Source organism: Humulus lupulus, chromosome 4 (assembly GCF_963169125.1).
Source record: "Humulus lupulus chromosome 4, drHumLupu1.1, whole genome shotgun sequence".
Lineage (NCBI taxonomy): Eukaryota > Viridiplantae > Streptophyta > Magnoliopsida > Rosales > Cannabaceae > Humulus > Humulus lupulus.
The window spans coordinates 35,021,237-35,165,415 of NC_084796.1; the positions used below are offsets into that span (position 1 = coordinate 35,021,237).

General features: G+C 37.1%; 1 protein-coding gene and 1 long non-coding RNA gene across 9 annotated transcripts; both read left to right on the top strand.

Annotated features, from left to right (window-relative positions):
- Positions 1-12,032: 12,032 nt before the first annotated feature.
- LOC133830320 (serine/threonine-protein kinase ATM) lies at positions 12,033-99,025 on the top strand. Of its 8 annotated transcripts, none has more exons than XM_062260281.1 (79): positions 12,040-12,358; positions 12,717-12,825; positions 12,930-13,073; positions 13,346-13,507; positions 13,614-13,809; positions 13,927-14,083; positions 14,211-14,350; positions 14,689-14,776; positions 14,876-14,979; positions 16,387-16,485; positions 17,137-17,193; positions 17,282-17,363; positions 19,343-19,417; positions 20,369-20,410; positions 20,653-20,723; positions 21,205-21,253; positions 21,602-21,673; positions 23,153-23,314; positions 23,406-23,495; positions 23,584-23,771; positions 40,456-41,059; positions 41,169-41,240; positions 41,341-41,502; positions 47,951-48,076; positions 49,656-49,783; positions 50,338-50,494; positions 51,000-51,046; positions 51,508-51,571; positions 51,831-51,905; positions 52,102-52,221; positions 53,260-53,442; positions 54,433-54,554; positions 54,640-54,709; positions 54,802-54,929; positions 55,675-55,816; positions 55,913-56,053; positions 56,153-56,251; positions 56,362-56,408; positions 56,583-56,775; positions 56,949-57,173; positions 57,838-57,909; positions 58,140-58,209; positions 58,535-58,652; positions 58,793-58,916; positions 59,493-59,630; positions 59,750-59,827; positions 60,449-60,496; positions 60,610-60,714; positions 61,023-61,109; positions 61,611-61,907; positions 62,027-62,136; positions 76,451-76,517; positions 76,597-76,671; positions 77,430-77,552; positions 78,080-78,244; positions 78,332-78,430; positions 89,298-89,449; positions 89,551-89,752; positions 89,836-89,883; positions 90,639-90,722; positions 91,110-91,193; positions 91,631-91,711; positions 91,894-91,977; positions 92,073-92,135; positions 92,244-92,384; positions 92,502-92,558; positions 92,719-92,778; positions 93,143-93,237; positions 93,323-93,431; positions 93,787-93,876; positions 94,144-94,223; positions 94,299-94,377; positions 94,985-95,031; positions 95,110-95,209; positions 95,932-96,063; positions 97,284-97,418; positions 97,529-97,594; positions 98,309-98,452; positions 98,739-99,025. In XM_062260281.1, the coding sequence occupies exons 1-79, from the start codon at positions 12,281-12,283 to the stop codon at positions 98,814-98,816; spliced, it is 9,057 nt and encodes a 3,018-aa protein (XP_062116265.1). In that variant the 5' UTR covers positions 12,040-12,280; the 3' UTR covers positions 98,817-99,025. The 8 variants fall into 8 exon arrangements, 7 of the variants coding, with proteins under 7 accessions (XP_062116265.1, XP_062116264.1, XP_062116267.1 ...); XM_062260280.1 differs by having other exon boundaries at positions 12,041-12,358; positions 91,888-91,977; XM_062260283.1 differs by lacking the exon at positions 61,611-61,907 and having other exon boundaries at positions 12,041-12,358; positions 91,888-91,977.
- Positions 99,026-104,052: 5,027 nt separating this feature from the next.
- On the top strand, positions 104,053-104,610 carry LOC133828922 (uncharacterized). Its single transcript, XR_009891389.1, has 3 exons — positions 104,053-104,265; positions 104,380-104,440; positions 104,520-104,610. It is a non-coding gene; the product is annotated as an uncharacterized LOC133828922 (long non-coding RNA).
- Positions 104,611-144,179: the final 39,569 nt, after the last annotated feature.

Genomic DNA, 144,179 nt, shown 5'->3' on the forward strand with positions numbered 1-144,179 from the left:
ATAGAATAATCCTTAGTCGTTCCAGCTAGGACATTCTCTCTAACCTCATCAAACTGCACATCATGTAACTGACCCTCTCTTATCCTCTCTAGGATGGTAGATTGTAAAGTAATATTGGACAACCGGCCCACAACCAGTTCTATCCTTGCTCTAGCCATCTCTTCTACTAACTCATTTGATATATAGTTTGAACTAAACAATTGTCCTAGGCCTCTCTAGCTCAACGGATCTGCCACTACATTGGCTTTCCCTAGGTGGTAAAGGATGTCACAGTCATAGTCCTTCACCAATTCCAGCCAACATCTCTGTCTCATGTTCAAGTCCTTCTGGGTGAAGAAATACTTTAAACTCTTATGATTGGTGTATATCTCGCACTTCTCTCCATACAAGTAATGTCGCCAAACGTTCAGTGCGAATATCACTGCTGCCAGTTCCAAATCATGGGTAGGATATCGCTACTCATATTCCTTCAACTGTGGCAACGCATAGGAAATATCCTTCTCATTCTGCATCAATACGCATCCCAACCCCAATCTCGATAGGTCACAATACACTACAAACTTTCCTCCCTCCGAAGGCAGTCACTGCTTCAGTTCCTGGAAGCTACCCTCACACTTGTCTAACCAAGTAAACTTCAGATTCTTTCGTGTCAATTCTATCATTGGTGCGACAATCTTCGAAAACCCTTCCATGAACCGTCTGTAATAACTTGCTAATCCAAGGAAGCTTTTAACTTCTGAGGCGTTCCTTGGCCTCGGCCAATCCCTAACTGCCTTAACCTTATGTCTAAGGAATGTCACTCTGGTAGCTAGAACTCGCACTTTTTCAACTTGGCATACAACTGATGCTCTCTCAATCTTTGTAATACTTGTCGAAGATGTTGTTCGTGCTCATTCTCTGAACTGGAGTAAACTAAGATGTTGTCGATGAAGACAATCACAAACTGATCCAAGAAGTCCTTGAACACCCTGTTCATCAGATCCATAAACAATGTTGGGGCATTGGTCAAACCGAATGACATGACCAGGAACTCATAATGCCCATACCTCGTATGGAAGGCCGTCTTCGGAATATCCTCGTCCTTGATCCTCAGCTCGTGATAACCAGATCGAAGATCAATCTTCGAGAATACTGTCTTACCCTGCAGCTGATCGAACAAGTCATCGATCCTTAGTAAGGGGTACTTGTTCTTGATGGTCAACATGTTCAACTCCCTGTAGTCTTTACACATTATCAGACTCCCATCCTTCTTCTTCACAAACAAAACTGGAGCACCCCATGATGAGAAGCTATGTCTAATATATCCCAAGTCTAGAAGCTCTTGCAACTGTATCTTGAACTCCTTTAGCTTTGCCAAAGCCATCCTGTATGGTGCCCTAAATACTGGCTCTGTACCCGGCGCTAACTCAATGACAAACTGAATCTCCCAGTGCAGCGGCAGTCCTAGTAAATCCTCAGGAAACAAATCCAAATACTTGCATACCAATCTAGTCTCTCCAGGCCCCACTGTGTAATTCTAGTGGTATCCACCACATTAGCTAGAAGACCTATACAATCTCCTTGTAATAGGTCCCTTGCCCTCAAGTCAACGCGGATATCATAGGAATGCGGGGTCCATGTATAACACCCACAAAGACAAAGGGGTCCTCCCCCTCAGGCTCAAAAGTCACCATCTTCTTCCTGCAATCTATAGTGGCCCCGTATCTGATTAGCCAATCCATCCCCAAAATCATATCAAAATCGTCCATACCCAACTCAATCAAATCTACTGATAGTTCCCTACTATCCACCATCACTGGCAGTGCTCTAATCCATCTCCTAGAAACTACCAACTCCCATGTAGGCAGTATAGTCCCGAACCCTGTGTTGTGATAAATTTAATATTTGATTTAAAATACGCAAGTGCACGTAATCACACAAGTAATATAATGATAAGTAGATCGTCTCCACAAGGATTGCAAATTAGAAAAATAAGCAAAACAATTACTAAACAACTTAAAAGTACTAAAAATCAAATGAGTTGTTTTTAGGCTAAACAAAATATTAAAAGAGATGGAAATAATGCAATTAAAACTGAACTAAACAAGAAAATTGAAAGAAATGTATGGATTGCAAAATGGACTTGAATTATTGATTTCTCATATATTAATCATCCTAAACAAATTGCGAATAGATTGCGACAACAATATTCTACCAAACTTCCAGGTTAACAAGAATTCATTTAAACACTCATAAAACTTTCCCAAATTTTATGACATTAATTCTTTTACCTAATTAAACATATTCTTATGCAAAATCAGACTTAAGAATGCAAATTCAAAGTTTAATTCTCAAAAGTTACACAAGGCAAATAACACATCCCTATGTTACTTACTAACATAATCTAACCTAGATTATGACTTGTGTCATTCAAGTTCTTCCCATTACATTTAATCTTTCAAGCATTAAACATAATTAAATATCTTGTCATTGCTGGCCAAACAACAACAAGAAATTAATATAAGCACACCTGAATGAACAAAAGAGATTTTACTAAAATAAAGTGCAAGAAATTGCTAGACTATAACATAGGGTTTATCAACAATTCAAGCAACTTAAAAATTAGTTCATGGCTGAGTTAATAACAATAAATCCATAATCAAAACAACCCATAATATTCAGATTCAGGAATCACTTAGAAAATATAAAAATGGAGTTTAGGAATAAAAGAAAGAACAAATCCAAAATGATGCTTGAGTTCTCTTTTTTCGTCCTCCTTCGTCCTTGTTGATTTATGGGCTTCCTTTCTTCTTCTTGCTGGTTTTTTCTTTCCAAAAATGGCTCCCTCCTCTCCCTTTTGGCTGATGCTTCTTTTTGTCTATTTTAGGCTTTCTCCTTTAGCCTCAAAGTACCATATTACCCCCTCCTTGTCAAAAACGTGAGTCTCCTCTTTTCTTTTGTCATTTTCTCCCAAATGTTGAGTGATACTTTCTGTACTTGCCACCTCAGCCAATATTCCAGCTCACCCATTGACTTGCCATGTGTTCTATATGCCCAAAAACTGCCTGATCAAAATGCTTCAGCAAAATCTATTTTGGCTGCAGCAAAACCTGATAATTCAGCCATCAAAAATTCAATTTAGATAGTTTCACATGTTAGTTCATTCTTTGTGCAAATATTTATCTATGAAACTACTACCTTTAACCCATTAGCTATTAAAAACTACAAAAATAATTAAACTTAATTAAGATCATAAAAACACCAAAGTTAGCTACAAAAGCTAAAAATAAACTAACATCACCCACAATTTTTCCACTATTATAAGTTCAAAAGCACATGAAATAACTCTTTATTCAAGAGTTATCACACCCCCAAACTTACGACAATACTCGTCCTCGAGTGATGACTCTAAAAACAAAACACAAATAACAAAGAGACACAAAAGGCACAGACTAAACAACAAAAGACAAGGAAACAACAAAGACAAAACACAACAACAGTGGACAAACTTTGCTATGCCAGTGGTAAAAAAGGGAAGGCTCTCGAAAATTTTTATTTTGAATAAGAGAAGCTGAATTTCAATCTTTCACAAGTTTTAAACCAAATTCTTCAAGCATTAATGTTGCTGCCAAAATATGAATCAAGTGTTTCACCCTTTAGTGCATGCATAGTTTTTCCTAAACAATTTCAATCACCAAAAATCAAGCTAGACTTTGGTCCTCAAGCTTAAATAATGTCTCTATAAGTTACTCAGTGATTCCCTCTCCACTAATGTAGACAAACACCACACCAAAGATCAATAGGACTTTATCAAGCTTGTAATGATAGGCTAAGGTGAAGGTAGGATAAGAGATATTAATTTTGGCTCGAGTCACCCTAAGCACCTCAATCTTTCTAGGACCTAAATCAATGTACACATTAATTTCCCCAAAGAACACCCCACAACAAAATATAACTCTTGCCACTAGCCTTTATTACTAACATTCAAAGACAAAAACTAAAATAAACTTTTCTTTTATTTGAAGAGTTACACCCCCAAACTTATTTACAAACATACTTGATTACTTTTTTTTTTCTTTTCTTAACTTTTTTTTGAATTTTTTTTTCAAAACTTTCCTTTGATTCAAGGGAGTGCACTCTTGAAACTTTTGTACTTTTGTACTTTTTTGCTTTTTTTTTTTTTTTTTACATTTTTATACTTTTTTTTTCGAATAATGATAAACAAACTAAATGGCAAGAGAACAAGAAAAATGAGAATACACTCTCCAAAAAAAGATGAGTGATTTGTGTCTTTGTCTATAGAATTAAGTCATTTTCTTTTATTTGGGTTCAGGAGTTAGTTTTGGTTTTATGAGGGAAAATAAGTAAGAGAAGGATAAATTGGATGAAGTTGAGTGAATTGGAAATGAGCTAATGTGATTTAATATGATAATTTTTGGTGCAGGAATTCTCAGGTTGTTGCAGTAATGCTGAAGCATTCTGTCCAGACAACAAACAATTTTGGGTCAATATGAGGAGCTGCCACATCAGCAGTATAAATCAACATTTTCAATTAACTTTACTTAGGCTGGAAAGTAAATGATGATATATGGGCAACGACGACAAAAACTTGTTGCGTAAATTTAAGCAATTAAAATTGTGCAAGTGTACACAGTCGACAAACAAGTAATAAAGTGATAAGTTGAGTATCGTCTCCAGAGGGATTTGAATTAGCAAATAATTTTTCACAAATCAATTACCAAACAATTTAATAGAGATGAAAAATAAATTGAAAATGTTTCAAAATAAACTAAGATGATAATATAAAAGCAATAAAAATTCAATTTGGTGAAATGGGCTTGAATTATTAAATTTATCTATGTCAATTGACCTGTACGTTTTACTGCAACAAAATCTCAGCAAATTACCCAGAGTTAACAAGAATTCCAAATTAATTCATAGAACTTTTCCAAATCCTATGGTATTAATTCTTTCACCTAATTTAAACATATTCATATGACAATCAAGTTAAGAACCCAGAATTTAAGCATCAATTCATAATGGTTACACAAGGTAAATAACTCATTCCTATGCTATTCACAAACATAACCTAATACTATTATTCACTTGTGTCATTCAAATCTTTCAATTATATTCAAACTTCCCATCACAAATGTAACTCAATATCTTGCCATTGGTGGCCAATCAACAACAAGAAATCATCAATAAGCACATTTGAATGAACAATGGGTCAATTACTAAAATAAAAGTGCTAGAAATTTAGAATTAAGGCATAGAGTTCATCAACAATTCAAGCCACCAAAGATTTAGTTCATGGCTGAATTCAAGAGCACAAATCTAAAATCAAAACAGCCCATAACAACATAAATCATAGTTTAGAAAATACAAAAAAAAAAAAAAAAAAAATATTAAGGAGAAGGGTAAGAGAATTAAGCCAAAAAGATGTTCCCAAAATGGTCCTCCTCTCTTGAATCCTTCTCTTTCTTCTTCTTTTTCTTTTTCTTCATTCTCCACTTTTCCTCTCTAATGGTTGCTGGTTGTCCCTTACTTCTACTGTGCGTGTCCTCCCCAAAGAAAAAAGGAAAGGTTCATTATATATGATATTAGAGCTTCTTTTCCTTACCCCACGTGAGCTACTTTTTTATATATATATATATATATATTTTTCTTTTAACATATGGAACAACTCATTTAAAGGCCCATGTATCATCATTTACTTTCCAGCCCAAGTAAAGTTAATTGAAAATGTTGATTTATACTGCTGATGTGGCAGCTCCTCATATTGACCCAAAATTGTTTGTTGTCTGGACAAAATGCTTCAACATTGCTGCAGAAACCTGAGAATTCCTGCACCAAAAATTATTATATTAAATCACATTAGCTCATTTCCAATTCACTCAACTTCATCCAATTTATCATTCTCTTACTTATTTTCCTTCATAAAACCAAAACTAACTCCTGAACCCAAATAAAATAAAATGACTTAATTCTATAGACAAAGATACAAATCACTCATCTTTTTTAATCAAATTATAAGCTAAAAGTATTAAAGATAACTCTATATTCTAGAGTAATCACCCCGCAGCATAATACTCACTAGGCCTACACAATTTATCAATCACTTTACTACAAACAAATGAATAGCCAGCGCTAGAAAGCTGACCTGTCACTACCGAGGGACTAGCCCCGGCCTCTGCCTACGTCAAGGTGAACACTTGAGCTGGAGTAAAGCTGTCCACCTTCCCTGGTTCCTCATTTTTTAGTGTCGGATAATCTTTCTTGAGGTGTCCAACCACCCCACACCAGTAACAAGCCTTGGCCCCGCATTTGCCCAGATGGCGCTTCCTGCATCTAGTGCACTCTGGATAACTCCTCCATGTTTCACTGCCTCCCTAGCGACCACCATGAACACCCCAGCCCCTCCTATCAGGACCAATAGTGGTTGAGGTGTCAGGGGTCTTCCTCTTCTGATCACTAGGGCCTCTGCCCCTACCAGACCCTGTATATGGAGGCATTGCCTTGCGAGCATCCCGTATTGTAGCGTTCTCCCTCCAAATCTTGTTCTCCGCTTCCTCAGCAATTAGGGCCCTCTCAACCACCTGGGCATAAGTCGTCTCCCCAGGTACTGATGTAATCCTCACATCTAGGGCTATCACAACATTAAGCCCTTGAATAAACTTGTCTTGTCTAACCGCATCTGTAGGCACTAGATCTGGTGAAAACTTTGTTAGCCTATCAAACTTCAGGGCATACTTAGTAACTATCATACTGCCCTGTACCAATCCAATAAACCCATTCACCTTTGTTGCCCTGACGGCAACGTTGCAATACTTTTGGTTGAACAGATCTCTGAACCCGTCCCAACTCATAGCAGAAACATCTTAAGATTGTGATGCCACCTCCCACCAAATACGGGCATCCTCTCTAAGTATATAGGTAGCACATGTCACCCTATCATTATCTTCCACCCTCATAAAGTCCAGGATGGAGGTGATCATACTCATCCACTGTTCAGCCTTCAGTGGATCTAGTCCTCCCTCAAAGGTTGGAGGGTGCTGTCTCCTGAATCTCTCATAGAGTGGCTCCCACCCGTTTCCAATCTCAGGTGGCTGTATAGCTGGTGCCACAACAAGTGGCAAGTTAGGTGCGACACTCCCTGACAAAGCTTGTTGCCTCATAAGGCGAATCTGCTCTTCCTGACCTCGAAGTTTGGCTGGCATATGAGCAAGCAATTGCTGCCAGTTCCCAGGGACTGGCGGAGGGTTCTGGCCCTGCTCTTCATCTCTAGCCTCGACCCCAGTGCCGACTAGTCATATTGATTGCCTTGGACGCATAACTATCCAAGTCTATCTGCAATCAATGACTCGCGCGGTCAGGCAATGATGCCAGGTTAACATTCTTTCCATGCTCCAACATCAAAACTCAACCAACAGTATGCAATCAAGATGCAAACAAGCATTTAAACTTTTGTTCACATACAGTAGCGATGCTAATAAGCACGCCTTATCATAATCACACAACAGTCAAGGACCATGCCCTATCAATATATCTCATGCTCCCTATTAATCATACAAATAAAACATTTACATTTCATTTAAACATTTAAGCATACAATCACATATATTTAGTTACCAAACCCTAAGTCGAGCTTGTCTTTAGCGGCGAGTGTACATGCCCAGCCAGTCTTCAAGATAACCAAGACCGTTACATTGTGTGTTTAAAATAGTGCCAGACTTGCTAATCAAGTCGTTTGAACATAAATGTGTTTTCTAAAGTTAACTGACGCATTGGGGTTAAAAGATTTTAATCATAAACAGTTAATTTTCATTAAAACAAATGTTTGATACATGGGATCCCAAAAATAGGGTTTACATGAAAAGTATAACTCTCAAAGACTGATACAACAAAAGTCAGTTTAACGGCAAAATATAGTTTAGAGCTCTAATTCCTGTAAATTCCCTCGGCCGTGGCGGTCGAGCAGCTGACGATGTACACTTCGCCCCCAGAGCTCTCCAACTCATGGTTGGTCCAACTTTCCTTTGCCTTTACCTGCACCACGTAGCACCTGTGAGCCAAGGCCGAACAAGAAACCTATAAACAACAAGCATATAATCAATTTCAATCCAATCAGTTCAACTAATCAGCAGAATACAGATATAAAGCTCGACAATGATAAACATATACTTTCAACATATATTTCGATCAGTAATATAAGTAATTAGGTATCGGCACCCTTAGGCCGAGCCCTTTGGTTATTTAGCTGATCCCAACTTGCTTAGGCCGAGCTACGTTCAGTGCGCTTATCATCAGCCCCAGCACCCTTAGGCTATACTTTTATATTACATACAACAACCATACAATTACACAATATACACGTTCAATTACAGGGGGCCTTAGTCCCAAACACAACCACATAGGTGCAGTTTCTTACCTCGAGTCCCGAGCGATGGATAAAGAATGGTTCCGAGCACGATCTTTAGTCCTGAGCCTTAACGGTAATCCTAGTCACAAGCAATGATGGATAATTTATCGAATTCTAGTCCAATTAAATGTTTTGGAAACCAATACTAGCCTCCGTAACTTCGAATTCTACTAAGCCGGGTAGTAGAATTCGTCCCGAGCTTAGATTTGAATCCCCAAGCCTAAAATCCTTAGCTTCCCTTTATTTTCCATTTAGGGTCGCGACTTGCCCTATAGGGTCGCGACCCATCCCTAAGATAGAGGCAAGGCCCTCCTTGCTGGAGGACATGGGTTGCGACTTGCACCCCCTAGGTCGCGGCGCGCCTGGGCAAATCAGAGGCATCCCAGCCTCTTCGAGCACTCGGGCCGCGACGCCTAAAGAACAGGGTCGCGACCCAAAATCTAGAAAATCCACCTCTTTCCAGCATTTTCCCTCGAGCCTAAACCTCAAAATTCAACCCCAATTACCAGCCAAACTCATATTTAAGTCCAAAATTCTTAACCTAATAGCCTAAACATCATATCTAGCCTATAAACAATTCTTTACTCTCCTCAAACACCTAAATTCAGCCTTGGATCCCATTTTCATGCAAGCTCTAAGTTCTCACTATAACACAACATAATTCAACAATTACAACTTGAAACCTGACCTCAGCTTGCAGCTTGAATCCCCCAGCTATACTCTCTCTACTTCTAGCCTCAGTTTCCGAGATTTAGCTCAACCTCAACTCAATTTAGCTCAACCTCAACTCAATTTCCTGGCTTTTTTCTCCTTCAAGCTTCTAAATTCCCCTTAGTTCTAGAGAGAGGAAGAGAAACCGTGTATATTGGAGAGTGAGAGAGGTTAAGTGTATTCCTACTTAGGCAGTTTCCTAAAACCTCCGCTGATCATACACCTTAGCCAAAAAGACTAAAATACCCCTCATGACACCTCAGTCCTCTAATTGCCCCTAGGGGTAACATGGTCATTTCCCGATTCCCGCTAATTCCTCGAGTATTCCTGCCATTTGCCAATTAATCCCGTCATGCCCAACTAATTACCAAATACTTTCTCATTACTCAATAAACCCTAAAATATCCTCCAAGTTCCCAAAATAACCCTAGGCACACCTCGAGCTGGGTATTAAACCCTGCTATGACTAATTCGCTAATCCGCTCACTAGGATCGCCTTGAGCCATGTACTCCAAATATGTGCACATAATAATGTGGTCTCTGTCATTTAACACACATAATCACATTTATGCCCTTAACAGGCTAAAATTATAGATATGCCCTTATAAACAACGAAGGGCCCACATGCATATCTAATAATCATAAACATGCATATAATATATTCACATCATCATGTATATCATGCATGGCCCATAGTCACACATTTAAATCATGTAATCACACACATATCCAATTGTGCCCTCCCGGCACGCTAATCAAGGCACTAAACCCTATTAGCATTTTTTTGGTCGTTACATGCCATGTGTAGAATAATTACCAATTTTGCCCTCGAACTTTAACCACTACGAGATTGTGCCCTTTCTATTAAAAAAATCTAATTTTTTTTCTTAAAAATATTAATTAATTCTTTAAAAAATTAAAAATCTAATTAATAACAAATAATTATTTTTTTAAATTTTTTTTACAATATAAAATAAATCTATTTTAGAATAAAAATTTAAAATATATACTAAAACAAAGAAAAAATGTTTAATTAAAGAAGGGGACGAAGGACAAAAGGCTTAAACAAATTAAAAATTTTAATTTAAAAGATGGAGGACGAAGCGAAAAAAACTTTGTTTTATGATTTATTTTTTAATTCTTACTTTAAGATATATTTATTTTATATTGTAAAATCAAAGAAAAAGTAAAAAAAGTTATTTGTTATTAATTAGATTTTTAATTTTTGAATATTTGAAATTTATTTTATTAATTTGAAACTTTTAGTATTATTTATTTTCTTAATCTATTAAAATGATTTTTTTTTAATTTGTACGGATTTAATTATTATTATTTAAAAAAAAATAGATTTTCTTAAAATAATTTAAACTAGTTATAATAAAAATGGCACGATTTGGTAATGGTAAAAGTTCGGGAGCAAAATTGCTAATTATTCTACACATGACACTGCCACATCAATAAACAAAATGTCATATCATCAATCTGTTAACCAGCTAGGACGAAATTTAACAGAAGTCCCATATTTCAGTAACATGTATAATTTGGAGGGAATTTTTAACATCATGAATCATTTGCGGGACATGATCATATAGTGGTCATAGTTCGGGAAAAAAAATCCTATTTATTATAAAAAAAAATGATGGCCTTAATAAAGGATGAATGTTTCTATAGTGAGAAGATGTGGTGTTAATGGGTGCGCCCAACTTCACAATTGCTAAGGGTGTTTTTATTTCCTGATGGATGGTGGTGTGTTGTGTTTTGCTGCTATGGGAATGAGAACCCACATGGAGAAGAAGTAAAATTAGGGAGAGTATTTTAGTCCAAATAGAAGTATGGAGCATAGTTTTCAAATAATTATTAAAGGTGGCAAATTTTTTTAATTAGTGTGTATTTAGAAGGGAAATATTACATATTAGGCATAATAATACATATTAATTATTATAAATGCCCCCATAACTACTTATCCCCAAAATATGTCATTTTGTAATTATTGGACCAGATTACCCCTTCCATTAACATCCTCAATTTATCTATCTAAATTGTATGTTCTACATATAAATTTTACAATTTTACATGCTCTAATTTTGTAGATCTAAAAAAATACCAAAATAAAAAAAAATCATCTAAAATGGACATTTGAGTGAAAAGATACGAACCTCTAAAATTTTCATCAAATTTTAGCACACTGCGTCGATTTTGTATCGATTTTTCATCGTTTTGACCAAAAATTAAGTTTTCATGATTGCATCGCAAGAGCATTGAAAAAACATCGATTTGACATTAATTTTGCATAGAAAAATCATCGTTTTGGCAAAAAAAAAAACATCAAGTTTTCATGATTGAATCATAAGAGCATCGAAACAACATCGCTTTGGCATTGAAAAAACATCGTTTTGCCCCAAAATTAAACGATGCAAAATCGATGCTGTTTCGATGCTCTTGCGATGCAATCATGAAATTTTGATATTTGACCAAAACGATGATTTTTCGATGCAAAATCGATGCTGTTTTGATGCTCTTACGATGCAATCATGAAAACTTGATTTTTTTTTGTCAAAACAATGCTTTTTCGATGCTCTTGCGATGTAATCATAAAAATCTTGATTTTTTGGCCAAAACGATGAAAATTGATGATATGCACTGAAATTTGACGAAAACTTTAAAAGTTCATATCTTTTAAGTCAAATGTCTGTTTTAGATGGTCTTTTTAAATTTTGTTATTTTTTCGAGATTTATAAGATTTGATCATATAAATCTTACGTAGAACATATAATTTAGAGAGAGAAATTGAGAATGTTAATGAGAGGGTAATTGAATCCAATAATTACAAAATGATATATTTTGGGATAGATAGTTATGGATGCATATATAATCAATAGGTATTATCATGCCTACTATGTGATAGTTACGTGTTAGAAAGCATAGAAGCTAAAATTAAAGCTAGAACTTTTGGCACTATGGCTATTCATGTGAGGGAATTCCGCATTAAGTGATACTCGGTTTGAGTTGATTAAAACTCTCCAAAGAGTCTTTTTTATCCGGTGACAGTGTCGTTTTACCTCACTTACTCCACACTTTCCCGCCAAATTTTCAGTGTCTATGTCGTTTTAAAACCCTAGAGTTCGTCTTTCGCTCTTCAGGACCGTCCAGAGCATAATCGGAGTTCCGATGACCTCGATTGTCACTTCCAGAGACGTTCAGGAGATAGTTTCAAAGCTCTCGTCTGATAAAGCCAAAGCTCGAGAAGTATCTTTCTCTCCTTCATCGTTTTTTTTACTATCCGTTTGGCCGCCTAGAAAATGCACTAGGAGGAAAACGAAAATGAAAATGGACTTGATGGACATTATATGTGTATTTGATAGGATTAAATAGAAAAATAGAGTTGAAATTAGCTAATCGCAAATGGTTATATCGTTCGATGTTATAAACTGTGAGAGAGAGAGAGAGAGAGAGAGAGAGAGAGAGAGAGAGAAATAATTTAAATTAAGTGAAACAAAAGTTTAATGTTAATCCATTAAGAGAACTTTCATGTCTTGTTTGTTTGTAGATATTCTCTGCAGCAAAACAGATTTTTTTATTTTCTGGTTTTGGTTGATGTACATAGGAAGGGATAAAGTTGTTGAACACATGGTTGGAAGGAGAAAGATCAATAGCTTTTTGCAAATTTCTTGGACAGCACACAGCGAAGCTTCAACCAAATGAAATTCCACATTGTGAGGCCAACATTTGAGATATGACCCATTCAATCCCTGAAAGTAGAAGTGGTTTTTCTTTGAGTGCATAATGAGTAGATGGTTTACATTTTTTTTCCCTGCAGCTGAAACATGGCCTTTTTTGATATCTTTGCTTATGCAATGTGTTTCATTGGAGCTATCGTCGAGCAAACGAAGATTGCCAAAGTTGCAATTTGCAAAGACTCTCCGAATTGTGGTGCAACGATCACACGATTCTAAGTTCTCTGGTATTTGTTTGAAAGTGTTATTGAGTTATTTATTCTTGTCAAGAGAGCCACATGAAACAAGATGTTTATCATGTCTATTTCTTTATTTACTTATTTGAGAACATTGAATTTTTTGTTTTTCCAAGAAACTTTTAGTGTTTGATTGAGACCAGGAAGATTATGTTCAGAATGTTTGATATGTGAAATGTACTTGTGAAAAAAAATAGAACCTAGTAAAGAAGTGGATAGGTTCAATTCAGGAAATATGACAAGTTTGCTTTGTACAATTTCAGGCAAGATGGCACCTTTGCTACCTGTGGTTAAATCGCTTTTTAATCACATATGGGATGTCTTGAGCAATGTCCCAAGCTTTCAATCAGAATACGAGAGTATTCTCCGACATCTTTTGGCCATAAAAGATTATCGTTTTCACATGAGGAAGCGCATCTATTCCTGTAAGATTTTCACTTATTTAGACTCAAAGCATGTTTCCTTCAAATTGTAAGCTGCTGCTAACACTGACTGATCACATTTCCTATACATATGTTATCCTTTGGCTAGGTCTTGTGCTTCTGTACATGGAAAAGGTGGAATCAAGCTTGGGTGGGAAAAATGATAATCAATATAATCCCAGGGAGGAGATCTTTCGCTGCATCCTTACCCTCCAATCGATTCTGGAGAATCCTCCAGGAGATTTACCAAACAGTCTAAGAGAAGACATTGTTAAGGGGTTTGTAGGGATTTTCTCTCATATAAGGTTAGTCATAACTTGTTATTACTGTTACTTTCTACACTGTTATGCATATATTATTGTTGGTATTTCTATTCCATTTGGCTTTGATAATAGAAACGTATATGGTAATTTTTTGTTCAGGGATGAGGACAAGCTTTCACGCAAACTTATTGAGTGTGTTAATAAATACTTGTTGAAGGATGGTCCTAATTTGGGAGGCCATTCCATGGAGATCCATAGTGCTGTACAGCAATTTGTGTTTCGTTGTTGGCTGACAACACATGACCGAGCTCTTAAGGTTTCCAAGTGAAGCATTCAAAGCAATTTTTTATTTTTATTTTTCATATATTCTTAAAAATGTGTGTTCCTAACGAATTTTCAAGTACGTATATTAATACTTTCTTAATTTATTTTTTGTTTTGCAGGATGCACTTATATTATATGCAAGGTTACAGCTAAATTTTACTAGAGATGCTGCTGATAGTAGTCTTCTGGTAGAACAACTTCTCGATATAGTTTGTAAGGAACTAGATCAGAGCTTCTTATCTAGTTGCAGTGTGCCCTGGTTAGTGTTTTGTTTTTCTCCCTTCTTTCTCTCAGTTTATACTTTTGATTTTGGTGCTGATACTAATAATATTGAATCTATACCTATATGAATCTTCAATAATAAGGAGTTTAAGGCATTCTTCTCATCCTCCACTCTTCTTTGTGATTGGTATTTGTAGCTGAATTCTAAGATGTTTATGGGAAGGTGTTTCTGTTTTTGTTTTTGTCTTTCACTACGTTTTAGAAGGAGCATTTTTGCTACTGCCTAGGTTGTAATACAGATGATGACTGTCATCTTTTTATTTATACAACTTGCTTTGTCAATAGAAAAATAATATTAAATCTATACTTATTCAGGGCTGAGGCAATTAAAGATGATAGATTTGGAGCTTTAAGTAGGTCACAGTATGGTCTTGTTGACCTTGCAGCTGCTTTATTCTATCGGGTAGTTATTTCTATTCATGTTATAAAAGTTGTGATTTATGTCAGATTTCCTGAGATAAAGATTCAGGTAAGAGGTATCTAATGTGATTTTGCTTCTTAGGCTTGTGTTAACAGAGGTAAACCATCATCATCTGAGAAGCGGGTGAAGAGAGAGCATGCTGATGCACGTTTAAGAGAAGAGCTCAAAAAAGGGAAGTGGCTATGGTAAATCATAAGTTGATTGATTTGGCAATATCAAGTTTCCTTTTTTGTAATTGTTATTACTTTTTATAAAGAAAATGCAACAATTCTCCCCTTCCTTAATTTAGGAGTCTAATAATTTATGAGTTGTGTGATGTGAACATTGTAAAATATATTTAGGGAAACTAAATATATAAATAACCACCCTGGTTACCGGTTTTAGATGAGCTGTAACAAATTTTTGTTGACTTTGGATTAGGAGGTTAGGCTTCTTAGTGTGACGCAGGATGCTTTGGTTAGAACAGTTATCATTGTCTTGTCTATATTAATGCTCATCTGCTGAAACGAGGCTCTACTCTATATAGGTTTGGAAGTATTTTTGCTTCATATGTTCAGAGTGGACTGCAGGAATTAATGTATTAGCAGGGTTTTTGATGTGTGGAAAAGGTAGAAAGAAGTTCATGAAAAACTTGGTAATGTATGGATGAAAGTAGGGGATGGGGTAACATTTCTGGACATACTAGTCTGGAGATTTTTTTTTAAAACAGAGTTCAGCAGCTAGACTATGGGAAGAAAGTGGTGATTTAAAAAAAATAATTGGTTAGTATCAAGGATGAAAAAATCGATATTATTGGCAATCTGAATTTTCCAAGGTTCTGATATTTTTCTGAGTGTAAAACTTTATCTGTCAAAATATAGCAGAAATATCGTGGAAACATTGATGAAATGTCAGAAATATCAATTTAATTTTGAAAAGAATCAAATAAAACACAAAAGAAACAATTTAACTCATATTTTTTAAAATGAAAACATAATTGATAGAGACTCTTGTAAGTAATATTTGTAGAGTATCTTGTAACCACTTTAACATCATTTATGAATCTAGCAACTATAGAATGAAATCTTGTGATAGTGACTACTCTAGTATCTGCAAGATTTTTCAATTATTCATCTACTCAATTTGGTTGGTTTAATATTCTTATTTACATGTATTTATACTCAAACTATATCATAATATAATTAGTATTGATTAGATCAAGATCATATGAATACTACTTTTGAACCCCTAAGAGTTTGTTTTGGTATTGATTTTCTTTTTATCAAATGTTATATTTGTATAGCAATGTATTTATGAAGATATGTTTAAATATATATGGCTTATGTATTATTGAATGTTTTGAATTTGTTTAAGATTTTATGATAAAAATTATATTTTAAGAATTTATTTGTAATTTCGATAAAGTTTTAAAATTTTCCAATCGGTATTGATATTTTCTTCGATAATTCCATAAAATCAAGTACCGATATATCTATGGACACCAATATTTTCAACCTTATAATTCCCTGTAATAATACTACAAAAGAATGTTTATGATTCCCGGTCATGATACTACAAAAGAATGTTTAAGTAACAGAGGGACTATTCTACAGGAATGCTGCTTTTTGTTGTCTCACTCACAACTACAAAAGGCGCATGAGTAAAGATCTCTTTATCTACTGGTTTGAGGGTATCATTGCAAGCTTTGAAAGGTAGTTCTTTGTGTCAGGTCAAACATAGTAAATAGTTATCCCTTTGCTGAATGTATCTGAACTATTATTCTTCTAATGTGATTCTTTACTGTGTTGATAATTTTGTGCACAAGTGACTTCATACTTTATATAGTAAAATTTGTCTATAAAATTATAAATCATTGAGATTTCTCTCTAATGTTGTTCTCTCTACATCTTTTCTATCTGTTGTTCTATTTCTCTCTATGGATTCATCTCTTGTTATCTATCCTATTTTCTCCTTTGGTCCTACATCACCCTTAGTTTGTTCCTTGCTGTTTATGTGTTTGCTATGCTAATTTTCTTTTAGAATTTCATAACTATGCAACTATTTTTCAGATGCCTTTCATATTAAAATGCATAATCAGCTTACATTGTTTTAGTTGTGTTTCGATGTAGGCTTGTATAGGAAAATACTTCCTATACTGATGTTTTTGTACGTTCCTTGCTTAAAATAATAAAATAAAAATGATAACAGGATGCTAATTTTTAAACATTCTATTTGCATGTTTGTTAGGGTATATAGCTTCTTTGATGACATGAGTTTTTTTAAAATGCATCTTCTACATGCTTGTTTATGGAAGCTTTAAATAGAAAGTGATTGTTCACTTAAAAAATTGAAATGTGTTGCAGAATTATGAATGATGCAAATATGGGGCACAGTTATGATGGTTTGTTGTGGACTCTGAGGTATTGAATAGTTTGTTTCTTTTCAAATTCTCTCCATCTCCACCTTTCTTTTGTGAGCTCATACGTTTCTATATTTTTGCATCTAAAGGAGTTTGCAAGAACTCTCTTTTGTGTTACTGCTACCAGATTCAGAGGTTGCAATTTCATCTAGTTCTTCCTCTTTAAATGAGGTACAAGTCTGGATTTTTTGCCTTTTTGTATTTGGTTGTTGCTGTTAAAATTTGCTTGTCCTTAAAATGTTGAAACTTATATTTTTTAGAATGATTTTGTTCAGTTTTGTATTATTTTGAAATACATGAGAACACATTTGAATGGTTCATAGGTGTCAGCTTTGCTTTTGATGTACATGCTTATGACTCCAGTCTGTATATTTTGAAATGATGGCTTATGATAGACGTATTCTAGAAAAAGAAGGTTATTAGCAAATGGTTTTTGCCAACTACGACTTTCTAGCAGTCAGCAGGATTTTTAAAAAAAAAATAATTATAGTAACAATGCTACTTTTTATCAAATGGCGAAAATAATATTACAGCTAAAAAAATTGAATAAGACCATCACAAACTCAACCAGAATTTAAGCATCTAATTGGGAACACAGCAATGAAAAATTTCAAACAGAAATTCGTTACAGCAAGACCTCTCAATCTATCAACAAATCAGAAAAGAGAAAAGGTTATAAATTAATTTACACTTTTAAACCAAACTGTATCCCAAAATTTCGGTTGCAGTTTTCATGTGCTACCGCTGTTGTATGGGTGTTTGGCCTGTCTACTTATAGACATGTTCAGTTCCTAAGGATGACAATTTTACCTGGAAACCCGTTTACCCATGGGTACCCTATACTAATGGGTAGGGTATTACCCGATAAATTAGGGTTTAGGGTTTAGGGTAGGGTGAGAGTATAAAAACATGTGGTGCGGATATATGTGTACCCAACCTATTATCCGACCCTACCCGATTATGTGTATATTTATTTATAGTTATATGCATGTATATATGTAAATTTATATGAATATATTTAAAATTTCATTATATTTTTAAAAATATAAAAAATAAAATTTTATAAAATAAATATAAATACATGTCATATAAATATAAATATGTAGAAATATTGGTATATCTTATAAATAAATACATGACATATAATATATTATAAATAATTAATATAGATTTTTAATTATAATTTATACACTAAAAATTAAATACTTAATAATCTAAATTTATAAAATCAATTAATATATACTATGCACATATTCTAAATATAATGTATCCTATTAGTATTATGATCTTTAACACATTATATTATATTTTAATTAACTTTACAAGTATAAATAAAGATAATATATCATATTAACTTTTACAATGTCTATCACATTATGTTATATTCTTGTTAATTTTATAAGTATAAATAATGAATTATTGGTATTTACTATTTTTAATACTTAATCATGTTATATTTCATTTAATTTTATAAGAATAATATATTTTTTAAAATTTTTTTATTAGGGTAGGGTTACCCATGGGTACCCTATGTTCGATAGGGTAATACCCACACCCTACTTGCAAAAAATTATAGGGTAATATGGTAGGGTATGGGTAGAAGTTTTTTTATAGGGTAGGGTCATGGAATAGACATACCCTACTTGTTGCCATCCCTGTCAGTTCTTTTTACTTTGTATTACAAAAAAAAAAGTAACCAAAAGTTAATTCTTTTTCATATATGATCCAGTGAGTCCTAAATCCACACCTCCAAATTGTCACTCTTTTATTATTCCTCCCAACTAAATTTTGAGCCATATATGCATAATAACATCTAGGAGTAACCCATTCCACTTGAAATTCTGCCAAAAACTTGGACCACAGGCATGATGCAAACTCACGAATCATAATGAAAAAAAAATGTGATTCAGCAGGACTAAGTTGGGATTTCTCCACTCCCCTACCTTTTTTTTTTAAAATTTATTTTCAAACATTTATTTTATTTTACTGTATTCGTGTTGGAAGCAAAGTTCTTGAATTGAACCTTTGGATACGCAGGTCTTTTTCATGAACTGTGAAACTAAAACTTTAGCTAGAGTCTGTTACTGTTACAAACGATGTTGGATTTTTGTGTTTGTTATTAATACTGACTAATGGATGAAAAATTGCAGTATAACAGCAGTTGGCGACTACTATGGAGCTCTTTGATGCATGGTTTGCCAATATTCAGTAATGTAAATGCAGTTGTAAGTTGTACTCGTATAAGCATTGTTTGGATTCAACTTAATTAATATTTTGGTGATTTTTTTTTTAAATTCTTTTTCTTCCATATATATTAAGTTTATTTTATTGAAGGTTGGCTGTTTTATTTATTTTATCCTTTTCCATTTCCTTTGATACTTGAGACTTAATTCTTTTTGGAAACAAAACTTGTATTAATAAATAAATATACAATACAAGTGAGGGGGGGAAACAACCACAGGTATCTCATCGAAAACAAAAACTAAGAAAAAAGAACAAGGTAGCTTAACTACTACTACATCAATATACAAAACAATACATTACAACAAAAAATTCCACTCTCTCAACCAATCTGTGAATGAAAAATCCTTGAAGGGATCCCAATAAAAAAATGTGTTTGTTTTACTTAAGACGTGTCAATTAGCTATAATCTGTAATAATGTGTACGTTTCATTGACTATTAAGTAGGGATTCCAATAAAAAAATGCGGGTTTTATGATTTATATGTGATAGGCCTCCGGTTCGTTTTACATACTCTAGATGCTGGGGTAATTCTGGAAAGATAAATTAGTGGCTGACAGGAGTAACGAACGTGCTGTGGGTGCATAGTGGTAGTGAAGAAGTTTGTTTGTCTTTCGGTTAGGCCTTGGGATTGGTGAGTAGGATATAAGGTAGCTATTGGTAGAGAGGTTGGGGTTATCAGTCTTGTGTATTGAGCTTTGCTCTTGTGGAGAGTCCCAGCCTCTTGAATGCTTGGAAAACCTGTATCCAATTTTCAGTTCATCAATAACACTCTCACCGAGGATTTTCACTCCACGTTACCTGTTTTCTAGCTCTAATTCCTATCAATATGTGGACGCCAATGCTTTTTATCTAAAAAATTATCCTTGCATTTGCAATACTTCATTTGCAAGAATACTTTTAGGTTTTAATTCATTATGTATGCAATCATGCAGGTTGATGCTGCTCTTATACTCCTTGGTAACATGATTTCAAGGGTGAGTATGAAATTTTATTCTCTTATTTGGATTTCGAGAAGGATACCTTATCACCTTTTTTTTTTAATTTTATTATTTCCTTATATATTCAATAAGGTTTTGTTTCTTATAAACAAACATATAAATACACGTACAAATGCTCCATCAATTTTCACCTTGTCAGCATGCCTCTAGGGGTTCATCTATGTGAACATGAATGTGTCTATTGTTGACTAATGTTCTTATGAAATTTCTTTTTCCAGGATCTTATAAATATGTTGGTTGTACCCCAAGATGTCTGGGACCTCAGGTTATTCAAACGAATTCCATCAATGTAAGTGTGTTCTTTGTTATTTAGTTGTTATATGATATTAGTATTCTTCTATTAGATGTATGAAAACTTGTTAACTTCCATCACATAAGCTAGTAGCTACACCAATCAAAGTTCAAGATTATTGTCTGAGATGGAAATTTCACCACCAAATACTGAGTTCCTGTTTTTCAGTTTTGCAATACTATTTCCACAATAACTGGCCATGCCTTTTTTTTTTTTATTTTTTATGAAAAGAAACAAGAATGTATAACTTTTTAATGGAGAAAGGAAGATTAAAAACAATGACAAAAATCATCTAAAGTTACAACCAAATACACCAATCTCTATTCTAATCAGAAAATGACAAGGTCTTTAACCTATTTAGCCTTAAAGTTTCACTGTCATTAGTTTTTTTAATTTTTCATTAAGTTTCAAATATGAGTTATATATCATATAGTATTTTAAGGTTCACATTAACCGAATTCAATGTTATGTTATCCAGGTCAGCTTTGTACTTCATTTCATGCTACTTCACAAGGAAATGCTCCCAAGTAAGTGGTACAATTAGTATATTTCACTGTTAGTTGGAAGGTATGCAGCTGTTGTTGACATGAACCGGGTTTTAATTAGAATTAGCCTAACATGATCTACATTTCTGCATAGCATGCACACATATCATGTATTTACAATTAGACAGAGACACTTAGAGAGAGCTGAATGAGTCATGATTGGGCGTGGTCTTAGTGGTTCCTTTCCAAAGTAAATCCATTTTTTTTGGTAATTAAGACATCAATACCATAACATGCTAATAATGTAGTTACAGGTCATATAAAGTTTGATACAAGCAAGAGAGGCTGTATGTATAATGTGTTAAATCAACTTCCTTCATGTTGATGCAGGGGGATTCCCGAGACATTTTGCATCTTAGAAAAGGCCTCCTGAAAGCAGTTTTGGGTCATCTTGAGTGGCAGGTCTGTTTCTTGTTTTGTTATGCCTGGGATGGTTTTGAAGGGGTTGAGACACACACACAATAATTTTTTTTATACATAACTAGAGAAATATATGACAAGCAGTCCTTTCCAAAAGAAAATAAAAATACTATTATAAGTCTCTTAAATCCAGCACTGTAAAGATTAAATGAAACACCGAGTTCCATTAATAAAGAAATTGAAAAAGCTCAATTTCTGTCCAAAGCTATCTTCAAAGACATTTTTTTTGAAGCCAGCTTATCATACTGTTAAGTACCTGGCAGTGCCAGATTTGTGTCCCAAATTGTGCGCATCTCCTGGTGTCAGCCTGACTCAAAATTCTGGTCTATTTCCTTTTACTATGAGAAAAGTATTGTTCTGATCACTATAGTTTTGAATACATTCTAATTGTTTTTTTTAATGTATTATATATTATTTATTTGGAAATTATTGATGATGTGTGATTATGTGGATGTGATATTTGATGCAATCCTGGCCTTCCAGATTTGTTTAACAATGCGGAACAACTGATGAAATTAAAGCTTTAGCACAGACTTTGTCATTCTGAAGTGTTGGCGTTGCTTGGGGCTAATTATTTGCTGAGTGTTGTTAATGATAATGGTAGATTGCTAGGGAATGTTCCAGTTTTGGCTGTTTAATTGGGGCTTTTTTTCCAAAAGATTCTTTGAAGTTTTGGATTGGTTTTATGGGTGAATGATATTGTGGGAATGCTTTTCTTTATTTATAGTTTGTGATTGTTTCTTTGGAGGACTTTTGGTTCTCCTCTTCTTTAAAAAGTGGAACATTGAACAACTCTTCTATCAATTTAAAAAAAGAATGGTATCAATACTCTTTTATTGCTCATCTATTGTGGCTTTACTGGTTGATTGAGTAGATAATAATAGACTAATGAGGAGTAGATATTGGCTTGGTTAAGAAGATGAGAGAAAGTGATTGCAAAAAGATGATGTAAAAAAAGTGACGAGAAATATTGACATTTTTTTTTTAATTTCTGTTTTTTTAATAAAAAAATTGTTTTCAAAATCTGTTCTTCGAAAACATTGCAAAACACCCGTTCTTGTATTCAATAAATAATTTTTTGTTTTTTATGATAGAACACAAAACTCTAAAAAAATACTGCACACTATTTTTTTAGAAAGAGCTATCTCAATTCCTAGATCTATATGCTCTTTTGTTCTTACTTGATGAAGCTGAAAGTTTGAATATTGTTTTTACGTAGAAATCTAGAGTAAAAACATTCATATCTTTTCAGAGTTGTTTTCAATGGATTTCCTGATAATTTCACATGTTTTCCTTGGATACAGATTTAGTCTTCCTTTACAGGCATGTAATTCAATCTTTTTGTTATGTTTCACTCCACCTTACGCATCTGTATCCTGATAGATTTTGTTGTTACAAACCTTAAGATTGGTTGCTTTATATTAACTTCATTGTTATATTAACTGGTTTGTTTACATGCAGGAATCTTCCATTTTAAATGAGCACATGGTTGTGCTGTTGCCTGGAGCTGTTTATGCTCTTTCTGCTGGTTGTGCCCCTTTTCTAAAATGCTACAGTGGACTTTCCATATTCAATGCTTCCGAAGATGTTAATAAGGCTATGCCTATGGATGACTGGGTTAAGGTATTTGGTGATCTATCCTAGTACTAGCAGGCTATAAATTTATACATCCAGTTATCAATACAAAACTAAAACTAGATAATTGTGGTTGTAGACGGAAGAACTTGAGCAGGACTCGATGCACGAACTTTTTGAATGCTCCATTGATGTACTTGCGAATATTGATCAGGTTTCCTCTGTTAAGGTACTGGGGTTTTGTATCATTTAGTACTTTCTGTACTAGATTTCAATCGTATTTACCTTATTACAATTTTTTTTGTAAATATTGCTAGGTTTCTTCATTTCCAAATGATCGAAGTGTGCATCTTCCTCGCTTGTTGAGGGACTCACTGCTTCTTGAAATGGAGAACTTTGCTCTTGGATATCTAGTAGACAAGGATATCAAAACTAGGCCTCTTTCTGATGTATTGTTTCTATGTGCTCTATTATCAAATTTCATCTATGGTTCCTACTTTGTGAGGTTTGTCTTATCTTTCTTGCTATGTTTTTAATTTAGACTTCTTGGATTCTCTTTCCCCCTAAATCACCTTGTTTCATGAAAGGTAGCTTAATGCTTAAGTCTCGTGTTTCCTCATCTATTTTGTGTTAATTGTTGTTATGCTTAAATGGTGATCAACTTCAACATGTTTCAAAAAATCATACAAGATTACGAGAGATGTTGATGGCAACTTTGTTGTCATAGTACAATTTCATCATGGATTCATGATTGTAAGGCAAGGGGAAGAAACTTAAGTAAAAGTTTCTGTACCAGCGTCATTGCTTTTTTTTTTTTTGCACAAGTTGGCTATTTGTCCTCTAAATAGAGTTTCAGCTCTGACACCATAAAATTGAACTTGCTTGATTGAAACTTTTACCCCTCTTTACTTGTTTGCTTGTATAGGACCTTGTGGAGAATCACAGATATAAAAGTTATCTATTTAGCCTAATTATAAATTATATAAATTGTAGGGGATTAATTATCTGTAGGCCCTTTTAATATGGAATATCTTAGCAGGTCTTGATTATGTGGGATCAGTTGAGATATTTTAAAGTTTTTTATTTGTTTCCCTTTGTTTTGCCGACTTAACCTAGGATTGTATTTTGTGTACAAGCTTCTATTCTCTAATAGAAAAAGTAGTAGAAGATATTACTCTCTTTTTCACATGGTATCAGAGCTTGGCTCTGTTCTGGGTTAGTTTCTTCAAAGTCTTTGTTGCTGATTTTTGTCTATTTCCAGCCATCATTGCTGAGTTTTTTTTTGGGGGCTATGTTTTCTAAAGACAAAACAAAGTATTACATCTTATTTTCCGGTTTACATTATTGGAATTTTTTTTTGCCATTATTTCCATTCCTTCATAGCCATCAAGTCTGATTTTACCTTTCACAATGTCTGAAACAACTGTGACAAGTGACAACACAACCCGAAGAAATACCTGTCAAGCACTCCAATGGAGAATTGTAGAGTCTTCCAACAATCTATAAACTTGATGGAAAAAATTATCTAAAGTGGTCTCAAGTGGTCAAAACCATTCTAAAGGGAAAAGATAAATTGAGCCATCTTCTTGGAACTGGCCCTAGTAGTACAAATTCAGGATTTGATGCATGGGATGAAGAGGTTTCCATGGTTATGTCCACCAGAAATTAGTGACACTTGCATGTTTTTACCAATTGCAAAGGATATATGGGAAGCTGTCAAACAGACTTATTCCAAGGTCGAAGATGCAACTCAAGTGTATGAGAATTAAATCAAACGCGCGTTGACTCTCTTTTCTAATTTCGCTCGACCTCTCATTCTATTTACTCACAGAAAAAAAAAAAGAATGCTCCAGCCGAAAATGGGTTCTCTAACGCCTCGTGTTTCATTCTCTTTAGTTGTTGGGCTTTTACTCCCTCATTGGCTGGTTGAAATTCTCCACCGGAGCTCTCAAATTTCTTCTTTGGACGAGAGGGTTTTCATAAAGGGGATTCTCATATTTTCATATCCTGTGGGTTTCATTCATTTGGCTCACTTTCCTTTTTCTGGAGCAGTGTTTATTCTCCCAGGAACTTATGATGTCCGTACCAAAGCAAGTGGTTCTAAGGGTTCAATTAGGAATGAGCCTGGGTTAGGCCGTGGAGCAAATAGTGGCTTGAAAATTGCAGTTAATTTATGTGGTCGGATGGCTAATGCCTAGCTTTTTAGAGTTTGGGCTTGATCATTTTCACCTTGGAGTTTTGTGCTTAACTGGAAACTGCATGTGCATGATTGCAATTCTGGCCAATCAGCACTCTCCTCTTTTGAGGGAACGTGAGCCATGCAGTTCACTAGGATCCATGGCCCTCCTGACCATGGAAGATTCACCAAGAGAATGCACCTTGACCCCACAGGTCTAGGGAAGAAAATGTTCATAACCCCACTGGTTTTGGACAAAAAAGTGGTTCTGCTTTTGTCACCTTCAGGGGCCATAACCGTTATTGGAGTTTTAGAACTAAGCACAAGGTTTTCATGTTAACGTTAACTAATGACTGGGGCTTGGTCATAATTTGTGAGAGAACAAGATTGACAGGGTACGGGATTAGTCACTATTGATGTAGCAACATGGTTAATAGATGCAATTGTAGAGTTACAGAAGATCAGTGATTTACAGAGGCAATATTTCAAACGATCATTCAGGAATAACTCAACGAGTTTGATGGTAGAGTGCTTCAAAGAACAATAGAGGGGAATTTGTTAAAGTATCTACGTTACCTCAAAAGATGTTAAGGACTGTGATTATCCCCGGGGAGCGGCAATCAACAGGATTGAAGGAACTGATGGAGTGTTTGAACGGATTAGTTGGCAAAAGGCAGAACACAATAAGGGAGGTACCTCAAGTGTCAAGCGAATTAGAGACAAGAAAAATAGAAGAGAAGAAGGCCACTACCAAACAGACTAGGGCAAGCGTAGTAAAGACAATAGTGGGAAACAAGACAGATGAGGTACAACCAGGTGAGAAGAGGGCCCTTAGTAAACAGAACTGGGCTAGTGTGGTGAGGAAAACATAAGGAAACAAACACAATAAGGGAGGGTGGGAACATTATCCAGCTTTCAATTTTGGACCTCCTGAGATCAATAAAAAATTCCACACACAAGGAACAAAAGTATCCTTTTCAGATTGCCTGAAAGAAAACAACAATAACAAACAGCAGAACCAAGCTGTACTAGTGCATAGGTTGGATAGTTTCATCCCATGGGAAGCTATACAGTATGGAATAATAGACAAGTTAGGAAAGAAGTATGAGATCATTGCATTGTACGATGATAGAGCTGTTTTATGGAATAATAGTGAGGAGGAAACGAGGAGATTGGAACCAAGCAAGGAAACAAATCTGTCACAGAATATGCCAACACTGAAAAATTTGTGACACGAGTTAGATAATTACTGAGAGGGACTGAGTGTATGATTTCTTAGCTAATTGAATGTGGAGTTCGATCAAGTCAAGGTGCAGATTTTAGGCAAGGAAGAAGTGCCTTCATTGAATGAAACCATATCAATGGTTAGGGTAGAAGAGAGTAGAAGAACTGTCATGCTTGAACCACAAGCATCTGATGGATTGGATGGGTTGGCAGTGATAGTGAAAAGTGGTAGTAACAACAATGGGGACCTAATAGGGATCAACATTTAGCGAACATTAAAAAAACTAGTATTTGACAAGGAATGATCAGATTTTGGTCGGTCTGATTCTTCTAGGCCTCAAAATCGAGACAATTTGTGGTGTAGCTATTGTAAGAAGCCTCGTCACACAAAGGACCGCTGCTGGAAACAGAACGGAAAACCACCTAGCAAAGAATGGGGAAATAAAGGACAGATGAATTAGATATCTTCTCTGCCAAACTCAAAAACATGTGAGAATGGAGAATTCAAGGAGTAGAGTGAGAAACTTAGAAACTTATTGGGAACTTTGGAAAAATCGTCATGTACATGCTCTTTGGCGCTCCCAGGTATGTTGCCTCTTTCACATAAGTTGGACTAGACTCTTGTGCTGACAGAGGTTCAGGCAGAGTAGCTTTCCTCTTTGAGTACACTTGCACTGGTTGAGTATTAGCTAGAATAATGTCATCCTTGTTTGCTATTTTATTGGTTGTGACAGATATGCTTTCATTATTTGGATCAAACATAGGCTCGATTTGAGAATTAGGGATTGGAGAAGAGGTAGGTGATGAAGACGGTTGGGCTGAAGAAGAGGAAGAGGTAGATGAAGAACCATGATCCATCCTTTTCATAGTGAGCATTCAAACCTTGAAACTTCAACCAATGATGACAACCTACCTATTGCCATTAGAAAAGGAACCAGAGAATGCACCAAACGTCCACTTTATCCAATAGCGAAGTTTGAGTCATTTGATAAATTCTCTCAATCTCATAAGAATTTCTTTGTAAACCTAAACACCATTCCTGTTCCTAACAACTTATTCGAGGCATTATCCAATGAGAATTGGAAGGGTGCAATGATGAATAGAATTGGAAGCCTTGGAGAAAAACAAGACATGGGAGTTGGTTGATTTACCGAAAGGGAAGAATGTAGTAGGTTGTAAATGGGTATTCATGGTGAAATATAAAGCAGATAGATATCTTGAGAGATTCAAAGCTAGGTTGGTAGCTAAACGAAACAACAGCCTCTGTCAACGCCATATCTTCTCTGTTTCTTGTACAGTATAAACGAATTGTAACTCTTTTCTTTCTTTTTATTCTTATATTACAATTATTAGTTTGTTTGTTTTTTTTAAAAGTGTTTTTCTGGTTTGGTTTGAACACACAAGACCTTAGTTATTACAAGCTAATTAGAGAAACATACATGTTCTCAAATCTTGGATGCCTCGGTTCTGATGTCTAGGTCTAGAGGGCACCATAACCCTTCTGGTTATGGAAAGAAATCTGTTCATTTCCCCACTGGATTTGGTCAAAAAATTCATTTGGTGTTCCCCAATTCGTTTTCTGGTCAAAAGTATTGGAGCTTTAGAACGGTTCATAAGGTTTTTATGTTGACCCTCTCTAGGGATGGTGGTTCAATTCGAATTTGTGAAAGGACAAGGGTTTCAAGCTTTGAGATTTCGTTGTCTTTAGTCGCCTCATTGTGGCTGTTAGAAGAGGTGGAAGGGATGTTGGGTGCTAGAGGTAATCTTTCTGTATTTCGGAGAACTTTCAGGAATAAGTCCTTGAGGGTTCTGATGGATTGTGTCCAGAATGTGAGAGGAGTTTTCTTGAAGATTTCAGTTCTAAAAGACAGCGCTTTTAAGTTGATCATCATTCCTGAGGAGAAGTTCAGCAAGGGATGGAGAAGTTTAGTGGACTGTTTGGGTCAATTGGTTAGGAAGAGAAAAGTTGAATCTCAAGGGACTCTTGGAGGGAGGGTGGACAAGTCGGCTTCTTGGGCCTTAATTGTTAAGAGGAACTCAAACTTGTCATCCATGGAAGTGAAGGAGGCGGGTGTCATTAATGAAAAGAGGATAATGGGGGAGTGCCACTCAGATGAATCAGGGGAAGAGGAAAATTTCGATTGGCGTTTGGCTGTTTTTATGTTTAGATTGGATAGTCGGTCTTCCTGGTTGTCTATTCAGGATGGAGTGCAGAAATGGGTGGGTCAAAAATTAAGGATCTCTTCATTCTCAGATGACAGAGTGATAATTTGGTGTGCAAACGAGAGGGTGCAGGAGAAGTTGGTCTCCATTGGATCGGTCACTATTCATGGACTCTCTTCAATCTCATTTGTCAAATGGTGTCGGGCGAGTCAATCGGTGGAAAGGAGAATATCATGTAAATATGAGTGGATCGATGTTGAAGGGATTCCTTTGAATTTTTGGAACTTTCAGGTTTTTGAGATGATTGGTAGAATTTGTGGAGGGTTGTTAGAAGTCGATGGAGATACTTTAAAAGGGAAGAACCACTGCTATGCTTGTCTCAAAATGGTGGGGGATGACTTTGGCTTCATGCCCAGCTGCATTTCAATTCCGGTCGAAGGGGAAACTCTTTCCCTGCGTCTGTTCAGATGCCTTCATGTTGGAGGGAAGCAGTCCCAGTGTTCTAGACAAGTTTGGATGAGGAAAGTGCCTGCGAAGTCATCGAGTGGTTAGGAAAATCCAAGGGAGTTCTTAGCGAAGGAGTCAAGGGCCTTCAGTCGTGAAAGAATGGAGGCTAGGGAGGAAGTCGATGATGTTAGGGGAGGAGTTACGGTGGCCAACGGCAAACCGGGAGCATTTAATTCAGAGCAGTTAGATGCGACTTCTTCGGCAGATTCCCAGGGGTTACTCACTCTTTCACGTAATGGGTGCATGTCATTAAAGGAGATTTTTAAAAGATTAAAGTCAAACTTATCTTTTAAAAATATAGTGAGGAAAGACATATGTTCAGTCTTTAAAAAAGAAGAGTTCCCCTTAAGCACGTGGCAGTTGGATGGATTAAAAGTTTATTTTTTTGCAAAGGCGTTGGGCTGGATCTCAGTTTTTATGACTGACGGGCCTTGTTTTTTCAAAGTGGATTTAAGGCTAAGGGTTCTCTTCAATCCAAGGTTTGGTTTTAAAAATCTGGGCCAAGGAAATTTCGCATGGCCTCTTTCTTCTGACTCTATTAGACTCCATCGGGGAATTAAACCAAAGGGACGAGATAGGTTCTCTCTTGGAAAAATTAATTTCTGGAATGATTCGGTGAGGGAGATCCACTCTAGTAAACATAGTGTCTTGTTGAAAAGCATAGAGGACAACGAGTTTCAATTTGAAGCAGACTTGAATGGCTGGAAGGTGTATTCACGTAAGACTTCTCAATGGAGCATAGTATGACCTTCTGTCTCAGAAGAAGAGGGAGGGGGCATGCCTTTGATTGACCCTGTTTTGGAAGAGGATAATTTTATTTATCCAGTGGTTGAAGAACTTGAATCTGGTAGCTCAGAAGAAGAATTTGTCGATGATGATTCCGATGATGGAAAGGTGGATGGGGATGATATAGGATTACAAATGAGTAGTTTGTGGGATGGAAATATTTTTAAAAGGAGATTCCTTGCTTGGGGTTGAGGTCAAGGTTGAGGATAAGAATGAGGTATTGGAGGAAGGTTCTTCACAGGAAACTTCAGTAGTTTTGGGCATTTCTGCGGGAATGGAGGATAAGAGTTTGTCTGAATCTCTCCGACTTATTAATTCCATGCAATCTCTAGGTATCTCGGTGATACCTTGTGTCATGGGAGAGGTAGATAAAAGGGGTTTTGTAAGTCTTTCTCAGAAAAGTCACCGCGAGTTACGAAAGCTGAGTTTCAATGTCAACTATGACAAAAGGAAGAGGAATGTTGAGGGGTATAATTATGACTTATGAAGATTCTTTCTTGGAATGTGAGGGGATGTGGTACCAAAGGAAAATGTAAAGCGACTAAGGAATTAATCTGCAAAGTTAATCCAGATATTATTATTCTTCAAGAGGTTAAAAAAGTGTCTATAGATAGGAGGTTCATTGGAAGTATTTGGAGGTCTAGGTTTAAAGGTTGGATTCTTCAGGAGGCGATTGGTCAGTCAAGAGGTACCTTGGTAGTTTGGGATACAAGGAGTGTTTCCGTTATTGACTCTTTAGTTGGGGATTTCTCTGTTTCCGTCTACTTGGAGGCTGAGGGGAAGGAACTGTGGTGGTTCTCAGGTGTTTATGGTCCTGTAGTGTATGGTAAGAGAGATAGTTTTTGGGATGAATTAGCAGGTTTGAGTGCTATTTGTGGTAATAATTGGTGCGTTGGGGGAGATTTTAATGTGGTTAGGAGGGTTGATGAGAAACTGAATAGCAAATAAAATACTAGGAGTATGAAGAAGTTTGATGCTTTGATTAGAGAGTTAAAATTGGTTGACCCCAAACTTCAAAATGGGCGGTTCACGTGGTCAAATTATAGACTTAAGCCTATTTGCTGTAGGTTGGATAGATTCCTCCATACACCCTCTTGGTCAGGACTATACTCCTTCGTTCGTCAGGAAGTTATGGTTCGAATAGTTTCTGATCATAGTCCGGTGGTGTTAGACACGAGTCCTCCTTCGTGGGGGCCATCTCCTTTCAGATTTGATAATTCGTGGTTGGAGCATAGGGAGTTCTCTAGCAATTTCCAGCAGTGGTGGGAGTCGGCTAAAGTGCATGGTTGGCCGGGTTTTCAATTTATGTCTAAGCTTGCAATGGTTCAAGATAAAATTAAGAAGTGGAGTCGGCAGGTCTTTGGGACTAGGAAAGTGCAAAAACATTTGCTCGAAAGAAGGTTGTTTGATTTAGACAGATTAGAGGAGGGGGATCATGGAATGACCATTTTTCGTCTGGAATGATCTAAGGTGAAGGAAGAATGGCAGCAGATTGTCTTTGAGGAGGAAATGAGTGTTTGGTTTAAAGTGAAGTGTCAATGGGCCAAGGAAGGGGATGCTAACTCCAAACTTTTCCATAGTATCCTCAGTGCTCGAAAAGCGAGGAACTTTATTTCTAGGATTGAGGAAGAAGATGGTACTATTTGGGTTGAAGATGCGGATATTGAAAAGGCTATTGTGGGTTTACTATTCTGCTTTGTATTTAGCGGTTCCAAGAGTTTGGATTGGAGTGGAGGGTATTTCTTGGTCCCCGATTTCAGCAGTTATGACGTCTTTTTTAGAGCGGCCTTTCGCGGAAGACGAAATTAAGCAAGCGGTTTTCGCGTGTGACGGCTCTAAATCTTCGGGGCCGGATGGTTTCTCCATGGCTGTGTATCAGAATAATTGGGATGTTGTCAAAAATGATCTTCTCGCAGTCTTTCAAGGTTTTTTCAACGACAGAATCATACATGGAGGAACCAATGAAACGTTTATTTGTCTTGTTCCTAAGAAATTAAATAGTTGTCGAGTGAGGGATTATAGGCCTATTAGCCTGGTGACTAGTCTTTACAAAGTCATATCAAAGGTATTGGCCTATAGACTTCGGGGAGTTCTTTTCGACGCAATTGCGGAATCACAAGGAGCTTTTGTAGAGGGTAGGCAAATTTTGGATACAGTTTTGATCGCAAATGAGGCTGTAAAGGAGTACCAGAGCAAGGGTAGAAAGGGTTGGGTTTTCAAAATTGATTTTACTAAGACTTATGATTGTGTGGATTGGGGATTCTTGGATTTAGTTATGAAAAAGAAAGGGTTTGACGATCTTTGGAGAAGGTGGATTCGTGGTTGTCTGTCCACATCTTTTTCTATATTTTTAAATGGACGACCGAGGGGAAAGTTCAAAGGTTCAAGGGGTCTTCGCCAAGGGGATTCCTTATCCCCGTTCTTGTTCACTTTGGTAGCTGATGTTCTGGGCAGAATGATTGACAAGGCTAGAAGTACTTCAGCTTTTAGAGGTTATACAGTAGGTAAGGATAATGTGGATGTCAGTCATCTTCAGTTTGCCGATAATACGATATTTTTTGTGAACGATGAGGAGTCTTTGGTCGTGCTTTTGGATATCCTTAAGGTGTTTAGTGTGGTGTCTGGTTTATCTATCAATTTGCAGAAATGTCAATTGTTGGTGATCAATTTGAATGAGGAGGTCGTGGAGCGGCAAGCAAAAGAGATAGGTTGTGAGGTGGGACAATGGCCGATTCAGTATTTGGGTCTTCCTTTGGGGGACTCTCCTTGTTCCAAGGGATTTTGGGAGCCTGTTATCTCGAAATGTGCTAATCGTTTGGAGTCTTGGAAGAGTGCTTTTTTGTCTAGAGGTGGTAGGTTGACTCTTATTCAGTCGGTTTTGTCTTCAATCCTTGTTTTTTATTTGTCGTTGTTCTGTATCCTTAAGAGTGTGGTGGGGGTTATTGAAAAGCTGATGCGGGATTTCTTGTGGGAAGGGGCGGAACAGTCAGGGGCAGACCACTTGGTATCTTGGCACGAAGTATGTAAATCACGTAGTCACAGGGGCTTGGGTATTGGAAATTTAACGTTGTGGAATAAGGCTTTTCTCTTCAAATGGTTGTGGCGGTTTCCTATGGAGAGTACTTCTTTGTGGCATAGGGTGGTCAGAAGCAGATATGGGAGTGATGGGGGGCAATGGGATACTAATGTTGGAGGAAGATTTTCGGTTCGTGGCCCTTGGAAAGACATCTTGACTTTGTACGAGGAGTATAGAAGCTTGGTCTATTTTAAAGTTGGAAGGGGAGACATAATTCCTTTTTGGGAGAATGTTTGGATTGGTGAGTCCCCTTTCAAATTGAAATACCCAGATCTATTTAGGGTAACGGAGGCCAAGAATTATTTGATTAAGGACATGGTAGTGGGGGAGGAGGTCAACAGTTCGGGAGGCCTATGCTGGGACTTTCGATTCAGAAGGAATCTTTTTGATAGGGAGATTCCTAGTTTGATTGAGCTGTTAAATTTGATTAAGTTTGTGGATTTACTCCAGATCTTGGAGGATAAGAGGATTTGGATTCCAGACAATTGTGGAGTTTTCAATTGCAAGACTGCCTTTCATAATTTGTCCTGCGGTAATTTAGGCCTAGAGTTACCTTGGGCGAAGAGGTTATGGAAGAGTGGTCCCTTCGAAAGTGAAAGTGTTTGGATGGCTGTTATTTTCAAATAAGTTAAGTGTCTTCGACATTTTGCAGAGAAGACGGCCTTTCCAATATTTGTCACCAAATTGGTGTGTTTCCTGTAAAAACAATGGCGAATCAATTGCTCATCTTTTCCTAGATTGCTCTTCTCCACGGCTTTGTGGGGTAAAGTGTTAAACGAGTTCGGGGTATCTTGGTGTATGCCGTCCTCCTGTTCGCAACTGTTCGTGTGTCAACTAGAGGGAGAAGAGAATGGCTCGTCTTTGGCAAAGTACCGTGCTGGCAACTTTCTGGGTTATTTGGTTGGAAAGAAATAGCAAGATCTTTGAAGAGTCCTCTTACTTTGTTGATTCTCTTTGGGATAAAATTAGATTCTGGGTGGCTACCTGGGTATATAGGTCGAAAGGATTTGAGGATGTTTTCTTTTTGGATCTTTGTAGGGAATGGATGTATTTGCGGTCGTAATCTTTTTTGTTCTGGCTTATTCTAAGGCTTTGTATATGTCTTATTTTTGTTTCCACGGTATTCCTCCGCCAAAAGTGAGGGTTATTATTGATTTTGAGAGGAGGTCTTTCTGACCTCTGACTCTTCTTTTCAAAAAAAAAAAAAAAAAGCTAGGTTGGTAGCTAAAGGGTACACAAACTTATGGGTTGGACTAGTACGGAACTTTCTCCCCAATTGCTAAGACGAATACAGTGAATATATTATTGTCCTTGGCTGTCAACTTTAATTGGGATTTACAACAGTTTAATGTGAAGAATGCCTTCCTTCACGGGGACTTGGAAGAAGAAATCTACATGGAGGTTCCACTTGGATTTGTGGAAGGTCTTGTAAATAACAAAGTGCGTAGGTCGAAAAAGACATTGTATGGCCTTAAACGATCACTGAGAGCATGACTTGGCAAATTTGCAAAGGTTTTGCTGACTAATGGTTACAAATAGAGTCAATGAGATCACTCTGTTCATCAAACACTTGGCTTCAGGGGGAGTCACAATCCTCCTAGTATATGTTGATGACAGTGGTGAGAGGAAATGATGATAAGGAGAAACAAGTTCTAAGACTGGAAAATTAACCTTTGATTATTTTTATTGATAGAGAATAAGGCCTTTAAATAGGCACTGTACAGGTATAAACAAATCTGGTATTTAATATCGAATATTCTAGAGTAATTACAGATGTTCTAGGGTAAATCAATTAGCCTAAAACTACATAATCTAATTATAGTAACTTTCTAATAATTCAGCTTGATTTCCTTATTGAAAAAATACTAAGTAAATGCTTAATATACAATATTTTCTACACCCTCCCTCGTGCTGTGCATAGAGACTCCATATGCCCAGCTTGCAAACTATTTTAAATTTTCTATTGATAGCCCTTTAGTCTGTAAGTCAGTCTGTTGTTGCTTGCTAGGAATACATACAACACAGTTCCTTTCCATCAATTTTTTATTTAATGAAGTGTCTGTTTACTTCAACATGCTTGGTTCTGTTATGATGAACTGGGTTGTGTGCTATGTTGATTGCTGACTTGCTGTCGCTGTACAACTTTGAAGGCTCGGTCCTTTGAAGTTTTATTTCTTCAAGTATGCATTTGATCCAAATTAATTCGCATACTCCTTGAGCAAGAGCTCTGAGTTCTGCTTCGGCACTACTTCGGGCTATCACTGGTTGCTTCTTACTCCTCCAAGTAACCAAGTTCCCCATACTTTAGTACAATAACCAATTGTTGATCTTCTTTCTTCAACTGACCCTGCCCAATCTGCACCTGTGTAGGCCTCAACACCTCTTTCCTCGTTCTTTTTGAATAGTAATTTATTTCCTGGTGTTTTCTTTAGATAGCGTAAAATTTTGTACATAACTTCTAAGTGTTCTTCGAATGGATTGTGCATGTATTGGCTAACCAAGCTCACAACAAATGCAATATCAGGCCTTGTGTGAGATAGGTAGATCAATTTTCCCATTAACCGCTGGTACATTCCCTTGTCAATTGGCTTTTCTTTTGTTTGTTTATCTTGCCTTTTGGTTCAATTGGTGTTGCCATAGGTTTGCAACCACTCATTCCTGTTTCCTTGAGTAGATCTAGGGCATATTTCCTTTGAGACACAACAATTTTTTGTTTTGTTCTTGCAACCTCCATTCCTAGAAAATACGTCATTTGTCCAAGATCTTTTACCTCGAATTCTTGGGCTAGTAAGCCTTCAAGTCTTTCTTGCTCTCTATAATCATCACCGGTGAGTATCATGTCATCAACATAGACAATAAGAATAGTTACCTTACCCTCTTGTGAGTGTTTGAACAACAAGGTGTGATCCAATTGAGCCTGTTTATATCCATACTGTTTTACCACCTGATTAAATCTTTCAAACCATGCCTATAGAGAGACTTTTTCAGGTGACAGACATTCTCTTTTCCATATCTTTCCTCAAAACCTGGAGGGATTCTCATGAAAACTTCCTCTCCCAAATGCCCATTGAGGAAGACATTTTTGATGTCTACTTGTTGTAGGGGCCAATCGAGATTTGCAGCAACTGATAGCAGAATCCTGATTGTGTTTAACTTGGCAACGGGTGCAAATGTCTCGTTGTAGTCCACTCCATATGTTTGGGTGAATCCTTTTGCAACTAGTCTTGCTTTATATCGGTCTATCGTTCCATCAACCTTGTGTTTAATCGTAAATACTCACTTGCATCCAACCACATGTTTATTTCTAGGTCGATTGACTATTGTCCACGTTGTGTTGGTTTCTAGATCCCCAATTTCCTCGTAGACTGCTTTCTTCCATTCTTTCTGTGAGAGGGCCTCAGTTATGTCCTTAGGAACTACCACTTGCCCAACTTCTATTAGGAAAGCTTTATATTTCAGAGTAAGTCTACTATAGCAGACATATTTGGACATTGGATCTAGAGTACAACTTCAGACTCCTTTCCTCTTGGCAATAGGTAGCCCAGACTCGAGTTCCACCATAGTAGAGGGCTCAACATTAGGAATATCATTAGGTAAGATGGGATTGAGAGAAGGATCACCTACATTAGGACAGTCTGTGGGTCAGACTCATGAGATGTTGGAGCAGTAATTGGCTGTATTACCTGATGGTCCTTTGGTTACCGAGAGTAAACTATAAGTTCTTTAGTTTGGGGCTGAGATTGTTGCTCAAATGTTCCTATGTCAGATAGAGAAGGAGATGAGAGATTGATGTGAATAGTTTGATCAATTTCTGGGATAGTTTTAGGTAGGCAAGTATCCCAACTAGAAACTTCACTCACTGTCCTTGATGTGAAATGCTGGGATAAAAAGGTTCTTCATTGAATGTGACGTCTAAGGAGACATACATACGTCGAGTTGAAGGATGATAGCATTTATACCCCTTTTTGGTAGAAGAGTAGCTCAAAAAAACACACCTAAGAGCACGTGGATCAAATTTGGATTGGTTTGGACCTAGAACATAGACATAAGAAGTACAACCAAACATTTTTAAGGGGAGATTAGAAACAAGATGAGTATGTGGATATGTTTTAAGAATGATAGAGAGTGGAGTGTGAAAGTTCAACACTAGAGAGGGCATACGATTGATGAGATAGATTGCGGTAAGGATAGCCTTACCCCAAAAATGCATAGGGATAGATGTGGTAGACATTAAGGCCCTAGCAACCTCCAACATGTGTCTATTTTTGCGTTCGACAATCCCATTTTGTTGAGGTGTGCCTAAACATGAACTCTTATGAATAATGACATGAGATGGAAGATAATCATCCAAGATGGAATTATAATATTCAGTGCCATTATCTGTGTGCAATACTTGAATATTACCATTGAATTGATTTTTGATCATAGAATGGAAGTTTATAAATGTCATGACAACATCAGATTTCTGTTTAAGAAGAAAAACCCAACTAACACGTGTGTGGTCATCAATGAAAGTGATAAACCATCTAGTATTTGTGGTATTGGTTATTCTAGATGGTCCCCATATATCACTATGAATGAGAGTAAAGGGTTGAGTTGATTTGTAAGGTACCAAAAGAAAAATAACACGTGTATGTTCAGCAAATTGACAAATGTGACACTCAAAGGAGTTCACATTTTTATTTTGAAACAACTTAGGAAAGATAAATTTTAAATAGGAAAAACTAGGGTGGCCTAGCCTATAATGCCACTTCATAAGATCATTATTACGAGAAGCAATACAACAAGAAACAAAAGTTTTATTTATTTGAGCAGGAGGAAACATATCAATGAAATACAACCCACTACATGCCTTCGCACTCCCAATCGTCTTCCCCGGGAACATATCCTGAAAAGTACAATAGAGTGGTGAGAAAGAGACAACATTGCTGATCTCGAGTGACTTTAATGACAGAGAGCTGATTAGATGATAAATTTGGGATATGAAGGACATCATAAAGAGTAATAGAAGGGGATAAATATATAGACCCTTTACCAGCCACAGAGAAGAGGGAACCATCAGCAATCTTAATTTTTTGAGTACCTGGACAAGGAGTGTGTGGTAAACTAATGGGACTGACCAGTCATATGATCCGAGGCCCCTCAATCCACAATCCAGGTAGAGTTTTGAACATTGAAGGCAGCGGAGGTACCTGGATGTAAAGAGGATGATGGAGCATTCTTGGAGGTATTAAGAAACTAATGGAGTTGGGTATTCTGAGCTGGAGTGAGTGGGAAAGGCTCAGATGGAGCGGGAATGAAGGGCTGGCCTTCCGAAGGGACACGAGTAGAGGAGCAAGGCTTCCAATCAGCAGGATGAGTTATCATCGAAGCGAGGCTTCCATCAGAAGAGTTTTTGTTGAAAGTGGCCATAAGGAAAGAGACGAAGGCCGAGGGAAAAAAGAAAAGAGGCTACAAAATTTTTAAGTTAGAGGGAAATCTCTGATACCATGTGGAAAATTAGCCTCTGATAATTTTATTGATAGAGAATAAGACCTTTAAATAGGCACTGTACAGGTATAAACAAATCTTGTATTAAATACCAAATATTCTAGAGTAATTACATATTCTAGGGTAAATCAATTAGCCTAAAACTATATAATCTAATTATAGTAACTTTCTAATAATTTAGCTTGATTTCCTTATTGGAAAGATACTGAGTAAATGCTTAATATACATTATTTTCTACAAAGACAAAAGTTGGTAGACGAATTTGAGATCAAAGAACTGGGAAAGTTAAGGTACTTCCTAGGAATTGAAGCAGCTCACTCAAGGAGGGTATTTTTATTTCACGAGAGAAGTATGTGTTTGATCTATTAAAATAAACATGGATGTTGGCTTGTAAATTTGTAGACACACCAGTTGATCCCAACACTAAACTCGGCGAAGCTATTGATGACACACTTTTTGACTGAGGAAGATACCAATGATTAGTAGAACGACTTGTCTACTTATCACACACACGGTTAGACATAGCATATGCAGCGAGTCTTATCAGCCAATTTATGCATAGCATTAGAGAAGTGCACTTACAAGCTGTTTACCTAGTGCTACATTACTTTAAAGGTAATCCAGGAAAAGGAATTTTGTACAAGAGAAATTCAGGGCTAATATTGGAAGCCTTCACAGATGCGGACTATGCTGGATCGGTGGTTGATAGGAGGTCCACATCAGGTTATTGCACCTTTCTTGGAGGAAATCTCATATTATGGAGGAGTAAGAAACATAATGTAGTAGCTAGATCAAGTGCCGAGACTGAATTTAGAGCAATGGCACATGGAGTGTGAGCTATTGTGGGTGAAGATTATCTTAGAGGACTTGAAGATCAAATGGGATGGACCTATGAGACTATACTGTGACAATAAATCTGCTATTAATATTGTACATAATCTAATGTAACATGATAGAACAAAACACATTGAGATAGATAGACACTTCATCAAAGAAAAGCTAGATTACAGATTGATTTGCACACCCTACATTTCCACTACTAGTCAATTGGCAGATGTGTTTACAAAGGGGCTGAACAATACGATGTTTCAGACACTTATTTCCAAGCTGGGTATGGAAGATGTCTATTCGCCAACTTGAGGGGGAGTGTGGAGAAACACATATATATATAAGTTATTTATTTAGCCCAATTATAAAATATATAATTATTGGGGTTTAATAATCTGTAGGCACTATTAATATGGAATATCTTAGCAGGTCATGATTATGTGGGATCAGTTGAGATATTTTAAAGTTTTTTTTATTTGTTTCCCTTGTTTAGCCGACTTAATCTAGAATTGTATTTTGTATATAAGGCTTCTATTCTCTAATATAAAATATAATAGAAGGAATTATTCTCTTTTCCACAGACCTGACTAGAAAATCCTACAAATCTAGGATATATAACAGAAAATAATGCTTTCTAATAAATCTCTTAAGAGCTAGATCAAAATTCAAATTTTGATAGGTAACAAATCTAATCTTATCAATTATGGAATTGAAGAAAACATAATAACAATTGGCATGGTAACCAGCTGTAGAATTCTGCAACTTCTAAGATCATTTTTACTATTTATGAGAAAAATGTTTTCAAGACCTGTCTTTTGTATATAAAAATGATTCACAACGACTTACTTTTCATATTCTGGCTTGGAACTTTATATGTCTTCATTGAATTTGTTCCTTATTGGTTTATCTGCAAGCGTAATGTGCTCTTTTTCATGCCAGGAAAGGAGAGGGAGTCTCGTCGTTCCCCTCTAAATTGGGCCAGTGCTTATTAGAATTGTTGGATCATGCTGTTGATGTAATTCAGGGAATCCCAAATGATCTTTCTTCTGGCTGCTCAAGCTATGACTTCATTGTTGGCGATCACACTCTTGTTGCTTCATTTAGGAGTTTCGTTTCTTCTTCTCTGTTTGTTGAGCAGAGAGATTGTAACTCTTCAGATATTGTGCTGTATAATGCGGTTATACAATCTATGGGGAGGCTTCTTAAATCCCTTACTAAAGTATATGAGGAATATTGTAAGAGTTTAACAAGTCTTCAGTCTGAAAGGTTCCTGCAAGACTTGACTGCTTCTGTAATTCCTGTTCAGGATATTTCCCCGTTTGATTGTAATAAAAGCAGGATTTTGGACCTAGAATTGGATGTGAGTGTTGATTCTGGAGATGTAGAGGTTTTAGCTGGTGGTGGGAAAATTGGCACTGGTGTCTCTTCTGTTGAGAAATGGAAGTTGGACATGGTATCTCTTATTTCAGGATTTTTCTCTGTTCCAGTTATTGTTACATGGGATACTCTGTTTAGACTAATGGAAAAAGAATGTGATTTAAAGGTAAATTGCTTAGTTATTCTTCAAGTTATGCATCGCAAAATTCTTCTGGTTTAATTTAATTTAATTTTTTTATCTTAAAATGTATTTTTACATTTGTTATTAAATCCAGGTGCGTGAAACAATTCTTTACAACCTTTGTCAGCATCCTTACTGGTCATCTCCTTCAAATATTTCAGATTTGGTATGAAAAAAATCTGGAAACCAGTCAGATGCATGTTATTTACTTCCTTGGGTGTTTTTAATATGAAGAAATAACAGGCATATACATTTCTCTATTGCAGGTCAATGTTATGGATGACATGGTTATGGTGCACTCCAGTCTTAAGCTTGATTGCGTTAGCACGTTAGCTGCAATACGTGCTTTGGTTGGAACTTTACTTTCATTGGAAGATATTTGGAATGAAAAATTAGGTTGTTCTTTGAAGGATAAGACATCTGAGCAGGTATATGTAATTCTCCTTGTTCTTCGTTTGATTAATGGGGAAAATTAGAGTATTGCTATAAGGCACCATATAACACCACATGAGGTGGCAACTTATGAGTAATTGAATTTAAAATTGAGTCCCACTTATTCTAATTTGAAATATCAAAATAATTGAATTCAACCACTCAGAAGTTGTCACATATCTCTTTATTAAATTTTGTAATTTTTTTTTTGCTTAGTGTTTAAATTTAATTTAATGCTTGAATTTAGGATATAGTTTAATTCATATTTTGTTTCTAAATAAGATAATGTTAATTTCTAATTAGTTGAATTAATATATTTTTTTGCTAGAGTATTTAGTTGTATAGTTGAATATTTATAAGTATGCCCTGATTAGTGCTGACACAACTAAGGTGTGTCTACAGGTCCTTCATTCAAGGATGTTTTAAGGCATCTATTTCTCTATGCATAAATTAAATGATTGCAATTATGTACTGTGGAGATCTTGGCACCATCTTGATATATTTGCATTGATTAGCTGACATGATTGATTCATTTGCACCAACTTTAGGGAGAGCTTTGAACTTTAGGGAGAGCTTTGAAGTTTAAATTTTAAATTTAGGATTTCGTTTTCAAATTTTATTGTTAAATCAGCTTAAGTTGTTATATGTCTTATTTTTCCAGTTAGGATTTGTCTTTAAATTTGGATGAGTGTTTATCAAGTTTTTATCTCTAGGTTTATTTGATAAAATAAGCTTGTTTTTTTTTTTCTTTTCTTATTATAGATTGTAATCCTGGTTTCAGGAAGAACTCCGAAACAAATAGTTCTTTTCATTTCTGGTTATACTTTGTGTCTGGTGTTGTACTTATTTGTTCGTCTTTTTTTTTTGGTCAAAATAATAATCAAGATTTGTACTAAAAAAGATTGTAGCTTATCATCTGTATTACCGTCTAGGCAGTAGCAAAAGGTTACTCCCTCTAGAACATAGCATAGGAGTCTTTCTTTCTTTCTGTGTATGCAATTTTTTTGCCATGATTCATAGAAGTGTGTGACCTGAAAAAATAAGCAAGAACAAACCAGAAACCAAGCACAACACTAGCAAGACAGTAAGTAATTGAAGCACAAAAGTTCTGGAATTTCTATTAAGAGGAATAGGCAAATACACTCTCACAACCACTGGTGGTTTTCGAGAGACCACCAACTCTCCACACCTTCAACAACTCACTCTACGATACTCTTACAAACCAAGCCCTTACCTATTTATAAAATAAACCACAACCTATCCCCAATCCAAAACTGATAGCAATAACACAACTTAAATAACATAATAGAAATTAATAACAACCCATTACAATTCTATAACCCCAGAATATGATTCAGCACCTCTGTTTCTTACGTCTAACATAAGTGATGTGAGTTGGAGGCCTAACATTACCCGCTGCCCAAACTCGAACCTTGTCCTCAAGGTTGAAATGGGGAAATTGCTCTGTAAGCACCTCAAAGCACTCCCAAGAATCCTCAAAAGCTGGCAGCCCCTTCCACTTGATGAGAACCTCAGCACCCATATGTGTGGAGGATCGCACACTAACCACCTCCAATGGTTCCACCAAAAGCTCCATGTCAGAAGAGAGATGAATAGGAATAGCAGGAAAAGTTGCATGCTCACCCACTGCTAGCTTAAGCTGAGACATGGAAGACATCATGAATCTTGGATGTAGGGGGTAACTTAAGCTGATATGCGACCTTTCCAATGCGGCGAAGTATCTCAAAGGGCCATAAAATCTGGGAGCTAGTTTTTCATTGATTTTGCGAGTGAGGGACTGTTGTCGATAAGGCCTGAGTTTAACATAACCAAAGGTCTTGACCTTATCATTTACATCACGACGTTTCGAATCAGCAAAGGATTGCATCTTTTGTTGGGCTCAAGAAAGGTGAGACTTTAACTCCGTCAAAATCACATCACGTGGAATCAGTTGTTGCTCTACTTCAGCATTGGCAGTAGAACCTAACTCATAACGGATCAAGGGCGGAGGGTTGCGACCATAAAGAGCTGTAAAAGGTGTCATGCCCGCCGAAGAGTGGAAAGAGGTGTTGTAGCTATATTCAGCCCAAGATAGCCATGCAGACCAGCGAGAGGGTTTATCCAAAGCAAAACAACGCAAATAGGTTTCTAAACCCCGGTTGACCACCTCAGATTGGCCATCAGTTTGTGGATGATAAGAGCTTCGTCTGAGTTCAGAGCTTTGCAAAGAGAATAGCTCTCGCCAAAAAAGACTCATAAATATCTTATCTCGATCAGAAATAATACTCTGAGGTACGCCATGTAAGCGAACCACACCCTGAATAAAAACTTCCGCCACAGAAGGGGTAGAAAATGGATGCTTCAAAGGAATAAAGTGTGCATATTTGGAAAGTCGATTGACAACTACTAGAATAGAATCATACCCTTTCAATTTAGGTAAGCCCTCAATGAAATCCATAGTAATATCATCCCAAACTTGTTGTGTAATTGGCAAGGGTTGAAGAAGTCCAGCTGGAGACATGGCGTCGTACTTGCTACGTTGACAAACATCACATGCAGCAACAAAATTCTGGACAGATTTTTTAATGCCTTTCCAATGAAACTCAGCTGCCAAACAATGATAAGTACGACGTATTCTAGCATGCCCTTCGACCACCCCGCAATGGAATTCGCAAAGCAATATTTGAATGTAAGGAGAATCTGCCGGTAAAATGAGTTTCCCATTGTATCTCAAATGGCACCCAACAATTGAATATGAAGAATAAGAAGCGGGATTTTGCTGCACGCAGTGCTTGATATTAGAAAGAAAGGCATCAACATCAACTTGCTCCTTGAGTTCCTTAAAATCTTGAATGATTATGGTAGAAAGTGTACCCAGCGAGACTTCAACCGGTAATCGTGAAAGGGCATCGGCAGCAGTATTAGCACTTCCTGGTTTGTATTGAATGTCAAAATCATAGCTCATAAGCTTTAATAACCATTTATGATGCTCGCCATCGATAACTTGTTGATCTAATAAATTTTTTATCCTGCGTTGGTCCATACGAACTATGAACTTTTGACCAAGAAGATATGGGCGCCACTTCTTAATGGTGAAAACAATTGCCATTAGTTCCCTCTCGTAAACAGATTTAATGCGAGAGACAGAGCTGAGCTTGTGACTGTAAAAGGCAATGGGACGGTCTTCTTGCATAAGGACAACTCCCAACCCAAAACCAGATGCATTTGATTCAATCAGAAATTGCTTAGAAAAATCAGGTAGCACAAGCACTTGTACACTGATCATGGCTTCTTTAAGTTGGCGAAAAGATGCCTCCGCTTCCGCATTCCACCCAAAAGCGTCTTTTTTCAGTTGCTGGGTTAATGGCCATGCGATCTTGCTGTAATCTCGCACAAAACGACGATAATAGCCAGTAAGGCCAAGGAACGAAGATTGGTTGGTTGAGGCCAGTCCACCAAGGCTTGTACTTTTGCTGGATCAGCTAAGACTCCGGTATCATCAATGATATGCCCTAGATACTCAATCCTCGTTTGAGCAAAAGCACATTTCTTAGAATTAGCATATAGTTGATTTGCACGCAATAAAGAAAAAACACAATGTAAGTGATAAAGATGACTTTCTTTAGATGAATTGTATATCAGAATATCATCAAAGAAAACAAGAACAAATTTTCGGAGATATTCATGAAAAACCTCGTTCATCAAGGATTGGAAAGTGGAGGGGGCATTGGTAAACCCAAACGGCATGACAAGAAACTCGTAATGCCCTTCATGAGTGCGAAAAGTAGTCTTGGGCACATCTTCTCCACGGACATGAATCTGATGATATCTGGATTTAAGATCGATCTTGCTAAATACTCGGGCTCCATGTAATTCATCCAATAATTCCTCAATAACAGGGATAGGAAATTTATCGGGAACTGTTGCTCGATTCAAAGCACGTTAGTCAACCAAAAGCGCCAACTCCCATCTTTTTTCTTTACCAATAAAACTGGGCTAGAATACGGACTTGAACTGGGTTGGATAATCCCAGCCGCTAGCATCTCAGCAACCAACTGTTCAATTTCATCTTTTTGAAACTGAGGATATCGATAAGGACGAACCGAAATTGGTGAGGTGCCCTCCTTGAGAATAATGGCATGGTCCTTGACTCTAGTAGGGGGCAAGCAAGAAGGCATGTTGAAGACATCACTGAAATTAGTTAAGAGAGTGGCCATCGTTGGCGACGATATAATCGGCAAGGCCGAGTTATCCAAATCAGGTGCCAACAAAGTCATCTGCCCAAGTTCCAACAGCAGACCATGCCCCTCATGAGTGATCGTTCGCATTATGGCATTTAAGGAAACTTGAGCTTTGCTCAAAGAAGGATCCCCCTGAAGCTTAACCCTCAAGCCTCCCACTGAAAACCTCATACGCATGGTACCCCAGTTCATGTAAGATTCCCTAAGAGTAGACAACCATTGGTACCCCAAAATTACTTCCGAATTGCCCAAACGCAGAGGAAAGAAATCTGCAATCACATCAAATTGTTCCAGGTGTAAGCAAACCTGTCGGCATACCCCCATAGTACGAACCTCATCACCATTGCCCATAGCGACTCCGAACTCTCGTGTATGGCTAATAGGCAATATTATCTCTTCAACTAGGCTTGCTGAAATAAAATTATGTGAGGCTCTAGAATCAATTAAAATCACAACCTATCGTTCGCCAATCAGCCCACGCACCTTCATAGTGTGTGTGGAGAGCATAGACCCACTAAGGAAGAAAGGGATAACATTGAGATTCTGGTTCATCCCCCACCACTGAACTGTCGGTGGTGGCTTTCACGATCAGTCCATCATCACCTGAATCTTCTGGTTCTTCATTGACCCATAAAACTTGAAGTTCCTTCTTACAGGGGTGTCCTGGACTAAATTTTTCATTACAGCGAAAACAAAGTCCTTTCTCTCGTTTGACTTGCATCTCTGCATCAGTTAATCTGTGAAAAAAAGATTGGTTAGGGGGTTTTGGAACTGATATGTTAGAGGAAGCTGGTCGATTAACATGTATGGTGGATGCGTGAGAAGATCGGTGAGTGAAAGTAGCACCAGAAGGAGTATGCTGCCCCATTGATAAATTGGGTCCAGATTGGTACGACAAAAGGGCCTGATTTTTGTCTTCAATTTTTTGGGCTAATTTCATTTTCCTGACAAGGCCCATGGGCTCCAAAATTTTGAGTTCAGCCCTAATGTCCTCACGTAGCCCTTTTATAAAAATACTTTCCAATACTTGTTCCGATAAATCACGGAGAGGGACTGAAAGTATTTCAAACTGCTTTATATACCTCTGAACTGTGGAGAGTTGCCGAAGAGAAAAAAGTTGCCCGTGAAGTGACCCTTCTTGAGATGACCGGAAACGTTCAAGAAGCATGTCACGGAATTCATCCCAGCCACGAAAAGGTCATCTTCCATCCTCCCAATAATACCACGAAAGAGCATCACCCTCAAGACACACCACTGCTGCGCGAAGCTTCTTTGAAGGAAGCATGTGGTTGATGTCGAAATACCGCTCAGCCCGAAACAACCATCCATCTGGTTTAATCCCATCGAAAATGGGCAGCTTCAACTTCCTGGCTAACAAATCAGACGAGTTTCTAGGCATAAGTAACTCCACAGAATGCTCGACGTCCATACTCTTCTCCTTATCACTACTAGAAGCTGCCGCTGGGTTCGGACTCGCACCAGATGCAGCAGAAGGTTGAGGACCCAAGTTGGGCCTTTGATGAATAAAGTCATCGAACCACCTAACAAGGGCGCAAATACTTGACTCCAGGTTTTGAATTTTATCGATTCCGTTGTGCAGTTTTTCAATTTCGAGTCTCTAGAACTCAGATCGCAGCTGGCCAAATTCAGTTTGAATGGCCTCCAATTTTTCCTCCAAATCGTCAACCCGGTTCTCCACCCGTTTTACGCCCACCATAGCCCAAGAAGGAGACTGCTCTGATACCACTTAAGACCTAAAAAAATAAGCAAGAACAAACTAGAAACCAAGCACAACACTAGCAAGACAGTAAGTAATTGAAGCACAAAAGTTCTGGAATTTCTATTAAGAGAAATAGGCAAATACACTCTCACAGCCACTGGTGGTATTAGAGAGACCGCCAACTCTCCACACCTTCAACAACTCACTCTACAATACCCTTACAAACCAAGCCCTTACCTATTTATAAAATAAGGCACAACCTATTCCCAATCCAAAACTGACAGCAATAACACACAACTTAAATAACATAATAGTAATTAATAGCAACCCATTACAATTCTATAACCCCATAATATAAATCAGCACCTCTGTTTCTTACGTCTAACATAAGTGATGTGAGTTGGAGGCCTAACATAGTGCAGGATGAAAATTATCTCATGAAAATAAAAAAAAAATTAATTTATTTCTCTCTCATTTCTCCAGAGCATGATGCATCTTGGAGCTCTGGTAAATAAAATTTCAGAGTTTGATCATCTGGAGTGGTCTGGACGTGTTAAGCTGATTGACTGCATATGTGATTTTGTTGTACTCAGTCCCCAAATTGGCCAGGTAAAATTTAACGACAATGCAAATTAATTTGTTTGTATTGTACTCTTTATTTTTTTCCTTTCTATTTTTAACTCTGAGCATACAAAGCATGATTGTGTGCTGGACCCAAAGTGCTTTTGACTTTTTGATACCAATACAAGTTAAATTTGCAGGACAAGGTTAGTTGGAACTTGTATATTGCATTTTCTTAATTTGTATATGTGATGAGTCTGAGCAATGTATGAATGAAGCGCTCACAGCCAATTGGTAAAAGGTCACTCTATATTCCCCTGTAGTTTGGTCTTATAAGTTGATGACTATGGATGCAATGAACGTATGTAATCATGGCTGAGATGGAGTTATGATAACTGCTGAAATAAGTTGCTTAGATAAAAAAAGATTTTCATGGATTTTTCTAATAAGCATCAAGACTAGTATCATTAAGATTATAAAAAACATTACAACGAAAGGAGTTGATACATCCAAACACATCAAACCAAACTAAATCAATTGAAAATTGTAGAGAATCTTTTTTTTTTTTAAAAAAAAAATAGATAAAGTTCACATGTCCATGAGTGACCTTCTCCCAAATTTATTGAAAACCCTCCCTTGTGGCGGAGGAAAACCTTGGAAACAAACAGAAAACTAGAGAAATACATGGACCACCGTCTCTTTTTCAAAAAAAAACAAGAAAAGAAAACTAGAGAAATACATGAAACTAAAGACATCTCTAGCAACACAATCAAAAGACAAAAGAACAGATAAATACAAACTTTTTTAGGACAAACCCGACTACAAAACACCAAAACTACACAAACAAAAAACTACTCCACTCCCTAGTGAGGTCTAAAAAGGATACCCCTCAAAGCCTCTCGTGCAATACAACCAAGTGGCAACCTAGAGCTTTATCCTCACACGAAGAATACTTATCTTCAAAAATTCTTCTATCCTCTCTAACCAAATCGCCCAAAGACAAGCCAAGATAGTGGACCTCCAGATCTGATTCAGTTTTTTATCCCCCAGTAACCTACAAGACAATAACTGAGTACAAGTAACTGGCATACACCAACTCAACAAGTACAAATCTGAAAGACTCTAAATTACAAAACACCATTTGGATATTTATCTCCATCTTATGTTGCCTAGGATACTTTGTCCACAATCTGTCATGTAATTTTGGCCAATCACCCATTGATAATTTTGTTTTAGTCTCTCGCGCTTTCTATCTCTTGTGCTTCATAAAAACTTTACAAAATCCTAACATTCATGGGAAAAACCTATATTACACCATCCATAATGAATCATCCCTACAACAATAAAGAACAAATTCCTAAGTTTCCTATTTTCCAAAGGCTTTTCAACCAGGTAGCTGAATACAAATTTAAGCCATATACCCCACACCTTGATTCTGAACTTCAAGGACTACTCATTTATTTATCTTGGTTTACTATTGCAACTTTTTTTTTTTTGTTGCCTAGCTCGGCTGTTCAGGATGCATACATTACATCTTTTGTTCTTTATTTTCATGAAATTAGAATACATTTCTTATCTTACCTTGAATTCTGCTCTTTTGTGATCGCTGTGGTGCAACTCATAACAGGCAATGGTTGAACGGTTGCTAATGATGCTCCGAGATACTGATTATCGCGTTAGGTTTTCTGTTGCTGGACAGATTGGTGTTCTTTTCCAAACTTGGGAAGGTCATGAAGAGTTATTCCAAGATATCTGGTGGCTTTTACTTACCATTTTTTTTTAATTTGTGATTGCTAGCTCTTATGCTTATGACAAATGTTTTATTTCCTCTTATGAAATTTATTTGGCTCTACGGGTAACATAAATTCTGTTTAGAATCTTAGACTGTGTCACTAACTGTAACTTGACACTGAAAATGAATTCTTATCCATTGACAAAAAAATAAATCACAGGAGGTGATTTTTGTAGATTATAAATATAGAAAATCATTTTGTAGTATTTTATTAATGCAAGGTTGTTTCGTTAAAAAAAAAAAAAAAGAAAATCAATTTGTGGTTGATAGTGATATTTGTTTTTTTTTTAAGTAAGCTAAATTGAAGTGCACAGTATTTCTCTTTTATCTTTCCCATGGAAGTAATTAAATAATGAATCGTTGTTCTTGCTCCATACTTGTGTAAATGCAGCTGATTTTTTTTACCGTTTAGATTTGTCACCATGCAAATGGATGTAGATTTTCTTAGATGATAGGATGTTTAATATCAATTGCATTTTTCTCAATAACATCTTTTTAATTTTGGTTATTTTGCTAGTTCCAACTTTGGCATTTCATTGGTGGTTTCCTCAAAAGAAAAACTTGTTACTGCTGCTGAGGTCTTAGCAGCAGGTCCACAGCCTCGTCCTACAATGGAAACTGTTATCATTACACTCATGAACCTTGCATTGAATAGTGAGAAAATAGAACGGCAGGTAAATATGATGTCTTTCTCAATTTGGTTTACAAATTTCGTGTATGGGGCAAAGAAGGTTCTGCTAAAGGTAGTATGTCAGAGTCGCTCTTTGTAAGGAGCTGTGCTGGAAAATTCTAAATTCTGCCCCTTTAGAAGGCAAAGGTCAATATGTGATTGGTTCCTTGGAGACATTTTATTTATTTAAATTTCTAAAAAATAAGAGTTTTTTTTTAAAAGGTCATCTATGTAAATTTTTATCTCTATTCTTTATTCTTATTCTCTGTAATATGTACATATATATATATATTTATATATTTTTTTATCTTCCCTCTTCTGTTGCTAATGATCTTAATGAGTATAAATAATATTATAAAATTTGGTTTTGTATGGTCTTGGTGGACCATCATTCTTTATTGTTTCTTCCTTTTAATGATTATGCATAAGTATTATCAGTACTTATTTAGTCAAGTTTCTAACTTTTACATTGAGGTGCTACTCATTTGTTTTCTATTCACATCATGCAGGCTGTATTTATGATGTGTGTGATTTCTGCTATTGATCCTTGTCTGAGGTACTGGTATTGCTCTTTGTTTATCACAATTGAATTGATGTAGGATTCAATTGGCATGAGTTTGAAAGCTCTTCTAGAGATTAAAAGTCACTTTTTGGAATGTTTGGTTGAGTTTTTAAAACTTCTTATCTATTTGGAAGGTCTTCTTAAAATAGCAGCTCTCTATGGAAGGTCTTTTAAAAGATTTAAAAAAAAACTGTTTTGAACTTTAGTGAAATTTTAATATTATCTATTTCATCTGTCCTAATCAAAGAAAAAAATTGAATACATTTAAACCTTGTGTAATTTGAAAACTCCTTTTGAAAAGAAACTATCTGAACAATAATAATTAAAAAAGTTATACTTTTTTCCTTTTCTTTTCTGCTATGGCTTAAAAATAAAATTAAAAGCTATCCCAAATGAATTCCAAGTTAGTTCTGATGATTGGTAACCCTTTCTCAATTTCTTTTACCCTTTTTCAGGGGATTGGTTTTTGTGGTACTTGACAATCTTTCCAGAAAGCTTCAGTATGCAACTAGGTTTAAGGTGACATAATAGTTCTCTCTTTCTACTGCTAGTCCATGGGCTATATATCTTAGCCTAGTTAATCATTTTTCACATTTGTGGCTTTAGATGGTTTTATGAAATATTAGAAGGGTTTTCACAGTCTATTAATTTGCATGGAGTATTCCGGATGAATTATGGATTTCATTCAGCTTTCTTGTATTCTTAAAATTTTTAAATTTTTTTATTTTTGAATGGGAAGTAGATTTATAGAGCTTTAATGTCAAAACTTCTTTTGCAGTACTTGGAAGAGCTCATAGGATCAATTCTCTTTTGTTGGGTTGCTTGTGGTGTGAGCTTAGTGGCACTTGTTGAGGTAAGTGTTCTTGTTGATGATCATTCGTAAAATCAACAAAGTTATTGTTTTTTTTTGTCTGAAAGTATGCAAAGTGTACTACTGGCAGGATTTGTGGTTGTTTTGCTTTGTCTTCCTTGATAATATCGTCTTTGTTTGCTCTTCAAAAAAAAAAAAAGTATTGTCTCTTATCATATATTTTTTTTTATCTTTGCAGATAAGACAGTTCTTTGTTTCAGTTACGGAACCTAGTTATTTCATGCAGTATTGTTGCAATTGGCTTCTTCCAGCTCTGGTTCTGCATGGTGACAATTCTAATCTCAACTGGGTTTCTAAGGTAGGATTATTAACCGGGATGTGATTGATAAAACCTTTTAATTTTTTTTAATCTGATGTTGCAATTGATCAGGTATTATAGTTGGCATTAAAATGTCATCAGGTGCTGCAAAATAAATTTTGACATCTAAGCTCAAACAATACTAACAACCAGACAAACACTTTACTTTTGGGGGAAGCTAAGGTTTTGCACAGAATCTTTGCATGGGGAGACTCCTGAAATGATTAATTAGCATTGAAGCTAATAATTGCTGCTGTATTGTTTCTACTCATCAATGCAAGAAGTCTCAATTCATATTAAAATAATAAAGTAAAATATAGAAACAAGATTATGTGTTCACTTCTATGCATTTACTAAGACTAGGTAGAAGCAACGTGCAATGCACGTTTACTTAGTTCTAAAATTATAAATATTGTTTTTTTTTAATATATATATATATAATAGAATGAATTATAGTTCGATAGTATATATAAATATTTATATCAATAATTTCTAAATATATGACTTCTAAACACAATGTTGACATAGATATATATTTACATGACTACATAACATATATAAAATACAATAATATTTAAAAAGAAATTAATAATTGAAATAAAATTAGAATAGAAAAAGTCATAGTGTAGACAGTAATATCCATGCATCAACTATTTTTAGTTTCTAATAGTATATTTTTAATGTAATATTAACTTTAAGTTTAATCAAATTTTATTTAAGTTATTAAATATATGATTTTATTATTTTTAAATAATTATCATTGTAAAATATCTAAAAAATATTATATTTTAATTTTTTTAATTATTTATTTATTTAAGTTTAAGTCATGTTTACAATTTACCGTTAAATATAAAAATATTTTGTTAAATATAATAATATTCTGTTAAAGTTGACAAAAAAATAAAAATAAAAAATAAAAAACTGTATCTACACACTTTTTATATCGAAGAGATATAGTGCTGTCATTGCTTTCTATGTCTCTTACCTTTCTATATTTGCTGTTAAAACTTTTCATTTTCTAAGCGTGTTTTGTTTTAGATAGCTGGTCAACCATTGTCAATTCTGGTGAAAGATCACTTCGTGCAGATCTTTTCAATTTGTATGGGATTCCATTGCAGTAAGGCATGTGGGGAAAAAGGATCGGTTGTGCTTCAGCATTCAATTTTGCATCTTGCACAAATATCTGAGAGTGGACGAGATACACTCATAAAGAAATATATGGTATGCGCCTACTTCTGTAAAGTTACTTTTTACCAAAAAGAGGAAGTCACTTTAGTGGAGTCAGTGTTGAAAGTTTAAGTTCACAATAAGCTGCATGCTATATTTATTAGCACTTAGTGAACTTGATATCTTGTTTGGTTTTTTAATAGAATTTCTTTTTCTTAACAGAAAGTACAACAAAGAGCATAGTTATTGATCTTCATTACTTTATGCAACTTAAGTTCAGAGTAAACTCACTTTGTAGTAGTTAAGGTCCTTAAGGATGCCAGCATAATGCTGTAATGACTTGGTGTGCAATAGAAATTTGAGGGGGATTGAATAATCTGAAAAATAAATCGTACTACTGTAACTGATTTACAAATTGATATGTAGATAAAAACTCTTGAAAGACAACACCTACAAGTAGGCTACAACTAAGTAGCAGACTTTGCTACTTCTTAATTTGAAATACAAAAAAATATTAATTCTTAATGTAAGTACCAGCTAAGTTACATAAGGAAATATTTTCAGATAGTTATTTTGAATTATTTAAAAAATATTCAGATAATTCAACAAAGTAAAAACCTGATGTTGATCAGTTATCTTTTATAATTTGTTTTGTGTATTCCATTTTGGAGTTGCAAGAGTAAAGTAGTAATGGATCTAATCCAAGGAGTTGAAAACTAGACTTAATGGTTTAAAGGAGGTCTTGTATCTCATTTAGAGTTTATGCCTTTCTATCTTTGAAATTATTTATCATATTATTTAAGATAGAGTTTGTTAAACAATCTCTATAAAGCAGGTTGTGATGTAATCAGAGTTTGATTAATTAGGAATAAAAGATTTGTTTTCTCTCTCAAACCAGCTGATAATATGCCTGGCTAGTGGTTTAAAAAATGCACTCTTCTTTATATGTCTGGAATTTTTCTTCATAACTAATTAGGTGGAGTTCATACTGTTTTGTCAAAAATATTATTTGATTAATTTTTTATATTTCTGCTTCTTTGTCAGGTATCCATCGTCAGCCATATCCTATCCCTTGCATCAAGTGCTTCTGAACCTGCTATCCCATTCTTTTCTCTGGATATAGTTGAACAAGCAATTCGAACTGTTGTTGATGGTTTCTTGGAGATGTCAGTATTTTTATTTTTGCACTTTAGTATTTCTTTTTCATCTATCTATGGTTTCTGTTGAAATGTTTGGTTTGGCCATGTGCAGGGACGATTATCCTACAAGAGCTGGTGTTATGGACAAGATTAACATTTTTCGTGGGGATAGAGTTTTCATGGTGATAATGCAATTATGTTTGTAGTTTGTTTGAGATCCTTTTCAATTCACTTCTCTCTTTCAGTGAAATAAATTGCTGTCTTAATTATGCAGTTTATACTAGAGCTGCACTATAAAATTACTGCAGCAGTGCATTATAGGCATAAATGTCATCGATTGGCAAGCATTCAGGTGCTTATAGATATACTTGGAAATAGAGTTGCTTCATCAAGCACTTTCAAGTGAGTACACAATATTGTCTTTTGTGATTTAGCAAAAAGCATGCTCAAAACTATTTTTATTATTGTTTTGTGATTCGTTATTAATCATATTAAAGCTATAATGCTAAAGCCATTTTGAAAAATTGTCATTTGCTTTGCTAATCCCTTTTCAACTGTGATAAGAGTCAAAAGTGTTGAACAGATTGTTCTTCTGGTTTACTTGATTATGGAAATTTTGGAAGTAAAATTTGCTGTAAATGTGCAAATAAGTTTACTCCTGTACATAGTAGACTAGGCTTAGTTTTGCTATTTTATTAGTCTTTAAAGTTGTCAACACTCTCTCTATTCAATATAAATTAGTATTAGAAAGGTCAAAATTTAATTATAAGTTTTAGCTCTGTAACATTTTGGATTGTATTGATCTAGCTGGGATGAAGCAAAGTGCCGACTAGGAGGACAAAAGGAAATATTGATTGATGTGGTCCACCATATTATTCTAGTCACTTCACTTGGTTCAAACCTTTTATTTTTTGGCGGAAGCAGAATTGTTGAAAGTTCTTCCTTATACTTCCTGCAAGTAAACAAAATTAGTAGCCATTTTTATTATCCATGTGCTCAACTTTCTCTGCAGTTGTTTTAGTTTCTATGTTAATGTCAAGTTGAATTTTCCTACCTTGTTCAATTGCAATATTTGATTCTTGTGAAATGATTGTTCATGCAGTTATCTTTGCAATATTTGATTCTTGTGAAATGATGGTTCATGCAGTTATCTTTTAAATTTGATTGGGCAATTCATTGGCTGTGATGCCTTACAAGATCAGTGCTTTCACATCATTTCCGCATTGCTAAATACAATCAAACATAACCCATCCAAAGAAATGATGACTGTGTTGGGCGAGCAACTTCAGGTATGTATCTCATATCCATTCAATATGTTTTTTTTTTAGTTCTGCTGTTCTTCTCTAGCATCATTTGCTCTCATTTGATTATGCTATTCGGTACAGTTTTTAGTCTCAAAGTTGGTGGCTTGTTGCATTCCCTCTAAAGCTAATGGAGAGCAATCTGGCACTAAATCATCTCAAGTTTTACCTCTGCTCCTTCAGCTGACTGTGGATTCTGATCCATCTCTTTATGATTACATCAGTGTAGCTCTATCTGATCCATATATAATTCCAGCAATCAATCTTGCGTACATTGGCAGAATCATGCTCCTTAATCTTTGATATTTTTTATTTTTTTGGCAGGAATTGGAACCGTTTCCTGAAGTAGATATCTTTGATAAGGTTAGAAGGTTCCATAAGGAAATAAGCCAAAACTACTCTCCAAAAGATCACATGTTGAAGGTATGTTGTTTTGAAATTGTAGAATTTTTATTAGTTTTTTTGGTGTTATTCTGGTGCTATTTTAAGATTTTCTCTAACTAATTTTCTGTTATATTATTTCTCTAATTTAGTTGGTGAAGAGATCTTGCCAACTTCCACCAAGATTACTTTTGTCAAGGTAGTTTGTCCTTTTAATGTCTCTTCCGTTGGTAGTTACCAAGCTTGAAGTTATAGGTGGGAATTATTATAGGCTCACTATTAAGAATGAACAATTGTTTGCTGTAAGAATTTAAACATTCTCAAATGTTTAAATGGTTCAACTTTTCATTATAAACTTATTATATTTTTGTAGTCTTCAAGCACTGCACAAGAAGTTACTTTCTGAGGACTCTTTTCCATGTGAAAAGAACACAGAAGATCTCATGAAAGGTGGACGGTGGCATTTTGACAATGAAATTGTATATGCTATCTGGACACTAGTGCGCATTTGTGGCTCAGATGATGGAAGTACTGCTGGAGCATTGGTGTCTGATTTTATTTCTAGGGTAATGATATCATTTATATGTGTGAATGTGTGTGTGTGTGTGTATAGGTATCTGTTTATTATTATAATTATTTGTTTTTTCTGCTTTACTTTGTTATTCTCCATTGAGTATAAATGCAATTTCATAATGTTTTTTTTTAATACGTTCTTTATTTTTCTTCAACCTGAGTTCAGGCTGGTATTGGTGACCCATATTCTGTTGTCTTCCATCTACCTGGAAGCTATGGGGAGCTTCATTCCTGCAAAACTACTAGTAATCATAACTTTTCTCCAGAAGTTGGTTTGCATATGGATACTGCCATGTCTGAAGGTCTCATGGTTGCACTTTTAAAACTTTTAAAGAAGTATCTGATGGATGATTCTGTTAAAATAGTAGATACTGCATCTCAAGCTCTTCGGGTGAGTTATGGGCATTTGTTTTTTAAATCTGTTAGGTGGTATACACAGCAATATAGATGAATGAAATAACCTCAGGTCACTTTGTATTGAATCTGGAAGAAACAAATCTAGCATTCGAGAGGCTAGAAAACTCCAAGAGCAATTCTCAATTACAATATTCCAGAATAATTTCCTCTGCTCACACACTTTGCACTAATAGAACAACGTTCTCTCCAATTCCAAGGCCTTGCTGAAAAATTGAAATAAAACCCCAAACTACCCTTGCATAACAGATAAATACATAATAAATATGTGAACCGAATAGGAGGCTTATCATTAGGAAAAAGTTGCCTTTCTTTATCACATTGTGCTACTTTTTCAAAAGATCAGAGTTGTGGGATTGTCAATCATTAGCAGTACATTTTTTTTGCTAAAAGTTGCAAAAATCAATAGCATGGGTTCAATATATGTTAAAGCGAAACCAAGGAGAATCTTGTATGTGTTTGGTTGTCCCAAATATCAATTTTTCTAATGTGGATTCACAATAGTTTTACAGATCTTAATGCTATAGCCTATAGGTACTTAAACTTAAATATTTATTTGTCTGTGCTAATTTGTAGTTCTTTTTTTGGGTGAATTTGGAATGTAATTATTAACTGATTCCATACTTGATTTTCTCAACCAGGGAATTCTTTCTACTGAAAGGGGTCAGAGAACTCTGCAGTCATTTGATAATTACGAGAGATCTCTTGTTGAGGTGATTGTTTATGCATCTTTCTTCTGGTTATATGAAGTTTTTTTTTAATTCATATCTATTACTTATTTCTGTTGCCTTGCAGCCTTTTGATCGAGTGAGTGAACAATTACTCACAGGTCAAAGGTTCAAGGATGACTTGCAAACTTAATTCTGCTGCTTTTTTTCCTTCTTCATTTTAACCATTTTATTGAAGCCATCCCGATGGAAGTTAATTTGTATAATTAATGCAGGTCCATTCTAAGGGTATAAGTTTTGAGATGGTAGAGAAGTGCCTTTCAGATTTAGAAAGGAAATTTGAAGGTAAGTTTTTTGTATGTTTTCAGAGCTTAGTACTGTTGCTTAATGTTATGGTTGGTACTGTCATGATTGAAGTGATGGTTGCAATATATGAGGATAAAGGTTCTATTTAAACAATTTTTGAGCGTTTACTCACTACTTAACTCTATTCCATTATGAATAGAACTCTACGTAAACTACTTCAAAGATACTCCTGCTTCTTTCTAACCAAATCAATGTATCTGTGCTTTTCTCTGTTTTCTTTTCTGCTCTCTGCTGTTTTCAGTTTGGCTTTAATTGATTATGTTTGTTCGATACACAATTAGTGATTCCTTAAATTTCTCATCAGCGGAAGCAATTTCATTGGGTACTTCAACTTTATGGGTGACACATGGTAAAACATTTGAGACATGGATTTGTCCGCTTGCCCATTTGCTTTGTGGCTATTGCACAGATGTAATTCTAAGGTATATATATTCTTTTGAAGTTTATGCGGTATATCTAGATTTATTATTATAATTTATAAAAAAGCCTTTGGTCAATTTTTTTTAAAGATTATATTAATAATATAACAACAAATTTATTAGTTTGTATTTCCTGCTTTCAGATTATGCCAGGAGATTGTGTTTTTGAAAGTTGAAGTTGCAGAGCTTCTATTACCAAGTATTTTTGTAAATCTAGCTGGGAGGAGAGACTTAGATATTGATCTTCAACAATTGATATCCTTGCAGGTTTTTTTTTCTTCTTTCTCTTTTTCATTAGTTTATTTTTTGTTTTCTGTCATTTCATGTATTGAAACTATAATAATGCTGAATGATTGTTGTAATTTTTTATTTTTAAAAAATAAATGACCTTTGTATGAAATTAAATATAGGAAACTGATAACTCTAAGCAACTTAATCTAGTTCTGATTTCTAGGAAACAAAATAATTATTAAAACTAGTTTATCAGAGTCAATAATCTATATAAAATCTCATTTTCGTGATATGTTTGTGTTTTTTTTTTACAATAATCTAGTTTATAAACTTTGACAAAAGTTGAATCTGCCTTATTCATCTACTTCTAGAACAGGAACAGAAATTCATTAATTTTCTCAGTATTTTTTTTATTCGTTTTTTGACTTTAGTTGATCCAGAAGCAGTAATGTAATGTACCTGAGCACATTTTAGGTAGATGTTTAATTCATATTGGGAAAATTGTTCGATTGTTATTGGGTGAACCTTTACTTGTCTTATGCTGCATTTTGCTACATCTGCTCATTATTAGGAGGAAATGAATTGAATATTTTGTCATTGCTTTAAATGCAGGTTCAAGAATATATTTTTACGGAGTCTAATAAATTAATGAAATCAATTCAAGTCTTGCTGAATGCCTTGAATGAACTTCGATTATGTTATGTCACGGATAGATCTTATTGTGTACAATCCAAGCAAGGAAATACTAAGGTTTATTATATTATATTATTTTATACAGTTTCTTATTTATTTGTTGAAATTTCTGTTGTTTTGAGGTTGTTGAGTGTTCTACTCACAATGCATACATCTTTGTGTCGTAATGTGCTAAGACTTCTAGTAATGGCTCTAAATCACGTTCCACTTCTGGAAAGGCTACAATGTCTTTGTCGACTTCTTTATGGAAGAAGGTAATTTTTCATGCAAATATGCTAATGCAACACATTTTTTTGGTTGGTTTTGCTTTTTTCTTTGGAACTGGCTACAGCAACAATTTTCCCTTCAGTTTTGTTTAATGCATTAATATTCTAAGTTCATGATGTGGCTTTTAGTTTCTGTTACTTCATACATCCTTCATCCTTGGTTTTTCCTGTGTGGAGTTGAAGACCACATCTTTGATTGGCTTGTTAAATGTAAAGCAGGCAAAGAATAGTCATTTGCATCTAGCCTCTAAGTAGATGTTATTCTCTTTATATTTTTAACCATTTACCATACTTCTTGTAAACTTTAGCTGTCTTAACTCAGAAAATATAGGTATACATGGGTTCTTATAGAACAAGAGCTATAGACACCAACAGGTAACTAGTACAAGATCAGGAAATTAAGGCATATTTACAATAGTGAGTAATACTATGTACAGCAATTAAGAAAAACACATTCAGTAATATTATTAGTGAATCTTTCTTTTTCAATACTACATATATATGGATCTGGCACAATGCTTTTCTGCAATTGATTTGTTACTTTTGAAATTAATATATGTGATACTTTGTTGCTTTCTTTTTCATTTTCTGACAAGTTTATGTTCCCAGGTGTATTGGCTTTCTATTGATTATCTTGCAGTTGCAAAGTCCGCAGTTGTGAGTTCCAATGCTTTCATACTCTTCTTAAATTTTTCTTCCTGTACTTCTGGTGGCCTTTTGACCTTGTTTGGCTGTAGGCATGTGTTAATTTCATTAACATGTGTGTATAGATTTGTGGCTCCTACTTCACTTCAGTGATGTATGTGGAGCATTGGTGTGAGGAGAATTTCAGGAGCCTAACACTGGGCAGCCCAGATTTTTCTGACATTGAAATGGTTAGTCGATAAAAAAATACCATGTCATATACTTTTTTTTATTGAGTTTCAGATGAGCTCCAGAATATATTGTTTACAAAATGGAGCAGCATAATTTTTTTTTTTTGAAACAAAACTACTTGTATTATTACTTAAGAAAAATACAAGTAAAGAAGGAAAACTCCATCAAAACAGATCAAAACAAAAATAAAAAACAGGGAATCTGGCTTTTATTTTATTTGTGTATTTATGTATATATGTTTAACTTTACCTATTCTCTGGTTTGATACCATTTCTCTAATCTGTATTATTTGGTCTTTTTGCTTCAGTTACCTCAACATATTGAGATACTTGTCTCAGCAGTCACTCATATCAATGAACCTGACAGCTTATATGGGATCATTCAGTCCCACAAGGTAAGTAATACATGTAAACTTAGCTTTGAATTGTAGTTAAAGGTAAGTAATACAACTGAACAAGCTTTGCTATAATTGTTTTGACCATCTAGATTGTTTTCTTTTTTTTTTCAGAGATTGTTGTTTTGAGATTTACTGATTTGTTAGTGATTGGAAATTTTGGTTGTAATTTTAGATGATCGTCTATATCATGTTTTGTATTTCTTTTTTATCTATTATATACATATTGTTTCTTATCACTTTTTTTTATCACACTCTTCCCAAAAAATTAACTTCTTTTACCTTAATTGTCCTTGTATGTTCTATGTGCCAAGGTTATGTGAAAATTTAAAACCTTATCACCTGTATTCTGATGGACATCTATGAAAGAGGAGTGAAAGTTTGCTGTGCTCAACTTTCTCATCTGTCATTAACCTGTTGTTATAAATTCATGAAATAAGCATGTACTCATGGTTGTCCCTTTTTTTTTCTTCTTTTTCTTGGGGGTGATATCATTATCAGCTGACCTCTCAAATAACTACTTTTGAGCATGAGGGAAATTGGGGAAAGGCTCTTGAATCTTATGACCTACAAGTGCGTTCAGCTACAACTGGTTCTAAAAAGTCACTACTAGAACAGACTTTTCCAACAGAGAATCCAGCAACTTCTGCATTGGAAGATCGGATGAGAAAGCCTTATAAGGGTCTTATTAGGTCTTTGCAACAAATTGGTTGTATGCACATGCTGGATTTGTATTGCCAAGGGCTGACTTCAAGGCATGGTCATTTTCAGCATGATCTGGAGTTTACTGAATTACAGGTTTCCTAACTTAATACATTCAATCCACTAATCTTTTTCCTTGTCTTTGAAAGTTATTGTGTGTTTTTCTCTAGTGTAGTATTTACCATCTGTCTTTTTGCTCATCAATTATTTTGCAGTATGAGGCTGCTTGGCGTGCTGGAAACTGGAATTTTTCCTTGCTTTACATGGGAGATAATTCACAGAGTGAGCAAACTAAAAGTGGCCATTTCAATGAAAATCTGCACAGGTACAATGATGAGTTAAGATTTCTTTTTTACTTCACTATAATTCTACCATCTATATAGTAGAACTTCTGGGGCATAGTTTATCTCTACTACAGGTACTTGCTCCACTATATAACTGAGATAGTCATACTGGACTTGGGCTTTTTATTGTTAAAGAAATATTTCTTTCTTTTTTTAAAACAAAACTGCCTTGTATTTCTAGTAGAAAATATTTTGGATTTTGGTGGTCATTCAAAAGTAGCAGTTTATCGTTTTTTTTTTTTGTATCTGTTTGGAAAAGCTCTGTGATACACTGGTATTATGCCATTTGAAATCAATAATCAACAGGACATGCCATTTGCTACTATCTAGTTGATGAAACCAGCTATAGAACTATGGTTCACCACACTTGATTCACCTACATTAATGCTGATGTAGTGAGAATAATATGAGGTGTCTTTATTCTAGAATAGTCTAATTTGTAAGTATATTTCTTTCGTGTTTTATTTTATTATGATGTCATATATGTTAGTGGACTTTATAAGCTTATGAGTGGAAATGTAATGGGACATTATTGATTGTTGATATATTGAAATAGTCTTGAGAGTTTTCTCCCAATTTGGGGGTTTCCCCTTTGTTTGTCATGGATTTGGCATGAGAATTTGCTCACCCATTCCAACCCGCTGCATCATTTGGTAATCAAAGCCTCGACTTTTTCCCAAGAGGTACGATAACAATGAATGGTGATTGGAGTCGCTTCGATGTCGAAGAACATAAAGCGGAAGCCTTATGGGATCGAAAGCTTTGTCGAGACGAAGTTGATGATCCATTCTACCAGAGAAACGATTCTCAAAGGTGGAGTACCCACCAACGTTCGTCCTCTCCATCTTATCCACCACCACCACCACCACCATCTTCCTTGTCACCATCGTGACCCTCCCTCAGCACCTCCATTTTCTTCTTCATCACCTTCATCTTAATTTTCTTCACTGAACCATCATTAACCCAACCCCACCATATTTCTTCACTTTCATACTCACATCACCAACCACCACACTACCATACCTTCATACTACCTTCCACGTACCCCAATCATCCAACCCATTACACAAAATCAAACTCATAGTTTCATCTTTCCCAATCTAAAGTCACCAAAAACCATACCCACAACCCTTATATCTAAAATCTCCAACACCCTCCAACACAACACCTGTGCAAGACCTCCAACTTGCAAAGCCCACGATAGATTCTAAAATTGCTCAAATCACACAATATCATCACTATCTTAAATTTCCTCCACAAGGACCAAGTTTCACCACCCAAGCAACATCTCAAGACACTCTAGCTTCGGTTTCTAGGGAGACAAACCTCATGGCCAGCGAAGATAATATTCAAATGACGTCGCCGTTGTCTACGGCAGTGACAACCTCTTGAGAATGTGGCAGGATCTCAATTTATTTGATGACTATGAATGGAAGAGCACTAAGGTTCTTGCTCACCATCAGAAAAAACTGGAGGATGATCGGATCTTCAAATTTCTTGTGGCCTTAAAGTCGAACTTGATGAAGTTCATGGACGTATCATTGGTAGACGGCCCTTACCCCAAATAGGCAAGGTGTTCTCTAAGGTTAGACGTGAAGAAAGTTGCCGGAATGTCATGCTGGAAAAAAATCAAGTGAACCACTTGAAAATTCTGCCTTGATGCTAATATTGCTTGTTTGTCAAAAAAACGACCATTTTTTAATGGCCGAGCACGTGTTTGGTGTGATTATTTCAACAAACCAAGGCATACTCGTGAGACATGCTTGAAGTTACATGGCAAACTGGCTAATTGGAAGAGCACTAGAGGTGGTGGAGACAAGAACATCTGTCTTACTCCAGCTGCACACAAAGCCTCTAATTTGAACCAAATTCTCAGTAAAGAAAAGCTTGAACAACTTTTGAAATGGCTGAATTTTGATATGCAATCTAGTATTTCTCGTGTTGCTCTGGCACAAACAGGTAGAAATTCGACTGCTCTTTCTAGATCTCTGTTGTTTGCACCTTGGGTCATTGATTTTAGTGCCTTCGACCATATGACAAATAATTCTACATTTTTTAACTCCTATTTTCCTTGTTCTGGACATAACAAAGTTCACATTGCAGATGGTAGTTTTTCACCGATCGCAGGAAAGTGATCTGTAAAATTATTCAATAATTTTGAATTAAGATTTGTTCTTCATGTTCCTAAATTTTCTTTCAATCTTCTTTTTGTTAGCCAGCTATCAAAAGACTCCAGCTGTCGTGTTGTTTTCTCTAATTCTTACATGGAGTTTCAGGACCAGATTTCAGGAAGACGATTGGTAGTTCTAAAATAATCAATGGCCTTTATTATTTTGATGATTGTCGTGAGTATAGACAAGTTCAAGGTCTAAGTGGTAGTACTAGTTCTACTTATGAAACAATAATGCTTTGGCATGGTTAAGGCACCCTAGTTTTCTCTATTTGAAACATCTATTTCCTAGTTTATTTAAAGGTGTGGATTTAAAACCTCTTTATTGTGAACATTGCTATTTATCTAAAAGTCTTGTAATTTTTATAAACCTATTGGATATCGCATGTCTCGTCCTTTCTCTCTAATTCACAGTGATGTTTGGGGCGCTTCAAAGGTTACCACTCTGGAAAAAAATGGTGTCACTTTCATTGATGACCATACTTGGTTATGTTGTGTTTATCTAATGAATGCTAAATCTGAAGGTGAATATTTGTTTAAAGACTTTTATAAAATAATTGAAAACCAATGTCAAAGTAAAATACGCATTCTTCGAACTGATAATGGCATTGAGTATTTTAATCAATGCTTAGGTCCTTTCTTATGGTCTAAAGGCATTGTTCACCAGTCTACATGTCGTGTCACCCCTCAACAAAATGGTATTGTTGAGCGAATAAATTGTCATTTAGTTGAAGCAAGCAGAGTTCTAATGTTTTCTATGAATGTGCCTAAGTATTTGTGGGGTGAAGCTGTTTTAACTTCATGTTATTTAATAAGTAGAATGTCTAGCCAAGTATTGAACTATAAACTCCCTTGAGTTGTTTTCAAAAGAATTTTCTAGCAAGTCATTTAACCTCTAAACTTGATTTAAAAATATTTGGTTGAATGGTTTTTGTTCATATTTCACTCCAAGTTAGACCCTAGAGCAGAAAAATGTATTTTTTTGGGGTATGCTATAATTAAGGATATAAATGCTGGAATCCAGTAACAAAAAAAATTCATATCAGTATGGATGTAATATTTCTTGAAAAGCAACCTTATTTTGATAAAACTCATCTTCAGGCAGAGAGAAGTTATGAAGATCAGTTTAGGGATTTAAATACCACTACTATTCCTAGGATTTACTCATTACCTAATTACCAAAACAACTAGATTCTAAATGATATTTTCGATGTTCGAACCCATGAAAATGTTGATGAATTAAGTCCTCCGCATGTTGAGACACAAGCAGAAATTTGATAGGATATTCCTACTTCTAAGCACCCAAACAGCAAGAAAATGGTATATAGCAGCAAAACAAAATGCAGAAATAATGAAAGAAATTCTGTTTCATTGAAACCCAGGTGTTTGAGAGCCTGGTCTCTCCCAAAAGAGGTTACAATCACCAATTCCCGCCTAAACTTCAACTAACTCTTACCAGCTATAAATGAGGATGTCATCAAAGAACACTAGCACAAACTTCCGCAAAAAATCGCGGAACACTTCATTCATAAGCGCCTGAAAAGTGGCTGGGGCGTTGGTTAGTCCAAAGGGCATTACTAAAAATTCATAATGCCCTTCATGTGTACGAAAGGCTGTCTTCTCAATATCACTTTCCTTCATCCGAATTTGGTGGTAACCGGACTTCAAATCAAGTTTGGTGAACACTTGAGCCCCATGAAGTTCATCCAACAGCTCATCTATAACTGGAATCGGAAACTTATCCGCCATGGTCTCTCTATTTAAGGCCCTATAATCCACGCAAAAGCGCCAACTCCCATCCTTCTTCCTAACTAGCAAAACCGGGCTCGAAAATGGACTGTTACTTGGCTGAATTATTCCTGCAATAAGCATTTCAGTGACTAATCTCTCAATCTCATCCTTTTGAACTTGAGCATAACGGTATGGTCTGACAGATACCGGCCCCGCCCCCTCCTTAAGAATGATGGCGTGTTCCCGCGCCCGTAAAGGTGGTAACCCTGCTGGCATATCAAACACAGACTGGAACTCCTCTAAAACCGATGCTACTGCTTGCAGAATGGCCTGTTGCTCACTTACAACTTCAGTGGACAACGTTCCCAATTGAACCCAAAATCCTTAAGCCTCCCCTTCTACTGATAAAATCATCGCCTTGAGTGAGATGGGAGATTTGCAAAGGCTGGGATCTCCTTGTAGTGTAATCCAAGACCCTCCCATCTCGAATTTCATCACCATTGATCGCCAATTAACCTACATGTTCCCCAGCGTCTCCAACCATTTAATACCCAAAATCACATCTGCCCCACCGAGCTCCAATGGCAAAAAGTCAGTGACAACCCGCAACGCTCCAAAATCCAGCTCTACATTGGCACAAATTCCCTCTGTTCGGACCTTTCCTCCCGTCCCCAAGAGCACTCCATAGCAAGTGGTGGCTGTAATCGGCATACCCACTGTTGCCACTATCTCTGTTGAGATAAAATTATGGGTCGCACCGCTGTCTATCAACACCGTTACTGGCCGACTAGCAATCTGCCCAGCTAACTTCATAGTGTGCGCCGACGAAATTCCAACCAGAGAATTCAGAGAAAGGGTGGCCAACGTTTCTTCAGATTCGCAATGATCTTCGGTTTCTGGGGAGAAGGGCGGCGACTCTTCCGCTGGAATCGCATCCTCCTCATTCGAAAGTAGCAATACTTGCAAAAATTTTTGATCACATTCATGTCCACGGTGAAACTTTTTATCACAACGAAAACAGACCCCGCGGGCCTTCTTGTCTTGGTACTCTGATTTTGTCAATCTATGAAATGGTGGGGGTTTAGGCTGCTGAACAGAGTTGCTTCGGATGGTTGCCGCCGCCTGAGAAGAAGAAGATGTAGGGGACGTTACAGCTGATTTCACGGGAAAAGTATGGTAAGTGTTTCTGTTGGGAGTTATTGGGCTTAAGGTTTGCTTGGGTAAATTTGGTCTGATGGGCTGGCCCGTTTGCATAAGTTGGTGTCCTTCTTCTATTCTTTGGGCCGTATCCATAATACTGGCCAAGCCCACAGGCTGAAGTATGTGCAAGGCAACCTTAATGTTTTCTTGAAGCCCATGAACAAAGCTCCCTTCCAGCACGTGGTCTGGAACATCGGGGACTCGGGATGCAAGCATCTCCCAACGCAGCCTGTAATCTTTAACTGTGGTTGTCTGTGTGATCGACAAGAGCTCCTCCGAGACCAACCCCACCGGCGACGCTCTGAATCGGAGAAGAAGTTGCTGTTTTAAACTTGCCCAAGACTTAATCGGCCTTCTCTGGTTCTCCCACTGGAACCACGTCAAGGCATCACCATCCAAGCCGATAATCGCCGTTTCCAGCATCTGCGGTTCCGTAAGATGCATCAGCAAGAAGTAGCGTTCTGTTTTATAAACCCAGCCGTCTGGATTTTCTCCTGAAAATAGAGGCAGCTCCATTCGAGGTGGCCGAAAATCCTGGCCAAAATTCTGGGCAACTCCCCACGGTTCCGACGACTGTTGCTGCTGTTCGGGGTGGCCGCTGGATTGCTCTTCGATGATAGGAGGTGCTGGAGAAAAAGTTTGTGCCCTAGGTTGTGGAGATCGAACCCCCGACCGATGCTCCTCCTCCAAAACTGGCCTCTGACAGTCGGCCTCCCCAGCTGAAGATCCACTTCCCGTCTTCCCCGAAGTTTGAAGCAACTAGGCCAAATGAACCACCAGAAGGTGGTACATCTTCTTCTCCATCGCAGGTAACCTTAACACTTCAGTCTTCATCGTCTCCAATTCTCTGGGAAGGTGCTGAAATTCCACTCTCAACTCTTCCAATTCCTTCCGAAATTCAGACTGCATCAGCTCCATCTTCTCCTCAAGCACCTCACTTGGCAGATCTCTCTTGGGCCCCATAGAAATCGTTGGCTCTGATACCAATTTGATAGGATATTCCTACTTCTAAGCACCCAAACAGCAAGAAAATGGTATATAGCAGCAAAACAAAATGCAGAAATAATGAAAGAAATTCTGTTTCATTGAAACCCAGGTGTTCGAGAGCCTGGTCTCTCCCAAAAGAGGTTACAATCACCAATTCCTGCCTAAACTTCAACTGACTCTTACCAGCTATATATATCCTAGCCTCACTGTATTATTATGCACCCCATTCCCACCTAATAACAGCTCCCATAACTAACTTTAAATGACAAATACCCCCTGGACACAACTACCCTTGAGCCGTTCCTTTCCCCTTATCCCTCCTAGCATACACAAATGTAATGGGGTGTCTATCAAAGTACCACCAAATAATCTTGAGCTTCGTGTTTACACTAGACGATGATTTCTTCAAAATAATGAAGATCAATTGATTGTTCCACCTCAATCATCTCCTCTGGAAACTGGTCACTTGGATTCCTCAGGCAATTCTTCTCCTAAAAATTCCAATAATCCTATTTTTTCTAATCTAGATCAGTCATTTGCACTTAGAAAAGGAACTAGGTCGTGTACCCAATACCCTATTGCAAAATATCTATCCTACCATAGATTATTAGAAACTCAGAGCATTTACTTCTAATATATCTCATGTGTTTGTACCAAGAAACATCCAGGAAGCATTAGATGATTGGGGTTGGAAGATAGTAGTTTTAGAAGAGGTGTAAGCTCTCCATAAAAATATGACATGGGAAGTGGTCGATCTACCACAAGGGAAGAAAACAATCGCCTGGAAGTAGATGGCAGCATAGAGAGATACAAAGCGAGGCTGGTGGCAAAAGGCTTTACTCAAACCGATGGCATAGATTACCAGGAGACCTTTTCTCCTGTTGCTAAGTTAAACTCAATCCGCATCTTACTATCTCTAGCAGTTCATCATAACTAGCTCATATTTCAGCTAGACATTAAAAATGCCTCTCTAAATGGCGAACTAGAAGAGGAGGTGTTCATGGAGTTACCTCGTGGATTTGAAGGAAAATTTGAAAATGGAAAGGTACGTTAACTAAAAAAATCTTTGTATGGCCTCAAGCAGTCACCACGGGCTTGGTTTGAACGTTTCGGGAAGGCTGTAAAAAGACATGGCTATTACCAGAGTCAGGCTGATGACATGTTCTACAAACACTCGAAAAGTGGAAAAATAGCAGTGCTTATCGTCTATGTTGATGATATAGTTTATGGGAGGTTTATGGGTGGAGTTAGGAGGTTTATGGGTCGTGAACTATGCTTAAACAGTCCTTGGAGAGAAGAATGTTTGAATTGGATAGATTAGAGGAGAGGGGGCTGTGGAATGGGGATTTGCATCTGGAACAATGTAAGATCAAGAAAGAGTGGCAACAAATTGTTTTTGAAGAGGAGAGGTGTTTGGCTTAAGTTGAAATGTCAATGGGCTAAAGAAGGGGATTCTCACTCCAAATTTTTTCATAGTATTCTCAGTGCTTGTAAAGCAAGAAATTTAATTTCTAGGATTGAGCAAGAGGATGGTACTATCCTTTGAAATAAATGCAGATATTGAAAAAGGCTATTGTGGGTTTTTATTCTTCGTTGTACTCCGGTCTATAGGGAGTGGAGAGGAGTGGACAGTATCTCTTGGGAGCCTATTCCTTCTTTCTTGGCTTCTCTCATTGGGAGGCCTTTCTCTGAGGAGATAAGGCGTTTGGTGTTTGATTGTGATGGGTCTAAGGCCCCGAGTTTGGATGGGTTTTCTATGGCAGTTTATCAAGACAATTGGGATATAATGAAAAGTGACCTTAGGGAAGTCTGTGATTGTTTCTTCAATGATGGACTTATTCACGGGAGGGCCAACGAGACTTTTATTTTCCTTATTCCTAAGAAGATTGATAGTTGTTGCGTTCGGGGTTACAGGCCTATTAGTTTGGGCACTAGTCTGTACAAAATCATTTCGAAGGTGTTGGCATTTAGACTTCGAGGGGTTCTTTTAGACATGATAGTTGAAACTCAAGGAGCTTTTGTTGAGGTTCTTTTAGACATGATAGTTGAAACTCAAGGAGCTTTTGTTGAGGTGAGGCAGATTCTGGACACGGTTTTGGTGGCTAATGAGGTCGGGGAGGAGTATCGGAGCAAGGGTTAGACAAGGTGGGTGTTCAAAATTGACTTTGCAAAAGCTTATGATTGCATGGATAGGGGCTTTTTGGACTTTGTCTTGGATGAGAAAGGGTTTGGGGAGGTTTGGATAAAGTGAATGCTTGGGTTTTTCATCTCTACATCATTCTCTGTGTTCTTAATGGGAGATCGAAGGGGAAATTTAAGGGCTCTAGGAGTCTCCGCCAAGGGGATTCCCTCTCACCCTTCTTGTTTACCATGGTAGTTGATGTCTTGGGTAGGATGGTGGATAAGGCTAAGAGCATTTTTGCCTTCAGAGGGTTTACTGTGGGCAAGGATAAAGTGGAGGTCAGTCACCTTCAGTTCGCTGATGATACGATATTCTTTGTGAATGATGAAGAGTCGTCAGTTCTTAATATTTTGAAGGTTTTTAGCAGTGTTTCTGGATTGTCAATTAATTTGCAGAAATGTCAATTATTAGGGATTAATTTGGATGAGGAGATAGTGGACCTTCGGGCTAGGGGAATTTGGGGTGAGGTGGGTCAGTGGCCTATGAAGTATTTGGGGATACCTTTGGGTGCGCCCCCTCTTTCCAAAGGTTTTTGGGAGCCTGTTGCTTCGAGATGTGCCAAACGTCTGGATAGGTGGAAAAGTGCTTTCCTATCTAGGGGGGAAGGTTGACTCTCATTCAGTTGATTCTCTCTTCTGTTCTGGTGTATTATATGTCGCTCTTTCGTATTCCTAAGAGTGTAGTGGGAATTATGGAGAAACTGATGCGAGATTTGCTATGGGAAGGTCTGGATAAGTCAGGTTCAGACCACCTGGTCTCTTGGCAGGAGGTTTGCAAATCGAGAGGTCATGGTGGTCTTGGTATTGGTAACTTGGACTTGAGGAACAAGGTGTTTCTCATGAAGTGGTTGTAGAGGTTTCCTCTAGAAAGCAAGGCTTTGTGGTGTAGGGTGGTGAAGAGTAGGTACGGGGTAGATGGAGGCTTTTGGGATACTAGAAGAGGGATGAGGTTGTATGTTCGCAGTCCTTGGAGAGATATTTCGGCATCGTATGAGGACTATAGTTAGATGGTCAGATTCAAAGTGAGGAGAAGGGATAAGATTCGTTTTTGGAAGGATGTTTGGATCAACGGTGCTACTTTAATGTCCCAATTTCCTGATTTATTTCTGTTGTCCAAGGCTGGGAACTGTTTGATCAAGGATTTGGCGGTCTTTGGGGGTGCGGAGAGATTAGGAGGCCTCGGGTGGGACCTGCTTTTTAGAAGAAATTTGTTTGATAGGGAGGTTTCTAGCCTTGCTCTATTACTCCAGTTGTTAGAGCATGTTGTCTTGCCAAAGATTCTTGATGACAGGAGGGCGTGGCTTCCGGACTCTAGTGATTTGTTCTCTTGTAAGTCAGCCTTTTGGAGGTTGAGTTATGGTCATCTAGGTTCGGAAGAGAAGTGGGCAAAGAACTTGTAGAAGAGTGCTTCTCCCCCAAAGGTTAATGTGTTTGGTTGGTTGGCCTTCACTAATAGATTAAATGTGCATGATAACTTGTAGAGGAGGAGACCTTTTCATTGTTTATTGTCTAACTGGTGCATTGGATGTAAGAGTGTAGGGGACTCAGCTAGCCATTTATTCCTGGGTGTCATTTTGCTAGGAGGGTTTGGGGTAAAGTGCCTGCTGAGTTTGGGGTTATGGCAGAGCACATTGTTGGCAACTCTTTGGGCTATTTGACTTGAGAGGATTAGCAGAATTTTTGAAGGTGTTTCTAGCTCAGTGGAGACTATTTGGGATAAGATCAAGTTTTGGGTTGCAACTTGGGAGTATAGATCTAAATTTTTTGAGGGGGTTTCTTTTTTGGATCTTTGTAGGGATTGGGGGAATTTATGGATTTAGTGTTGCGGGCTCTGGTTTTTTGTGGGTGTTTTGGGGTCTTTGTTTGTTTCTTTTTGTTTGTCCTTTTTGGTTTCTAGATGGCGTGTTACCACGGTTTTTCTCCACCATAAGTGAGGGCTCTCAATATATTTGAAAGGGGGTCAGTCTAAAGACAAAGGCCTCTATCTCTTTTTCAAAAAAAAAATGTTGATGATATAGTTTTGATAGGGAATGACCACACAAAACTTGCAGAGATTAAACAATTGTTGTCAAAAGATTTTGAAGTCAAAGATCTTGGAAACCTCAAATATTTCCTTGGTATGGAGTTTGCTAGGTCTAAAATAGGGCTAGTTGTCTCACACTGCAAGTAGGTTTTGGATTTGTTGAAAGAAACATGGCTACTTGGATGTAAACCTGCTGAAACACCTATGGAATACAATATAAACCTTCAATCTAACAGTTTAGATGAACCTGTGAATAAAGAGCAGTATCAACCATTAGTGGGAAAATTCATATATTTGGCTCACGCCTGGCCAGATATTGCCTATGCACTAAGTGTTGCAAGTCAATTCATGCATTTTCCTGGAGTAGAACATTTCGATGCAGTCCAAAGGGTACTAAGGTACTTAAAAGACACTCTAGGAAAATGGTTGTTGTTTAGAAAGAATGATACTCTTGGAGTAAAAGTTTACATAGATGTTGATTGGGTAGGAAGCGTCACTAGGGATGGCAAAAAAACCCGGTGGATCGGGGCGGGTCGGAGCCCTGATTCGACGGGGCGACCTATGATCCGAAAATAAGCGAGGCAAAACCGAGGCGGGTCAAGATCCGACCCGACCAGCTAGCAATTGAAGCGGGTCGAATCATGACCCGATCCGATTGTTTATTTTTTTGTAAAAAATAAATTTTTTAAAAAACTAATTACTACAACTATTTAAGGTGATCACAATCAAAATATATGTATATATAAATAAAACAAAATATATTTAAGAGAGATAGAGAAGAAAATTGATGTTTTGCTTTGAAGTATATAAATTTTATTTATTTTAGTATGCAAGACCATTTATAAAAAAATTTAGGCAATTCATTTATGTCTAGTATGACAGATTTTCTTGCCATTTATTTTTATATTGTAACATTTTAAAAAAAATTAGTCTTTCTTTTATTAAAGAAAAAGAAAAAAAAAACCCTTACCGGGTCGGGTTAGACCTGCCCCGGATCAAAAGTCTTAACGGGTCGGGGCCGACCCGCCCCATTTACATCCCTAAGCGTCACTGATAGAAGATTAATCTCGGGCTACTGCATCTTTGTGGGAGGAAACTTAGTTACTTGGTGTAGTAAGACACAAAGCGTGGTGGCATGAAGTAGCGCTGGAGCTCAATTTAGAGTAGTTGCACTTGGCATTTGTGAGATATTATGGATTAAAAAACTTCTTGAAGAACTGAAGATAGGAATTCAATTACCAATGAAGGTTTACTTTGATAACAAATCAGGGATAATTGTGGCAAAAGTACCCAATGTTTGGGTTTTGTACGCGGCATAGACCCAATGTTTATTTTTAGTGGCAAAAGTACCCAAAGTCAGTAAAACTGTAATTCCGTCAGCCTCCTCTGTTAGACTCCGTTAGGCAGACACGTGTCACGTTTTTATTGGTCCAAATCATAATTATTTTTAAACATTGGGTACTTATGCCGCGTACAAAACCCAAACATTGGGTACTTATGCCGCAAATATATTCCCTAATATATTATTGAGTTGGACCAATCACGAAGTGACACGTGTTGGTCCAGTCATCACGAAACGGAACCTAACGGAGGAGGCTGACGGAATTACAGTTTTACTGACTTTGGGTACTTTTGCCACTAAAAATAAACATTGGGTCTATGCCGCGTACAAAACCCAAACATTGGGTACTTTTGCCACAATTATCCCTAACAAATCAACTATCTTAATAGCTCACAATCCAGTTCTTCGTGATCGAACCAAACATGTGGAAATTAACAAACATTTTATGAAAGAAAAATTGGAGAACGGATTCATCTGTTTGCCTTATGTTCCCGCTACAGATTAGATTGCAGACATTCTCACTAAAGGATTACCAACCAAGCAATTCGAACTTAATTGGTAAGCTGTCCGTGAAAGATATTTTCTGTGTAGCTCGAGGGGGAGTGTTGAAAATTTGAACCAAATCAACAAAGATTTGGAATTATAGAAAGTATTTGTAATATATTTCCTCGATTGTATTCGGTCATTCCCTTGAGGAATTCGAAATATTTGTTTCCTAGTTTAGATATTTTTGTTCCTGATTTTTAGGGATTAGAATGGTCTAGAATATTTTGTAGAATATTGACAGATGTCATATACCGTGTATTTGCCTATTTAAAAGGCCCTAATCCTATCAAAATAATGTAACAGATTTTTACCTCTGAGTTTTTTGCTCTCTACGACAAAGACAACTAGACAAGAAGATTACAATGGTGCGTGCGACCCTGTGCAATCTGGTTCCGCTGACGGTGCAGGTGCAATCCATGTGGCCCAAACGACGTCCATGGTGGCAGAAGGAGCTTGATATCTTCAGGTGTGTTGCCTGCTGTGCATGAACACAGAGGGTGTTAGGGTTGATGAAATTCAATTGGGCCACAACTCTCTTATCTCTAGCAAGGCCCACTTAATTATTAGCCCAACACCAGAGCAACTCACTACCAGCCCTCCTTTTCCAATTTTAAGGCCCCCTTTCCCACATCACATTAAATCTTCTTTTGCTCCAAACTAGAACCAATGTGACCAAACAATTCAGCTTAGCACAACTCAGAATTACCAATGTTTCTAAGAAAATGATAAACTAAACTCCTTTATCAACTCAATTATCATGTTCTTTGGAAAATTCACCTTTTAATGGACATAATGAGTGTCTTGAAGAATTCATTGGTTAGAAATTGTGGAACTCTATTTTGACCAAGTTGAAATTGAGGAGCATAGAAAAAACCCATTAGTGATTTTAAAATTAAGAGGTCTCGCCCAAGCTCGTTGGAGTCGATTAGTACATCAAAGAAAGAAAGAATGCAGAGTCGGTGCTTAGTTGGACAGTGATGAAACAACTTTTGGGTGAGTTATTTCTTCTTCCTAATTTTGATTCAATTTTATTTGAAAAATACCACAATTGTAGGCAAGGGGAACGATTACTATTGGAATATGGCGATGAGTTTCTTAGTGGATTGAAGGAAAAAATTTGTGATAAGATGTGCTTGCTTTCTTTGTGTAATTTATTTGCGACTATTGCCTTGACTACCACAATTGAGTTTGATTCGTTGACGGAAAATGAAGGCCTTCAAGAAGAATATATTGATGCAAAGCAAGAATGATTTGATATTAAGTTTGTCTATGAATAATTTGGTACTGCAAGGGCAAAGCAACGACAAAGGTGGATGGCATGGAATTTCTTCTCATTTTGTTGAATTGTTACTATTGACAGCCAAGAAATAAAATTACAAAGATATGCAATATTAGCTGTAGTTTTTAAATGTGATAGCTGTAGTCTTTTATTGTATATAAGTTTCCTTATTTATAAGATTTTTATTTTTTGACATTTATTGTGATTATTCTGTACAGTCCCTATAAAAGGGCATACCTAGTATTGATAAAATATACAAGAAAAATAGCTTCAAATCTTCTCTCATTTTATTCTTTAGTTACTATGATCTCACTTTGGATTTGGAATGAACTTTGAAGGGATTTCTTAGTTGGAGTCTATCATTCTCACAAAATAAACTCGAGGTCGAGTTCTTTCATGGAGAGGGTGAATGATGTAGTGAGAATAATATGAGATGTCTTTATTCTAGATTTGTCTAATTTTTCAGTTTATTTCTTTTATGTGATTTATTTTATCATGATGTCAGATATGTTAATGGGCTGTATAAGCTTATGGGTGGAAATGTAACGGGACATTATTGATTATTGATATATTGAAATTGAGTCTTGAGAGAATATTCTCCCTATTTGGGGGTTTCCCCTTTGTTTGCCATAGATTTGGCATGAGCATTTGGTTACCCTTTCCAACCCGCTGCATCAAATACCATGCCTGTGTATACTATACACATGGTCACTTGCTATAATTGTATCCTAGGAAATTTAAAAGATAGTTTTACAACATCAATTTTAAAGAGAAATACCATGCATGTAATTCATTGGCTATATCATACATCTTTGGTTCTATATTTCTTGAAACAGCTGTTTGTCAGCATTGCAAGAGGGAGGTTCTAATGATTTCCATAGAAAGCTAAAAGAATCAAAGCAGGTGCTTTTTGTCTTGCTTTTGTCGCTTTCTGCAGGAATTTGAATTATCTAGAAGTTTACTTATGCCTTAAAATAATTAGGAACTCGTGTGGTCTGTTTCTCATGCAAGTGAGGAGAGCACTGAACACATCTTCTCATCAGTTATTAAACTTCAGGTACTTGCTTTACCTAGCTTGCCATGCTTCTTAAGGTGTTCACTAATTCCAGCACGACAAACTAATTTTTTAAGTATGCATTCGTTACGACTACCCATGCAATATGCTTTTTAAAAATAAGTGGAATCCTAATATAATATGCCCTCGTCAGTGATACTAGTTTCTAGATTTGGATTCTATTTGAATAGATGGAAGATATTAGCAAATATGAACAATGGCTGCAACATAACCAGAAATCATTGTTAGGTTATCATATTAGAATAAGAAAACTCATGTTTTCTAGTTACTAAGCAAAAGATTCCCAGCTGAGCTATCAGAGTATCACGGCTATTCATCTCAATTGAGGCAGAAATATATCACTAAATGCTACTAATAAGTCACTTTTCTCTTGTTGCACTTATATGATTCAACTTCGTTATTTATCTAACCTTCTGAAACCATATAATTCCATAAGAACTAAGACCTCATGTTATATTAAATTGTTAATATCTTGTGTTTTTCCAAGCTAATCTTAATTTACTTTAGAATTTTTTTATTTTATTTTTCCTTCCAACATTCAAATATGATCACTTAGATAAAATTAAGATTTATTATTCGCTGTATTTAATTTATTAGATTACTTTTAATCCTTACGGAACGATATGTTCAAATTTGTTGTCATATTCTAGGTTTATAGCTCTTAATTATTGTACTTTTTATTCAGATACACAATAAATTATTTCTGCTTTTGTTTCAACGTTCTTCTGTAATGTATGCAGATTCTTTATCATCTTGGTATTGCTTGGGATTTACGATGGAGAGAATCTCTTTCTGAAGGATTAAAATTCTCTTCAGAAAAGCAAAAAGTGATTTCAGAACCTGTAATTCCAACTGTGGATCAGGTAATCAAGTTTTCATAAGTCAGTTTCTGATAATGCATGGCAAGTGCTTCCTACATCTTTTGCGTGAGAATCACTCAGAAAATGTGGGAACCGATCATTGTGATAAATGGAAAAAGAAGTGCGTATCTTTATCATCTTTTTTCCTTCTATGTATCATATTTTTGGCTTTTACGAATTCAAGGTAAATTTAAGGAACTTTGTAGGGTGGATAGCTGAGTTTATTACCTAAGGAGGTTACTTGAACAAATTAAATGTAAACACAAATTCTTTAGGTGGATAATTTTGCCTTTTGTTTTCTGGTCTGGACTGAACAACTTTCAATTTAATGATATACTGTATAGTTTGTGGATAGCCAAATTTAGTGAATTGACATTTGTAATAAGTTCTAATTCTAATCGAATTTACTTTAGTGTCTTTCTAGGTAATATTTGTGATGTGACATAATTCTATGTTGTAATCTTGGCATCAAAATTTCGTGTTAGCACATATATCGTTTTGACTAACATATGTTTTGAAAATTCAATTAGTTGTCGTGGCTGAACAGAGATTGGAGCTCCATTTTGGAACAAGCACACCTACATATGAATTTGATAGAACCGTTTATAGCATTCAGACGAGTTCTACTTCAGATCTTAGGCTGTAAAGATTCTACAATGCAACATCTTTTGCAATCGGCATCTACTCTTCGTAAGGTATGGAAGCATTTCAATGTTAGGAAAACTGATCTGAACCCCATTTTATGATGCCTTAATATACTTTTGTTCCTGTTCATTTGATAGGGTTCTAGATTTTCTCAAGCCACTGCATTCTTGCATGAGCACAAGCTCCTCAGCGTGGAATCACGAGAGCAATATTCAACCTTCTATTGGCTTGGAAGGGTACAAAAGCTCTTCTCTTTCTATATCTTTTTAGGGTTGCTGGTTTGAGCTATATGACCTATGTTACCCCCCTCTTTTTTAACATTGCATAGTAGATTGCATCTTAATAAACTAACATTGTGTATTGGTTCTAAGTTTTTTTTCCCTATTGGCTTGTGTTTTGTGTTGGTGCATTAAAATAGTTGCATCAAACCCACAAGGAAAGCTACTTTCCCTAATCTTGTATTTCCATGTTGTATGTAGTTGGTGCGAGTATTTTTCTTCTACTTTGTTGAAAAGTTTAAGATAGAGAGCTTTTTCCATTTCCTACAAGACTCGAATTGTTTTCCCATTATATTAATGATTATACCTATCTTTTAATGTGTTTTGAGCAAGACAAGAGGGAATTAGAAATGGATTTTATAAGAAATATAGTGATTTTTATATAATAGGGGGATAGAGAGAAAAAGTTAGAGAGAGAATCTGTGAGATGAATCAGCATCTCCATGGCTCTTCTGGCCATGGTTTTGGCTCAAGAGTCAGCCATGATTCCACTGGTCATGGTGTAGAAAATTTCCATAATCCCACTGGTTATGGGCAAAATAGTAAGAAATATTGGAGCTTTAGGATTACTCATAAGGTGTTTTTGTTAACACTTTCCATCGATGGAGAAGCATTCATAATCGCAAAGAGGACTAGATTATCAGGGTATGAGATCCTAGTCTTGTTAGACGCAACATATTGGTTGTTTCAATCATTAGGAAAATTACTCAAAACTGTGATGGTTTTGAACTTTAAGAGGCTTTTTAGAAACTGATCAATGAGTCTGTGGATTGAAGTTTTTCAAAACAGAAGAGGAAGCTTTTTAAAGATTTCTACTTTAAGTAATGGTGTGTTCAGAAATATCATCGGAAGATAATTTGCAGGGGTAGAAGAATCTTGAAGATTGTCTTGACAATATTATTAGCAAGAAAAGATTTCAAGGGAGGCAGTTTACCAACACTTCTCATTTTGTTCCTAAGAAACCTTTTGCTATGAAGACTCGGCAAATATCATGGGCGGAAGTAGTCAGCAAGGGACTGAACGACAAAAGATTAATGTCTTTTCAGAAGTGTCTACCGAAAGAGATCAAATTGGCAGGAGTTAATAAGATTAAAGATAAGTTTCTTGAAGATAATGGGAAGATGAACAAATATCCAAAGTTTATCAAAGTTGTGCAGAAGAAAAAAGATTGGAATTTGACGGTTCTGGTCTTTAGATTAGAAGGTAATACACCTTGGGAGGCAGTAAGCTATGGGATACAAGGTCTTCTCAGAAGAAGAGTGGAGGTGTGCTTTTTATTTGTTGATAGAGCAATTCTATGGTGCTCTAGCGAAGAGGAGAAACAATGGCTAGAAGGAATGGAGAGAACTCATATACCGGCAGTCACCACAATTTGCTTTGTGCCATGGAATCACCAGACTCAATCCTAAGTTAGAAAGATTGAGTGTGGATATGGTTGGGTAGGAGTGGAAGGTCTACCTTTGGATATGTGGAATATCCATGTATTCAAAGTTATAGGTTCTTTTTGTGGAGGGCTTGTGGATGTAGATAAAGACACAATAGAACTTAACCATGCCTGGCTGAAGTTTAAGGGAGATAAGAAGAAATACATTCCTGAAACATTGGACTTACCCTGCAAGGGATCTATGTTATCATTGATTTTTTTTAGATTAAATGATAGAAAATATCGATTCCATGGACTTTATGGCACAAAGTGGTTTAGAATTTTTTGGAAAGAAGAATGAGGATACATAAATTACGGGTGAAGAAGGTGGCAATGACTTGGGGAAATTAGAAATTGTCGGTGTTCAGGCACAAGTTTCAACGAGTGTATGGGCCATGTAATCATCATGGTAGAGATCTTTTTTGGGATGTATTGGTTGGGCTGTACAACATATGTGGAAAGAAGTGGTGCTTGGGAGGAGACTTGAACGTGGTGAGAAATGTAGTAGAGAAGTTAAACAGCAATACAAACACTAGAAGCATGAAGACATTTAATGCTTTGATTGGTGAACTTTTACTGCATGATCCTAAACTGTATAATGGGCAGTTTACTTGGTCCAACTTTAGAGAATTCTCCATTTGTAGTAGGCTGGAAAGATTTCTGTTTTCAAATTGGTGGGCAGAAAATTTTCAGTTTGCAAGACTAGTGTTGGAGGTTAGGGCAGTTTCTGATCACTGTCCAGTAATTTTGGACACAATTCCTCATTGGGGTCTAGTTCCATTTAGGTTTGATAACATTTGGCTAAAACAGAAGACTTTCAAGGTTGATCTTGATAAATGGAAGAGGGATGCAAGGGTTTCAGGTAGGAATGGGTTCAAATTTATGCAGAAGTTGGCCTATGTATAGGAGTTCCTGAGATCATGGAGTAGAATAGTCATGGGAAACAAAATACACTTCAAACAAGCCTTGGAAAGAGGAATTCAAGAGCTGGACAATTTGGAGCTTGGGGGAAATTGGAACCAAAACTTAAAAAAAGAACGAGATAAGGTGTTGACGGATAATAGGAAATTCAATCATATGATTTGATTATAGTTGTTATTTCTTAGTTTCCTTATTTCTAGGGTTTGTACTTAATTGTGTTTATTGTATTTTATTATGTAATTAAGGGTATGAGTTGTATAAGCCCTATAAATATACCTACTGCATAGATGAAAAAATACACAATTATTTTTTGCATACCGAAATTCTTTATGGTCGGATCTGGCAGTTCACCGGAAAACCTCCATTTTTTTATGGTGTTCTAGGCGACATTCTTGAAAGTATTCAGTCCCAGAATTTGTACCAAGCGGCCTCCTTGGCAAATCTCAGTCGCCGATCTCTTCCCGACGCAGGCCTCCTTCATTTACAGTTGCATGTCGCCGTTGCAGATCTCTTCCCGTCGCAGGTGTTCGACATCCTCTAGTTACAGTCGCACGAATTGAAGTCTCCCTCCTCGATAGTCCTAGTCGCACAGTCCTCTCGGCATCTCTGTCGCAAGTTTCCTCCAGTCGCAGGTCTCGGCAACCATTTGTAGGCGCCTCCTCCAGTCGCTCGAGTGCCAGTGGGTTTCCTCAACTGTCCAGCGGCCTCTCTGAAGCCTCGAAGCCCTAAGATGTCAAATGAAGAAGTCTTCCCAAAGCAATGGGCCTGCCCAATTCCAAGCCCAAACTCAGGCCCAACATTGCCTCTCTCAAGCCCAGGCCCACAATCCTTACTCCATCTTCCATAAAATCCAAGTTTGTTCCCGACTCTCATAGTACCTCTGTTGCACACTCTGGTAATTTTTATTCTGTTTTCCAAACACCATGGATAATCGATTCCGGTGCAACTGATCACATGACAGGTTTATCTCACTTGTTTGATTCTTATTGTCCATGTTCCACTAAATCTAGTGTCAAAATCGTAGATGGCTCTTACTCTCCTATTGTATGAATTGACACCATTACATTGTCTGCTGATTTACATCTTAAATCAGTTCTTTATGTACCCTCCTTGAAATGTAATTTAATCTCTGTCCATAATCACTGTCTTGCTAAATTTGTGTCAAATTCTTTTCAATTTCAGGATCTATCATAGGGGAGGACGATTGGCAGTGCTAGGATTGTTGACAGACTTTATTTCTTTGATGGGCAGCTTCAAATAAAAGAGCAACATTTTCTACTTAGTTTGGATTCAAGTTCTATTTCTAATTCCTATGTTTCAAGATTTGATTATGATTTAACTTCTCGAACAATTATGTTATGTCATTATCGACTAGGGCATTCAAGTTTTTATATTTAAAACAATTATTTCCATCTTTGTTTATTCACAAAATAGTTGCTGATTTTCAATGTGATATATGTCAATTTGCCAAACATACATGGGTTTCCTTTCCTAAAAAATGTATGCACCTTCCAGTCATTTCTCTCTTATTCATAGTGACATTTGGGGTCCCTCAAAAGTCACTACTTCTCATGGTAAGCGTTGGTTCATTACATTCATTGATGATCACACACGCATCACTTGGGTTTATCTGCTTAAACATAAGTCTGAAGCTGGTCAAGTTTTTCAAAACATCCATCATATGATCCGAACGCAGTTTCAAACATTTATTCGGACACTTCGTACTAACAATGATATTGAATATTTCAATACTACTCTTAGTCCCTTTCTCCTTCATCATGGGAGTATTCATCAAAGTTCTTATGTGGATACACCACAACAAAATGGGGTGGCTGAGTGGAAAAATCATCACCTATTAGAAGTTGCCCGTGCTCTCATGTTTACTATGCATGTTCCACAATATCTTTGGGGCGATGCTGTCCTCACTGCTTCTTATCTCATTAATCGCCTTCCCAATTGACCCCTTTAGTTCAAGACACCATGTTTTGTTTTTCAAACTCTGTATCCTCATGTGTCCAAAAATACTCTGCCAATCAAAGTTTTTGGTTGTACTTCTTTTATTCACATTCACTCCCAAAATAGGGGTAAACTTGATCCTAAAGCCATTAAGACAACGTTTTTGGGTTATTCTCCTACACAAAAAGGCTATCGATGCTATTGTCCTCTAACCAGAAAATCATATACCTCACGTGATGTCACCTTCTTCGAAAACACTCCTTCACTCCCACCTCGCTTCAGGGGGAGTATCATAATCATCACGAGCAAGAAGCTCAATGGTCGTGGGGGTTAGAATTACCTCTATCCCCGCCTCTCTCTCCTAAGCCTAAAAACACTCCATTCTCTTCTTCTGAGCTTGAAATCTCTCCGATAGTTTCTGAGCCTGAAATCACTCCTTTCTCTTCTCCTGAGCCTGAAAAATCTCCGATGTTTTCTGAGCCTGAACATCAACCCTCTCACGAAGATGGACCTTCTTCTCCTCAAGACCTACAAATTGAACTACGAGTGTATTCTAGAAGGAATAAACAAGTCATGAATCCTCATCACAGTCGAGCCCAATCTGGTGGTAGATTCACTGCTTTCAAAAGATCCAGGAACTCTACCCTCTAAACCTCCATCTAATCTAGATATTCATATTGCATTAAGAAATTGAACTAGATCTTGCTCTCAACACCCTATTTCACAATTTATTTCTTATTCAAAATTGTCATCACCATTTAAAGCTTTTACCTTTGGTCTATCAGATGTTGTGATCCCTAGGAATATTGGTGAAGCATTGGTACTCAATGAAAAACAATAGTTCTTGAAGAGATGAGAGCACTTGTAACAGAATGGAACTTGGGAATTAGTAAAATTGCCACCAGGAAAGAAGGTGATAGGGTGCAAATGGGTGTTTATCGCTAAATACAATGCTAATGGATCTATTGAGAGGTACTAAGCTCGATTAGTTGCCAAGGATTTTACTCAAACCTACGAAATTGATTACACAAACTTTTGCTCTAGTTGCCAAACTCAACACTGTAAGAGTATTACTCTCGCTTGTGGTTAACCTGGAATGGGAGTTGCATCACCTTGATGTGAAGAATGTATTCTTGAATGGTGAATTAGAAGAAGTATATGAGTTGGCCCCTGAGTTTTGAAAAATCTCCCGATACAACTAAAGTCTGCAAGCTAAACAAGTCTCTCTATGGCATGAAACAATTTCCTTGAGCATGGTTCAACCGATTTCTGAAAGTAGTCAAGGAACTTGGTTACATGCAAGGTCAGACTGATCATACTCTGTTTATTAAACACTCCGGGAAGGGAAAAATGTCAGTGCTAATTGTGTATGTTGATGACTTAATTGTCACTGGTAACAACACCGAAGAGATTTGATTAAAGAAATGTTGGCAAAAGATTCGAAGTCAAGTTCAAAGGGTATTTATGTGTCCCAAAGAAAATATACTCTTGATCTTCTAAAGGAGACAGTTATGCTTGGAAGTAAGTCAAGCAAAACTCCAATTGAGCTAGGAGACAAAAAGAGGATGTTTGAAGGAAATCCAGTTGAGAAAGGAAGGTACCAACAGCTAGTAGGAAGGCTAATCTACCTCTCACACACCAGACCAGATATCGCCTTCACAGTAAGTCTTGTCACAGTCAATATATGCATGATCCGTGTCAAGGACATCTCAATGCAATATATAAAATTCTAAGGTATCTTAAGCAAACTCTAGGGAAAGGTCTTTTCTTCCAAAAGACAACTGAAAGAAAAGTTGAAGAGTTCACAGATGTAGGGCTGGGTTAGTTAACGATAGAAAGTCTACATCTGGGTATTGTACAGTGGTATGGGGCAATGTGGTAACATGGCGAAGTAAGAAGCAAACATTGATTGCTAGAAGCAATGCAGAAGCAAAATATAGTCATGGCCCATGGAGTGTGTGAAGCAATATGGATCAAACGCCTATTAGAGGAGTTGAAGATTGAGTATGAAGCCCTTATTCAGCTTTATTGTGATAATCATTCTACCATCAGTATTGCCCATAAACCCTATACATCATGACAGAACTAAACACGTGAAGTGGATCGTCACTTTATTAAGGAGAAGATTGATGGAGGAATTATCACCGTTAAATATCTCCAAACAGATCAGTTGGATGATATTCTCACAAAAGGGTTATCAGAACAAGTATTTGATTTCCTGGTAAACAAGCTTGGACTCATCAATATCTATAGTCCAGCTTGAGGGGAGTGTTGACAGATAATATAGGAAATCAAATCATATGATTTGATTATAGTTGTTATATCTTAGTTTCCTTATTTGTAGGATTTGTACTTAGGTGTGTTTATTGTATTTTATTTTGTAATTAAGGGTATGAGTTGTATAAACCCTATAAATATATACCTACTGTATAGATGAAAAAATACAAAAAAAATAATAAGAATCAAATCCAAATTTTAGTGGGCCACGGATGGAGATGGAAATTCTAGGCTTTTTCATAGTCTTCTAAGTGCTAGAAAAAACAAAGAATTTTATCTCTAGAATAGAGAGGTAAGATAATTCTATTTTAGAGTCAGATCAAGACATTGAAAATGAAATAGTGAACTTCTAAAAAATGTTTTTCAACTCCAGTCAGAGCTCTTTTAGACGTTTTGAAGGATTGAATTGGAATGGGTTATCACCTTTGGTGGCGAAACGGCTTGAGAGACCCTTTGAGGAAGAAGTCAGGCAAGTAGTTTTTGATTGTGATGGGGATAAAGCACCAGGACCTGATGGGTTCACTTTAGCTTTTTATAAGGAGAATTGGAAAACTTTGAAAAACGAATTGATGGAAGTTTTTGAGGAGTTTGCAGAAACTGGAGTAATTAATGGAGTTACCAATGCTACTTTTCTTTGCCTGATACCAAAAAAGTGAATTCTTGCAGGGTAAAATATTTTAGATTAATAAGTTTAGTGTCTAGCCTCTATAAGATTATTGCTAAAGTGTTTTCCATCAGGCTTAGGGATGTTTTGGAAGAGACAATTGTAGAGACTCAAGGGGCCTTTGTAGTTGGTAGGCAAATTTTAGATGTTGTTCGTGAGAATGAAGTTGTGGAGGAGTATAAACAAAGGAAAAAGGAAGGAGTGGTCTTTAAAGTTGACTTCGAAAAGGCGTATGATAGTGTAATGAAATTTCTTAGACTGCTAGAGAAAAAGAAATTTGGTAGAAAATGGAGAGGTTGGATAATGGGTTGTTTATCATCAGTGTCTTATTCAATCTTCATCAACGGGAGACCAAGAGAAAAATTTAGGGGTTCAAGGGGCTTAAGACAAGGGGATCCCCTATCACCTTTCTAATATGAGAAGCAGAGCTACTTCGAGGATTTAGAGTGGGTAGAGATAAGGTGGAAGTATCTCATTTACAATTTGTAGATGACTTTTTTTCCTTGAAGCATAAGATGAGTACTTACAAAATTTGGTGAAAATTTTACAAGCTTTTAGTGCTTTGTCAGGCCTCAAGATTAGTGTCTAAAAGTAATTTATTGGGGCTGAACGTGGATGAGGGGTGGCTGATCTCCAAGGCAGAGGCTATTGGATGTTTGATGGGTTAATGGCCAATGAAATATTTGGGATTGCCTTTGGGAGATAACCCTAACAAGGTAAGCTTTTGGGAGCCAATTATAAGGAAAGTTTCCAGAAGGCTAGAAGGTTGGAAACATGCCTATTTGTCCAAAGGCTGTAGGCTGACCTTGATTCAATTAGTGTTATCTTCATTGCTTATTTATTACCTTTCAATATTTAAAGACCCTTTGTTAGTGGTAGAAACTTTCTTTGGGGAGGGGATTTAGGGAGAGGAGAGCACCTACTTTCATGGGAAACAGTATGTAAACCCTAGAGTTGTGGTAGTTTGGGTATGGGCAAATTATCTTTGAGAAATAAATCCTTCCTTGTGAAATGGTAATGGAAATTCCCAAGAGAAAGATTCTCGTTGTGGTATAAGGTGATCAAAAGTAAATATGGCCTGCACGAGAACAAGGGAATACTAAAATGGGCAACAACAAGACTTCTAGAAGCCCTTGGAAAGGAATTGCCTCATGTTATGATGTTATGAAGAGTACGTAAAGTTGGTGATTTTCAAGGTGGGTAATGGGAGAAACATTAGATTTTGGGAAGATATTTGGTTGGAGGAGGAATCTCTAGCTTGTGCATTTCCTAATGTATTTCAAGCAAGTTCAGAAAGGGAAATTTCACTTTTTATGCTTAATAGTCTCTACTATTACCAAAAAATACCACCACTATTAACTCTTTCATTTTGATGCTAAACATTCTTCATCTACCCAAAATACCCCTCCCATTATATCAAGAAGATCAAAACCCTCTCTTCCTCTCTCATGAAACCCTCACCAAAACCCACAGTGAGTTCCAAATTTCCTGCTGAAATCGTTGTTAGCCATCTCTATTGTCTCTGTAAAGATCCCAATATCAAAGGCAACATCCATTTTGAGGGATTTTGGAGGAGAAAAACCACGAGTAAGAAGATTGTTCATTTTTTTGTGTTGGGTACTATTTGTTTACTTTTTTTTGGCTATTTTGAATAGATATGAGTCTGTATAGGTGTGTTTTTTGGGTTTGTTAGAGAGATTTTGCGGTCTGTGTTTTTCTGAGTTTTCTGCAACAGTTTTGCTCGATAACAACTCGATAGGGGCTTGATACTATGTAGAAGACGATTAAGTTGTGAGCTCGATGCTGCTTGATAGTGGCTCGACGATAGCTCGATAGGTATAGCATTCATTTCTCGATGGTGCTCGATAGGAACTCGATAGGGGTTCGATTGGACCCTTGACTATTTGGTTTAGTTGTTTCTCGATAGGGACTCGATAAAAGGTAGATGATGTGGGTTCTGTTAAGATCTCGAGCTCATATTGAGCTAACTTCGAGAAAAATCATAATCTGCCTTAATCAGAACCATCGAGCTCCTATCGAGCTTATCGAGCCTAACCATAGACCCCATCGAGCCTAAACAATTCATGTTCTATCGAGCTTATATCGATATCCTATCGAGCCTATCGATCTTGTCGACTCTAACCATAGACCCCATCGAGCCTAACCATATACTCCATCGTGCTCCTATCAAGCCTAACCATATACCCCATCGAGCCTAATTGTATACCACATCGAGCTCCTATCGAGCCTACCATAGACCCCATCGAGCCTAACCAATTACTGACCTATCGAGCCTAACCATATACCCCATCGAGCTCCTATCGAGCTTAACCATACACCCCATCAAGCTCCTATTGAGCTTAACCATATACCCCATCGAGCTACCATCGAACCTATCAAGCCATTGGTTCAAACCCAGAAAAAAAAAACCCACAAAACCCATAGATTCAACATGCATTTCACTTAAAAATGGAGTTGGGTTCGAGATCTAACATTTGATTGTCGCCGTGGGAGGAAATCAACGTCGTCGGTCTCAAATTCGAAAGAAATATGTCGTCGTGGGTCTCGGGTAGATGGAGGTCAATGGAGTTAGGTGAGATGGGGGAGATGGGTCGCCTGAGATGCTCAACGGGAATTGGGCTCGACGAAGGTTGGGGCTCGACGGGGGTTGGGTTCGACGAGATTTCGAGGTTTCTTGTGAGAGAGTGAGTGAGAGAGAGAGAAACCGAGAGTGTAGAGAGAGAAATGAGTTAAAAAAAATTGGGTGGAAAAATGGGAGTGGTATTTTGGATAGATGGAGAATGTTTAGCATCAAAATGAAATAGTTAATAGTGATGGTATTGTTTTGTTATAATAGAGATTATTATGCATAAAGAGTGAAATTTTTGACGACAAAGAGAAAGACATAGATAGACTGTGGGATCTGGTTAAGCTCACATTGGCACTGTGGCTGCATAATGACAAGCATTTTGGTTACATTCCTTTCTCGGCTTGGCTAAGAGATTGGAATTTTATTTATTAAATAATATTTGTATTTTAGTTTTCTTGGTTTTGTGCCTATTTTTCTTTGTTTTTGTTAGCGGTTCTGTTGCTCTCAGGTTCTTGCTCTCTGATTTTAAGATAGCAGGTTTCCTTTGATTTGTTTGTATTCTATCCCGTTTCTTGTTCAAAAAACAAGAGGGAATTGTTAAGTGCGTAAATTTTAAAATGACCATTTTGAATAGAAATTTGACAGATATAAATGAAGTAAGTTGATTTAAAAACTTTAATCCAGGATTTCCTCTATCTCTTTTTTTAATCCATAAACTATAATACTGAAAACAAATTTAAACAAAATTATGCCCAATGATGTTTTTTATGCTGATTTGTCAGATAAAATGTAGTGTTTTGATATTAACTAAACGAGAGTGGTATAAATTTATATTGAAGCAAATAAGAGGGTAATAAAGTAGTATAATCCCTTGACTTTTATTATACCTTGTACAATATTTTTTGTAAAAATATGATAGTTTATTTCCTATTATGTTTGTATTTTTTCTTCTTTTTATTAGCTCTATTTCAAAACAATGTTTGTTTAATTTCAGCTTGAAGAAGCAAAGCTTTTGCGCAGTCAAGGACAGCACGAGATGGCTATCAGCCTTGCAAAATATATCTCTCAACATTACCAGTCTAATGAAGAATCTTCAGATGTGTATCGCTTGGTAGGGAAGTGGTTAGCAGAAACTAGATCTAGCAGGTAATTTGAACTTTGAAGTATTTAGTGATTCATTTTTAATGCCACAGCATATTGTTTTGTGTTTTCATTTCTTGAATACTTTGTTGGTGATGAAAATTCAGCTCAAGAACTATTCTAGAGAAGTATTTAAAACCTGCAGTATCACTTGCTGAAACTGAGAAGACTACAAACAAGAAGTCTGTAGAAAGACAGGGCCAAACTCGTTTTCATCTCGCACACTATGCAGATGCTCTTTTTAGGAGTTATGAGGAAAGACTTTCTTCTAGTGAATGGCATGCAGCAACCCGTTTAAGAAAGCACAAGGTAACTTGATCTACTCCGGAAATGGTATCTAAGCTACATTATATTAACAGGTAGTTAACGGAAGTTAAATGTTGGCATATCAGACTAGGGAATTGGAAGCGCTTATTAAACGGCTGAAAAGTTCAACAAAGGTAAGTTCAATTCACTCATTATTTCTTGTTTGGTCATTTCCTGCAATGAGATGATGAGAGACGTAATAATCAAAAACCGCCTGGATATATATATATTATATTTTAAAAACATAATTTTGTATTAATTAGAATTTAGAAAATATACAAGTACAGTGTGAATGAATCACCCCATGGAGAACAATAAACTAGAAAACATCACAACAAACAGCTCCATTCCCTGACCTTATCCAAAGTCTAATTTTTCCCATAATAGTCCCCATTTTCCTCAATTTCTTCAAAACTTATTCTGCTCCACTCTAACCATATGTCCCACCACATCACATTACTGGGACATTCCAAAGAATCCATCTTGTTTTACCACCATGAACATTAAAACCCTAAAGGTCTATGTTTTGGTCAAGGACGTTAGGAGTTACTCAACATTAGCAGTAGTTCAGTACCAAGATTTGATTCCGAATCCAAAACTTACCATGCTAGATTACAATTTGCGAGTATTTATCTTGTAACATCTTTTATCAATAAAACCATTTTGATATATGTTTATAAGAAACAATTTGCAACTATTTATATTACAGCTTTATTTTAGAGCAGCTGACTTGCTTTTATCAGAATTCTCGTTTATATATTGAATCTATTCAAGATAAATTTGAAGCATGAGACTTCTATTGATACCATAATGATGTAAGTTTCTCTCAGTATGCTTTATCTTAGAAAAGGATTTTTATATATATATATATAAATAAATTGTTTTATAGGGGGATAAGACAGACTATTCCGTGAAAATACAAGAGTTGCAAAAGCAGCTTGCAATGGACAAGGAAGAGGCAAAAAAACTGCAGGTAGTTATAGTTTGCGTGAATCAATGATTTGGGCTTACTTCTAACACAATATATATATATATATATTTAACAGAAAAAAAGTATCTGATAAAAAAAAAAGGGAGAAAGAATATCGTCATTTTATAATAATAGTTAAAAAAATTGTCTTGATTTAACCATATTTTATTTTTACATGTTTGTCAAAGAAGAAACTGGTGAATGTAATTTGTAGGAAAGAATTTTCTCTTCAGATTAAACTCATGCATAGACTAGCTAGCTAGTCATAGTTATGATTTTTGCCAAGTTAATATTACAGGTTGACCTCTATTCTTATTTCTATCTTCTTGCACTATGCTTAAGGTTGTGAAATTATATAGAAGCAAATCTATATCAAAATTTCTATTTCAGGTTGACAGGGACAATTTTCTTAGCCTAGCATTGGATGGATATTCACGTTGTTTGGTCGTCTGTGACAAATATGATGTAAAAGTGGTATGTACTTATAAAAATACGATGAGGAGAAAGAATTTTTATTAATTCTGTGTGTTTTTTTCTGTATACAACCAGTACATATATATAGGGTTTATACAATTAATACTCTTATTAACAGAATAAAACGTAATAAACATAATTAACTACAAATCCTATAAAAAAAGAAATAACAGTTATAATCCTTGATTTCCTCTTACTTCTTTCCAAGGATACTTTGGTAACACGCTATTATCTGGCTCTCAAAGTCTGTTAGAAACCTTTTGCTTGTTATTGTCTTTTATATCTTGCTCTCAAAGTCAGTCACTTACCTTTTGCTTGTTATTATCATTTATGTTATATACTGCTGAAATTGTATGATTTTTAGTTGAAAGGATTACACATGACATTGTCATTGTTGTAATTGTTATTCCTCAGGAAACTAACAAGTGTGCTTACAGATATTTCGACTGGTTTCCCTGTGGTTCACTCTATCAGATAGACAAGATATCATAAATAGCATGCTTAGCACAAGTAATGAGGTACATAACAAATGAAAGGATCGTCTTTTTGTTATATTTAAGATATTGAGATACTAAAAGTCTAGTGTAAATATTCTGTACAGCTAACTAACTACAAGTTATGATCTCCATTTGCTTATCAGATCTTTGAAAATATTACAAATGGTAGTTAGTTGCTTTTTCAAAATTTATGACAGGTTCAGTCGTACAAGTTTATACCATTAGTATACCAAATTGCTTCAAGAATGGGTAGCTCAAGGGATAGCTCTGGGCCTCAGACTTTCCAGGTTATGGTTTTTCTTTTCTTTTCCTCCCTAATTATTCTTTAAACTGTTCGTTAGTGCTATGTGTTTTATAATTTTTAAAATTTGGACTTTTGCAGTTTGCTTTGGTTTCTCTTTTGAAGAAAATGGCCATTAATCATCCATACCATACAATCTTTCAGGTAGTTATTTTTATTTTGCTTGGTTGAAGTGGCTCGAATTTTTTTTGCATTGATTGGTTTATTTATCTATTTCTCTTGGGGGGATGGGGTGGGGGTGTCTAACTCTAGCTTCTAGCACTTGCCAATGGTGATCGTATTAAGGACAAGCAACGCAGTAGAAACTCATTTGTGGTGGATATGGATAAAAAACTTGCGGCAGAGAAGCTTCTAGAAGAGCTGTCAACATATCATAGATCTACTATCAGACAAGTAACTTAAATTTTATTTCATTAAGTACTTTATATTCTATATATAGTTTCTTATCTACATAAGCAAATGCTGTTTACATTCTCACAGTTATATGCATGTATTCATTAATGAATGTAGATGAAACAAATGGTGGAGATCTATATCAAACTAGCCGAACTTGAAACAAGAAGAGAGGTTGGTGAAATAGAAATAAGTGGACTTTTGCATCTATTTAAACGTACAATTGTGGAATTATGTTTATCATAATGGAATATCTTGTTGAAGAAAAATGTGCACAAATTTCTAAAGCTACAATTATATCTTGATATTGGTATATGTTGTTACTTGTAAACAGGATACAAATAGAAGGATTATGCTACCTAGAGATCTACGTAATCTCAAACCATTGGAACTTGTAAGGAAGAAGTTTTACCTGGAAGTATTCCATTTGGCTGATTATTGAATGTTACACAAAACAGCTGCAAATGCATATCAGTTATACTGATTAGATACAGATTAACTGTATTCAGCTTCATGCATATTTGGAAATGATTTCAAGAAGAAAAATCATTCAAATTAAAAATGACTTCCTTCAGTTCTCGATCTCATGGAAATTTTAAGTCTTTCTCTTTGGAATTTTCATTACATATCAATAATTTTTTAAAAGAAAATTAGTGGAAATCATTGATAATTTTGATGGGGTTTTTCAAATTTTGATTAACTTGCATACTCTACAAATATGTTATTTAGAATAAATTTGAATATTGTTTTGCTTTTAGGTGCCTGTAGTGACAGCCACCTTTCCCGTTGACCGCAGTTGTCAATATCACGAAGGCTCTTTTCCATTCTTCAGAGGACTGGCTGATTCAGTTTTGTATGTCTCAGACATTTGAAACTACTTCACATTCTGTCTATTTGTACTATACTCACTAGGTATTTTCTGCTGATGAACTGCACAGGGTAATGAATGGTATAAATGCTCCAAAGGTGGTTGAGTGTATGGGTTCTGATGGGCGTATGTATAAGCAACTGGCAAAATCTGGAAATGACGACCTAAGACAAGATGCTGTAAAAATTATTCATGCTTTTTGCTCTCTGTTTGTCTCTATTACAAAATTCCTTCACATAAAGTTTCACCAACCTATAGAATTCACTTGCCTAATATTTCTTTTGTTAGATATGACATTGACTTCAAAGCAAATGCTGAATAATCTTTGACCATTTACTAAACTCATCAAGTCCCTTTTGATGTCACTGGTTTACTAATGGTTTCTTAGTATCTGTTATTATGAAATGACTTGCTAGAGTCATTGCTATTGCTACCCTGTGATAGAATCCCTAATTTTTTCTTATGGGGAATTTCAAATATTGTTTAGAAAATACTGTGATTTGTACTGATAAAAATCCTTCTAATGTTTTACAGGTAATGGAACAATTTTTTGGTTTAGTCAACACTTTTTTACAAAATCATCGGGACACACGGAAAAGAAGATTAGGGGTGCGGACATACAAGGTATTTTCATTTCAATTATATTAGAGCTAGTTATATGCCCTTTTAACTTTGTTGAGATATGATATTATGAAATTAAAGATTTCATTGCTTTGGTGTAACTAACACGCATAAGCCCCCATGAGGTCCTTTTGCCCATGACTATCTTAGTAATGGGCACATGTACGAGAGCCAAAAAGTTTGGCCAAAAGGGTTCATTGAAGACTTGAAGCATGGTTGATGCATTTTGTCTTTACATGTTAATTCTGCATTATTAATTTAATGATATAGGTTGTTCCTTTTACTCCAAGTGCTGGTGTTCTTGAATGGGTCAATGGTACTCTTCCTCTTGGTGAATACCTTATAGGGAGGTAAGAATATCAATCTTATAGCTCTAATTTAACAATGCTCAAGTGATATAACTGTTGTATCCGGTCATTTTTCAGCATGAGGACTGGAGGTGCCCATGGTCGATATGGAGTAGGTGACTGGTCATTTCTCAAATGTCGGGAACACATGGCAAATGTAAAGTTTATTTTAATCTTTATAAACATGTAACAATAGTTGTCTTTAGTGCGTATGCACTGTTTTCCACCATATAAGTCCTTTATTTTTAATATTTATGTTTGGTCTATCAATATTTTCACTTCATTGTTTTATCAGATTTGTTGGCTGTTGTCTACACACATAATAAGATACGACGTTTAGTTTGGCTTTGCTTCCATATTACAATTTTGGCCATGCAATATGGATATGAGTGTTAGTCTGGAGAAAAAGCTATTAGTATAAAGTTTATGGTGCTATTTTAGTAATGTAGTCTCTCATAGAAGATGACCGTAGTGAAACATTGTTTTCCATTGTTGACACTTGCAAATTTAGCAGAATCATTAAAAGTACTGGTGAAAATATAGTGGGGAAAAATGTGCATGCACACACATGCAGTCACATATGCCATAAGATCTTACAACTAAGGTAGTAAATGAGGCAAACAATGGTCTCGAATCTTCCGTATCTGTATATAAAGAAGTTTGGATATTTAATATTTTTCCCATATAATACTCTTTTATTCAAAATATTTGTTTTAACATGCGGAAAGGAATAAAAAATGATCGTTTCTTTGATGTTTTGACAGGCAAAAGACAAGCGCAAGGCTTTTCAGGAAGTTTGTGAGAAATTCAGGTTTATCCTATTCTTTAAGGTAGAGAATGGTATTAAAAAATAGGACTTCTAACATGCAATATAATGTGGACTATGCAGGCCTGTCATGCATTACTTTTTCTTGGAAAGATTTTTACAACCAGCTGACTGGTTTGAGAAAAGAATTGCATACACACGAAGTGTGGCTGCGAGTTCAATGGTCAGTGCTCTCATGTTATACTTTTTTTTTTTCACTTGAACTTCTGATGCCTTTCTTAAAAAATTGGGATGTAAGCATGGATTATTGTTGTTCAGAACATGCTCTATTGTGAAAGCTTTTGTATAGCCTGAATATTTTCAATCCATGCACTTAACATGCTCTATTATGCTGCCGTATCCTAAAGTAATCAAATAGATTTATATGTTGCAGTAACTATATGGAAGCATTAATAGGCAACATGTATGGATAGGGTATATATTATTCCACTACTTTACACTATTACTTTATTTTTTTAAGTTAATAAGGTATGGGTTTAGGGAATCTTAGGTAATTCTATCTTGTTGAAACTAAAAAAAAAAATCAACACAATCATACATAATAATACAAAATTAGACTAGACAGTAAAACTAAATGGTAGTAAATATAAATGTTTTAATATAAATATACATAGTAATTTAAAATTATTCTAAATAAACAAATCTTACTTAGTAATTTATAATTTAGTTTAATAATAATAGTATATATATAAATATATATACATAGTAATTTGTTTAACTAACTAATATAAACATATTGTAATTAGTAATAGTGTGTATATAAAGAAATTGGCAATGAGTTTAGTATACTTCGTACTTCTAAACGAATAACTAATTAGCAATTATATGTATAGTAGTTAGTACTTAGTAATAAATTTAGTAACATACAATTTACCTCATTTACAGGTTGGGTATATTGTTGGCCTTGGAGATCGACATTCTATGAATATCCTAATTGATCAAGCCACGGCAGAAGTTGTTCACATAGATCTTGGTGTTGCATTTGAACAAGGCTTGATGCTGAAGACTCCAGAGCGGGTTTGTACTTATGATTTGGTTTTATTTGCTTTATCAATAATTTTCTCTAGGTTTTTTTCGTTCAATTAACATAATTGCGATTGCGATTGCGATTTCTACTTAAGGTTTTTAACATAATTGCAATTATCATTTTTTATTATGGCCAGTGTACTCTATTTTTCTAATTAATGAGTATTTGGTCATTTGTAAAAAAAAAATTAGCTTATCATCCATGTCTCTATAACACATCTTCATCATTTTTTTGTTTCAGAAATTTACGGCGAAAATTGGTAAGTAGTTTAAAAAGTTGCATATAAATTACTAAGTAGTTTTTTTGTTGTTGTAAGAATCGGTAAGTAGTTTAAAATGTTGCAATTAAATCAAGTACATTCTTGACAGCAAAAGTCAGCAAGTATTCTGAAATGTTGCACTTGAGTCACTAAATAGTTTTTATTACAAAAGTCATATTTTACACTAGTTTTGTCTCAATTTTAATTAATTAATAAAAATCTAAAAAAATATATATTTTTAATATTAAAAATTTATCTGAAACTTAGTTTAATTAAAATTAAATAATTCTTTCATGTTAGAATTAATTCTTTAATTAAACTAAGTTTTAAATAATTTTTCAAAATTAAAAAAATATTTTTAAAGTTTTTATAGATTAATTAAAATTGAGACAAAATTAGTGTAAAATGGAGTTTTTGCAACCAAAAAAACTATTTTGTGACTGAAGTACAACATGCCAGATTAGTTATTGACTTTTGCAGTCAAAAAAACTATTTAGTGACTTAAGTGCAACATTTTAGATTATTTACTAAAATTTACTGTAAAAAAAACTATTTAGTGATTTAAGTACAACTTTTTAGATTACTTACTGATTTTTGCCGCAAATTTCCTTTTTTTTTTATTAAAATCTGTTTTTTTCTCACGTGATCAAAGGTATTCGAGTCCTCAAAATTCAGAAGTGTTAAATAACTTGTTATCTTCCCTTTGTTTGTTAGTCATCTTTCATTATCTCTGGAGGTGCTAAGAAGTAAAATAAAAAAAATAACAGGAAAGGTTCTGAGACCTAGGTGATACAGATTTACGGTTAAAAATTTAAACACCAAAAAAAAATACCAGGACCTTAGTATAATATTTGATAAAAGAATGGAGATCACAGCTGAAAAAAACCCCTTTTTTAAAAATAATTTTAACTTGGAGAAAACATGGCTCACTTGGCTATCTTGTTTTTCCAGGTTCCTTTCAGGCTGACAAGAGATATCATTGATGGCATGGGTGTTAGTGGAGTGGAAGGAGTTTTCAGAAGATGTTGCGAGGAAACACTCTCTGTTATGAGGACGAATAAAGAAGCACTGCTGACCATTGTTGAAGTATGTTACCAACTGCAGTTGCATTAGAAATTAATAATTATTTTAAAAAAAATTGTTATTCTTTTTTTTTTCTTTTTGTTAATTTGATATCTGATGGGAATTTTCTGCAGGTTTTTATACATGATCCTCTATATAAGTGGGCTTTATCTCCTTTGAAGGCTTTACAGCGTCAGAAGGTATAGTTTCTTAACCAAATGTTCCTCTTCATATTGTCTTATGCAGAATTTATAAAGAGGGGCTGCTTGTTTGTTATTTAGGAGAGCTTTCAATGTTATTTTTCTCAATTTTGAGGACCTTTTCTTTTTTTAAGGAAAAAAAAAAGAAATAATAAAAAAAAAGTGGGGTTCAGCCCCATATGCCAGCAAGATGGCTCTGTGCCGTGTGCATATGCAATCTAAATCTAAATTTAGCATGCTAGTTGATGTAAATGAAAACAAAGGAGAGAAAGGAGAAGAGGCAAAACAGAGAGAAACTAGAAATTGGAGAAAAAACCAAACTTTGTATTATGACAAAAAAACTAATCTGTACATGAACCTCCACTTATTTATAGGAATGACTCTTACAATCAATATAACAATGGTTAATATTGTAATTATGTCATCTTCTAATTAGAGTAATATCCCTAACATATTTCTATATTCCTCATTACACCACCAGTTGTTCGTCTATGTAGAAAATAAAGGGTTGAGGAGGATTGATAATTCACAAATGAATTGTGCAAAAGAAGTCATCGGAAAACAATTGAGTTAACAATACTAAATTTAACTATGAGGAACAGCATAATCAATAACTTGGTGATTTGGTAGGTGCAATGGCGTGGGAAATTGGTAGTCATTCATTAATTATTCGAACTCACCTTATGTGCTTGTTTTCTTGTCATCCTCGATTAGGAATCTGATGATGATCTAGAGGCGAGCTTGGAAGGTTCTCAGGATGATTACGAAGGGAACAAGGATGCGGCACGCGCGCTGATGCGAGTCAAACAGAAATTAGATGGATATGAAGAAGGTGAAATGCGAAGTGTACATGGGCAGGTAACTTTCCTTCCCCAGTTTAGCCTAAGATCTTATAATTGTACATTTGTACCCGTAAACCTAATAAACATAATTACATAACTGAAAGAAAATGTCTGGTTCCAAACCCATGTGTTAAAGTACTCTTCTCCTAGTCAATTCAAAGAGTCTACGATATCTGCATGACTTGCACAATCGCATACTCCACATGATTTTCCCCCAACTCAAACAACTTGTCAGTTTTACTCTTGTTATTCTTTTCGGATTGGGAATCTGACATTTGGCATATTGGAATTTTCATTTTCAGGTTCAACAATTAATACAAGATGCTATTGATTCTGACCGTTTGTGTCAAATGTTTCCTGGATGGGGTTCCTGGCTGTAAATTTGTCATATCTGGCACTTCGTTCATCTTCTTAGCTTAGCAGCGATAATTTTGTATTGTACAGGCGGCTTTAAGTTTTTTTTCCCATAAATTTGTGAGAAATTGTATTTTTTTTCCTTCCTAAATAATGGGCTCTTAGAATTTTTTTTGAGGAGAAATCTATCTTCTATATAAAAAGTAAGCAGATAAAGGAAATTTTTAGTTTTAAAGATTATTTATTTATTTTCGTTAATTTTAATGGAAATATTTTTATATTTAATATTAGATTATAAATTTAAATAAATAATTAATTAAACAAATTAAAATGATATATTTTTTTAGATATTTTACCATGACAATTATTTAAAAATAATAAATTATATATTTTATAACTTACAAAAATTAAGTAAACTTAATACTATATAAATATATAATATATAATTTTTTGTTCTTACTGTCAAATTCAAAAAATGAGAACAATCATAAACTTAAAATAAAAATTAATTAATTAAAATATGATATTTGTAAAATATTTTAAATAATTAAATCATTTTTTTTTAAATAATAAAAGTATATATATCAGTTTTTTTATTGTAATAGTTTGTTTTTTGTCAAGTGATTAAAACTATTTTTCTTTATCAAATTTACCAAAGGATATTGCGAGATGTATTAGAAATTAAAAATAGTTGATGTAGATATACTACTATTTACATTGATTTTTTCTATTCTTAATTTCATTTTAAATATTATTGTATTTGATATATATGTCAACGTCGTGTTTAGATATTATATACGTGGGAATTATTGATATAAATATTTATATATAATATATAATTATAATTCATTCTATTATATATATATATTAAAAAAAAATAAACCGTGAATCATTTTTTATTAAAATTATAGACAATGTTTTTAATTTTAAAATTAAATAAACATACATTGCATATTGCTTCTACATATAAATATGTATGTACTTAAAAATTAAAAAAAATAATATATACTGTTAGTGAAATTATTTACAAAATTAAAATGGTGAACTAATTGTGAAAATTAACAACTACAAAATACAATAACTAACCATTACAAAAATGTGATTTCAACTAAAATAATATTAGGCAACTCATATTACATTTTTAAAATGCACATAATAATCTAACATGCACTTTAAACTACTTAAATTAATTGTAGTACGATTATAATATTTTTATGTACGAGTATATTAATCAAGAAGAATGAATATGTTTAGCATTACTCTTTGAATAAATAAGTGAATTTATTTACAAAATAATGATTTTAAAACTAATAACAGAAGTGACACATAGCTAAATAAAAAAAAACACATGGTTTTGGCAAGATTGTAAGGATGATTAAGCTAATGTTTGACATGATTAATAGTTAGATTTTAATCTACACCATCAACAGTTGTGTTTAATTTATTATTATTTTTTTTTGTAGGGAAATTTCCCTTCGGTGATAGAAATAAGACCAAAGATGATAAACTTCACGTGCATAAAAAACATGGATTCCTTTTTCATTCTTTTTTGTATGTTTGGTTCAAAAGTATAGTATTAAAAGTGATATTCCATTACAATGTCCTTTAAAAAATAATTAATTTTTTTACTCATTAAGTTTTATACCGAGATATTTATAGCAAAAATACTTAATATTTATATTATGTTACATTTAAATACTCGAACTGTACTTTTTGATAAAACAATATCCAAGGTTTGCTAAAGCATTGTACTTAAATACACAAATTTATTTATTTGCGGCAAAAATATTTAAAATTTACTAAAACAATGTACTTAAATATCCAAATTCTTTTATTTGCGGCAAAATTACATAAAATTTGCTAAACCGTTGCACAAATTAAAATTTTAATATAAATTAATTTTAAATAATAAAAATAATTATAATTATATAAAAATAACCTAAATTAATTCTAAAGTTAAAAAATAGTTTTAATTAAAAAATAAAAATAATAGCTAAAAAACTTTTAATAAGAAAAACATGAAATGAAAAAAATAAAACAAACTATATGAAAAGAAAAAAACACTTAAAAAACAACTTTAAGAAATTATTTAAAAAAATAAAAATAAAAATAAATGATATATATATATTAATATACTTTTTATCCTATATAAACTCATTTATTTCTACATCAACTTTCATAATATAATATATTATATTTATAAGAATAGGTGATAAATATTTTTTTTAATATATTAACATATTCTAATTATTTTTAATTATCGGTTGATTTTAATTATTTTTTATATTTAAAATCATTTTATATTGAGTAAATACTATTTTAGACCCTCTGTTTTGCAAAAGTTACCGATCAGGCCTTGTGTTTTGTTAAATGGCAATTTGAATCCTACGTTTTGCAAAATAGAATAAAAGGGTACCATGAGCTTGATTTTGGTCAAATAATTTTACAATATGACCAAAATACCTTTACTTTTATTAATTATTGAATTAATTAAATAATTAAAAAGGTAAATACTATTTTAGACCCTGTGTTTTGCTAAAGTTACCGATTGGAACTTCTATTTTGTTAAATGACAATTTGGGTCTTGTGTTTCACAAAATGGAACAAATTAATATTCTGAACCTGATTTTGGTCAAACTTTTTTTTGAATTGGATTAAAATGCCCCTAGTTTTATAAATGAGTTAATTTAATAAATAAAAAAATAATATAAAATTATAAAAAAAATGAATAATGAAAATTTTAAAATATTAAAGAACTATAATGTTACTTTCTCATTCTCTCTCCTCCCTCTCTCTTTCCTTCCCAAGCTTCGGTCTCCATACCCAGCCGACCCTAGACGTTTTCTTCCCAAGCTTCGATCTCTATACCCAACCGGCCCTAGACGAGGAAGCTTTATTCTTGAAGGAGGTTAGTTCGTGGGGCTTCATTGTTGGAGGAGGCAAGGTCATGGGTTCATATACGTGACGAAGCAAAGAGAAGGAAAGATTTGGGGACTTGCTCTTCTCTCACGGAGATAGTGAAATCTCAGTGGTGGGAGGCGACGGAGAAGAGCATCGAAACGACACACCCACGACAGAGCAGAGAGAAGGTGGATGTGCTCCCTGTGGGACTAGGCTTCGAACAGGTTGGGTCTCCATGACTTTGGGGTTGATCGCTGGGTTTCCGTGACTCAGGCTGGTTCGCTAGGTTGTTGTGAGTGGGTTGAAGGTGAAGGTGCTCACCGTGGGACTAGGCTTCGAACAGGCTGGGTTGTCGTGAGTTTGGGTCGGGTCGTTGGGTTGCCGTGAATCAAGTTGGGTCGCTGGGTTGTCGTGAGCTAAGGCATGATCGCTGGGTTGCTGTGAGTGGGTCGCTGCCGTGAGTTTGGACAACAATTGTGGTTTTTAGTTCAGAGAGAGAAGAGATATACAGAGAAAGAAAATATATGGAGCAAAGAGAGAGATGAGAGAAAGAGTGTTCTTCATTGTAGTAAATGTTAAGCATATTTGATTTTTCATTTTTTCTGAGTTTTGAATTTGTTCAATATGAATTTAATGTGTATTTTGTTGAAAATCTGGTCAGATTTGTTTGTGCTGAATTGTGATGTTATTTTGAATAATTTTTTTTTGATAAATTTGAGTTGATTTTGGTTGTGATGAGTTTGCTTTTGTTGGGTTTATTAGAGAAGAACAAAAAGTTTAGGGGAAAATGTGAATAATTTGTGTTAATGAAATCTGGGTTTGACAAGTGATGAAGAACATGAAAAAAAAAAGTTTTAGTTTAATAAGATTTTATTTTGTGTTTTATTTTATTACGTATATATTTAAGTTTTAATTTTGATTTTATTTTTATACTTTAATATTGTTTAATTATTTTATTATTTAAATATATTTTTTTATTTGTTTTTCTTCGTTCTTTTAATGAATTACATAATACAATCTGGGGCATTTTAGTCATAATCAAAAAAAGTTTGACCAAATCCAGGGTATTAAAATGTTCCATTTTGCAAAACACAAGTCCAAATTATCATTTATCATGGTCCAATCAGTATTTACCCTTTTATATTAAATTTTATTTGTTTGGGTATTTACCATTTTGCAACGTTTTATCAAAATTTTGGAATATTGCATCAAATCAAAATGTTAGGATATTTAAGTGCAACATTTTAGTAAACTCCACAAATAAGTTTTTTTGGTTATTTAAGTGCTATATTTTAGTAAAGGTTGGGTAAATTTTCGTAAAAAATAAATTGATTATTTAAAGGAAAATTTGGGTAATTATGCATTATATGGTACTAACTAAAAAATATCCTACTCAATATATCACATGTCAATTTGGTCCTATTATGTCCATTTGTTCCCAAAATATTATTGTCATTTGTTTACCACTATCTCTCTTTATTCTCTCGGTCTCTCTCTATTCTCTCCCTCACTCTCTCAGTTCTAAAACCAAAGCCCAAAAAAAACTCTCAAATCTACCTTATAATCTGTCAGTTTCTCTCTAAACCCTTGCGGGAATTGCTCAAATCTTGTTGTTCACGTTGGTGCATCAGAGGGGACGACCAAAGTGTAACGCCCCGCGTTTAGGGCATCGGGTAGAATTTGGATTTACGGGAAATTTTATTTCCAAGTATTTTGGTACTTATAAGAAATATGGCATGTCTTGTATGTAAGTTATGTGTTGAAATATTAGTTATTATATGTTAAGTTTGGTTATGCAATCAAAATAAGATTGTGGTGGCACACCAAGTCGAAATCTCTAATCAAGTGAAAATCTCATATCTAAAATATTCTCCAATAATTATGGCGAAAGGAAAATTAAGTTGAGCATAAAATAATTATGAATAAGGGAAAACAAATAATTTTAATGAATTTTCCGGAAAAATTCAATATGAGCAAGCTATGGGAAAATACTTAATCCTACTTAAGATGGAATTAAGACCAAAGAAAATTACATAAGAAAAATTATGTAATATGTATTTAGTAAGACTAATGTCATCAAATATTTTTGGTATGGCATTCAATTAAATTAAAAATCCAAAGTTCCTTTAGTTGAAAACTATAGGAAATTACATTTTTACAAAAGTGTCATTCTAGCCTTGGTAAATAAGTAACTTTATTTAAAAGCTTGACTTGGAGAGAAAAAAAAGTGGGAGGGCATTTTGGTCTTTCTATAGGGGGCGGCCACAAGGGAATTGAAGAGTCTATTGTATTAATTTATTTATTTATTTAATTGTGTAATCATTACACACATTTTTTTAACTCCCAAGTTAAACTTGAGAACTCAAAATTCTCTCTTCTACTCATTTCTCATCATCATCTTCTTCTTCTTCTTCTTCTTCTCTCTCTCTCTCTCTCTCATTCCAATTACAAAAGTCAGACCATTTTTCTCTCCATTTCCTCTCAAAATTTCGTGCTCCCTCTCTCTCTCTAAGGAAAGAAAAAGACTCCATTGAAGCTCCTAAGCTTATTTTGAAGAAACAAGTCACAAAAGAGGTAAGGTTCATGAAATTTTCTTTTTATCTCCCTTATGCCGAACTTAGGGCTCTCTTTTTCCCTATTTGTTTATGAGTTTCCACTCTTAAAAACACTATTTGATCTTTGATATAGAACTTAGGAGTGTTGCATGCAAGATCCAAGAGCTTCTATGACAGCTTTGAACATTAACAAGGTAAGTATTTGTAAGGTTTTGAAATTTTAGTGTTTCTTCTCTTTTCCTTCTTTTTATTGAATAAAATCTGATATTGAAGAGGTATTGGGGAGATGTTAGAAGTTGGAAAGCATTTGGGAAGCTTAGAGCCAAACCCTAGAAGCTAAACTCAAAGCTTGAATACAAGGTAAAATATGATTCTTTACCTTAAATCTTTTGAGTGATCCTACAATCTGAGTTTTTGGGTTATGTTTGGTGTTAAAACAAGTGAGTTGATGTGTATTATTGTTTTTATGGCTATTTGGTTTGCATGCATGTAAGTTGTGGCTGTTTGGTGGTGGAAATCCAAAATTTCCATAGGCTTTGTTGAAAATAGCTTGCTGCCAAAAATATTACAATAGCTTCCAACGAGTTTTAAAATGCCTAAACGACCTATTTTATAAATTGGGTCTTCACTAATGCATTATTTAGGAAGAGTACATGATTTTAGGATCTTTAACCACTGAAAAACGTTTTGTATAACTCAAGTTATGAGCATTTTGGGATTACATGTGCAATCTGAAATGTTGACTGACAGTTTTTATACTGAGACTTTGAGCAATAATTTGAATGGGTTAAACTAATAATTTGTGTCTGAAATTTTAACTGGAAATTCTTGGTATATTTAATATTAAACCTATGAAACTTTTTTAAAATTTCACTATATTTTGGGAGTTATGAATTTTCTAACTTAGATGCTCAAAACTATTTACTGCCAAGATGATGTTGTTACAGTGGCTTCCAATGGGCCAAACACTAGGTTATTGATCAAATTTTCAAATGAGACTTTCACCATTTCATTATTTAGGAATATTAATTGATTTTAGCATGTTTAAACACTAAAAAATGTTATGTCTAGGTCTAGGTCTAGTTATAAGATTTTTGTGATTGATGTACAAGCTAGAGTGAAAAACTGACAGCTTGAAAAGTGCATGTTTGAACAACGTCTTGGCATGTTTAAATTGAACATTTTTAGTTGGTTTTATTTATTCACACTCTATTTATATTAATAAAGAGTCCTGCAAGAGTTTACTAAGAAATACCTCATAGATTGTGAGTTTTTATTTTTCTAAAAAGGTTGTCAAATCAAGTTATGTTTTGGGCACATTTGGTTTTTAAACATTAAGTCATAATTCTCTAGTCAAATCATGTTTTAATAGAAGATAAATTTCTATGAATTAAGAGTTAACATTTAAGTGGCTTAAAATATAATGAGGTTTTATATCCGTTGACGCTGTTTTTCGTCAACTTAATTCTGAAGAGCACTAAACACAAAATTAAGAAAATAGATAAGAACAATCAGGATTTTATGTGGTTCAACAATTAAAATCTGCCTAGTCCACGAGTCGCTATTATTGAGTGATGGTATTCTCTTAAAGCTTTTACAAAGCAATTTAGCAAAGTATTCTCAGTACCAAATTATGCCTCTCTACAAATGAAATTCTCCAGTCTATTTATAGACTGGTTAACAAAATATCTTCCCTTTTATTTCGGGAAGTTACAATTCAAATTTGAAATACATGTAATTAAATATATTAATCCTGTAATTGTTAGGAAACTTATACATGGTCTTTATTTATTTTCATGTAGATCTAATATTAAACAAATTAATATGAGATAACCTATAACATGTTTCTAAAATTGAATTCATAGAGAAACAAAGATAAGAATACTTACAATATATGCAGCGGAATGAAAGTGTCATTCCTTCAGTTTCTCTAACTCTTGTATCCTTTCTGTCGCAGAGTATTATCAAGAAACTGAACCGTTCTTATAATTTCTTCACAGTCTTCCAATGTATCCTTAGAATCACCTAGACTAGTGTGGGCAATTCTCAACACATGAGATTGATACAGAGAGAAGAAGAGAAAATAACAAAGAGGCTTAGAAAAAGACTTGTGTTTAGAGAGAATCTAAAATTATCAGAAAACCAGTGATTAAACTAATTTATCGTCTGTCTTGACTTCTATCTAAGCACTCCTTCTATAGACTCAATTAGGCCATTTAATTTAATTAAAAAATCAATAAAATAATAGCCAATTTGAAGCCCTAAGTCGAAATTATCATGGGCTTTAGGCCCGTGAAATTTCCCATTTGATTATAAGCCCATTTGACTTAAAATCAAGGCATGTATTATTTTCTATTGATTTAATTATTTAAATCCTTTATCAAATTAATTATTTATAATTTGAACCTTGATTTAAACTTATTTATTAATTTAGATACCAATTTATCTTAATTAATAAATCTGCCCTAATTTATCTTTTATTCTAAAAAATACATAACTCTGTGAAACTATCCAAAATTGACCTAGTCAACTTTGATAATTCTAATTGATAATTAAATCAATTAATTGAGACTATCTAGATGATTTTATCCAAGGTACAATGGGGATCATGGGCCTATGAAATCAAGCTCCAATAAGTTATCATAAATCTAACAAATAAATTTACTAACTTATTAATTCCTCGTGACTCCACTATAGACTCAGAATTGCACTCTTGAATTCATAGAACGCTCTATAAAAAATATAGATATGCTATTAATTATTCATTATTACAACCACAATTGTCACTCAATCCTCTATAGATGGTTTATGATGAGATAGGACTAAAATATCGTTTTACCCCTCATTCTATTTTATCCTTAAAACACTTAGTTACTTGTAAATGATATTTTAGTAAACTAATTTAATTACTGAAATGAGATATCTATCATTTAACACATTGAACCAAACTAAAAGGAAATCATCGTTTCACTTCTTCATCAGAAGCTATAGATGTTCATATCTATGATTAACACTCCCACTCAATTATACTACCGAGTTCCCAAGATGTAAGTATGGGCTAGTTCGTAGGGTAAGCTGGTAACGAACAAGTCAAAGAACTCAAATAATACAATCAGTTTGAACACTAACCACTCAGAATTGAGATTGAATTGACCTATGGTCAACTATATGATATGACTGGAATAGATAATAACGGTATGTTTACTTATCTTATCAACTGTCAATATTGGTCATGTTCGATGTAACAAATACATCCGATCTTATCTACTTTGCTAATGTTCTGGAAAGAACATAACACTGTGATGTGTAAGTAGATCATATCGTAGATTAGCAAGTCAGTGTAAATCATGTGCACTGACTAATCTTAGGACTAACTTATTTTTGAACATATAATCATATTTATATTCCACTATGATTACGTCACTATAAATACGATTAGATATATGCTCGGGATTTAATAGAAGTTTATATTAAACAAATAATCATGAAAATAAAACATTTGAGCAAAGTGATTGACCAAGTCAAAAAATTATTTATATTCTTTTATTGATAATAAAATGAGATTACAAAGAATTTGAGTTTTAATTAGGGCATAAAACCCCAACAGTAACATCCCATGATAATCGGGATTTATTATCAGATAACAAAAAATCTCCAAGAAATAGGGATTTCTTAACCGCCAACGCATTCAAACTGGGTTATCGACCTTGAACATACAATTTTCACACTTTCAAGATCGATCAACATCGCGAGCTCGTCATTCTGGTTAGCCTCGTACTTAGCCAGCAATTTCATCGAGCTTAACCCTCGGAGATCAACCTTTTCGAGCTTACAATGAAGGTTCGAATTTCTCTCATATACTTCGGAGAAGATCCATCTTTTTGAGCTTGATGCTTAAGCTCGAACCTTCTTAGCTGGTGCTCAATCGCCAATAGGAACAAATCAGGAAACATGTTAATTTATACAAGTGTTGAGCCCTTACTTGACATTTTCGAGCTTACACTTTACAAGCCTACATTTTGAGGCTCATTTATGGCGATTTCACATACTCATAAGTAAGGTAAGCAGTTATGATTATGACATCCAGCTAACTACCGGTATCAAGTAAGTAAGAATTGGGTAGCTCTTGATAAGTAAGTAAGCAAGCATCGGACGCCTCCGGTGACTTTGTAAGTAAGCTCGGTTGGCCACCGTTATAAGTAAGATGTCCAGTTTAACACCCGCGACATAAGATTTCAGTTAAGCTCTATGACATGTAAGTAGGACGTCCGACTTAACACCCACGACATAAGAGTTCGGTTAAACTCTGTGACACATGTAAGATGATTATAGAATCAAGCCATTAAGATTATGAGAGTATGTTGAATTCTCCTAGGATTCTTAGTAACCGGTGTCTATTAAGTATACACCTGTGTTTGTGCTGAGTAAGTTAAGTATGATAAGATGATAAGTATGATATGTATGATATGTAAGGTAAGTATGATAAGATGATAAGTACAATATGTATGATATGTAAGTTAAGTAGGATAAGATGATAAGTACGACATGTATGATATGCATGTTAAGTATGATAAGATGATAAGTACGATATGTATGATAAGTAAGTTAAGTATGATAAGATAATAAGTACGATATGTGTGATATGTAAGTTAAGTATGATAAGACGATAAGTACGATATGTATGATATGCATGATAAGTATGATATGTATGTTAAGTATGACAAGTAGGTTATGACTTAAGATCATATGTATATATACACCTGCTCTGGGATTTTCTGCGTGCAGGTTTACTTAGTTACGGAATAAGGTTATTGGGCATGACCATAGGTTTGTCAGGACGTTCACATGTTCTTGAATTGTATGCTAGGGTTCGGTCTTCCGAAATCCTATTTATGGTTGAATATCTGTATGATCACTGTTAGGACTTCCTATTTATCTTCTTTATGCTATGTATGTTAAGTTGTTCTTACTAAGCATTTCGCTTACCTAGTTGTTTCATGTTGTAGGTAAGCAAAAAATGCTAGATAGATCAATGAGCATTGGAGTCTGTCATGCAGAATGTACATGTGGCCTGTTTGTGGAAGTCACTACGCTTTTGTCAAGTTTTAAGTTGTGTAAAATCTTTACGGCGTTTATGTTTAGGTTGTTTTAAAGTTTCAAATACTGTAATCTTATATTAAGCATGTGCATGCTTCTAAACCAAGTAAGTATTTAAAAGTTTTTTTTATACGGATTTTTGGGTCTTTTAATTAGACGAAAGTAAGATGTTTTCCGCAGAAGATGTATGTTTTTTGCAATTATGTTGGTCGTTTTTACTGGGTCGTTACATGGAGAAGGCGAAGATGTCAGAGGGGATGACCCTTACATAGAAGAAGCCATCCAGAAGAAGGCGAAGGTTAGGGCTCGATCTATTTCTGGTTTTATACTGCAATTTTTGTCTGCACCTGTTTTTTTTTTGTTTTGTTAATTTTTGTTCATAGGTTAGATCGGGGCTGAGAATATGCAATTCTGGGTTTTTTTTTTCATTTTTTTTCATCCACCTCGATAGAAATCGATGGGCCTCGATAGGCCTCAATGACTGTCACCTCGACAACTCTCGACATGACTCGATAAAAATCAGTAGGATTTGAAAATGTAGGATTTATAGTACCTTGATAGACCTCGATGGGGCTCTATTAACCTTGACAAGGTTCAATGGATGTCACCTCAACATGCCTCAATGGAATTCGATAGGATAGAAAGTTGGAGAATTTAAGTGTGCCTCGATAGGTCACGATAGACCTTGATTGTAACGCCCTGAATAGTCAGAACTGTTACACCATGTGTTAAAAATAATGCTTAACTCATTAAGCGAGTCGTTTGAACTTTAAAGTATAATTAGGGTTAATCGACGATTTAAGTATCTAATGTTTTGGTCAAAAGAAGGACTTTTCATTTAAAAAGTTAAGTAATTACAAGGGATCCCAAAAGTTCCAAATAAATACAAGTTCATCCAAAAATAAATACAGACTTAGCTTACCTAAGCGGCAAATTTTTAACTAAAGACTCCTATTCCCCAAAATATCTCGACCATGGCGGCCGAGCAGGCTGAGTATGTACACGCTGCCCCTATAGCTCTCCAACTCATGGCTGGTCCAGCTTTCCCTTGCCCTTACTTGCACCTTGAAGCACCCGTGAGCCGAGGCTGAGCAAGAACACCCAACAATTATACACATAATCAAATAACATTATCATATATTGCATACACCATAACCACATCCTACTCACATAGACTTTCCAACAATATGTTTTTCAAACATTATGAGACTCATGCCGAGTGGATGGACATTCCATCTTCATAAATGTCCCCGCCACGATGGCGGATACCGTATCTGCGTTATGGCCTCGCCACTACGAAAAACATTACACATGTAATGCTATTAACGGTCTCCCGACCAGACAATCGATACCAACAAATATGGAAACATAAATTCAAACACAGTAGACATTCAATCATAGTGGTATCATGGTACACTCCCTCCCGTGCCCTACAATTGGGGCGCATGCCCTACATCGAGTGCAAGAAACAATTTTCTTACCTCGAGTCCTCTGCGATAGGGTAAGGTGACAACGAGCACGATCCTTTCCTTCTTGGGCCTTGCGGTACCGCTACTCACAACATAATAATGGATATCCATCAAGAACTAAACTAATTAAAAGCTTCAAAATTAATTCCTAGCCTCCGAGACCTCGAATTCTACTAAACTGAGTAGTAGAATCCTTCCTGAGCCTTTGGTTTGAGTTCTCGTACTCAAAAACCCTATTTGGCTAACTTCCCTATTTTGAGTCGTGGCGCCCCTCACAAGCGCCACGACCCTTCTCAAGTCAGAGAGCCCTCCCCCACATTTTCCTGGACACGGGCCGTGGCGCAGCTCACCGAGCGCCGCGACGCCTTGGTAGTTCAGGGAACTCCCCAAGCCTCTGAGTTCTTGCGGGTCGCAGCGTACCAAGAACAGTGCCGCAGGGCAACCCCGCGAACCCAAATTCCCCACATTTTTCTCCGAGCCAAATCCCTCAAAATCAATCCCAAATAACAATCAAACCTATAATTGGACTTCAAACTCCTAATAACACATCTCGGACGGCATATAAACCTTAAGAATTCAAGCCAAAACCTCACCAAACTCATAATTATAAAACTTCATCAAACACCAAAACAAAAAAACTAAAATGCTTGAGAACTGAGATTATCTTCTAGAATTCGAGTTCCCCCAACTGAATCCTTAGCTTGACAGCCTCTAATCCCCAAGACCTAGCTTCCAATTCCCACCAAGGATAGCCTTTAACCTTGAAACTCAGCAAGTTCCCTTCACAAGCTTGAGAGAACCACTTTGCAAGGGAGAGAGAGAGAGAGAGAGCAGCATTAAGAAAACATGAATGAGAGGTTTCCCTCAAGCTAAGTCTGAGTTATCCCCTAGGAAAAAGACTATAACGCCCTTGCCTATGAAGCCTTCCCTTTAATGTATCAAGGGCAATTTAGTATTTTACCACATTTCCCACTAAAGCTCAAATTCCATCTAAAATCCCTAATCAATCTCACTAGTCCGCCAAACACTAGTATTTTCTTCCCCCAATAATAGTTCATACTCTAATACCCCTGGTAACACACCAAATTACTAAAATACCCCAAGGCTTACCCCGAGCTAGGTATTAACCCCCAATGTGACTTTTCCTCCAAATTGCTCACTAGGATCGGCTCGTACCACACATCTCAAATATACCCACATAATAATGTTGTCTTACTCACAAAGCAAATATAATTTGCATTTATACCCTCAACGGGTCGAAATTACAAAAATGCATTTTTTACAGAAATGGGCCTATAAGCACATTTAATACACTTAAACATGCATAAATAGTCATATCATTATACAACTCATATATTTCACATAATCACACATATATCCAATTAAATTCACATATTAATCCATTTATGCCCTCCGACACGCTAATCAAGGCACTAAGCCTTATTAGCAAATTTGGGACGTTACAACTATCCCCTCCTACTGAAAATTTCGTCCTCAAAATTTACCTGAACAACTCATGATACTGATCCCGCATGTCTGACTCTAGTTCCCAGGTCGCCTCCTTGACCTTGCTATTCCCCCATAACACTTTTACCAAGGGTATAGTCTTGTTCCTCAAGACTTTATCCTTTCCATCTAAAATCTACATTGGATGCTCCTCATAGGACAAGTCTGTCTGTAGCTTCAGAGCCTCATAACTCAATACATGAATTGCATCTGATACATACCTTCGGAGCATCGATATATGAAACACATTGTGACCTCCCAACAATGGCGGTGGTAACCAAACCTCTCCAGGATCTAAAATGGTCCTAAAAATCTAGGGCTCAGTTTGTCCTTCTTCCCAAACCTTTTCACCTCTCTCAGCAACGAAACTCTAAGGAAGACATAGTCTCCCACTTGGAGTTCCACGTCTCTGTGCCTCGGATCTTAATAACTTTTTTGTCTACTTTGCGACGAGAGCATCCGAGCTCTAATCCTTTCTATACCCTCATTGGTTCTCTGAACTGCTTTAGGACCCAAGTATTTCCTTTCACCCATATCATCCCAGTGAATGGGCAACCTACACCTCCTACTGTACAACATCTCGTAAGGAGTCGCTCCAATGATCGACTGGTAGCTGTTATTGTAGGAAAATTCTATTAGAGGCAAATACTTACTCTAGGACCCTTCAAAGTCTTGAACGCATGCACGAAGCATGTCTTCCAGTATTTGAATCGTCCTCTCCGACTGACCATCTGTCTGAGGATGGTAAGCTATACTAAATTTTAACTGGGTTCCCATAGCCCTCTGCAAACTTCCCCAAAACTTGGGAGTAAAGATGGGGTCCCAATCTGACAGGATAGACCTAGGAGCCCCATGGAGACGTACTATTTCTTTCACATAAAGATCAGGATACTGATCTGCTGTATAATTCGTCCTTACTGGGAAGAAGTGGGTTGATTTGGTATACCAATCCACAATCACCCACACTGAATCATGCTGACCCACTGTCCTGGGTAACCCAACTACGAAGTCCATAGTCACGTCCTCCCATTTCCATTCAGGGATACCCAAAGGTTGTAATAACCCTGTCGATCTCTGATATTCAGCCTTGACTTGTTGACATGTCAGACACTTAGCCACATACTAAGTCACATCTTTCTTCGTCCCATGCCACCAATACAAGGTTTTCAGATATTGGTACATCTTCAAGGTGCTTGGATGAAGTGAATACGATGTCGTATGAGATTCATCTAGAATCTCTCGTCTGATAGCAGAGTCCATCGGAACACAAATCTGCTCCTTGTACATTAGCATACCCATCTCTGAAACTGCATAGTCCTTAGCCACTCAAGTTAGGACGTCCCCTCTATGCCTCATCAACTGACCATCATTTGTCCTCTCCAAAAGGGTGGATTGTAAGGTGACATTGGCTAACCGACCCGCGACCAACTTAAACCTTACTCTAGTCATATCTTCTGCCAACTCCTTCGATATCTGCTTCAGACTGAATAATTGTCCCAGACCCCTCTGGCTTAAGGCATCTACCACCACGTTGGCTTTCCCTGGGTGGTAAAGAATCTCACAATCATAATTTTTCACCAACTCCAGCCAACGCCTCTGTCTCATGTTTAAATCCTTTTGGGTAAAGAAATACTTTAATCTCTCGTGGTCAGTGTAGATCTCACTCTTCTCCCCATAAAGGTAGTGCCACCATATCTTCAATGCAAAGACCACCGCTGCTAACTCCAAATCATGCGTAGGATATCGTTATTCATATTCTTTCAACTTCCGTGATGCATAAGCAATCACCTTCCCTACCTACATAAGGACACAACCCAACCCCTGCCTTGACGCAACACAATAAACCATAAACTTCTCCTGATCTAATGGAAGACTCAGTACTGGAGCTATAATCAATCATCGCTTCAACTCCTTGATAACTCTACAAAATATAGTTATTTTACCACTTTTATGTGCTAATTGTTGCTTAATTCTTGAGTTTTTAAGTAATTTATTAAGTTTTTAAGTAATTTTGAATTTATTAGGTTTATAGATTTTTGTGTATTTTTATAGTTATTTTGTTGTAAAATGTTGTAGTTAATTATTTGAATTATTGTTGTTTAGTTTGAGGTAAAAAAATGTTGTATTATTAAACTTAAATGTTAAATATAAATTAAGTTATAATTAATATTTTCAAAGAATTAAATTAATTTATTTTATAGTTGAATTTTTTTTTTATGATTTATTTTATATTTTTTTTGTAGAAAATAATGTTGCATTTTGGTACTTTGGAAAGAAGAGGAAAGACAAGAATTAAAGGTGAAAAAATATGGAGAATGTGACATTTTTCAAAAGCACCTTCGGCTGCCTCCACCAGCTATTTCAGGCCAAACAAGCCCAAGCATCTCAGCTCCACTCGGCCCAACCATTTGCTCCTCCAAAGCCAAGCCAGGCCCGAAGCTCCCCAAGGCCCAATCTGTGCTAGCGTCTCTCCCTACCTCATGGCCCACTCAAAGCCCAGCGGCCCATCACCTCCCTGCCAAGCCCCACGCCTGCCAGACCACAGCCATTCAGCCCAGCCCATTCGGGCCTCCCAATCAACCTCCAGCTTGTTTCCACCCCATTCGGCCCAGCTGTTCCTTCACCCATTCTGCCCAGCCGTACACCATGCCTCCTTCTGCAGCTCCACTGTGGCCCAGCCGAAGCTCCTCCTGCCCAGCCACCCAACAACTGCATTTTCCCCATTTTTTGAGCCCAACAAATACATTTTGTCTACTTGTCCCCTTTGCCAAAAATGCCAACTTTTTACTTAAACTTTTCTACACATTTTACCCCAAAACATCATCATTACACCCTATAATTTACCCATATTTGCCATATTACTATTAATTAAATTAATTCAATCAATTTAATTAATTTAAATTGATTATTTTAATACTATCATTTTGGCTATAAATAGAGAATTTTCAAGACCATTTGGGGTGTGCTTATTTTTGGGAGAGGTCACACTACAATTTCTACACTTTCAAACATCTCTATTCTCTTCATCTTCTTCTTCTTTTTGGTTAATTTTCTATGTATGTTTAGATGAACAATTTGGGGGTTTTCCTCCAAATTTTCCTAAATTATGTTTGTAATTTTTTTGTTTGTATTTTCTATTATAGTTATGAGTTTCTAATCTTTTTAAGATTATTAAGGTGATGATGAAACAATATGTAACTAGATAGTGTTTATTTTGTATGTTGATTTCCCATTTTGTGCAATAAAGTTTATGGATTTTCTTCTTCAAATATCTTCTTTCATCTTAAATATCATGTATTTTGGATTGTTATCACATATTTACACTTTGTTCTTCATTAGTGCAAACACCTAATATTCTTTGTGTAAGATGTGTCATTAAATTGTATACATCCAATGCTTAGAACAAAAATATTATGTTTTGCCTTATAAATAATGTTATTTGATTTTTTGTTGTTTCATTAGGTTGATTCACATTAAATACTTTGAAATTATACTTTTTGAAAAGTGAAGAAAAATCCTATCTTTTTAGAAGTAATTTGTGCTTAAAATTATAAATCTATTTGGAAAATGATAGTTTGATTTATTTTAACTGTCACTAAAACTTGAGAATCAATGTACTTATAAATATTATTGAACTTATATTTTGTGGATTCTAATACCTTAATAATCTTCTTTTACCATCTTGATTTCTACTAGTAATTTATTTTTATATATTGTCTTTAATTTCTTTACTATTATCTTTTATTTTATTTTCATTATACAAAAATCTCATCAATCTTTGGAGCTATGTTAGAATTTATTAATTTTGGTTTAAAATAGTTTTCTTTTCGATTTTAGACAACTCATTTGGGTTCGACATCCTTGCTTACACGATCACTATTCTATATGAACGATTCTTGCGCTTGCGATTTATAAATATTTAAAACATACTCGTTTTGGGTCCATCAAGTTTTTGGCGCCGTTGTCGAGGAGTTGCAAGAAAGGAAACGAAATTTATCTCAAGGTTAGTGAATTCTTCTACTAGTTATTTTAATTTTTGCACTTAAAAAAAATTATATATACAAAAATACAAAAAAGTATATATTTATATAAAAACTAAAAAAAAAAAAGATAAAAAGAAAATTTGGGATGGTTCTACCACCCTTAAAAAAAAAAATTATTTATATTTATTGCATTTTTTTTAATTGACGGCACTTGTGCCTCCTATCTATCTTGTTATTTTTTATAGTTGACGGCACTTGTGCCTCCTATCTATCTTTTTAATTTCTATAGTTGATGGCACTTGTGCCTCCTATCTATCTTTTTAATTTCTATAGTTGATGGCACTTGTGCCTCCTAAATTTGTTGTAATTTTATTTCTTTTATATCTTTGTTAGTTGACGACACTTGTGCCTCCTAACTTTTGTGTTATTATTATTTTTATTGTTAATGTTATTTTGTGATAGTTGATGGCATTTGTGCCTCCTAACTTTTTATTATATTGTTATTATTTGATGGCACTTGTGCCTCCTAAATTTTGTTTAATATCTTAACATTGTTTTTATTTCTCTTAATTTTATTTTCTTGTTCTTTTTACCTTAATTGTCATTAAAAAAAATTGTTTGTCATTTAGTTTTTACCATATGAATCATTTTAATTATAGTTGGAATTTTGAGTACAATTATTATGTGCAATCAAATTTAAATTATGGAGAAACTAATGATATGCACGATTACGGTGAATCCTTTGATATCCCATTTTCCCCCACCTACAATTCAAATTTTTCATGGAGTCATACCCAGTCTCCAGTAGGGCATGAATTCAACATGCATAATCAAAGTCATGCCCAATCTGACCTATCATATCCCATTCAACAAGAAACGAGCTCATCTTTAGAGGATACCCTACAATAGTTCATGCAATCAACCTACCAAATCTTACAAGCCCAGTCTCAGTCAATCTCAAAAATTGAGACAATAGTAGGACAACTTGCAACTGTTATAGAGTCGGAAAAACAAGTTTATCCCAACCAACCCATTCCCAATCAAAATAGTCAAATTGAAAGTGAAAAAGAGAATGAAGTTGTTGAAGAACTTGTAATATGGATCCAACCCCCTAATGAAACAAAAGAGTTGGATGAAATAATTCTCGAGGCTCATGAGGAAAATGAAAAAAATATAATTATATCTCAAGAGCCCAAAAATGAACAAATTTGTATATTTACTCAAAATGAAAAGGAGTCTAATATAGATATGCAATTTTCTTATTTTAGTGATATTCCATTAAAATTGCATATTTCTAATTTTCTTGTAGGTGTGATGTTATCAATCATTATTAATGGCATTTGCATCAAAGTCATAATTCACCCTACTAATGAAATTTTACACCATCAATTGGGTGTAGGTTAAAAAAAAAATAGTCAAGCTAAAGACTATAAACTAAAGCGCTTTGTGGGAGGCAGCCCATACTTTTCATGCTCCATTTTATATTTCACTTTTGTTGTGTGTTATGTTTCATGTTTTTCAAATTCCAAAAAACTTGAAGGAAACTTCTTGTCCAAAAAGAAAAAGAAGAGAAGAAAACAAAGGAGTCAAATCAAGGAAGCATTCATCAAAGGGAGTAGTTCTTAATTTTTTCCATTTTATTAAACATTGAGGACAATGTTTCATTTAAGTTTGGGGGTAATGTGTATGTATTTTATTTGTGTTTATGTGTTTTTCTTTGTGTTTATGCATGTTTTTTTATTTGTTGTAAAATTAAAAAATATATATATTTTCTTTATTTGTTTTTCTTTTTGTTTTTATGTGATTTTCATTTGTTATATAATGTAAAAAAAAAAATATATTTTCTTTGTTTTGTTTGAAAAAAATATATTAGTGATTTTCATTTTCTAATGATAAGAATTATGATTGAAATTGTTCTTAGTTCTTAGAAAAATATAAATAATTATTAAGCTTTACTTTTAATTTTTAAGTTAGTTTTGTTTAAATATATATTTTTCATAATATGTCACTTTTCTATTCTATTTGAATTTGTGATATTTGGATATAGTTTATTTAAAAATTAAATTCTTTAAATCTCTAGAGAAAAAAAATTGAAAAATCCTAGAATTTGCTTGATTATCTCTTGAGATTTAATTTATTTTTGTTTGCATAAGCTTGTCTAAATGTTCACATGATGATTTGATGTTTTTGTGTTAAATATCTATTTTGAAAACAATTTTAAATTTTTAATTAATTACATAAGCTTTACTTTTATTTGTGATTTTCTTTGAACTACTTCCATTATGTAATTTATGACGAAAACATTTGACATCACCAACTGAAAAAAAAAGTGTGCGTTTTTAATTTTTCTTTTGCTCGAGTACTAGCAAAATACTAAGTTTGGGGATGTGATAACTCTACAAAATAGAGTTATTTTACCACTTTTATGTGCTAATTGTTGCTTAATTATTGAGTTTTTAAGTAATTTTGAATTTATTAGGTTTATTTTAATTTTATAGATTTTTGTGTATTTTTATAGTTATTTTGTTGTAAAATGTTGTAGTTAATTATTTGAATTATTGTTGTTTAGTTTGAGGTAAAAAATATTGTATTTATTGAACTTAAATGTTAAATATAAATTAAGTGATAATTAGTATTTTCAAAGAATTAAATTGATTTATTTTATAGTTGAAAATATTTTATTATGATTTATTTTATATTTATTTTGTAGAAAATGATGTTGCATTTTGGTACTTTGGAAAGAAGAGGAAAGACAAGAATTAAAGGTGAAAAAATATGGAGAATGTGGCATTTTTCAAAAGCACCTTCAGCTGCCTCCACCAGCCATTTCGGGCCAAACAAGCCCAAGCTTCTCAGCTCCACTCGGCCAAGCCGTTTGCTCCTCCAAAGCCAAGCCAGGCCTGAAGCTCCCCAAGGCCCAATCAGTGCCAGCATCTCTGCCCACCTCACGGCCCACTCAAAGCCTAGCGCCCCATCACCTCCCTGCCAAGCCCCACGCCTGCTTGACCACAGCCATTCGGCCCAGCCCATTCGGGCCTCCCAATCAACCTCCAGCCCGTTTCCACCCCATTCGGCTCAGTTGTTTCTTCACCCATTCTGCCCCAGCCGTACACCATGCCACCTCCTGCAGCTCCACCGTGGCCCAGCCGAATCTCCTCCTGCCTAGCCACCCAACAGCTGCCTTTTCCCCATTTTTTGAGCCTAACAAATACATTTTGTCTACTTGTCCCCTTTGCCAAAAATGCCAACTTTTTACCCAAACTTTTCTACACATTTTACCCTAAAACATCATCATTACACCCTATAATTTACCCCTATTTGGCATATTATTATTAATTAAATTGATTATTTTAATACTCTCATTTTGACTATAAATAGAGAATTTTCAAGACCATTTGGGGTGTGCTTATTTTTGGGAGAGGTCACACTACAATTTCTACACTTTCAAACCTCTCTATTCTCTTCATCTTCTTCTTCTTTTTGGTTAATTTTCTATGTATTTTTAGAGGAACAATTTGGGAGTTTTCCTCCAAATTTTCCTAAATTATGTTTGTAATTTTTTTGTTTGTATTTTCTATTCTAGTTATGAGTTTATAATCTTTTTAAGATTATTAAGGTGATGATGAAACAAAATGTAACTAGATAGTGTTTATTTTGTATGTTGATTTATCATTTTGTGCAATAAAGTTTATGGATTTTCTTCTTCAAATATCTTCTTTCATCTTATATATCATGTATTTTGGATTGTTAGCACATATTTACACTTTGTTCTTCATTAGTGCAAACACATAATATTCTTTGTGTAAGATGTGTCATTAAATTGTACACATCTGATGCTTAGAACAAAAATATTATGTTTTGCTTTATAAATAATGTTATTTGATTTTTTGTTGTTTTATTAGGTTGATTCGCATTAAATACTTTAAAATTATACTTTTTGAAAAGTGAAGAAAAATCCTATCTTTTTAGAAGTAATTTGTGCTTAAAATTATAAATCTATTTGGAAAATGATAGTTTGATTTATTTTAACTATCACTAAAACTTGGGAATCAATGTACTTATAAATATTATTGAACTTATATTTTTTGGATTCTAATACCTTAATAATCTTCTTTTATCATCTTGATTTCTGCTAGTAATTTATTTTTATATATTGTCTTTAATTTCTTTACTATTATCTTTTATTTTATTTTCATTATACAAAAATCTCATCAATCTTTGGAGCTAGATTAGAATTTATTAATTTTGGTTTAAAATAGTTTTCTTTTCGATTTTAGACAACTCCTTTGGGTTCGACATCCTTGCTTACACGATCACTATTCTATATGAACGATTCGTGCACTTGCGATTTATAAATATTTAAAACATACCCGTTTTGGGTCCATCACTCCTGGAAGGCGTTCTTACATTTTTCTGACCATACAAACCTCTCATTCTTGCGTGTCAATTCTGCTAGTGGTGTAGCAATCCTTGAGAACCCTTCCAGAAAGTGTCGGTAGTATCTTGCCAATCCAAGGAAGCTCTTGATCTCTGAGGTACTTCTGGGCCTTGGCCAATCTCTTACTACCTAAATCTTAGCCGGATCAACTTTAATTCCATCTCTGCTAACCATGTGACCAAGCAAGGTCACTTGAGGCAACCAGAACTCACACTTCTTGAACTTGGCATACAGCCTGCGCTCCCTCAACCGCTGAAGTACCAATCAGAGATGTTGCTCATATTCTGCCTCTGTCTGAGAGTAGAATAAGATATCATCGATGAAGACAATCACAAACTTGTCGAGGTAGTTCTTGAACACCCTGTTCATCAGATCCATAAAAGTTGGCGGGGCGTTGGTCAGCTCAAATGACATGACTAGAAACTCGTAATGTCCATATCTTGTGCGAAAGGTCATCTTCGAAATATCCTCATCTTTGATCCTCAGCTGGGAATAACCAGATCGAAGATCAATCTTTGAGAATACTGTCCTACCCTGCAATTGATCAAACATGTCATCAATCATTGGCAGCGGGTACTTGTTATTGATAGTCAGCTTGTTCAATTCCCTGTAGTCGATACACATCCTCAATGTCCCATCCTTCTTCTTAACAAACAACATTGGCGCACCCCAAGGTGAGAAGTTGGGTCTAATGAATCCCAAATCCAGTAACTCTTGTAACTATACCTTCAACTCCTTCAACTCTGCTGGAGCCATCTGGTATGGTGCTCTAGATACTAGTTCTGCCCTTGGTGCCACCTCTATAACAAATTCAATCTCCCGCTGCGGCGGTAATCCTGGTAGGTCCTCTGGAAATACATCCAAAAACTCACTGACCAATCTGGTCTCTGTCGACTCAACTGACACATCCCTGGTGGTATCTGCTACACTCGCTAGGAATCCTATGAAACCTCCCAGCAATAGGTCTCTAGCCTTCAGTGCTGAGATCATCATAATACAAGGCCCATTCACAGTTCCCACAAATACAAATGGGTCCTCTCCATCGGGCTCAAAGGTCACCATCCTCTTTTTAAAATCTATGGTTTCCCCATACTCTGAGTACCTCGACCCCTCCTATCAGGATCAGGAGTAGTAAAAGTATCAGGGGTCTCCCTCTTCTGGTCACTAGGGCCTCCGCACCTACTAGACCCAGTAACTAGAGGTACCACCCTCCTGGCATCACGTCTCGCGGCGCTCTCGCGCCAAATCCTATCCTCTGCACCCTCAACAGTAAAGGTCTTCTCAACTACCTGGGCATATGTGGTAACCCAGGCACTGAGGTGATCTTAATATCCCGTGCTACCATGGGGTTTAATCCCCGAACAAACATGTCTTTCCTAGCAGCTTCGGTTGGCACCAAGTCAGAAGCGAACTTGGCCAACCTATCAAACTTCAGGGCATACTCAGTCACAGTCATGTTGCCCTAAACCAATCTGGTGAACTCATCTACCTTCGCGGCTCGAACTGCATCGTTGTAATATTTCTCGTTGAACAAATCGCGGAACTCATCTCAACTCAAAGCAACAACGTTTCGGTTTGAGATACAACCTCCCACTAGATGCAGGCATCTTCCCAAAACATGTAAGTGGTGCAGCCACCCTATCATTACCTACCACCCTCATAAAGTCCAAGATGAAGGAGGTCATTCTCATCCATTGCTCTGCTTGCAGTGGGTCTGTCCCTCACTCAAAAGTAGGAGGGTGTTGCTTCCTGAACCGCTCATATAAGGGTTCCCATCTGTTCAATACTTCCAGCTACTGCAGTATAACTTGTACTAGGGTAGTGGGTGGTACTACTAGCGCATTGTTCCCTGCTGGAACCTGTTGCTGTCTTAACTAAAAAATTTCTTCTTCCTGTCTCTGCAGTCTGGCTTGCATTTCAGCAAGTATCTACTGCCAGTTCTCAGGGACTGGCGGAGGGTTCTGACCTTGGTTATCATCTCTAGGCTCGATCTCAGTGTCAGCTAGTCAAACTGATCGACTTGCATGCATAACTCTCCAAGTATAATTGCAATCAATGACTCGACTCATCAGGCAATGATAACAAATTCCACAACTGCCCCACAGTTCACAATCGAGCAACTAAACAACATTCACAAACATAATGCTACTTAGCATTCCACATGCATCAATGGTATAACAAACATACATTCTCATATTCACCTAGCAATCAAGGGCCAGGCCCTATCAGTATAGCCCATGCTCCCTAATCAAGCATACAAATAAGGCATATATATTTCATTTAAACAATTAAGCACATAATCATATCATTGGTTACCAAACCCTGAGTCTAGCTTATCTTTAGCGGCGAGTGTACATGCCCGGCCAATCTTCAGGAACTAATAAACCTTGGCAACTCTGATACCAAGTTGTAATGCCCTGAATAGTCAGAACCAGTACACCGTTAGTGAAAAATAGTGTTTAACTCGTTAAGCGAGTTGTTTGTACTTAAAAGTGTAATTAGGGTTAAACGACAGTTTAAGTATCAAAAGTTTTGGTCAAAAGTTGGACTTTTAATTTAAAAGGTTAAGTAATTACAAGGGATCCCAAAAGCTCCAAATAAATACAAGTTCATCCAAAAATAAATACAGACTTAGCCGACCTAAGCAGAAAATTTTAACTAAAGACTCTTGTTCCCCAAAATATCTCGACCATGTCAGCTGAGCAGGCTGAGTATGTACACGTCGCCCCCATAGCTCTCCAACTCATGGCCGATCTAGCTTTCCCTTGCCCTTACCTGCACCACGAAGCACCCATGAGCCGAGGCCCAGCAAGAAAACCCAACAATCATACACATAATCAAATAACATTATCATATATTGCATACACCATAACCACATCCTACTCACATAGACTTTCCAACAATATATTTTCCAAACATTATGTGACTCATGCCGAGTGGATGGAAATTCCATCTTCATAATGGCCCCGCCACTGTGGTGGATACCGTATCTGCGTTATGGCCTAGCCACAATGGCATACATTACACATGTAATGTTGTTAACGATCTCCCGTCCAAGCAATCGATACCAACAAATATGATAGTAGAAATTCAAACACAGTAGACATTCAATCATAGCGGTATTATGGCACACTCCCTCCCGCGCCCTACAATTGGGGCGCACGCCCTACACTGGGTGCAAGAAATAATTTTCTTACCTCGAGTCCTCTATGATAGGGTAAGGTGACAACGAGCACAATCCTTTCTTTCCCGGCCTTGCGGTGGCCCTAGTCACAACATAATAATGGATATCGATCAAGAAATAAACCAATTAAAAGCTTCAAGATTAATTCCTAGCCTCCACGACCTCGAATTCCACTAAATCAGGTAGTAGAATCCTTCCCGAGCCTTTGGGTTTGAGTTCCCGTACTCAAAAACCCTATTTGGCTAACTTCCCTATTTTGAGTCGCGACGCCCCTCACAAGCGTCACGACCCTCCTCAAGTCAGAGAGCCATCCCCCTCATTTTCCTGGACACGGGCCACAGCGTAACTCACTGAGCATTGCGGTGCCTTGGCGGTTCAGGGAACTCCCCAAGCCTTTGAGTTTGTGCGGGTCGCAGCGCACCAAGAACATCGCTGTGGCACAACCCCGCGAACCCAGATTTCCCACATTTTTCTCTGAGTCAAATCCCTCAAAATCAATCCCAAATAACAATCAAACCTATATTTGAACTCTAAACTCCTAAAAACACATCTCAGACGACATATAAACCTCAAGAATTCAAGCCAAAACCTCACCGAACTCATAATTCTAAAACTTCATCAAACACCAAAATAATAAAACTAAAAAGCTTGAGAACTGAGATTACCTCATAGAATTCGAGTTCCCCAGCTGGATCCTTAGCTTGATAACCTCTAATCCCTAAGACCTAGCTTCCAATTCCCACCAAGGATAGCCTTTAACCTTGAAACTTAGCAAGTTCCCTTCACAAGCTTGAGAACCACTTTCCAAGGGAGAAAGAGAGCGCAACAGAAAGAAAACGTGAATATGAGGTTTGCCTCAGGCTAAGTCTGAGTTATCCCCTAGGAAAAAGACTATAACGCCCTTGCTTATTAAGCCTTCCCTTTAATGCCCTCAAGGGAAATTTACTCTTTTGCCACATTTCTCGCTAAACCTCAAATTTCATCTAAAATCCCTAATCAATCACGCTAGTCCTCCAAACACTAGTATTTTCTTCCCCCTATAATAGCGCATACTCTAATACCCCGATAACACACCAAATCACTAAAATAACCCTAGGCTTACCCCGTGTACTGCCGCGACTAATTCTAGACCTCAGACCATTAAAAACTACTATACATAACTACTAGTTTGGGATACATACATAAAAAATAACATAACTTTATTCTTTATTTAAAACCCAAAATATTATACTAAATACAAAATACGGTATGAGTACCCATTGTTTAGTACATAAAATATAAAAAGATAACTTTAATCAAGTGTTTAAATACTAAGTGCGGAAATACATAAAAACATAAATCAAAAGACTTAAAAACAATGTCATCCTCGATCTTCCAGCAGACCATTAAATCCATTCATCCTCAACACACATGCCAAGCTGCCACGAATCCTTCCCACCTTCCATGCCCATTTTCCTACACCATCTAAAAAAAAAGGAATGAGCCTAATGCCCAGCAAGGAAAATCTACTAAAAGCATATATGTCATAAATCATAAACATAAGACTATATCATAAAGCATATACTATAAAACATATGACTATAAAAATGTATATCATATAAGACTACAATATTAATGGCCATTAACTCATTAACGTGATATGTGATAAAACCATCTAGGTCCTCAGTCTACTAATTGAGGTAGGTTAGATCAAAACTATAGTATATGATAACCCATCTAGGTCCTCTGTCTACTAATCGAGGTAGGGTAAATCATAACTCTAAACCACGAAAATGATAAAAATTCTTGGGATTTTTTATCTAAGCAAATCATATGCCCAAGCGACTACAAAACATATATCATATCACATATCATATCATAGCATAAAACGTATCATAACATATCATATAAACACATATAATCTAACCTATTTTCCTTACCAAAAATCGGGATATGGAGACAAGAACGGCATTGGAACACTCCTAAAACCAACAGTAAAAACCATGAGTTTCTAAAAAAAAGGAGATGGAAAAGAAACTAAACCATCAAAGTAGAAACTTACCAAAAACCTTAAGTTTCAAAGAACTTAAACACCTAACCAAGAATCATAACAAAGAGTTATGATCTGAAAGAAAACAAAAGTAAACTAAAGAACTATGAAGAACTGAATTTTAAGGATAAGAATACCTTGGATGAACTAGGACTTTGATCTACACCTCGATACCGAAATAACACTCTATCTTACTTTCGAAGTATTTAGAAAAGCTTAGATTGGAAAAGCTTTTAACCCAAAAACAAAGTGTTTCTCTCTATAGTAATCTTAGCAGCTTGGAGGCTCTGAAAAATGCTTGAATGATGAATGAATTGGCTGAGTACTAGGTCCTATTTATAGAGTTCAAGGAGTAAAACTAACCCCTTTTAAAATGAATAAATAAATTAATATAAAATGAAAAAGATTTGAATTTTCATTCAATGGATGCCAAGAACTCGGTCAAAATCATTCAAGAGCAAGTCCAAGTGGTTAAGGCTATTTTTAAATTTAAATCCTCAAGTTTCAAAAATTGACTCCCAGAGGCGCTATATCGCCTACCATGGGCGATATATTGCCTGGACCTTTACCTCGTGCTTTCGTTCAGGCGAAGTCGACATGTTTTCCGTATCTCTCGTAGGCGATATATCGACCCCTATAGCTACGATATATCAGAATACGTTGATATATCAAACACGTATTTGCACCTTTTCAACATATTGAATTGATTAAACCGCTTTGACTGAGTAAAAATGTGATCCTAACAGCTGCTGGAAGGTTCTAGAGCTTCTAGATTTATCCTTTATTAATTAATTCATCTAAAATCCTTAAATCCTTAAATAAACAAGCATGTGACAAATGTCATGCTCTTCATAATTCTATCTAAACCTTAGGTTATAATAAATAATATTTCTTGGACCAACTATATTAATCAAACCTTATGTTATAATTAATGTTTCTAAATCATAGGTTAAACTTATAAAATCCATAATTGTTGCTATGAGTTTCCAACTAAGTCCTTGAACCAAAATCCACAGAAACTAACATACTACAAGCTACTACTACTACTATCTAGCTAAGTAAAATTCCGAGACACTACAATTCTCCCCTACTTAAAAGAATTTCATCCCCAAAATTTTCTTACCAAACAATTTTGGATACCGTGCTAAGATGTCTTCCTCCAACTCCCACGTTGCCTCCTGTTCTGAACTATTACTCCATAGGACCTTGACTATCGAAATCTCTTAGACCGTAATTCCTTCATCCCTCTATCTAGGATGCTAATCGGTCGTTCCTCGTAAGTCAAGTCTTTCTGGAGTGCTATCGTATCGTACTTGAGGACGTGAGATGAGTTTGGCACATATCTACGTAGCATTGAGATATGAAATACACTGTGGCTATCTGCTAGAGCAGGCAGTAGGGATAGTCTATATGCAACTATTCCCACCTTGTCCAATATCTCAAAAGGACCTATAAATCGGGGACTAAGTTTGCCTCTCTTCCCAAACCTCTTTACTATTTTCATAGGAGATTAAGAAGACTTGATCACCGACTTTGAATTCCACATCTCGCCGCTTGGCATCTGCATAACTTTTCTCTCGGCTCTAAGCAGCGAGCATACGCTTTCTAATCAGTGCCACTACATCCTAAGCCTCTCTAACAACTTTAGGTCCAAGAAGTTGTCTTTCTCCTACCTCATCCCAATGTAACGACAATCGACACCTCCTTCCATAAAGTAACTCATAGGGTGCCATCCCGATTGTTGACTGGTAGCTATTGGTGTAGGAGAACTCTATTAGTGGCAAACACTTAATCCATGATCCTTCAAAGTCTAGTACACAAGCGCGCAACATTTCTTCTAAAATCTGTATGGTACGCGCGGACTGACTGTCGGTCTGAGGATGAAATACCGTACTAAGACTTAACTTGGTACCCATGGCTTGCTGCAAGCTTCCCCAAAATCTTGATGTAAACACCGATCCTCTATGTGATACTATGGTCTTAGGGATTCCATGCATTCGTACTATTTCTCGGACATAGATGTGTGCGTACTGGTCTGCTGTGTACGTAGTCTTGACAGGCAGGGAGTGAGCTGACTTTGTTAGTCTATCTACCACTACCCAAGCCGAGTCATGCTGCTTATTTGTTTGTGGTAATCCTGTCACAAAGTCCATGGTTATGTCTTCCCACTTCCATTCCAGTATACTAAGCGGTTGCAATAAGCCTGCAGGTCGCTGATGTTCCACTTTCACTTGCTGGCATACTAAGCATTTGGACACACATTCTGCTACGTCTTTCTTCATTCCCGGCCACCAATATAGTGCCTTAAGGTCATGAGTCATCTTGGTCGACCCTGGGTGAACTGAGTATGGGGTAGTGTGTGCCTCTTCTAAAATTTTCATCTTAATTCCATGGTCATTCGGCACGCATACCCGACCCATATATCTCAAGAACCCCTGTCCTGATATAGAGAAATCTGTGGCCTTGCCTTCTTTGACTGCAGCTATATGAGATATTAACGTGTCATCATGCCCTTGCCCGATCCGTATATCTTCTAACAGACTTGACTGGATGGACAAGTTAGCCAGTTTACCAATAACTACTTTATTCCGGCATTGATCAGCTCTTGCTGTAGCGGCTTTTCTATTCCAGATAATGCTGCTAGATTTCCGTAACTCTTCCTGCTTAGCGCATCAGCAACTACATTTTCTTTTCCTAGGTGGTGTAGGATTTCACAGTCATAATCCTTTACTAGTTCTAACTACTGGTGCTACCCATAAAGATAGTGGCGCCAGATTTTTGATGTGAAGACCACTGCTACCAACTCCATATCGTGCGTTGGATAGCGTTGCTCGTATTCCTTCAGCTGCCTTGAGGCGTAGGCTATCACTTTGTCATTTTGCATCAGCACACAACCCAAACCTTGCTTCGACACATCACAATATACTACAAACTTTTCATTGGGCATCGGTACTGTTGACGCGGTTATTCGCCAACAGGTAATTAAGAGAAAGAGAGGAAGGGATTAGTGCCGAATGTAGAACCGTAACAGATATAAGATCTTAGTGAATGAAATAGGTGACTCAAGACACGTTTTTGAGTGGTTCAAAGGTTAAAATCCTTCTACTCCACTAGTCAATATTATTGATATATTCTGGGTATTTGGTTACAAAGTATATCTCTCTAGAGACTATTTTTTCCAACCCTTATCAACTCCCAGGGTCTCCATATTTATAGGAGAAGGCACCTGGAAGTTGGTAAGGAGGTCATCCCGTGACCTTCTTATTTTTCATATCAACTCTGTGACATTCATGATTAATTCCTAAACCTGACACATAAGTATGGTCAAATCGATAGATAAGGAGATAATGGGCCGCACGGCCCAACCCAGCCGTGGGTGTCTAAACACGCACGTTCCTGCAGCGTGTCCGAGAAGTCAGGGAGATATCGGACACGTGATGTCAGATATATGCACGTTTATCTTACGTGTGTTGACTTTACAAGGGGTCATAGCCTCCATATCTAGCTCATACCACGAGCTGCGCATCTGACCCGACCTTCGGCCTTCCGATTCCTTGCTCCAGTCTTGGGAGTCTTGGCGAGTCCTTGAGGATTCCTCGAGCTGAGAGGGGTACGACCTCAAGACAGAAGCTCCGACCTGGGGGATGTTTATGGACTAACCATGATTAGTCCGAAGCTCGGCCTGCTAATCAGCCCGTGGGAAAATCAGGGCGTACATCTGCCCCCCAAGCTCCTGCTCGTGGTATATGACGTCGTATATAAGACCATAGTAGGGGCTTTTAGACTTCCCCACAACTCTTCGCATTCCACTCTTTATGCAGGCGCCTGATACGTGGCACATCGTGGGTGGTGACGGTACGTCTTACGAGAACCGCATTTAATGGCCTAGCCTATGCCCAGCCGTCGTTTCGTATTTCGAGTGGAAGGCCTTGGATCCCTCATCAGGGCCATCCAAGAGCCTTCTACACGTGATCCTTCACGCATATAAAAAAGGGGGTGGCCACCCTACGCATGGGCCACCCTTTCATTCGAAAATTTTCAAACCTCTTTTCCTCTTTCCTCTCCATATTCCAGAAGAATGAAACCCTTGACTCTGTTGCTGCCATTTTCATCGTTCAAGAAGCTTAGGCGCACGGATTTCTCCGAAGCTTTGGAAGCTACTACACCGACGAAGCTCCTATCAACGCAACACTCTCGTCTACTTCCCAGTCATACACAGTAAGTTTCCTGACTCTGCGTACTTTGAAAACAGGCTACTGTAGCTTAGGTAAAAAATTTCACTATAGCCGCATGCAAGGGTTTTCTGGGTTTTGTGGATATGGAGGGTGACAGCCCTTTTTAGGTTAGGGTATATTTGTTGTAGGAAATCACTTTAGAGTATGGGTTTTAGGATACTTTTTATGGGGAAAATTTCTGGGTAGGAGTTTTGGGAATTTTGGGTGCAAAACCGGGTAGATTAGGGAACACGCCTCATAAGCGGTTTTGTAATTTTCTGCCTATTGAAACTTTCCCCCCAAGGCAAATTCTATTCTGAACCCCCTGACACACGAATTCCGAGTAATCTGGGATCTGTTGGGAGTATATGCGCGTGTTCACTGAACCGCGTGGTTCCACTCTCCACGAGCTGGGCTTACCTCAGCTCGTGCAAATAATAATTGCTTCTTCCTCCTGCTTGGGTCGCCTTTTCTAAAGTGTTTTCTTTTGTTCGTTAGGCGACCAGATGGCTCCAAAAAGGAATCTCCCTCAGAAGAACGTTGGAAGCTCGGCCTCACAGCAGGAGAAAGGGAAGGCGGCGATGCCCAGCTCCCCGATCCCCCGTTTCGGGCCGGCAGTGGAGAAGGAGGTCGAGGTGGCCCCTGACGCATTCTTTGAGGTAGAGAGAATTGTCTCAAAGATAACCGATCAGACGAAGATTAACAAACTCTTCCTCACTCACAACATCGCGTTGGGGAAAGCCTCCATTATTGCCCGACCTGACTCGGATGGCGAGCGGAGCTGCGCGCCGCTCGACGAATCGTTCGCGGCCTGGAGCGGAGAACACTTTAAGGCAGGGGCCTTCCTCCCCCTGGATTAGTATTTTGCTGATTTCTTGAACTTCGTGGGGTTGGCCCCATTCCAGCTCCCCCCCAACTCCTACCGTTTGCTGGCAGGGTTGAGGTACTTATTCTAGAAGCATGAGTGGGAGGTCCCCACTCCTGCGGATATTTTATATTTCTTTTGCCTCAAAGCCAGCCCGGACCAGCGGAGGCGAGGCGACAGGTTTTACTATTTAACCCATTTTCCCAACACGGCGGCGGTCATCGAGCTGCCCAGCCACCCCAATGATTTCAAGGACCAGTTCTTCATGTCAACTGGGTTCCGGAACTACTTTAATTGTCCTTGTAAGTGCTCCCTGACCCTAGCCCGTGTGTTTAAATATCACTTTAGCTCCTCCTGCACCCCTTTCTGACTTAAACTCATTACGCAGCCATCTTCGCGAGGACAGAGAAATCTGTGACCCTTGGGGCACAGTATGAAACACTGGCGGGCTTGCCCCCCAGTGAGAAGGATTATCGCGTGCTCGTGATGGACGAGACGATGGTGGCCTGCAAATTTATTTTTCCGAACCAAACACTGAACCTAAAGAGGCCCCGAGGGCCGCCTCCAGCTCGGGACACCAGACCTATCAACGTGGAGGAGGTCGCGGAAGATGAAGACGAGGAGGACGAGGGCGACGAAGTTCCGCTCGTGAGGAGCAGGAAGAGGACTTTGGAGGTCGCCCAGAGGACGGGCGAGGAGAGGATCCAATCTGGAGCAGCCGCGGGTCCTTCTAGCCAAGGTAGCCCTTACTTGTTTAGGAGTCTAGATAGGGCCGCTGCAGATCCCCGGCTGGCTAGGTTCAATCCTAGGCAACTCTTCCATCGTCACAGGAGCAATCCGGACCTGAACACATTTCTGCTCCATTGTGTCGACCGGCTCGTGCTGGATCACCAAGAGAGCCGGCCTAGGGGTACCGTAGTAGTAGATAATACCCTAGCCTTTAGGTCGATCCTATTCGAGGAGTATGGGACCAACCTACGCACATGGCCATCACTCCAGAGGGGTATCTATGCTCCAGAGCTTAGGCAGTATGTAGAAGAATCTAGCCCCGAGTCTGAACTGGACCCAGAACTTGCGCCAGTTTGGGAAATAATCGTCTTAGGCTCTTCCAGCTCGGGGGGTAGGGCTCCCTTAGTATTCGTATACTTTTTAGCGTTAACCCTTTGTCTTTATCTCTGTATGATTGCTAACTGGTAATAACCATGTTTTTTGTTTGACAGAAGAGATGTCTCAGCCCGAGGATAGCTTGCGGGGCATGGTCTTCGGGGGGAACCCCTCAGCCGAGCCAAGACAGAAAAGGCTCCGGGGTTCCAAGAGCACTGCTGGGGTCTCCACCAAATCTCCGGCAAAGGAGAAGGAGAAAACCCCGTCAGCCCAGGTCGCGGGGGCGATCCTTCCTGCTGCCGGAGCAGGACAAATGCCTCCACCGCCTCACCAAGCTCCGCCTGCCACCCAGGACGTAGGAATGGAGATCGGGACTCCATCTGTGGTGGCCTCCGATGTACGCATCCCGGTCAATCCCCAGGACCTGGAGAAGATCCCAGAGGCCTTTCGGGGAACGGTGTACGAATCGGCGAACTACGCCGTTAGCCATATCTATAAGTTCACCGAGAAGGAACTCCGGACTATTGAGACAATGAGCCCAGTTGACGTTATGGACTCTTCAATGAGCATGACCCTAACGGTAAGCTGCCCTATTATTTTAAAGCTTTTACCATTACACTCTGCCTTATTTTTCCTCTGAGCCAGTTTATCTTTCATTCCTCGCAGGGTGTCGTCGCCCTTCACCGGAGCATCATCAGGGCCAGAACTCAGCTTGATGACATGAGGACCGAGCACCAGGCCACCCTTTAGGAGGTTAAGGAGACTAAGGATGCCCTGGCGACCTTGAAGGTCGAGTTGGAGAAGACCCAGGTCGACTTGGAGAAGACCCGCTTGAAGGTCCAGGAGCTCGAGACCTCCTTTGCCACCTCGCAGGCAGACCTCGAGGTAGCGAAGACTGAGATCCAGGCCGCCCTGAAGGCCGAACGGACCACCTCGGAGCAGTCCATGCAGGATCTGTTCTATCACTATTGGGTCTACAATCCAGAGGCTGACTTCTCTTTCATGCCACCGAGTCTCTGGGCGCGCTTGCTGGTGAAGTTCCAAGCTCGCCTCGACAAAGAGGCGCCGCCTTCGGAGACTGGGGAAGCCTCTGGTGCGGCGGAGCAGGGTGAAACGGCGACCTCCAAAGGGCCGACTGACGGAGCTGAGGGCGCTTTTTCTCTTCTTTTTTTTTTTTTTCTTGCCTTTGAATATTTTGAAGTATTTTATGTAACCTTTGCATGAGGTGTTTTCACCTCGAGACAATTTTCCTTACACCTTTAACTTATATTTTTTCATGCTTTTGGCTACAATATATATATCTTTTTGATAAACTTAGTTCGTGTTAACCGCTATTTATATCTCGAGCTCTTTGAAAAGAACAACGATAAATAGGTTTACATCAACTTCTAAGTTTTATGACCCAGTTAAAACCAGGAACTTATTTAGAAAACTTAGTTCGTGTTAACTTCTATCCGTATCTCGAGCTCTTTAAAAAGAACAACGAAAAATGGATTTATATTAACTTCTAAGTTTTGTGACCCGGTTAAAACCAGGAGCTTATTTGGAAAACTTAGTTCGTGTTAACTTTTATCCATATCTCGAGCTCTTTAAAAAGAACAACGAGAAATAGATTTAAATCAACTTCTAAGTTTTATGACCCGGTTAAAACCAGGAGCTTATTTAGAAAACTTAGTTCGTGTTAACTTTTATCCATATCTCAAGCTCTTTAAGAAGAACAAGGAGAAATAGATTTAAATCAACTTCTAAGTTTTATGACCCGGTTAAAACCAGGATAGGACTTAGTTAGCGTTAACCCTTATCCATATCTCGAGCTCTTTAAGAAGAGCAACGATCCATAGATAAGGATCAACATCTAAGTCGTTAAGGAGACCTGGTTATATCCAGGTACCATATGCCCCCCAAGTAACTGGGAAAGGGTCTTTCGTGGTTACTTCAAGATTACAATTGCAAATATGCGTAAAAAGCTGATTTTTATTAATACATAGAAAGTGGCTCTCCAGGCCTTACAAGTGGATCATTGATAATATTTCTTTAAGTGGATGGCGTTCCAAGTCCGTGGGACGGTCCCTCCATCAAGTCGAGATAACTTATAAGTTCCCTCCTTGATGACTTCGATGACCTGGTAGGGTCCTTCCCAGTTCGGTCCCAAGACTCCATCTTTGGGATCTTTTCCGGCCAGGAAAACTCTCCTTAGGACCAAGTCGCCAACGCTAAAGGCGCGTTTTCTGACCTTGGTGTTAAAGTAGCAAGTGATCTTCTACTGATAATGGGCGAGCTGGAGTTGGGAATCCTCTCGCCTTTCATCAACTAGGTCTAGGGAATGGCATAGGAGCTCATGGTTTCGACCTTGGTCGTAGGACTGGACTCTATGCGACAGAACCTTAACCTCCACGGGGAGGACTGTTTCACTCTCGAAGGTTAGGGAGAAAGGAGTATGACCCGTAGGAGTCCGATGCGAGGTCCGGTATGCCCATAGGACCTGGGAGGCTCGCCTTTAGAGTCTTGTTGACAGCCTCGACCTGGCCGTTCGCCTGAGGATAGGCCACAGAAGAGAAGCTTTTCACAATTCCATGCCTTTCACAAAACTCGGTGAACAGTTCGCTGTCGAACTGAGTGCCGTTATCGGAGACGATCTTCTTGGGCAGGCCGAATCGACAGATGATGCTTTTAACCACGAAGTCAAGCACCTTTTTAGACGTGATTGTTGCCAACGGCTCTGCCTCGGCCCACTTAGTGAAGTAGTCGATGGCGACCACGGCGTAACGGACCCCGCCCTTTCCAGTGGGCAGGGCGCCCACTAAGTCTATTCCCCAAACGGCAAACGACCAAGGGGCCGAGATCATTTTTAGCTCGACTGGAGGAGCTCGGGTAACCGTAGCGAATCGCTGGCATTTTTCGCAGCTCTTTATGTATGAAATCGAGTCTTTGGACAGAGTCGGCCGATAATAACCTTGCCTGAGAACCTTTAAGGCCAAGCCTTTCCCCCCAGTGTGGTCTCCGCAGAATCCTTCGTGAATTTCCTGCAGGATGGCCTTCGCTTCACTTGGAAGAACGCACCGGAGGAGAGGTAAAGAGTGCCCACGTCGGTACAACACTCCATCGACTATCGTATATCTCGGAGCTTGATATAGGACTTTTCGCGCATCGTTACGTCCCTCAGGTAGCTTGCCCTCGATGAGATATTCAAGAATGGGGGTTATCCAGGTTGGCCTGGCGTCGATCATCTCGACCTCTGCCCGATATCCTTCTATACTTGGTTTTTCCAAGAATTCTATTGGCACCAACCCTAGGGTCTCTGTCTCTCCCGAGGTGGCGAGCTTGGCAAGAGCATCTGCATTGGTGTTCTGTTCTCGAGGTATCTGTTCGATCGATCCTCGCCCAAACGCGGACAGCTCGGCTTTTACCTTCGCCAAATAGGCGGCCATCTTGGGTCCTCGTGCTTGATATTCGCCCAAGACCTGGTTAACCATGAGTTGGGAGTCACTGAAGCACTGGACGGAGCTCGCCTTTAACTCCCTGGCTATCCTTAGGTCAGCCAGCAAAGCTTCGTATTCCGCCTCGTTGTTGGAGGCCTTGAACCCGAACCTTAGCGCCGAGTGGAACCTATGTCCCTCGGGGGATATCAGAATGATTCCGGCCCCGGAGCCGTTTTCGTTGGATGAACCATCTACAAAGATCTTCCACAATGATTGGGGCGAGGTGAGCTGAGATGAGTCCTCCGTTGGATTCTCCTGGAATCCCGTGCATTCTGCCACAAAGTCGGCCAAGGCCTGACTTTTTATGGCAGTTCGTGGAGTATAGAAAATCTCGAACTGACTGAGTTCGACCGCCCACTTTAACAAACGTCCCGATGCTTTAGGCTTTTGCAAAACCTGCCTTAGAGGTTGATCGGTCATGATGTGTTCCGAGTGAGATTGGAAGTACGGCCTGAGCTTTCGCGAGGTCGTGATTAGGCAGAACGCCAATTTTTCCATCAGCGGGTATCGTGATTCTGCCCCGAGGAGTCTCTTGCTGATGTAATAGACTGGCTTCTGAACTTGGTCCTCTTCTCGTACTAGTACGGCGCTAGCCGCGTCCTCAGTGACGGCCAGGTAGAGGAAAAGAGGCTCTCTTGCCTTGGGCTTGGATAGCACGGGCGGTTCAGCCAGATGTGCCTTCAGGTCTAGGAATGCGCTTTCGCATTCCACTGTCCATTCAAACTTCTTGTTTCCCCGAAGCAGGTTGTAGAAGGACAAACACTTATCGGTTGACTTGGAAATAAACCGGTTCAGTGCGGCCACTCTCCCTGTCAAGCCCTGGACATCTTTCTGCGACCTAGGCGAAGGAAGCTCGAACAGTGACCTGATCTTGTCAGGGTTTGCTTCGATTCCTCGGGTATTAACTATGAACCCTAGGAATTTCCCGGATGCGACACCAAAAGTGCATTTCTGGGGATTGAGCCTCATGCCATATTCTCGTAGTATTTTAAAACATTATTCCAGGTCGGAAACATGGTTGTCGGCAGTCTTTGACTTGACGAGCATGTCATCAACATACACTTCCATGTTCTTTTCGATCTGGTCCGCGAACATTCTGTTTACTAGCCTTTGGTAGGTAGCTCTGGCGTTCTTCAGACCGAACGGCATGACCTTGTAGCAATAGACATTAGTCGGGGTCATGAAGCTGGTATGTTCCTGGTCCGCCGGATTCATCGCGATCTGATTGTAGCCTGAGTACGCATCCATAAAGGACATGAGCTCGTGTCCCACCGTGGCATCCACCAGCTGATCGATCCTTGGCAGTGGAAAACAATCCTTGGGGCAGGCTTTATTCAGATCGAAGAAGTCAATGCAGGTCCGTCATTTCCCGTTGGGCTTTGGAACTAGCACGGGGTTGGCGACCCAAATCGGAAATTTGGCTTCACGGATAAAGCCAAATTTTTTGAGTCGGGTCACTTCTTCTTCTAGGGCTTCAACTCGGGTTGTTCCTAGACATCTTTGCTTCTGAGACTTGGCAGGAACGCTTTTGTCCAGATGGAGCGTGTGCATGATGACACTCGGGCTAATCCCTACCATGTCCTCGTGCGACCATGCGAATACATCTAAATTAGCCCGGAGAAACGTAATCAGCTCCATCTTCCTCTTGCTACAGAGGTTTTTCCCGAGCTTGACCATCCGTGATGGATTTTGTGGATCAAGGTTCACCTCCTCGAGCTCCTCAATAGCCTGGAGCTCGGACCTGTCTTCGCCTATTCGGGGGTCAATGTCCTCACTAAGGGCGACACTTTCCCCTTTGGCGTTTTGAGGTTTTTCAATCTCAGGAGCCGCCAAGGGTTCCTGGGATTCCTCTTCACTCAGAATGGCCATAGCCAGCTGCCCGGTTTTAGATTTTCCCTTCATGGAAATGTTGTAGCATTCCCTGGCAGCGAGCTGATCGCCCTTGATGGTGCAGATTCCTGTTGAAGTAGGGAATTTCATGGCGAGGTGTCGAATGGAAGTGATAGCCTCGAAAGCTATGAGCGTAGGTCGGCCCAAAATGGCGTTGTAGGCCGCGGAGCAGTCAATGACCAAGAACTCGAGTAGTTTAGAGACTGTCCGAGACTCTTCTCCTAGGGTGATCACCAGCTCGATTGTCCCTATCGCTGCCGATCCTTCTCCCGAAAAACCATACAGCATCATGGAGGTTGCCTTTAGATCGGCGACAATCAGACCCATCTTCTCTAAGGTGGATCAGAATAAAAGGTTCACCGAACTCCCGTTGTCTATCAGCACCCTTCTTACTTTTCGGTTGGCGAGCTGGACTGCTACAACCAAGGGATCATTGTGAGGGAACTGGACATGGCCTGCATCTTCCTCCGTAAAATTGATCAGTTGCTTCTCTAATCGTTGCTGTTTTGACTGACGCTGCTCCAGGACGAACTCCACTCCGTTGTGAGCTTTTAGTTCATTCACGTATCTCTTCTGGGCGCCTCTGCTCGTGCCAGCCATGTGCGGGCCTCCAGAGATGGTGGATATCTCTCCTCCGACCACGGGAGGAGGGACGTCCTGATCTATCCGAGTCCCGGGCTGACTGGATGGGGCGTCTGGGGCAGGCTGACTCGCCAGGACCTTGTTCCGTGAGTATTGAGCCAAAGGGCCTGCTCGGATGAGAGTCTCTATCTCATCTTTGAGATGCCTGCAATCGTCGGTATTGTGTTCGACGTCGTTATGAAAACGGCAGAATTTGGAAGTGTCTCTCTTTCCCTTGTGGTGTTTCAATGGTTCCGGCCTCTTCCAGGGGACCCGAGTAGAGTTGGCCAGGAAGATACTTTCCCTGGACTGGGTGAGTTCGGTATATGTCGTGAACACGGGCTTGAACTTGTCTACAGACTTATTCTTCTTTTGGCCATGTTGATTGTTTTCACCATTCCCCTTTCTTTTGCTTCCGCCGGGCTGGTTATTCTATGTGACGTTTGGGGTCGCTACCATGACCTCCGTCCCCACTCCAGCGGGCTGCTCGGGAACCTGGCTGGTTCCCGCGGCTGAGGCTTCGGCTTCTTCCAAATTTATCCATTCTTGGGCTCTATTAAGGAATTCGTTGACCGAACTGACTCCCTTCTTTTGCATATCCTTCCAGAGATCTCCTCCAACAAGGATTCCGGTTCTCATGGCCATGAGCTTGGAGCTTTCATCCGCGTCCCTAGCTCGGGCAGCGAAGTTCGCGAATCTGCTTAGGTAGGCCTTCAGCGTCTCGCCGGGCTGCTGTTTCACATTGGCCAGGGAGTCGGCCTGAACACGGGCGACCTGGGAGGCGCGGAATGCCCTTTTGAAGTCAGCTGAGAAGGTCTTCCAGGAGCTGATTGACTGTCTTTTACTTTGCTTGAACCACTGTCTGGCAGGTCCGGTCAGTGTGGAGGGGAAGATCAAGCATCTCAGCTCTAGGCCAATATTATGGGCCATCATTAGGGTGTTGAACATCCCTAAATGGTCCGACGGATCTCTGTCCTCGTTGAACTTCGACAAGTGAGGCATACAGAAGCCAGATGGGTATGCCGTCACTGCTATGTTGGGGGCGAAGAGTTCCATCTCGTCTCCCGAATCATATTCGTCTTTTTCTTTTTCTGATAGGAGCTTCCTCATCAGTTCCTCCATCTGAGTTAGGCGCTCAAGGGTTTGGTCCTGAGATCCTTGGTTATTCCGGGGCTGCTCAACAGCTCCGGATCCATTGTACATATTAGGTGGGTTATTGCCCCTCCTATCTTGAGATAGGTTGTTTGGGACATTCCCTCCGTTACGTACTTCAGATTGCCCCCCCCCCCCCCCCCGAGCGAGCCTGACTACCATCTCTAGCCCGATCCTCTCTGTGAGAGTTGAGGCGATCTCAAAGGTTGCTCCCCTGGGTGGTCTGGTGACTTTGTGCCAAACTTAGTCGCTGGCGTAGGTCTCCTCCAGAGAGATCACTCCGACGACTGCCGATCCAATGACTCCTGCTGGATAGGCTTGGAGTCCGTCTTTGGTGGCGAGGACCTGAGCTTTCTTCCGGCGCCCTGCTACGCCGGGAAGGTCCCGCTGATGGTGGGTTTCTCCTACTACTCCCGTAAGCTGGGATGTCTCGGACGGGCCGAGGAGGAGACGGATATCTGATCGGAGATGGAGGATGCCTGACTGGAGAAGCGATCCTGGTTCCGTCTGGACGGATCAATTTGGTGGGGGCCTTTCAGCCTTGCCAACTTGCTGGTCCCGCGCCGGGCGATCTGGAAGAGGCGTAGGACGGTCTTCGGGGACGGGCTGACGTCGTGGGCCCTCCCCGGATCTCCTCCGGGAATTTCCTCGAGCTCTCCTGGGCGTCCTCGAGGATGGTTGAGAGCTAGGAGTTGACGTCCTAACCGAACGGCTGTACTGCCGTTGTCCGGTCCCAGGCATTTCCCCGAAGTTTGCGTCTCGATGGTGCGATAAAGGGGTGGAGTTGGCTACTGGAAGTCTATCCGAACGGCTATGCCTGGACCGATTACCCCGGCGAGACTTAGGAGCCTCACCTTGCCTCTCTCCAACGTTAACGTTGGTTGTGAGAGGGGGTAGTCGGGCCAGGATATCCTGGATTTGCTGACTAGCAGTTGCTAACTGGCTCCTCAGCTGAGCGTTCTCCATCTCCACCGCAGTATAATAACACGGGTTCGGATTAGGTGGCCGGGGCGCCGAACTACCAGTATCGTCTTGGCCCGCCGGCTGCTTTCCTGGCCGCTGCTGGACTTCAGGAAATTGTTCATCAGGGATGGCATTATGATGAGACTCCTGCCCATCATGTTGTTCTGTCTCGTTGCCATGCCTAGATCGAGTAGTCACCATAGTTGGATGTTTGTAGCAGCACTAATCGAACTTGCTCTCAATGAAAGCACCAAACTGTTGATGCGGTTCTTCGCCAACAGGTAATTAAGAGAAAGAGAGGAAGGGATTAGTGCCGAATGTAGAACCGTAACAAATATAAGATCTTAGTGAATGAAATAGGTGACTCAAGACACGTTTTTGAGTGGTTCAAAGGTTAAAATCCTTCTACTCCACTAGTCAATATTATTGATATATTCTGGGTATTTGGTTACAAAGTATATCTCTCTAGAGACTATTTTTTCCAACCCTTATCAACTCCCAGGGTTTCCATATTTATAGGAGAAGGCACCTGGAAGTTGGTAAGGAGGTCATCCCATGACCTTCTTATTTGTCATATCAACTCTGTGACATTCATGATTAATTCCTAAACCTGACACATAAGTATGGTCAAATCGATAAATAAGGAGATAATGGGCCGCACGGCCCAACCCAGCCGTGGGTGTCTGAACACGCACGTTCCTGCAGCGTGTCTGAGAAGTCAGGGAGATATCGGACACGTGATGTCAGATATATGCACGTTTATCTTGCGTGTGTTGACTTTACAAGGGGTCATAGCCTCCATATCTAGCTCGTACCACGAGCTGTGCATCTGACCCGACCTTCGGCCTTCCGATTCCTTGCTCCAATCTTGGGAGTCTTGGCGAGTCCTTGAGGATTCCTCGAGCTGAGAGGGGTACGACCTCAAGACAGGAGCTCCAACCTGGGGGATGTTTATGGACTAACCATGATTAGTCCGAAGCTCGGCCTGCTAATCAGCCCGTGGGAAAATCAGGGCGTACAGGTACACAAAGTATAGGTGCTGAGCATAGCTTATCCTTGAGCAACTGGAAGCTCTCTTCACATCTATCCGTCCAGTAGAACCTTTGTTGTTTCCGGGTCAGGTTGGTAAGCGGAGTGGCTATCTTAGAAAAGCCTTCTACAAACCTCCGATAATAGCCTGCTAGCCCAAGAAAACTTCTAACTTCTGACGCATTCTTAGGTCTTGCCCAATCCTTCACAGCCTCTACCTTAGTCGGGTCTACAACAACTCCATCTTTGGATACTATATGGTCGAGGAACGCTACTTGTGATAGCCAAAATTCGCACTTCTTGAACTTGGCGTTAAGTTGATGCTCCTTCAATCGCAGCATGGTCATTCTTAAATGTTCCTCGTGCTCGACTTCGCCCTTGGAGTACACCAAAATATCGTCAATGAACACTACGACGAATTTTTCCAAGTAATCCTTGAAGACCCGATTCATTAAGTCCATAAATGTGGCTGGAGCATTGGTAAGGCCAAAAGACATAACTAGAAACTCACAATGTCCATATCGAGTTCTAAAAGCTGTCTTTGGAATATCTTCTTCTAGTTCATTGAGTTGGTGATACTCGGACCGTAGATCAATCTTAGAGAACACTTTCGCTCCTCGGAGTTGATCAAACAAGTCGTCGATCCAGGGTAGCGGGTACTTATTCTTAATTGTCACCTTGTTCAGCTCACGGTAATCTATACACATCTGCATACTTCCATCCTTCTTCTTCACAAATAGAACCGATGCTCCCCATGATGAATGGCTTGGTCTAATGAAACCCAAGTCTAAGAGTTCTTGTAACTGCATCTTTAAATCCTTGAGTTCGGTAGGTGCCATCCGGTATGGTGCTTTTGAGATAGGCTCGGTTCCTGGTACTAGTTTGATTGTGAAGTCAATTTCTCGAGTCGGCGGTAACCCTGGTAAGTCGTCAAGAAATATCTCTAGAAACTCCTTATAATGCGAACGTCTCCAACCTTTATTGGTGTTTCCTTTGCCACATCTGTGACGCTTGCTAAGAATGCACGACATCCTTTCTCTATCTTTGAGCTTTGAGAGATGATATAAGAGGTGTTCGTAGTCCTGAAACCTTTCCCATAAAGCATATTTTATGACCATCATGAGTTTCGAACATCACTTGCTTGCGTCTACAATCGATGGTTGCACCATGCCTTACTAGCCAATCCATTCCCAGTATTACGTCAAAGTCTTTGATTTCTAGTTCTACCAGGTCTCCTTCTAGTTTTATGCCCTCGATTTTGATCGGTACACCTTGTATTATTCATGATAATAGGACTACTTTGCCCGAAGGCAATTCTGTCACAAACCTAGTTCTAAATCTTTCACAAGGTTTGTCTAATTTCTCTATCATTCCTAACGAGATATACAAGTATGTTGCTCCCGAATCAAATAATACTAAACATATATTATCGAGGATAGGAATCTGACCTGTGACCACTTTGTTACTAGCTTCGGCTTCTCCCTGGGTCAAGGCAAAGACTTTGGCTGGAACCATCTTGTTGTCTCTTTTCTCTTCTTGCTTGCCTCTTCCAATGACCTACCTGGCCACAATTGTAACATCCTTTGGTGTTTGCAAGAAACTCCCCAGGATGTTTCTTTTGGCATTTGGAGCACTGCGGGTATTCTACATAACCCGACCTATTGTTTCCATTGCTAGTTCGTGCTCTTTTGTCATTGTCGAACTGCTTACTATCAGGATGCCTTCTCTTCTGCCCATTATTGTTGCTATGTTGATGGTTGTTGTTGTGGTTTTGACCATTATGAGGTTGATTTTGTTGCTTAGGTTCAAACTTACTAGCCTCTTCCTTACTAACATTTTCCTTAAGCCTTTCCACTTCTATAGCCGTTTCCAAAGCATCGGCGTAAGAAGTGGTAATAGGGTTTGCTAGCTTGACTCCTAGCTCAATTTTGGGTCTGAGTCCCCTAACGAACTTGGTGACCCTCAAAAAGTCGGTTGGGACCAACTCTGGTGCAAAATTTGCTAGTCGATCGAACTATCGTGCATACTCTACTACCGTTAGATTGCCCTGCTTGAGACTGGAGAATTCTTCGACCCTTGTGGCGATGACTGCTGAGTTATAGTACTTCTTGTGAAAGAGCTCCATAAATCTAGTCCATGTCATGGTGGCGACGTCGTGAATCTGATGTAATAAATCCCACTAGATTCTAGCATCCTTCTTTAAAAGAGATGAAACACAGGATATACAATCCATGTTGTTGAGGTTCATGTGTGCAAGTATCAGCTCTACATTCCTGAGCCATTCTTCTGCCTCGAAGGGGTCGGTTGTCCCTTAAAATTTTGGAGTGTGTTGCTTACGAAACCGCTCATAGACTGGTTCTATGTACTGAGCTAGGTAAGGCGCATAGTTTTCCATTGGCCATCCCCCATACGGACCTACTTATTGTGGTGCTTAAGCCGCTTGCTGAGGCTGCGACTGAGTCTGAGGCTGAGTCTGTTGTTGTTGTTGCTACAGCAGCTCTTCCACTTGTTGCCGTAGCCGGACAATTTCAGCGGTGTTGTCAACTGAAGGCGGTGCACTTCTATTAGCAGCAGCATTGGTAGCACACATTCCCCTTCTTCTGACTAGAGGGGCTTCATTAGTTTCATTGGCGGTGCTGGAGACATTGCCGGCTATGCGTGCAGATCTTCTGAGCGACATCTTCAGAAAAATTCTAACAATCAAGAAAAACATGTTAGAACTTACCATAATAGGCTCTAAGGCAAGACTTAGTCTAAGTAGACATAACTTGGATCTATCAGTTATGATTTATTATGAAAAACTATGTAAGCCTTCTTTATAATTAGGGTGTGTTTCTATACTTATAAAATCAGTCATATTCATTATTTTCTAAGTCAGTTTCTAATCATCCTATATGACTTAATTCTCAG

Coding starts and splice junctions, on each gene's coding strand:
- LOC133830320 (XM_062260280.1), top strand. CDS start 12,281: ATGACCTCGATTGTCACTTCCAGAGACGTTCAGGAGATAGTTTCAAAG. Junction 20,411..20,652: donor TTGGTAACATGATTTCAAGG/GTGAGTATGAAA, acceptor TTCTTTTTCCAG/GATCTTATAAATATGTTGGT. Junction 91,194..91,630: donor ACAAATATGATGTAAAAGTG/GTATGTACTTAT, acceptor GTGTGCTTACAG/ATATTTCGACTGGTTTCCCT.